This window comes from Zootermopsis nevadensis, unplaced genomic scaffold (genome assembly GCF_977971745.1).
Source record: "Zootermopsis nevadensis isolate Lab colony 2312 unplaced genomic scaffold, Znev_1.0 Znev_ptg000037l, whole genome shotgun sequence".
Lineage (NCBI taxonomy): Eukaryota > Metazoa > Arthropoda > Insecta > Blattodea > Termopsidae > Zootermopsis > Zootermopsis nevadensis.
Window position 1 is genome coordinate 1970276 of NW_028259169.1, and position 144179 is coordinate 2114454.

Sequence of the window (144179 nt, forward strand, 5' to 3'; positions counted from 1 at the left end):
TTATCTATCCGACCAGGTTAAATCTGTATTCATTATGATAAGGTCAAATCCAGGAGTCAATTATAATCAATATTACAATTTTCATCGATTTGTGCTTACATTACACGTACAGTGAATGGCAAAAAGGTGGAAATCAACACAATAAGAATTTATTATTATTATTTTCGCTTCAGATTCCAGGATTACATTTTCAATGGTGCAAGGGTTAATAAAATCTAACTCAAAGACGTTTGTAATTTCTAGAGAAAATCGGTTAGTATTTTCACTATCACGAAATCGCCTGCATTCTTTAGAGCTTCGTACTACCACTACGAAACCTTCAACAACTCTTTGGCTGTCGAATAAATCGAGAATTAAACCAAACACAAGCTGAGACGTAATATCAAAATGGCCGACTGAAGCCCCAACTTACCTAAAGACTGCGTACATACGCGCTGTACCGAAGCAGGAGACAGACAAACGGAAAGAACTCAACTTGTTCGAGGAAACAAGTTTCGCGGAGCATGCTGGGAAAGGCAAAGATGAAAAACTCATCCAACGCGTGTCGGCAGAGATGACTAAGGGGCAGATAAAATTATACGTCCAGTAATAAAACACTAAAAGCGAAAATACTACGAGCAGCGAAAACTCAATGATTTAATCGAATGAAACCAAATCGCGGGACCGAGGATCCTGTAAATGGTCGTACAGAATAAAACAAGGCTCAAAAACATAAAATAAATGGCAGCGTCCTCTGTGCGGGAACATCGGGACCCACCACAAGCGCCGTCCCGCACAGAGGGCGCAAGAGGTTATTTTGCTTTAAGAGGTTTGTTTTAAGTTCCTATGACCACTTAGCGGCTGGGGTTGAGCCACCCTGTCGGTATTATTCCATATCAATTACCGCGCTTTCGTTGCTGGTACTATTTTCGAATTTTGAGTGGTCCTCTCATTATACCTAATCTTACTATGTTCCTGCTATATCCCCTAGACAAGATCTGTTGCCAGGTCGGTTAGTCGAAAGAGTTGAACGACTCGCCTCGCCCACGAGGTCCTGTTTTGCGTAGCGTGCGAGCGCAAAGCCAACGAGTTGGACTCGTCCGACTCGGGTGGTTCGTTGGAACCCGGCGCCCGGGCCATTGTCCGGAGCCGGGTCCGCGCCTCTGCTCGCTCAAGAAACGGCCTGGGCCTCCACCTTCCTTCGTGGGGGGCGGGGGGGTTAGGGCGCGGGGGGTTAGGGCGCGGGGGGTTAGGGCGCGGGGGGTTAGGGCGCGGGGGGTTAGGGCGCGGGGGGTTAGGGCGCGGGGGGTTAGGGCGCGGGGGGTTAGGGCGCGGGGGGTTAGGGCGCGGGGGGTTAGGGCGCGGGGGGTTAGGGCGCGGGGGGTTAGGGCGCGGGGGTTAGGGCGCGGGGGTTAGGGCGCGGGGGTTAGGGCGCGAGGGTTAGGGCGCGGGGGTTAGGGCGCGGGGGTTAGGGCGCGGGGGTTAGGGCGCCCGTTTTGAATTCTGGTTGTGGATCCTATGTGGGATAATATGGGGATTTTTGGTGGGGAATCCTGCAGGATCGTGGGTAATATTATGTGGTGAATCCAGGGGAATATCCTGGGAATCATGGGTTGCGATCGTGGGAAATTCTGTTGGAAATGTTTGGTGGCAGATTCTGCTAGATCTGGGTAGGGAATCCTTGGTGGGGATCCTAGGAAATCTGTGGGGAATACTAGGATGGTCATGGGGAGTCCTGGTAAATCCGAGGAATCCTGGAGGGGGTTATAGGGGATCCTAGAGGTGATTGTCTTCGGGGATCCTGCCGTGATCCTAGAGGGCAGTGTCCAGGGAATCCTGGGGTCCTAGGGGATCCTGTGGTTCCTGGGATATGGTGATGCTGCAGGGATCCTGAGGGGATGGTCCCGGGGGGGCGATCTTGTGTAGGGGTGACCATGAGGGTTGGCCCAAAGAAGGGGATAGCCCTGGGAAGGGGTGCGACTGGGGTAGTGGCCCTGGGGTAAAGGGTGTGGCCCTAGGGTGGCTGGCTAGCAGAAATATTGGTGAGAAGATATAACCTTGAGATTTTTTAAGACCAGTATCTACGAAACTATTGGGCCGAATTTGTCGTGGCTTCCTTGACCTATACGTGACCTCATTTTGACATGAGTATGGTCAATCAGGTATTTGCCGTTTGGCATAAATACGTATGACCTTGAGAATTTTAAAGACCTCTATCTGGCAAACTATTGGGGCGATCTTGTCTTGACTTTGTCATGACCTTGACCTAACAGTGACATCAATGTTACAAGAGAATAATCACTCTGATAACTGACGAAGATGTGAGGGCGAAATAATGTACAACAGTGGTCCCCAACGCGGTGCCCGCGTTGATACGGAAAGAGGTTATACTAAATAATAAAGGCCGTTCAACCATGAACATTATAAAATCAAAGCACAGTTCTCTACGTACTAATGCCCATCTTGACGATTGCGAGCAGCAACATCATCCTACTCTCCCAAATTTGAAAAACTGGCTGATAAAATGCAGCGCCAAACATCACACTAACTTCCCACTTGAGTAATAATAATTGTACTTATAAAATTACGTATTTTTGATAGCGTGGTTTCTTGTATCTTGTTTCTTGTCGTGTTGTTTTGTGTATTATTTGGTGTCCGTATCTTATTTGTCCAGAGAAAGGAAAATTTGGCTTTGTTAATTGGTTGGTGCCCGCCACGATCTCATAAACTCTCAAATGTGCCCTTGGGCAAAAAAAAGGTTGGGGACCACTGACGTAAGGCAATACTTGCCAAACATTATCATCAGTGCGTTTGGTGTAATCACGCACGTCTGCTGATATCGAAGTTTCAAGGTTCCTACGTGCGGATATCCGTATATCCCATGTATACATAAGATCGAGATTAGATACATTTCTTTTGTACATTCATGTATGTCTGATGGTACTCATGTTGATATGGGTTGCCATTATCCACACATTGAAGGCAGATTCATATTTATTTATGACGGACTTTGCCACAGTACGTATGTGTTTGCCGTGTGGTATTCTACGTCCATACAGCATCCAGTTGATGTGATGTGTCCAGATGGGGGGGAGGGAGGAGGTCATAAATGCAGAGGGAGTTAAAGAGAGAAAAGTAATGCCGCACCAGCTTGGACCAAAAGTTATATTCTGAGCAAAAAAATTCGAAAAGGAATTCCCACAGTGGCAAAGCGTGACTTTTTCAAAAGTGTTGGCCAAATCCCACTCCGGGATGGGGGTCAGGGGAGTTTAAACTTTGGCAGTTGAGTTTTTGGATCGTAATTTATCTTCCATGATGAACAATTAAGTGTTAGCAGTCGAGGTTTGGCTAACATCTTAGCTTGGTAGGTCATGTAATCCTGTACTTACCCCCTCAAACCAGAACTATATTGTAAGATTTGAGGTTTCCACAGCAGATATTGTTTCTGTCATAATTGCGTTTGCGCAAATAGACTGGGAGCTTACGCCTGAATGAGGTACCCATCAACGCTTGTAGGGGAAGGTATTCCCATATGTCATTTCAGATAAATCCATTCAAACAGCACATCCAAGTTACTGCTATTCTTATGGGCACACACTCCAGAAGCATCTATACGTTAATGTGATTAAGTCAAGGTTGTGTACAATGTCTTCCGTGGTTTAATGCGTCACTGGGACATACGATTGTGTGGGTCGTATTAACCCGGTCAGTATCGCACTCCATTGCAGCAAGCTGCCACTACAAACAGTCCTACATATCGGGTGGCCATTATGTCCCATTCCACTTGCATGAATAAACGGAAAATCAGTTAACACTGACACGATATCTAGTTGCTACAGGTTGCAGCGTGAACTTGTAACTTAATCAGTACACGAACTGTAAAGAAGTTCTTGACATAATCTCGCACAGTGCTAGGACAATGGATGTAAAATAAAATGTCGTACCTTTAGTTGCAACGAAGGTAACTGTTGCGAGCAGCGCCAACTGGGACAATCATAATTAATAAGAAAGCTGGTCATGTCGTTGACCGATTAACTAACTAGATGGCTTACCGAACCAGAAGGTTCATCACCGAACTAACCAAAGCCCTCCACCGGACCCTGTCCTGGGCCAACAAAATCCAGTCTCCTTCAACTCCTATCTCCCATAGATCCCGCCTGAGATTATCCTCCCATCTACGTCTAGGTCTCCCCAGAGGTCTCTCCCCCTCAGGCTTCCCGGTGCAAACCTCTTGTCCCATCCATGCACGCTACATGCCCAGACCATCTCATTCTTCTCGACTTAATCACCCTGACAATATTGGGGGAGGAGTACATATTTTTAAGCTCGTCATTGTGCAGTTTTCTCCATGCCCCATCATCTTCTCTCCTAGGCCCAAATATCCTCCTAAACACCCGATTCTCAAACACCTGCAATCTGTGTTTCTCCCTCTGAGTGAGAGACCATGTTTCGCACCCATACCACACAACAGGAAAGATTATTGTTTTGTATATTTTAATCTTCAGGTTCTTAGAAATCAGACGGGAAGACAAAATATTTTGAACTGAGATGTAGCGAGCATTTCCGGAATTTAGTCTCCTCCTAACTTCGTCGTGAGCATCATTTTGAATCGTTTTTGTTGTTCCCAAGTATTTGAACTTTGTCACACTTTCAAAGGATTTATGAGCCACCTTAATGTCTGTCGGGTACATCATCGTGTTCACAAAAGCCCGCCACCGGGGTCTATCCTGAGTCAGTTGCATTCAGTTCACTCCATTGAGACCCATCTTCGTAAGATTCGTCTTAATGTTATCTTCCCACCTACGCCGAGGTGTTCCCTTCAGGCCTTGTAAACTTTCAACTCGCCCTCACAACATCGGGTGAGGAGTTCGTCAAGCATTTTTCTCTCTTATCTGTCCCACTCCCGTTTTGGGTCCAGACATCTTCCTCGACACTCTGTTCTCAGAGGCCCTCAGTCTATGTTCCTCCCTCAAAGAGAGAGACCACGTTTTGCACCCATAAATACTTTGCACTCAATAATAGCAAGCATTCCCCAGATTTAATCTGCTGATGTAGGGAGATTCTTCAATATTTATTCTTCTAAATCCGGAATACAATTTCTTTCAGTTCCCTAAAACGCTTTAATAATGTCGATGTATCAAGAGATGAAAAGCGTTAGAATTATTGTTCAGAATACAAACCCCACTTCTTAGCATCCACGTATTTTTATTAAGATTCTGGGCCACGAAACACGTTTAATTCATTTAAAATTGTAAAAAGTTAATTGCCTACTGGAATATTCTTTTATTATAAATGTTGCCGTTAACAAACAGAAGTCAATCTAATGTTACTTGAAATTGTGTTAAAAAAGTTTAATTCTCTTACACGAGTTCACAAATGCAGACGAAAACATTAAATGTGATGAACAACAATATTTATAATTAGGAATCCCTTACCTCAAACTTTGTTCAATTGTAGGAGAACACGACGTCCACGGGCAAAGATCAGTTTAATCAAAATTAAAATGGAGAGAGTGGAGGGCGGTTTCACAGATTTCTTAATAATTCTTATATAAGATAAGAACTTGTGATATTCTATATTAGTAAGAATTACCACAAACAACATATACCCTCCACCTAACATTTACCTGGGCAATACTCATTACAGCTGAATCTAAACGGTGACAAGCCGCTGCATCCAGTCTGTACAAAAAGTCATTATTTCACGGTCACCAACTCTGAAATGACAAATGTTCGTGTAAAAGACAGATCAATGAAAATGTCACCTTATATTTTAAACTGCGACAGTAGCTCAGTCTCTTGTGTGGAAGGAAACGATCTTGGATGAAGATAAGTGCAAAATTCCTCTGACAGCATAGCCGAGTTTCCAGGAAATTCCAAAGTGCAATGGCCGTGACATTCCACATGAAACCAGATTCATTCAGAATGGAGTTGCCTCTTTCCACATCCTACCTCATTAGGAACCCTGCATATTCCAAACTGCATTACAACACTGATATTTAAACACCGCAACCTATCTGCTGTCACACCACAGCGACCAGAATGGCATATCCAGATCACATCAGGTGTTCCGAGTAAAGGTGACGATTCTGAAAAAAAAAGTAAGACAAGTTTACTGCAATTACTGTCATCATCATTATTGCCATCTTCTTCTTCCAAACATCTAATCTGCCATATGCAACTTCCGTGCTCATTCTTTTCCTTTCTGACTGCCTCACTAGAATCCTAACAAACTGGTAATATTACCAACTACAAAACATCAGTGCCTTCCTGGACAAACACGTAGAAGCTAGTTTTAACACTTTTCTTAGTATTCAAATTGAGCCGAGTTGTTTTGTAACGATTACGAGGAAGAACAAGACCTCAAAACAATGTAGAAATACACGAATTCTGTCGGACAATGTACAAACGTTCTAGGAGCAAGTTGTCAAATGTCACTTTCATAAATTACAAAGGGACCCTTTTCCCCCGCCCAGTAATGTATCCAACGCAACGAATTATGGTCGTATCACGTAGGAAGATGGTGGGGACAAACGAAGTCAAATCAGACGACAAAACGATGAAGTAAAGCAAACGCGAAAAGCCGTTCAATATGACCTTCGTGACTGTGTGTTCGTAAATAATTTGTTTCGGCTACGGTAAACAAATGATCATTTCCTTGTTAACCAAAGCAACGCGCCATTCATTACGCTAAACTACGTTCAATTTTTCTGCTACCCTTTTTAAAACAATCCGCAAACCTACGCCCACATCTTGGTTCAGATTTTTATTCAAAGTCTTGGTTACTCGTATGGTCACATTTCCAGCAATTACAGAAGCAGCAGTTTGCCAGAAGACAACTGCCTGCCTTCTCTCCCTCGCTCCACACCCAATTCACATAACATGATGGAAGGATGACTGTAAGTGCCAAAGAAACTGGCAGGGTGCTGGGGCCACCAACCCGGTCGCAAATACTTAGACATTCTGTACTGTGGACGTGGGGATTCCCCACTAAGTAAAGGAGAGCCACCAAAAATTTCTTACTTTGAGGAAACATCTCTCCATGACACCAGCAGCAGCACTCTCAATGTAACAACTTTAACAAGTAGAAACACAACAAAATAAAGAAAGCAATTCTACAAAACAATATTTTGTATCTGACATTACGTCAATAAACAGTTTTACGAGATGAGTTTTAGTGCACGCTGATTACTGAATTGACAGCATGTCTACACGAGAATTTCTGATTGTGGTCACAATGTTTATTAATATCTCGGGACCCCTTCAACATCGTGATCGTATGTTGATTGACTACCCAATAACAAGATCAATAAAACGTGCAACAAACAAAGCTACGTTCTACCTCCAAGAATCATACGCAAAGGAATCTTCACTCACAGACAGCTCAAACACTCTAATATTTTAACAAAAATCCTGCAAAAGAGCTGTACCACTTAAAGTCCTCTCCCTTCCATTTCAGCGCGGATTCTTACAGTAGTAGTTCTAGAAATGAAAGGAGGGGAGACACGGGTTTCGTATTGTATGCATTTCCTTCCTGATTTCTGCCCTCTAAAAAAAATAACTGAGGGTTTTAGTGGGTGCGATATGGGAGCCCAAGATGAGAGGAAGGAGGGGTTATGTAAAAATATATTTATGAGGGAGCAGCCAAAGTGGTCAACGAACACCAAACAGACATCATATATCATTTCATTTCCAGGTCAACAATCTTTAACCAAACTAAATGGTCAATAACTTCGGCCTGTCTCTCTCTCACACACACAAAAACACAATCTCTACATTCTTCCTATAAACAATCTGACTGACAACACTAACAAATTAGTCTTTCGTAAGCCAAGAACTCTTCACAACCATTTTACAGACATAAAATAACAATCCTGACAACACCAGCACTGGTACATTGTGACCCACATAAGTGGCACTGCCTTTCTATACTTGGTTCCAACCAACCAAACCACTCCTCAATCCTAATGCAAATCCCCTTACCCCACCCGCAACCACGGAATATACCAGAAGTAATACTGAGCCTCATCACATGTCCATGAGACTGACACCTGACAACTCTCAACTTATGGTTAAGTCTCAAATAAATGGAACCTCTGACAGTCATCTCCATTTTTGCAAGCAAATCCAAATTCATAACGAACACCACACCACAAACTTACGAGTTTTGTAACCGATCCCCTTGCTCAACACAGCAAACTCTCAAAATTAACCAAAAGCACAGAAAATATCCCGGCAGCTCCGCTCACTGTGCACAAAACTAAATTACTTACACTGGCAAATGCTCACTTATTAATTAGTAAACAGACCACATTAAAGGCTCCTCAGCACTGCACACATCTCACGTGTAACAAAACCTTATCACAAATAGTCACCACCCTCGTCTAAAAAGGATAAATAAACCTCACATTCTGATATCCTATGAACAATATCATGAATGCCTCTAGCGTACCACAGATACTGCAATAATGCCAATCCCTCACCACATTTACGTCTTTCAACATATCAACTCTCACACTTACAGTCACAACATCTAAAGTACCTAATAAAATTGGACAGACTCATCTCTCTCACACAACAACCACATCAAATACATTCTAATGCTCATGTACTCACACAACGAATGCCTGGTTCAGACCGATATCAGTCTCTTGCGGATTCGAGGTTCCTTCTTTGTCCCAGCAGGTTTAATCTTCTGACATCAAGTCGGTCTGCCAACTGTTGCCGCACGTACTTCAACGCTTCTCTGGCTGGCAGTACGCGGGTCACGTGGTGCTCAGTAGAATCTGAAGGATCATTCTGTTTCTCGTAATCTGCTACTCCTAGAAAGAGAAAATACATTCACATTCAAGAAATCAAGGCATCACACTCTTCTAAGAACACACAGTTTAACTTCACCAAGCAGTTAACACTCCCACCTTAGCCAATGAACAAGCACCTTCCATTTTCAGAAGACAAATTCTGTCAAGTTCATTACAAACCCATTCACAAGTTAACTTTAAATACGGGTCACGACCAGCGACCTGACAAATTCTGAACTCCCTCGCTCACAGATTCATACTGGAGCCTTTCTTTCCTCCCCCCCAACAAATTTAAAACATTCGCCAAGTGGGCCATTATTCCACACGTCATAATACTGCAACTACAAACTCTACAACTCACACACGTCACGTCAGACCCACGCAACTTCCGTTGCCACTGATTCAGTGGATATTTAACAAACAGTTCGCTTGCCGTCGGTTTGGAGCCGAGGATGTTGATCGCTGTCTCCAAGAAAAGAACAAGTGCCAGGTGTCCCGGCTTACAGGGCTCCCTCTCCTCGTGCCCCATTATGACAGCGAGGGAGTCTGTAAACACCAGTCGGTCCATGCCCTTCAGGTTCGCCTGTTTTGATGTCATGGAGAAAGGACGTAAATGAAAGATTAAGAAATGGCAAGCCACTACAACACAGCCAACATCTGTAGCACTTCTACTACTAAGGTGAATTCAACCGACAAGGGGCAAGAGGTAGCCGTATCAATTAGATTTATTTTCCATATCACCATCAGTAATGCCACTTTATAATGCCTTCTGGAAGCAAAGGTGGAAACTTCACCATCAGTAATATAAATTGTTTCAATGTTGAACAATCTAAATTTATAAAACTGAACTCACCAGCTTCCTGTGATATCGCCACCATTGTGCAGTGACACACAAGGAACACCGTCGTAACTCTTTCATGGCTGCAGCAACAAACACTCCTACCAACTTACACAACAGGCCTTACTGGCTGTTCCAGATATGAAGCAGACGCTTTCAACAAGTTCACGTACTAAATGTGGTTTTAAGAGAGATTTCAGGTTCTCACAGTGGTCTTTGGGTTCTAACACCACTTGGACTTACAGAAAATCAACACCGATTATGGTTTTCAAACATTTAATGGTTCGCTATATCAGCTGAAGTTATCCTTGTGACTAAGCGCAATGCCATGAGGCAGTGGGAGCATGGAGGTAAACTCCATGCATTCTCAATTATAGAACTATGTGGAGGTCAGCCTCAAAATGTGGTTCCTTAAACTGCAAAGAAAAATCACGTTCTTCATTGTTTCTTTGTAGTCTCAATAGAAGAAATAGACAAGTTCTTCATTTCATTAAAACCATTTGCTACTTTTCAGGACAAAAGGTCTTCTCATTTCAATAATGGCATTATAATTCAGAGAAGAAGTTTATTAAACAATTTACTCAAATGGATGAACTTACCTGTGACTGCCATCTGGTAAGTGGCTCTGGCTTGCTTGTCCTGCAATCTGTACGGAATCCCATGGACTGCGGAGATCTCCACATGTAGATCATCAATCACAATGAGTACAGATAATTACACTCACATCCTAATGTTCAATGGTCACAGCAGTGGCCAATGCAGTAGCTGCTTCCTAAATCAGCAACTGATGTATGAGGGACAGAGTAAATGGGAAATCTGGGTTTATGATATGACAAAGAAATACATTACTTGTAGAAGCCTCCTGGTACTGGCAGGATACTAAACCCAAACTAATTGTGATACAGCCTCTAACAGGCTCACTGTACCAGTAAATAATGAGCTACTGAATTTCCACATGCAAGTCACAAAAACTGAGGCTGCCACTACGTGTCTGTGGGTCATCCCAACCGCATCGCCTGATGAATTGTGTCCATCATGCACAATGGTCATGTCAGCTACCGGAGCAAAGTCTTGCTACCTCCGTAGTAATGATGGACTCGAAACTGCATAACGGCTGAAGTATCCCATATGCTTGCATTCACGCCTACCTGAAACAAAACCATGTACAGAAATAAACATCCGCATTGAGAGACCAGTATTAATTCTTACTACAAAGGCACTCTACACCACATTAATAACCTACTGGCAACTAATCCGGCCTTTCGTGCAACCAAAATATTTCCCACTTTACGTACTTCACACAGGAGAAAGATGACAAACATCAGTTCAAATAAACTTGCAAGCATTGGAAATATAAGAGAGTAAAGCTGCACTCGACTGGGCATGCATCCTACCATCACGCCGTCCGAAGTAAACAATAACAGCAGAGGAGCAGCGCCATTTTCTCGCACGCAGGGACGGCAACGTCTGAAAAACAGCGAACACATCCCGCCACCGGCGGAGCATGAGAGATATTCAATGATCAATATATGCGCACCCTGACGAACTGTCCTGTCATCTACCGACAATACACCTGAGGTACATGCCCCTCCGCGAACACTACACGGCACTGCCGAACCAAATGCTGCCTGAAATACCACTCCACAGTTTGTAAACTTATAAGCACCTGAAACGTAATTAAAGCCCTTCTGCCTTCTTGTCCACATGAAGTATTGTGGTTGTTATCAGGAATACAAAATATATTTGTGATTACATAAACTTTACATCAGGTACCCATCATATATGAGTTTGTTGTAAATGTAAACTGTGCTGTAGTTCACTGAAACATAATATAAAATATTCTCTTTAGCACCACTTTAAAGAAACAATATTATGCCTCCTTTTTTTGGGAACCAGGAATCTGACCATCTCCTCACTGCGGTAAATTTTGCCTGACTGTTCCTCCCTCCAAGCAGCTGAGTAACCACGATCCTAACTTTGCGGTCTTATCGCGTTCCCTCAGTACTAATCTACACTTACCCACATGCTCCTGCCATCCTAAAGTGAACTGCGTTAATTTGTATTTTGGCTGCAATGTACCAGAGTAATAAGCATTTGTATAATCCATTTTCATCAAAATATTCTTTGCATTACGGCAAACCTGACACTATTTTAAATGAAGTTATTATAGAATCCCTTGACATTTTAGATTTCTTTACAGACAGTTACAGTGGTTATATGTGATTCCTCACGTAGCAAACGGAAAACGATTCACCACTGGGGGAGCCATCACACTTCTTACTAATGTACTGGTGAAATTGTTAAATGCAACTAAGAATATAAGGACATAATGCAGAGAGCTTATAACATTTCAATCTCTATCCATCTCCTACCCTTATTCAAAAGACTGAAACCTCTATCATTTCACACACACGAAAGTTTAACGTTACGTTAGAACAGTCCGGGAACTGAAACCAATAAGTGAAGAGAACGCTGTGGCAACGCAAAGACAGTCACCATTTCAACATATTTCACTAGGAGACAGGAACAAAATTCGAATGTCTAAGATACCAAAGACCACGAACAAAAGTGCTTTCAAGTATTTAGGCTGGAAGAGGGTTAAGAATTTTGATTAAACTTTATTTATTAATTTGTGGTTTATATAAAGTCAGTGTCAGAAGCTCATACAATGTAGCATAGATGACAATATTTGCTTTTAGGTTCATGAACATGCTCTTTCTTGCATGGAAATTTTAGAATGCCGTCTTCTGACAAATTATCAACAAACTGTGAAAGTGTGGAAGAATGGAGTCATGTTTTCATATTTGTTATCTTTAATTTCTAATACATTAATCTGTTACCAGAATAATGGTTAATTGCAAATGTTGGTAAACAAACTGCTAAGGAAAATATTGTTGAATGAAAATTTCAGTCTACAATTATTACACGTATAGCACAAAATTTCTCAGGTTATGTGCATCTCATGTTACTTGTAGGATAATAAAAGGAAGGAAGGTGGCATTTCAATAATATTGATGCACAAGGCATGCACGTACTGTGTTTGAAAGAATATTTATTGTAACTGGCCACTTCATTGACGTGGGGGGGGGGGGTGTGGCATGGAAACATTACGATGGATTTTAGGGAAATATGTTTTGAACCTCTGAGATGATTGGAAATGGCTGACCACGGATTCCCATGTGCAGGTGTTGTTATTACTCTTGATTAATCTCCCAACTGTAGGCTGCTACTTATAGTGGCAACGATATCAAATATTTTCCAAGTGGGCACAATGTATATTTTGTACTCCTTGGCCTTTGATTTAAGAATGATCACAATTTCCTGCATTGGAGAACATGACCACATTATGCTACTGAAAATTTTATCAATGGATAGTACCACACCAATGACCATGAAGTTGTAAACCCAACATCCCCGAATTAGAAAATGAAGAAACACAGTAAATATTATTGAAGAGGCAGCACTACATACATAGGAAGATAATATTAAAATCGTCTTCTAACTAGTTCGAACTCAGCAAGTACATGAATTATTGCTCCTGTCAGTATGACATCTGAGTTCTGAAAAATTACCTCACAATTACACTTCACATTCTGACAGAAGACTCTACACAAAGAGGCGAAATAACACGTGACGTTTACAGAAATTTGTTAAAAAGAGTTACAAAAGACAGGATACTACTCTACCTGTACAAAGGAAAGCACATCACAGAAAGGCGTGGGATACGAACCCACGGTCCCTGCGACCAAGAGGCTACAAGGACCGCGCGGCCACTTTGACGCAATGTACGATGTGACATTTCAGGTACTAAGGTTTTTTTCGTAATTTTGGTGGCATTTTTCCTCTGGACACGGCGATATTTTGCGAATGATTTATGTACTTTTCACAAAATACACACCGCAATGTAGAACTTACGTTGCCACTTATCAACTTCTCGTTACCTTGAACTTGAGGTCGCCGACAGGACGTTTGGCGTACGGAATTCCAAAGAAACGCCACTTAATATTTCTTGTTTCGGATAGATGCTAAAACATTTGCCTTCAGCAAACCTTGTTGCACTCTGACCATTTGTTTACTTGAGGTCTGCCATCTTCAGAGGCGAGGCTGCCAACGCGCAGATCCGACGGCCCACCATGTCTCCACGTCTGTGCGCTGGACTCCAGAGATCCAGATCCATTTTAAGTTACTGCATTATTTATTAGTAGCATAAATGGAAAGAAATCAATACTTTCGAATGGCATCGAGGACTAATCCAAAGTCAGCCAGTACTGATTCTGTCTTGAACAGTCGGCTGGTCCCATTTGAATAGTCGCCATTAAACTACGGTTGGAACTATTTGATTTCAGTCGGTAGGTATCAACGTAACTTATGTGTTCTAGAAATAGAGTTCTATGGGACCATCAACAAGATTAATTACCACCGTTCAATCACGTATTAACGCGTGCTACCTATAATGAATCTCAATGTAAGGAAGTCTTCTCGGTGACGTGAGAGAATAGAAACAAGTGAAACAACAATCCAACATAACACGCAAGAATATGTGCGGTTCGCCACATTGAGACATACGACTTCAGTGAGAAGATATTTCCATGCCATGTGTGCTCAGTAAAGACGTTTGTACGAGTTAGTAACACGTAAATCATATACAGACATCGCGTATCTGCAGAAGCTGGACCTATGTAATTTGAGAAAATTTATTCTATATAAAGATGACTGAGGTCACTGTAGTAATTACATGTAGTGTAATATAAAATTAAATAAATATTTTAATAAATTATTCTTCTTGTGACAACATATATACTTCCACAATGAAATATTCAATAACATCATATTTAAGTGATAAGTGATTGGTGTACATGCAATTACTGAAAGTATGTGTCCAATAAAATATCTTTGAAAAAAAATTAAATCAGGTATGAAAGTGAAGCCCAGAATATAATATACTTTTTAAAGTGACGGAATCGAATTTTTAAGTGTTTAATAATATACAATTAACCATAACGAGCTCAAGGTGCCCTCACATGCGCAAGTCATACGACTGCACTGCGCAACAACGTCTGCGCAGGTGCCCCACTAACCTAATCTAACCTAACCTAACCTAACCCAAGCCAACCAAAACGGGGTAATCTGCATCAGTGTAAAATGGTTTCCTGCGCACGAATTTTGGAAAAAGCGAATGGATGCTCAGAAATTATTGACATTTTGTATGGACGTCATGCCACAGGTAAGTTAATGATATTCATACTCTATTATGTCTTAATCGCTTTTTAGAAATTCGTACGAAGGCATCAAAGTCGTGAGGTGGAGGATGCGCAAAGTCGGCCACGACCACTTATCAATAACGATATTAAGCGCTCACACAATCCCCATATAACACAATTAGTGCTTATATGCGTGTAATATGTCATAACACGTCTAAAATTACATAATGTTTCTACAAGAAATATTTCTTCCAAAATTGATGCAGTGTAGATGTTGACGCAAATACATAGCAGATTCATGCGTAACGATGACCCAATCTAACTCACTATAAATAAGTATCATGTAACTAAAGAATCAAAATAAACATACGTGAATGATATTACGTCATTTATTAATATAAATCGCCTCACAAAAAAACTGAATATAAATTTCTGGTACATCAATTGCAATGTTTGGTGGGCGCGGAATTCGTGGCGCACGTCAAACTTGTGGTAACATATTAGTTTCCTATGTCAAACTTCTACAAAATATATCGAAAATATTGCCTCACATATACTCGAGGACACGACGTTCAAACACAAGGACGCAGTCTATCGGAAAAATACGGAACCAAAGATAAGACGATCTGTGACGAACTCAATGGAAAGAAATCAATACTTTCGAATTGCATCGACGACCAATCAGAAGCCAGTCAGTACTGATTCTGTCTTGGAACAGTCGGCTGGTCCCATTGGAATAGTCGCCATTAAACTACGGTTGGAACTATTTGATACCGGTCGGTCAGTATCAACGTAACTTTGTGTTCTAGGAATAGAGTTCTTCGGGACTATTAACAAGATTAATTACCACCGTTCAATCAAGTATTAACGGGTGCTACCTGCACTGAATCTCAGTGTAAGGATGTCTTCTCGGTGACGTGTGAGAATAGAAACAATTGAAACAACAATCCAACATAACACGCAAGAATATGTGCGGTTCGCCACATTGAGACATACGACTTCAGTGAATGGACATTTCCATGCCATGTGTGCTCAGTAAAGACGTTTGTAAGAGTTAGTAACACGGAAATCATATACAGACATCGCGTATCTGCAGAAGCTTGACCTATGTAATTTGAGAACATTTATTCTTTATAACGATGACTGGGGTCACTGTAGTAATTACATGTAGTGTAATATAAAATTAAAAAATATTTTAATAAATTATTCTTCGTGTGACAACATGTATACTTCCACAATGAAATATTCAATAACATCATATTTAAGTGATAAGTGATTGGTGTACTTGTAATTACTGAAAGTATGTGTCCAATAAAATATCTTTGTAAAAAAATTAAATCAGGTATGAAAGTGAAGCCCAGAATATAATATACTTTTTAAAGTGACCGAATCGAATTTTTGAGTGTTTAATAATATACAATAAACCATAACGAGCTCAAGGTGCCCTCACCTGCGCAAGTCATACGACTGCACTGCGCAACAACGTCTGCGCAGGTGCCCCACTAACCTAACCTAACCTAACCTAACCTAACCTAACCCAAACCAACCAAAACGGAGTAATCTGCATCAGTGCAAAATGGTTTCCTGCGCACGAATTTTGGAAAAATCGAATGGATGCTCAGAAATTATTGACATTTTGTATGGACGTCATGCCACAGGTAAGTTAATGATATTCATACTCTATTATGTCTTATAGCTTTTTAGAAATTCGCACGAAGGCATCAAAGTCGTGAGGTGGAGGATGAGCAAAGTCGGCCACGACCACTTATCAATAACGATATTATGCGCTCACACAATCCCCATATAACACAATTAGTGCTTATATGCGTGTAATACATCTTAACACGTCTAAAATTACATAATGTTTCCACAAGAAATATTTCTTCCAAAATTGATGCAGTGTAGATGTTGACGCAAATACGTAGCAGATTCATGCTTAACGATGACCCAATCTAACTCACTATAAATAAGTATCATGTAACGAAAGAATCGGAATAAACATTCGTGAATGATAGTACGTAATTTATTAATATAAATCGCTCACAAAGAAACTGAATATAAATTTCTGGTACATCAATTGCAATGTTTGGTTTGCGCGGAATTCGTGGCGCACGTCAAACTTGTGGTAACATATTGGTTTCCTATGTCAAACTTCTACAAAATATATCGAAAATATTGCCTCACATATACTCGATTACACGACGTTCAAACACAAGGACGCAGTCTATCGGAAAAATACGGAACCAAAGATAAGACGTGCCATCTGTGACGAACTCAATGGAAAGAAATCAATACTTTCGAATTGCATCGACGACCAATCAGAAGCCAGTCAGTACTGATTCTGTCTTGGAAGAGTCGGCTGGTCCCATTGGAATAATCGCCATTAAACTACGGTTGGGATTATTTGATACCGGTCGGTCAGTATCAACGTAACTTTGTGTTCTAGGAATAGAGTTCTTCGGGACCATTAACAAGATTAATTACCACCGTTCAATCAAGTATTAACGGGTGCTACCTACACTGAATCTCAGTGTAAGGATGTCTTCTCGGTGACGTGTGAGAATAGAAACAATTGAAACAACAATCCAACATAACACGCAAGAATATGTGCGGTTCGCCACATTGAGACATACGACTTCAGTGAATGGACATTTCCATGCCATGTGTGCTCAGTAAAGACGTTTGTACGAGTTAGTAACACGGAAATCATATACAGACATCGCGTATCTGCAGAAGCTGGACCTATGTATTTTGAGAACATTTATTCTTTATAACGATGACTGGGGTCACTGTAGTAATTACATGTAGTGTAATATAAAATTAAAAAAATATTTTAATAAAATATTCTTCGTGTGACAACATGTATACTTCCACAATGAAATATTAAATAACATCATATTTAAGTGATAAGTGATTGGTGTACTTGTAATTACTGAAAGTATGTGTCCAATAAAATATCTCTATAAAAAAATTAAATCAGGTATGAAAGTGAAGCCCAGAATATAATATACTTTTTAAAGTGACCGAATCGAATTTTTGAGTGTTTAATAATATACAATAAACCATAACGAACTCAAGGTGCCCTCACCTGCGCAAGTCATACGACTGCACTGCGCAACAACGTCTGCGCAGGTGCCCCACTAACCTAACCTAACCTAACCTAACCCAAACCAACCAAAACGGTGTAATCTGCATCAGTGCAAAATGGTTTCCTGCGCACGAATTTTGGAAAAATCGAATGGATGCTCAGAAATTATTGACATTTTGTATGGACGTCATGCCACAGGTAAGTTAATGATATTCATACTCTATTATGTCTTATAGCTTTTTAGAAATTCGCACGAAGGCATCAAAGTCGTGAGGTGGAGGATGAGCAAAGTCGGCCACGACCACTTATCAATAACGATATTATGCGCTCACACAATCCCCATATAACATAATTAGTGCTTATATGCGTGTAATACATCTTAACACGTCTAAAATTACATAATGTTTCCACAAGAAATATTTCTTCCAAAATTGATGCAGTGTAGATGTTGACGCAAATACGTAGCAGATTCATGCTTAACGATGACCCAATCTAACTCACTATAAATAAGTATCATGTAACGAAAGAATCGGAATAAACATTCGTGAATGATAGTACGTCATTTATTAATATAAATCGCCTCACAAAGAAACTGAATATAAATTTCTGGTACATCAATTGCAATGTTTGGTGGGCGCGGAATTCGTGGCGCACGTCAAACTTGTGGTAACATATTGGTTTCCTATGTCAAACTTCTACAAAACATATCGAAAATATTGCCTCACATATACTCGAGGACACAACGTTCAAACACAAGGACGCAGTCTATCGGAAAAATACGGAACCAAAGATAAGACGTGCCATCTGTGACGAACTCAATGTAAAGAAATCAATACTTTCGAATGGCATCGAGGACCAATCAGAAGACAGTCAGTACTGATTCTGTCTTGGAACAGTCGGCTGGTCCCATTGAAATAGTCGCCATTAAACTACGGTTCGGATTATTTGATACCGGTCGGTCAGTATCAACGTAAATTTGTGTTTTAGGAATTGAGTTCTTCGGGACCATTAACAAGATTAATTACCACCGTTCAATCAAGTATTAACGGGTGCTACCTACACTGTATCTCAGTGTAAGGATGTCTTCTCGGTGACGTGTGAGAATAGAAACAATTGAAACAACAATCCAACATAACACGCAAGAATATGTGCGGTTCGCCACATTGAGACATACGACTTCAGTGAATGGACATTTCCATGCCATGTGTGCTCAGTAAAGACGTTTGTACGAGTTAGTAACACGGAAATCATATACAGACATCGCGTATCTGCAGAAGCTGGACCTATGTATTTTGAGAACATTTATTCTTTATAACGATGACTGGGGTCACTGTAGTAATTACATGTAGTGTAATATAAAATTAAAAAAATATTTTAATAAAATATTCTTCGTGTGACAACATGTATACTTCCACAATGAAATATTAAATAACATCATATTTAAGTGATAAGTGATTGGTGTACTTGTAATTACTGAAAGTATGTGTCCAATAAAATATCTCTATAAAAAAATTAAATCAGGTATGAAAGTGAAGCCCAGAATATAATATACTTTTTAAAGTGACCGAATCGAATTTTTGAGTGTTTAATAATATACAATAAACCATAACGAGCTCAAGGTGCCCTCACCTGCGCAAGTCATACGACTGCACTGCGCAACAACGTCTGCGCAGGTGCCCCACTAACCTAACCTAACCTAACCTAACCCAACCCAAACCAACCAAAACGGTGTAATCTGCATCACTGCAAAATGGTTTCCTGCGCACGAATTTTGGGAAAAGCGAATGGATGCTCAGAAATTATTGACATTTTGTATGGACGTCATGCCACAGGTAAGTTAATGATATTCATACTCTATTATGTCTTATAGCTTTTTAGAAATTCGCACGAAGGCATCAAAGTCGTGAGGTGGAGGATGAGCAAAGTCGGCCACGACCACTTATCAATAACGATATTATGCGCTCACACAATCCCCATATAACACAATTAGTGCTTATATGCGTGTAATACATCTTAACACGTCTAAAATTACATAATGTTTCCACAAGAAATATTTCTTCCAAAATTGATGCAGTGTAGATGTTGACACAAATACGTAGCAGATTCATGCTTAAAGATGACCCAATCTAACTCACTATAAATAAGTATCATGTAACGAAAGAATCGGAATAAACATTCGTGAATGATAGTACTTAATTTATTAATATAAATCGCTCACAAAGAAACTGAATATAAATTTCTGGTACATCAATTGCAATGTTTGGTGGGCGCGGAATTCGTGGCGCACGTCAAACTTGTGGTAACATATTGGTTTCCTATGTCAAACTTCTACAAAATATATCGAAAATATTGCCTCACATATACTCGAGGACACGACATTCAAACACAAGGACGCAGTCTATCGGAAAAATACGGAACCAAAGATAAGACGTGCCATTTGTGACGAACTCAATGGAAAAAAATCAATACTTTCGAATGGCATCGAGGACCAATCAGAAGCCAGTCAGTACTGATTCAATCTTGGAACAGTCGGCTGGTCCCATTGCAATAGTCGCCATTAAACTACGGTTGGGATTATTTGATACCGGTCGGTCAGTATCAACGTAACTTTGTGTTCTAGGAATAGAGTTCTTCAGGACCATTAACGATATTAATTACCACCGTTCAATCAAGTATTAACGGGTGCTACCTACACTGAATCTCAGTGTAAGGATGTCTTCTCGGTGACGTGTGAGAATAGAAACAATTGAAACAACAATCCAACATAACACGCAAGAATATGTGCGGTTCGCCACATTGAGACATACGACTTCAGTGAATGGACATTTCCATGCCATGTGTGCTCAGTAAAGACGTTTGTACGAGTTAGTAACACGGAAATCATATACAGACATCGCGTATCTGCAGAAGCTTGACTTATGTAGCTTATATCTTAATTGCATCATGCTTGTGTTTCAATACAATATTTTTTTTTTATTTTCCGTCGTTTACACAAGCTTATTGTTAAAATCATATAAAATTTCACATAAAATTGTTACATTTTAAAATTGACGACATGTTTCGATATACAATCTGACCTGACGATGATAAGATTGTATATCGAAACGTGTCGTCAATTTTAAAATTTAACAATTTTATGTGAAATTTTATATGATTTTAACAATAAGCTTGTGTAAACGACGGAAAATTAAAAAAAAAAAAATATTGACCTATGTAATTTGAGAACATTTATTCTTTATAACGATGACTGGGGTCACTGTAGTAATTACATGTAGTGTAATATAAAATTAAAAAAATATTTTAATAAATTATTCTTCGTGTGACAACATGTATACTTCCACAATGAAATATTCAATAACATCATATTTAAGTGATAAGTGATTGGTGTACTTGCAAATACTGAAAGTATGTGTCCAATAAAATATCCTTTTAAAAAAATTAAATCAGCTATGAAAGTGAAGCCCAGAATATAATATACTTTTTAAAGTGACGGAATCGAATTTTTGAGTGTTTAATCATATACAATTAACCATAACGAGCTCAAGGTGCCCTCACAAGCGCAAGTCATATGACTGTACTGCGCAGGTGCCCCACTAACCTAACCTAACCTAACCTAACCCAACCCAAACCAACCAAAACGGTGTAATCTGCATCAGTGCAAAATGGTTTCCTGTGCACGAATTTTGGAAAAATCGAATGGATGCTCAGAAATTATTGACATTTTGTATGGACGTCATGCCACAGGTAAGTTAATGATATTCATACTCTATTATGTCTTATAGCTTTTTAGAAATTCGCACGAAGGCATCAAAGTCGTGAGGTGGAGGATGAGCAAAGTCGGCCACGACCACTTATCAATAACGATATTATGCGCTCACACAATCCCCATATAACACAATTAGTGCTTATATGCGTGTAATACATCTTAACACGTCTAAAATTACATAATGTTTCCACAAGAAATATTTCTTCCAAAATTGATGCAGTGTAGATGTTGACGCAAATACGTAGCAGATTCATGCTTAACGATGACCCAATCTAACTCACTATAAATAAGTATCATGTAACGAAAGAATCGGAATAAACATAGTGAATGATAGTACGTCATTTATTAATATAAATCGCCTCAAAAAGAAACAGAATATAAATTTCTGGTACATCAATTGCAATGTTTGGTGGGCGCGGAATTCGTGGCGCACGTCAAACTTGTGGTAACATATTGGTTTCCTATGTCAAACTTCTACAAAATATATCGAAAATATTGCCTCACATATACTCGAGGACACGACGTTCAAACAAAAGGACGCATTCTATCGGAAAAATACGGAACCAAAGATAAGACGTGAAATCTGTGACGAACTCAATGGAAAGAAATCAATACTTTCGAATTGCATCGAGGACCAATCAGAAGACAGTCAGTACTGATTCTGTCTTGGAACAGTCGGCTGGTCCCATTGAAATAGTCGCCATTAAACTACGGTTCGGATTATTTGATACCGGTCGGTCAGTATCAACGTAAATTTGTGTTTTAGGAATAGAGTTCTTCGGGACCATTAACAAGATTAATTACCACCGTTCAATCAAGTATTAACGGGTGCTGCCTACACTGAATCTCTGTGTAAGAATGTCTTCTCGGTGACGTGTGAGAACAGAAACAATTGAAACAACAATCCAACATAACACGCAAGAATATGTGCGGTTCGCCACATTGAGACTTACGACTTCAGTGAATGGACATTTCCATGCCATGTGTGCTCAGTAAAGACGTTTGTACGAGTTAGTAACACGTAAACCATATACAGATAACGCGTATCTTCTGAAGCTGGACCTATGTATTTTGAGAACATTTATTCTTTATATCGATGACTGGGGTCACTGTAGTAATTACATGTAGTGTAATATAAAATTAAAAAAATATTTTAATAAATTATTCTTCGTGTGACAACATGTATACTTCCACAATGAAATATTCAATAACATCATATTTAAGTGATAAGTGATTGGTGTGCTTGTAATTACTGAAAGTATGTGTCCAATGAAGTATCTTTGTAAAAAAATTAAATCAGGTATGAAAGTGAACCCAGAATATAATATACTTTTTAAAGTGACGGAATCGAATTTTTGAGTGTTTAATAATATACAATAAACCATAACGAGCTCAAGGTGCCCTCACCAGAGCAATTCATACCACTGCACTGCGCAACAACGTCTGCGCAGGTGCCCCACTAACCTAAACTAACCTAACCAAACCTAACCTAACCTAACCCAAACCAACCAAAACGGGGTAATCTGCATCAGTGCAAAATGGTTTCCTACGCACGAATTTTGGAGAAACCGAATGGATGCTCAGAAATTATTGAAATTTTGTATGGACGTCATGCCACAGGTAAGTTAATGATATCCATACTCTCTTATGTCTTATCGCCTTTTAGAAATTCGCACCAAGGCATCAAAGTCGTGAGGTGGAGGATGCGCAAAGTCGGCCACGACCACTTATCAATAAAGATAATAAGCGCTCACACAATCCCCATATAACACAATTAGTGCTTATATGCGTGTAATACATCATAACACGTCTAAAATTACATAATGTTTCCACAAGAAATATTTCTTCCAAAATTGATGCAGTGTAGATGTTGACGCAAATACGTAGCAGATTCATGCGTAACGATGACCCAATCTAACTCACTATAAAAAAGTATCATGTAACGAAAGAATCGGAATAAACATACGTGAATGATAGTACGTAATTTATTAATATAAATCGCTCACAAAGAAACTGAATATAAATTTCTGGTACATCAATTGCAATGTTTGGTGGGCGCGGAATTCGTGGCGCACGTCAAACTTGTGGTAACATATTGGTTTCCTATGTCAAACTTCTACAAAATATATCGAAAATATTGCCTCACATATACTCGAGGACACAGACATTCAAACACAAGGACGCAGTCTATCGGAAAAATACGGAACCAAAGATAAGACGTGCCATCTGTGACGAACTCAATGGAAAAAAACCAATACTTTCGAATTGCATCGAGGACCAATCAGAAGCCAGTCAGTACTGATTCTGTCTTGGAACAGTCGGCTGGTCCCATTGGAATAGTCGCCATTAAACTACGGTTGGGATTATTTGATACCGGTCGGTCAGTATCAACGTAACTTTGTGTTCTAGGAATAGAGTTCTTCGGGACCATTAACAAGATTAATTACCACCGTTCAATCAAGTATTAGCGGGTGCTACCTACACTGAATCACAGTGTAAGGATGTCTTCTCGGTGACGTGTGAGAATAGAAAAAATTGAAACAACAATCCAACATAACACGCAAGAATATGTGCGGTTCGCCACATTGAGACATACGACTTCAGTGAATGGACATTTCCATGCCATGTGTGCTCAGTAAAGACGTTTGTACGAGTTAGTAACACGTAAATCATATACAGACATCGTGTATCTTCTGAAGCTGGACCTATGTATTTTTAGAACATTTATTCTTTATAACGATGACTGGGGTCACTGTAGTAATTACATGTAGTGTAATATAAAATTAAATAAATATTTTAATAAATTATTCTTCGTGTAACAACATATACACTTCCACAATGAAATATTCAATAACATCATATTTAAGTGATAAGTGATTGGTGTACTTGCAAATACTGAAAGTATGTGTCCAATAAAATATCCTTGTAAAAAAATTAAATCAGCTATGAAAGTGAAGCCCAGAATATAATATACTATTTTAAGTGACGGAATCGAATTTTTGAGTGTTTAATCATATACAATTAACCATAACGAGCTCAAGGTGCCCTCACATGCGCAAGTCATATGACTGCACTGCGCAACAACGTCTGCGCAGGTGCCCCACTAACCTAACCTAACCTAACCTAACCTACCCCAACCCAAACCAACCAAAACGGAGTAATCTGCATCAGAGCAAAATGGTTTCCTGCGCACGAATTTTGGGAAAAGCGAATGGATGCTCAGAAATTATTGAAATTTTGTATGGACGTCATGCCACAGGTAAGTTAGTGATATTCATACTCTATTATGTCTTATCGATTTTTAGAAATTCGCACGAAGGCATCAAATTCGTGAGGTGGAGGATGCGCAAAGTCGGCCACGACCACTTATCAATAACGAAATTAAGCGCTCACACAATCCCCATATAACACAATTAGTGCTTATATTCGTGTAATACATCATAGCACGTCTAAAATTACATAATGTTTCCACAAGAAATATTTCTTCCAAAATTGATGCAGTGTAGATGTTGACGCAAATACGTAGCAGATTCATGCGTAACGATGACCCAATCTAACTCACTATAAATAAGTATCATGTAACGAAAGAATCGGAATAAACATACGTGAATGATATTACGTCATTTATTAATATAAATCGCCTCAAAAAGAAACTGAATATACATTTCTGGTACATCAATTGCAATGTTTGGTGGGCGCGGAATTCGTGGCGCACGTCAAACTTGTGGTAACATATTGGTGTCCTAAGTCAAACTTCTACAAAATATATCGAAAATATTGCCTCACATTTACTCGAGGACACGACGTACAAACACAATGACGCAGTCTATCGGAAAAATACGGAACCAAAGATAAGACGTGCCATCTGTGACGACCTAAATGGAAAGAAATCAATACTTTCGAATTGCATCGAGGAACAATCAGAAGACAGTCAGTTATAATTCTGTCTTGGAATAGTCGGCTGGTCCCATTGGAATAGTCGCCACTAAATTACGGTTCGGATTATTTGATACCGGTCGGTCAGTATCAACGTAAATTTGTGTTCTACGAATAGAGTTCTTCGGGACCATTAACAAGATTAATCACCACCGTTCAATCACGTATTAACGGGTGCTACCTATAATGAATCTCAATGTAAGGATGTCTTATCGGTGACTTGTTAGAATAGAAACAAGTGAAACATCAATCCAACATAACATGCAAGAAAACGTGCGTTTCGCCACATTGAGACATACGACTTCAGTGAAAAGACATTTCCATGCCATGTGTGCTCAGTAAAGACGTTTGTAGGAGTTAGTAACACGTAAATCATATACAGACATCGCGTATCTGCAGAAGTTGGACCTATGTAATTTGAGACAATTTATTCTTTAAAACGATGACTGGGGTCACTGTAGTAATTACATGTAGTGTAATATAAAATTAAAAAATATTTTAATAAATTATTCTTCGTGTGACAACATGTATACTTCCACAATGAAATATTCAATAACATCATATTTAAGTGATAAGTGATTGGTGTACTTGTAATTACTGAAAGTATGTGTCCAATGAAATATCTTTGTAAAAAAATTAAATCAGGTATGAAAGTGAACCCAGAATATAATATACTTCTTAAAGTGACGGAATCGAATTTTTGAGTGTTTAATAATATACAATAAACCATAACGAGCTCAAGGTGCCCTCACCAGCGCAATTCGTACGACTGCACTGCGCAACAACGTCTGCGCAGGTGCCCCACTAACCTAACCTAACCTAACCTAACCTAACCTAACCCAAACCAACCAAAACGGTGTAATCTGCATCAGTGCAAAATGGTTTCCTGCGCACGAATTTTGGAAAAAGCGAATGGAAGCTCAGAACTAATTCAAGTTTTGTATGTACGTCATGCCACAGGTAAGTTAATTATATTCATACTCTATTATGTCTTATCGCTTTTTAGAAATTCGCACGAAGGCATCAAAGTCGTGAGGTGGAGGATGCGCAAAGTCGGCCACGACCACTTATCAATAACGATATTAAGCGATCACACAATCCCCATATAACACAATTAGTGCTTATATGCGTGTAATACGTCATAACAAGTCTAAAATTACATAATGTTTCCACAAGAAATATTTCTTCCAAAATTGATGAAGTGTAGATGTTGACGCAAATACGTAGCAGATTCATGCGTAACGATGACACAATTTAACTCACTATAAATAAGTATCATGTAACGAAAGAAATGGAATAAACATACGTGAATGATAGTACGTCATTTATTAATATATATCGCCTCACAAAGAAACTGAATTTAAATCTCTGGTACATCAATTGCAATGTTTGGTGGGCGCGGAATTCGTGGCGCACGTCAAACTTGTGGTAACATATTGGTGTCCTATGTCAAACTTCTACAAAATATATCGAAAATATTGCCTCACATTTACTCGAGGACACGACGTACAAACACAAAGACGCAGTCTATCGGAAAAATACGGAACCAAAGATAAGACGTGCCAACTGTGACGACCTAAATGGAAAGAAATCAATACTTACGAATTTCATCGAGGACCAATCAGAAGACAGTCAGTACTGAATCTGTCTTCGAACAGTCAGCTGGTCCCATTGGAATAGTCGCCATTAAACTACGGTTCGGATTATTTGATACCGGTCGGTCAGTATCAACGTAAATTTGTGTTCTACGAATAGAGTTCTTCGGGACCATTAACAAGATTAATTACCATCGTACAATCAAGTATTAACGAGTGCTACCTACACTGAATCTCAGTGTAAGGATGTCTTCTCGGTGACGTGTGAGATTAGAAACAATTGAAACAACAATCCAACATAACACGCAATAATATGTGCGGTTCGCCACATTGAGACATACGACTTCAGTGAATGGACATTTCCATGCCATGTGTGCTCAGTAAAGACGTTTGAACGAGTTAGTAACACGTAAATCATATACAGACATCGCGTATATTCTGAAGCTGGACCTATGTATTTCGAGAACATATATTCTTTTTAACGATGACTGGGGTCACTGTAGTAATTACATGTAGTGTAATATAAAATTAAAAAATATTTTAATAAATCATTCGTCGTGTGACAACATATATACTTCCACAATGAAAATTTCAATAACATCATATTTAAGTGATAAGTGATTGGTGTACTTGCAATTACTGAAAGTATGTGTCTAATAAAATATCTTTGTAAAAAAATTAAATCAGGTATGAAAATGAAGCCCAGAATATATTATAATTTTTAAAGTGACGGAATCGAATTTTTGAATGTGTTTAATAATATACAATAAACCATAACGAGCTCAAGGTGCCCTCACATGCGCAAGTCATAAGACTGCACTGCGCAACAACGTCTGCGCAGGTGCCCCACTAACCTAACCTAACCTAAACCAACCAAAACTGGGTAATCTACATCAGTGCCAAATGGTTTCCTGCGCACGAATTTTAGAAAAAGCGAATGGATGCTCAAAAATTATTGAAATTTTGTATGGACGTCATGCCACAGGTAAGTTAATGATATTCATACTCTATTATGTCTTATCGCTTTTTAGAAATTCGCACGAAGGCATCAAAGTCGTGAGGTGGAGGATGCGCAATGTCGGCCACGACCACTTATCAATAACGATATTAAGCGCTCACAAAGTACCTATATAACACAATTAGTGCTTATATGCGTTTAATACATCATAAATCGTCTAAAAATACATTGTTTCCACAAGAAATATTTCTTCCAAATTTGAAGCAGTGTAGATGTTGACGCAAATACGTAGCAGATTCATGCGTAACGATGGCCCAAGCTAACTCACTATAAATAAGTATCATGTAACGAAAGAATCGGAATAAACATAGTGAATGATAGTACGTCATTTATTAATATAAATTGCCTCACAAAGAAACTGAATATAAATCTCTGGTACATCAATTGCAATGTTTGGTGGGCGCGGAATTCGTGGCGCACGTCAAACTTGTGGTAAAATATTGGTGTCCTATGTCAAACTTCTACAAAATATATCGAAAATATTGCCTCACATTTACTCGAGAACACGACGTACAAACACAAAGACGCAGTCTATCGGAAAAATACGGAACCAAAGATTAGACGTGCCAACTGTGACGACCTAAATGAAAAGAAATCAATAATTTCGAATTGCATCGAGGACCAATCAAAAGACAGTCAGTACTGATTCTGTCTTGGAACAGTCGGCTGGTCCATTGGAATAGTCGCCATTAAACTACGGTTGGGATTATTTGATACCGGTCGGTCAGTATCAACGTAACTTTGTGTTCTAGGAATAGAGTTCTTCGGGACCATTAACAAGATTAATTTCCATCGTTCAATCAAGTATTAACGGGTGCTACCTACACTGAATCTCAGTGTAAGGATGTCTTCTCGGTGACGTGTGAGATTAGAAACAATTTAAACAACAATCCAACATAACACGCAAGAATATGTGCGGTTCGCCACATTGAGACATACGACTTCAGAGAATGGACATTTTCATGCCATGTGTGCTCAGTAAAGACGTTTGTACGAGTTAGTAACACGGAAATCATATACAGACATCGCGTATCTGCAGAAGCTGCACCTATGTAATTTGAGAACATTTATTCTTTATAACGATGGCTGGGGTCACTGTAGTAATTACATGTAGTGTAATATAAAATTAAAAAAATATTTTAATAAATTATTCTTCGTGTGACAACATATATACTTCCACAATGAAATATTCAATAACATCATATTTAAGTGATAAGTGATTGGTGTACTTGCAATTACTGAAAGTATGTGTCCAATAAAATATCATTGTAAAAAAATTAAATCAGGTATGAAAGTGAAGCCCAGAATATAATATACTTTTTAAAGTAACGGAATCGAATTTTTGAGTGTTTAATAATATACAATAAACCATAACGAGCTCAAGGTGCCCTCACATGCGCAAGTCATACGACTGCACTGCGCAACAACGTCTGCGCAGGTGCCCCACTAACCTAATCTAACCTAACCTAACCTAACCCAAACCAACCAAAACGGAGTAATCTGCATCAGTGCAAAATGGTTTCCTGCGCACGAATTTTGGAAAAAGCGAATGGATGCTCAGAAATTATTGAAATTTTGTATGGACGTCATGCCACAGGTAAGTTAATGATATTCATACTCTATTATGTCTTATCGCTTTTTAGAAATTCGCACGAAGGCATCAAAGTCGTGAGGTAGAGGATGCGCAATGTCGGCCACGACCACTTATCAATAACGATATTAAGCGCTCACAAAGTACCTATATAACACAATTAGTGCTTATATGCGTGTAATTCATCATAAATCGTCTAAAATTACATTGTTTCCACAAGAAATATTTCTTCCAAAATTGATGCAGTGTAGATGTTGACGCAAATACGTAGCAGATTCATGCGTAACGATGACCCAAGCTAACTCACTATAGATAAGTATCATGTAACGAAAGAATCGGAATAAACATAGTGAATGATAGTACGTCATTTATTAATATAAATTGCCTCACAAAGAAACTGAATATAAATCTCTGGTACATCAATTGCAATGTTTGGTGGGCGCGGAATTCGTGGCGCACGTCAAACTTGTGGTAAAATATTGGTGTCCTATGTCAAGCTTCTACAAAATATATCGAAAATATTGCCTCTCATTTACTCGAAAACACGACGTGCAAACACAAATACGCAGTCTATCGGAAAAATACGGAACCAAAGATTAGACGTGCCAACTGTGACGACCTAAATGGAAAGAAATCAATACTTTCGAATTGCATCGAGGACCAATCAAAAGACAGTCAGTACTGATTCTGTCTTGGAACAGTCGGCTGGTCCATTGGAATAGTCGCCATTAAACTACGGTTGGGATTATTTGATACCGGTCGGTCAGTATCAACGTAAATTTGTGTTCTAGGAATAGAGTTCTTCGGGACCATTAACAAGATTAATTACCATCGTTCAATCAAGTATTAACGGGTGCTACTTGCACTGAATATCACTGTAAGGATGTCTTCTCGGTGACGTGTGAGATTAGAAACAATTGAAACAACAATCCAACATAACACGCAAGAATATGAGCGGTTCGCCACATTGAGATATACGACTTCAGTGAAAAGACATTTCCATGCCATGTGTGCTCAGTAAAGTCGTTTGTAGGAGTTAGTAACACGTAAATCATATACAGACATCGCGTAACTGCAGAAGCTTGACCTATGTAATTTGAAAATATTTATTCTTTATAACGATGACTGGGGTCACTGTAGTAATTACATGTAGTGTAATATAAAATTAAATAAATAATTTAATAAATAAACACGTCTAAAATTACATAATATTTCCACAAGAAATATTTCTTCCAAAATTGATGCTGTGTAGATGTTGACGCAAATACGAAGCAGATTCATGCGTAACGATGACCCAATCTAACTCACTATAAATAAGTATCAGGTAACGAAAAAATCGGAATAAACATACGTGAATGATAGTACGTCATTTATTAATATAAATTGCCTCACAAAGAAACTGAATATAAATCTCTGGTACATCAATTGCAATATTTGGTGGGCGCGGAATTCTTGGCGCACGTCAAACTTGTGGTAACATATTGGTGTCCTATGTCAAATGTCTACAAAATATATCGAAAATATTGCCTCACATTTACTCGAGGACTCGACGTACAAACAAAAAGACGCAGTCTATCGGAAAAATACGGAACCAAAGCTAAGACGTTCCACCTGTGACGACCTAAATGGAAAGAAATCAATACTTTCGAATGGCATCGAGGACCAATCAGAAGGCAGACAGTACTGATTCTGTCTTGGAACAGTCGGCTGGTTCCATTTGACTAGTCGCCGTTAAACTGCGGTTGGAATTATTTGATACCGGTCGGTCAGTATCAACGTAAATTTGTGTTCTAGGAATAGAGTTCTTCGGGACCAATAACAAGATTAATTACCACCGTTCATTCAAGTATTAACGGTTGCTACCTACACTGAATCTCAGTGTAAGGATGTCTTCTCGGTGACGTGTGAGAATAGAAACAATTGAAACAACAATCCAACATAAAGTGCAAGAATATGTGCGGTTCGCCACATTGAGACATACGACTTCGGTGAATGGACATTTTCATGCCATGTGTGCTCAGTAAAGACGTTTGTACGAGTTAGTAACACGTAAATCATATACAGACATCGCGTATCTGCAGAAGCTGGACCTATGTAATTTGAGAACATTTATTCTTTATAACGATGACTGGGGTCACTGTAGTAATTACATGTAGTGTAATATAAAATTAAAAACATATTTTAATAAATTATTCTTCGTGTGACAACATATATACTTCCACAATGAAATTTTCAATTACATCATATTTAAGTGATAAGTGATTGGTGTACTTGCAAATACTGAAAGTATGTGTCCAATAAAATATCTTTGTAAAACAATTAAATCAGGTATCAAAGAGAAGCCCAGAATATAATACAGTTTTTAAAGTGACGAAATCGAATTTTTGGGTGTTTAATAATATACAATAAACCATAACGATCTTAAGGTGCCCTCACATGCGCAAGTCATACGACTGCACTGCGCAACAACGTCTGCGCAGGTGCCCCACTAACCTAACCTAACCTAACCTAACCCAAACCAACCAAAACGGGGTAATACGCATCAGTGCAAAATGGTTTCCTGCGCACGAATTTTGAAAAAGCGAATGGTTGCTCAGAAATTATTGAAATTTTGTATGGACGTCATGCCACAGGTAAGTTAATGATATTCATACTCTCTTATGTCTTATCGCCTTTTAGAAATTCGCACGAAGGCATCAAAGTCGTGAGGTGGAAGATGCGCAAAGTCGGCCACGACCACTAATCAATAAAGATAATAAGCGCTCACACAATCCCCATATAACACAATTAGTGCTTATATGCGTGTAATACATCATAACACGTCTAAAATTACATAATATTTCCAAAAGAAATATTTCTTCCAAAATTGATGCAGTGTAGATTTTGACGCAAATACGTAGCAGATTCATGCGTAACGATGACCCAATCTAACTCACTATAAGTAGTATCATGTAACGAAAGAATCGGAATAAACATACGTGAATGATATTACGTCATTTATTAGTATAAGTCGCCTCACAAAGAAACAGAATATAAATTTATGGTACATCAATTGCAATGTTTGGTGGGCGCGGAAATCGTGGCGCAAGTCAAACTTGTGGTAACATATTGGTGTCCTATGTCAAACTTCTACAAAATATATCGAATATATTGCATCACATTTACTCGAGGACACGACGTACAAACACAAGGACGCAGTCTATCGGAAAAATACAGAACCAAAGATTAGACGTGCCATCTGTGACGACCTAAATGGAAAGAAATCAATACTTTCGAATTGCATCGAGGACCAATCAGAAGACAGTCAGTACTGATTCTGTCTTGGAACAGTCGGCTGGTCCATTTTAATTGTTGCCATTAAACTACGGTTCAGATTATTTGATACCGGTCGGTCAGTATCAACGTAACTTTGTGTTCTAGGAATAGAGTTCTTCGGGACCATTAACAAGATTAATTACCATCGTTCAATCAAGTATTAACGGGTGCTACTTGCACTGAATATCACTGTAAGGATGTCTTCTCGGTGACGTGTGAGATTAGAAACAATTGAAACAACAATCCAACATAACACGCAAGAATATGAGCGGTTCGCCACATTGAGATATACGACTTCAGTGAAAAGACATTTCCATGCCATGTGTGCTCAGTAAAGTCGTTTGTAGGAGTTAGTAACACGTAAATCATATACAGACATCATGTATCTTCTGAAGCTGGACCTATGTATTTTGAGAACATTTATTCTTTATAACGATGACTAGGGTCACTGTAGTAATTACATGTAGTGTAATATAAAATTAAATAAATAATTTAATAAATTATTCTTCGTGTAACACCATATATACTTCCACAATGAAATATTCAATAGCATCATATTTAAGTGATAAGTGATTGGTGTATTTGCAAATACTGAAAGTATGTGTCCAATAAAATATCCTTGTAAAAAAATTAAATCAGGTATGAAAGTAAAGCCCAGAATATAATATACTTCTTAAAGTGACGGAATCGAATTTTTGAGTGTTTAATAATATACAATTAACCATAACGAGCTCAAGGTGCCCTCACATGCGCAAGTCATACGACTGCACTGCGCAACAACGTCTGCGCAGGTGCCCCACTAACCTAACCTAACCTAACCCAACCCAAACCAACCAAAACGGGGTAATCTGCATCAGTGCAAAATGGTTTCCTGCGCACGAATTTTGGAAAAACTGAATGGATGCTCAGAAATTATTGACATTTTGTATGGACGTCATGCCACAGGTAAGTTAATGATATTCATACTCTGTTATGTCTTATCGTTTTTAGAAATTCGCACGAAGGCATCAAATTCGTGAGGTGGAGGATGAGCAAGGTCGGCCACGACCTCTTATCAATAAGGATATTAAGCGCTCACACAATCCCCATATAACACAATTAGTGCTTATATGCGTGTAAGACGTCATAACACGACTAAAATTACATAATGTTTCCACAAGAAATATTTCTTCCAAAATTGATGCAGTGTAGATGTTGACGCAGATACGTAGCAAATTCATGCTTAACGATGACCCAATCTAACACACTATAACTAAGTATCATGTAACGAAAGAATCGGAAAAAACATACGTGAAAGATAGTACGTCATTTATTAATATAAATAGCCTCACAAAGAAACTGAATATAAATCTCTGGTACATCAATTGCAATGTTTGGTGGGCGCGGAACTCGTGGCGCACGTCAAACTTGTGGTAACATATTGGTGTCCTATGTCAAATTTCTACAAAATATATCGAAAATATTGCCTCACATTAACTCGAGGACACGACGTACAAACACAATGACGAAGTCTATCGGAAAAATACGGAACCAAAAATAAGACGAGACATCTGTGATGACCTCAATGGAAAGAAATCAATACTTTCGAATGGCATCGAGGACCAATCAGAAGACAGTCAGTACTGATTCTGTCTTGGAACAGTCGGCTGGTCCCATTGGAATAGTCGCCATTAAACTACGGTTCGGATTATTTGATACCGGTCGGTCAGTATCAACGTAAATTTGTGTTTTAGGAATAGAGTTCTTCGGGACCATTAACAAGATTAATTACCACCGTTCAATCACGTATTAACGGGTGCCACCTACACTGAATCTGTGTAAGGATGTCTTCTCGGTAACGTGTTAGAATAGAAACAATTGAAACAACAATCCAACATAACATGCAAGAATATGTGCGGTTCGCCACATTGAGACATGCGACTTCAGTGAATGGACATTTTCATGCCATGTGTGCTCAGTAAAGACTGTTGTACGAGTTAGTAACACGTAAATTATATACAGACATCGCGTATCTGCAGAAGCTGGACCTATGTAATTTGAGAACATTTATTCTTTATAACGATGACTGGGGTCACTGTAGTAATTACATGTAGTGTAATATAAAATTAAATAAATATTTTAATAAATTATTCTTCGTGTGACAACATATATACTTCCACAATGAAATATTCAATAACATCATATTTAAGTGATAAGTAATTGGTGTACATGGAATTACTGAAAGTATGTGTCCAATAAAATATCCTTTTAAAAAAATTAAATCAGGTATGAAAGTCAAGCCCAGAATATAATATACTTTTTAAAGTGACGGAATCGAATTTTTGAGTGTTTAATAATATACAATTAACCAAAACGAGCTCAAGGTGCCCTCACATGCGCAAGTCATATGACTGCACTGCGCAACAACGTCTGCGCAGGTGCCCCACTAACCTAACCTAACCTAACCCAACCCAAACCAACCAAAACGGGGTAATCTGCATCAGTGCAAAATGGTTTCCTGCGCACGAATTTTGGAAAAAGCGAATGGATGCTCAGAAATTATTGAAATTTTGTATGGACGTCATGCCACAGGTAAGTTATTGATATTCATACTCTATTATGTCTTATCGATTTTTAGAAATTCGCACGAAGGCATCAAAGTCGTGAGGTGGAGGATGCGCAAAGTCGGCCACGACCACTTATCAATAACGATATTAAGCGTTCACACAATCCCCATATAACACAATTAGTGCTTATATTCGTGTAATACATCATAACACGTCTAAAATTACATAATGTTTCCACAAGAAATATTTCTTCCAAAATTGATGCAGGGTAGATGTTGACGCAAATACGTAGCAGATTCATGCTTAACGATGACCCAATCTAACTCACTATAAATAAGTATCATGTAACGAAAGAATCGGAATAAACATACGTGAATGATAGTACGTCATTTATTAATATAAATCGCCTCACAAAGAAACTGAATATAAATCTCTGGTACATCAATTGCAATGTTTGGTGGGCGCGTAATTCGTGGCGCACGTCAAACTTGTGGTAACATATTGGTGTCCTATGTCAAACTTCTACAAAATATATCGAAAATATTGCCTCACATTTACTCGAGGACACGACGTTCAAACACAATGACGCAGTCTATCGGAAAAATACGGAACCAAAGATAAGACGAGCCCTCTGTGACGAACTCAATGGAAAGAAATCAATACTTTCGAATTGCATCGAGGACCAATCAGAAGACAGTCAGTACTGATTCTGTCTTGGAAAAATCGGCTGGTCCCATTGGAATAGTCGCCATTAAACTACGGTTGGGATTATTCGATTTCTGTCGGTCAGTATCAACCTAACTTTGTGTTCTAGGAATAGAGTTCTTCGGGACCATTAACAAGATTAATTACCACCGTTAAATCAAGTATTAACGGGTGCTACCTACACTGAATCTCAATGTAAGGATGTGCTGCAAACAGACCTTCTTCAAGTTTTGCTATTATTCTCGAGACATTGTTCAATGGCGCAACAAATATTTGAGCTGAGGAACGACTGGATTTTAGAGCAACACACACCTGAACGCGGTCCTAAATTCGTCAGAATCTGTCGAGAATCGATGAACCAATTTACTGTAACCTGAGTGTCAACCTATCCTAATCTTCGGAACTTATTAAAAACACAGACAGACAGAGAGACAGAGAGAGAGATGCTTCAACTGAGTGAACAGTTCTATAATATTTCTTGATGATTTAGACAGGCGTAATACTTCGTTTCTCACTCTGTAAGACAATCCGAACTTGAAAACACTTAGGGAAAGAGATTCAAGAAGATTATTTACAAGCGAGTGGGGGGAAGTAATACTGATAAAGAAAAAGTTATGTAACCGGTACATTAAGCCTTCAACAGAAAATGCTAAATACCAATTAGTTCAATTCTGAAAGTTTACTTCAACGTACGTACCAAGTGCTTTAATTATGATGCCTTTTATATTTATGGATTTTCTATGATTCTCACTATAAACAGCGATCATTTCCTTAAACAGCGTTAACCAGTTGATCTTCGTAATGCTGAAGAGTTGTGTTTTCTTCGCGGTACGGACTGAATTCTTAAATATTATTCAGACGAACTACGATTCTCGGAATAAACAGCGATCATTTCCTTAAACAGCGTTAACCAGTTGATCTTCGTAATGCTGAAGAGTTGTGTTTTCTTCGCGGTACGGACTGGATTCTTAAATGCTATTTAGACGAACTATGATTCTCGGAATAAACAGCGATCATTTCCTTAAACAGCGTTAATCAGTTGATCTTCGTAATGGTGAAGAGTTGTGTTTTCTTCGCGGTACGGACTGAATTCTTAAATATAATTCAGACGAACTATGATTCTCGGAATAAACAGCGATCATTTCCTTAAACAGCGTTAATCAGTTGATCTTCGTAATGGTGAAGAGTTGTGTTTTCTTCGCGGTACGGACTGAATTCTTAAATATAATTCAGACGAACTATGATTCTCGGAATAAACAGCGATCATTTCCTTAAACAGCGTTAATCAGTTGATCTTCGTAATGGTGAAGAGTTGTGTTTTCTTCGCGGTACGGACTGAATTCTTAAATATAATTCAGACGAACTATGATTCTCGGAATAAACAGCGATCATTTCCTTAAACAGCGTTAACCAGTTGATCTTCGTAATGGTGAAGAGTTGTGTTTTCTTCGCGGTACGGACTGAATTCTTAAATATAATTCAGACGAACTATGATTCTCGGAATAAACAGCGATCATTTCCTTAAACAGCGTTAATCAGTTGATCTTCGTAATGGTGAAGAGTTGTGTTTTCTTCGCGGTACGGACTGAATTCTTAAATATAATTCAGACGAACTATGATTCTCGGAATAAACAGCGATCATTTCCTTAAACAGCGTTAACCAGTTGATCTTCGTAATGGTGAAGAGTTGTGTTTTCTTCGCGGTACGGACTGAATTCTTAAATATAATTCAGACGAACTATGATTCTCGGAATAAACAGCGATAATTTCCTTAAACAGCGTTAATCAGTTGATCTTCGTAATGGTGAAGAGTTGTGTTTTCTTCGCGGTACGGACTGAATTCTTAAATATAATTCAGACGAACTATGATTCTCCCAGTCGTGCGGCGGTCTTCAGGTAGTGAGGACTGTAAAGCCCGGCCAGGCACTCTGACTTGGTCCTTCGAGGGAACATCGAGCAGCGGAGAAGAATAGGACGCCAGCTTACGCCGTGCCCACCCGCGATTACCGAAACCTAACGGTGACAGCATAAGCAAAGGGACAACGCAGAAGCAAGGTCTGGCGGGCTGGTGCCCTCCAAACCGGCATACCAAAGCTAAGTGCAGAGGAAAGCGTTAGGGGCTTCCACCTCCTGGCAGGCGTGGGTGTTGGTGAGTACACCGCGTGAGTCAGGATGGTGAAACCCAAGGTGGTGAGACTTAACCCGCAGGGAGTAAAGAGAATGCTAGACGTCTCCGGCCCCTCAGGCCGACGAACCAAAACAAAACTGACTACTAAAACGGATAAAGACAAAGACATGAAACTGAAAAAACAGGCAAAACGCACACCTCGGTCGCCGTCAACTACTGACTTCGAAAATTCGTCGTCAGACCTTTCGGACACCGAAATGACGTCAATTTGGCCACAGGGTCAAGAAGGAGCTAGGGCAACGGCAACCTCGCCAGTAGCAGGCCCTTCTGGCACTAAAACTTTAATCGTAGAGGCGGAGGTCCACTGTTCCCAAGGCGGGACTAAAATTGATAAGGTCAGTGCGCAGAAAGCAACAGACTCTGCTACAGCGTCCTCTGAACGGTTGAATCCGGAGGAAATTGTGGAGGGAGATGACTTCACTGTCATTACCTCCAAAAAGAAATTGAAAAGAGCACCTCCAAAACCCGCAATAACTGACGAAGCAATTAACGCTGAGTTACCTTCCTCTCCCACCCCTGAGACCCGTGATTCTGGGAAGACAGGACCCGCCAATAACCACTACTTAAACGCCCCGAGAGCAAAAATCCCACCGGTAATCATTCACCACCACTATGAAGGTGACATGACCCGACTCAACAAGGACTTCCATACAAAATTCCAGCCGCTGGGCTTCACTTCTCACAGAATAAAGTCCGGAATCGCTTGTCAAACGTCCACATACAAGGACTATCTGAACCTTCAAACCTTCTTGAAAGACAACAAGGTGCCGTTCAATTTACTCAGATCGAACGACTCCAAGCCCTTCAAAGTGGTCATAAAAGGCATTCCGCCAACCACCCCCCCAAAAACCATCCAAAACGAACTGATCGCACTGGGACTGGCAGTTCAAACCGTTATCCCAATGACCGCTTGGAGAGATAAAACCCCTCTGCCAATGCATATAGTCGAACTGGACAACGTTCCCCAGAGTCAAAAGATCTCTCAGCTGTCCCATCTCTGTTTTATAAAAATTTCTGTCGAACCTTATAAGGGGCGAACCGTGCCGCCTCAGTGCGCACGGTGCCAACAGTTTTACCACGTGGCGGCAAACTGTCAGGCCCCTCCGGCCTGTGCCCACTGCGCGGAGGAACATTGCTCGTGGCAATGTGAAAATAGATTCCTCCCAAACTTCGTGCCGACCTGCGCCCTGTGCAAGATCGGGGAGCACGGCTCCAAGTACAGAGGGTGTCCCTTCTTCCGTGACCTCATGGAGAGGGAGACGAAGAGCAGACCTCCGCAGGAAAATTCAAAAAGAATTGCTGGAGCGCGGGTCTCAGCTCAACCCCAGCGACCGCCCCCCAAAACGTTCCGTGACTTCCCCCCTATGGGTGCTGCAAATGCCTGGAGCAGGCCACTGAACTTCGTCAGCTCACAACTAACACAGCCTCCACCACATCCCTACAACTACAACTTCCATCAACCACGGGACCTTTATTCTTCCTATCATTTTCCACAGCCGCACATCATACAACAACACGCCCGGCTTGCCCACAGTGCTAACTGTCCCTGCTGCGTCCGGTCCAACACATCAACACAGGCTGCAGCGAGCAAGCCTCCGAATTCTGTAACAGGCAGATCTTCGCCGGTTCCGGACAGACCAGTCTCTCCCGCTCTCTCTGTAGTAGCGCAGGACGTCACACCTGCCGAATCATCTCTCGGCCCAAAATCTAGGCCCTCAGGCCCCAAGACCAAAGTAACTAAGGGGAACAACACAGAACCACTCAGGCAGGGAAAAGAAGAACACACGAGCCAGAGAGAGACACACACATCTCATGAACGCACCCAACAATACCCACACCCTCCCGCGGGTCTGAGACTCGGAAATCCTCACACCCAGCAGCAGACAAGAGAATTTGTCGAAATTGTTCGGACTTTCAATCCGAACTTCTCTTTCCATTACCTTCTATCTTCCATCTCAGGAATGCTTTTACAATTCATGCAGCACCCTTATGAGAGCGCCCTCCCAATAATCTTTAATAACTTCCTAGCCACCCTCCTCGGTCTTCCTAATCATGGGTAGGTCCCTCAGCCACACTGACATCCTGTTCTGGAACGCCAGAGGCGTCAAGATTAAAAAATCAGAACTATTAGATTATTTGGAAACCAATAACATCCCCATAGCTCTAATTAATGAAACTCATTTACAATCTGCAACAAAATTTAAGTGCCCAAACTACACGACATTCCGGTCTGACAGGCTAAATCAGAGGGGTGGCGGAACGGCCATTCTAATTCGCCAGGGCTTCAAGCATTCGGAAATTCCCCTTCCCCCCCTCCAACACATGGAAGCGACAGCTATCCAAGTTAACATCAATAGGGAAACAATAGTACTAATCTCTATTTACAACCCCCCGGGCAGAATTATAGAGAGTGACCTGGACCATCTTTTGGAAACCGGAAACAAAGTAATTCTAGCAGGCGATTTCAACGCCAAGCATTTAACCTGGAACGCTCGGCAGAACAATGCAGCGGGACAGACACTTCTCACACATTACTATAAAAGTAATTACGTAATCTCGGCTCCATCCCACCCCACACACTTTCCAGATTGTAATCCTGGTGAAGCCGATATACTTGATTTTGCCATAATCAGTAACGTGCTTTCCAGCCACTCAATACGCACACAAGGCAGTCTTTCGACATCCGACCACAACCCAGTTCTTCTTAGAATACGTGGTCCACTAGAACCAGATGAATTAAAACATACATTCGTCTACAGCGAAGCCAATTGGAATCTTTTTCAAAATTACATTTCTGAAAACCTAAACACACAGTGCGTAGACGGGAACTGCTGTAACAGTGAGATTGATACAGCTGTTGACCACCTTACAGACGTTCTGAATAAGGCCACGCACCACTCTATTCCGCTCAGACGGAGAACTTTCAGGTCAATGCAAATTGCAGCAGCCACTCGACTTCTCATCCAAGAAAGAAACAAACTGAGAAATCAGTGGCAAAGAACCCACGACATAAGGCTTCGTCCCCTCATCAACGCCTTGAAACACAAAATTGACTCGGCCATTAAAGATCAAATTTCGAACACCTGGCAGCAAACACTCCAAGGCCTCGACACTACCAACACTAAAGACACGTGGAGGATAACAAAAAGCCTCACAAACACGGACACAAAAATCCCACCCCTGAAACACAATGGCAACGTTGCAATTACCAACCAAGACAAAGTGAATATTTTTGCTGATACTTTAGAAGAAATATTCCAAACGAACCCAAACGTAGACACCAACTTCACCGTTAGCACAGAGCAGGTAGTTACCGACTTCCTGATGCAACCTCCGCAGGCCTCCGTAAGGCTTACAAACCATTGCGAGGTCGAATGGATTATCCGCCACCTTAAACCCCGCAAGGCTCCTGGCCCTGATGGGATTCAGAACATAGTACTAAAACACCTGCCACGGCCTGTTTTCAGATTTATTGCAAAAATATTTAACAAGTCATTAGCTTCAAATTATTTTCCTACCCAGTGGAAAAACGCTAAAGTTATCATGCTCCCAAAACCAAAAAAGGACCATTCCTCCCCGTTAAATTATAGGCCAATAAGTTTATTAAATTCCCTAGGCAAAGTTTTTGAGAAAATCATCTTAAAAAGACTTAATTTTCAACTTAAGGAGCTCCACATTATCAGAAATGACCAGTATGGTTTTAAACGTGGACATTCCACAACGCACACACTATTAAGAAATATAGAGAGAATCACTCACGGATTTAACAATAAGAAAGCCACAGTGGCATTGTTCCTGGACATAGAACGAGCATTTGATAAAGTTTGGATCACGGGGCTAATAGCAAAACTCATTAAAGTCAAAATTCCGCCTCACCTAATCCACGTAATTCACAGTTACCTCCAGAACCGTTCATTTTCTGTTTCACATGGGAGCTCTCACTCAAGCTGCCGCCCCATCAGGGCCGGCGTTCCCCAGGGTAGCCTACTCGGGCCAACACTTTTTAACATCTACATAAATGACATCCCATCCATTGAGAATGACTCCAACGTGTCCATCTCAATCTATGCAGATGACACAAATATCAGTGCTCGCTCAGGAAAATTAGACATAGCGATAACGAAATTAAACAGAGCAATAGGCCTTCTGGAACCCTGGTTTCGGAGATGGAGAATTCAGATCAACATTGACAAGTGCACCACAACCGTGTTTTCAAAACGTTTACGCGACTATCGCTGCAATGTTCCCACCGTAAAATTTTTTAATAAAACCATAGCTTTTACCTCCGAAACCAAATATCTGGGTGTCACTCTAGATTCCAAATTGACGTACAAGGCCCACATATCATCCATTCTCCGTACAGCTAACTTCAGACTGAGGCAACTATTTCCTTTACTCAATAAATCCTCCAGAATGGATGTTAATTTATCGTTAATGATCTATAAATCACTCCTCCGGTCCATACTGACATATGCCTCCCCCGCCTGGGGCTACGCTGCTAACACTCATTTACAAAAACTTCAGACATTTCAGAACAAAGTCCTCAGAATAATAACCAAATTGCCAAGGGTTACTCCAATCAGTACCCTACACGAACAGACCGGAATGCCGTTGATCAAGAATTACATTAAAGGATTAGCGAATAGGCTATACTTGAAATCGGCCATCAGCTACAACAGTCAAATTCAAGAGCTAGGACAGTACGATCCCAGCATTGACAAATACCTCCGCCCCCGAGCCCTTCTTGCGAGGTGACCCAACCCGCGAAATCCTCCAATCCTTTTGCTCAATAAACGGTCAGAGGATTGCCTCTGTAGTACATTGTTCTGTAACATTAGCCCAACAGCACACCTTAAAATTCCTTCACCTCCTGCATAAACGCAGCTAAACCTCGGCTTTTCTTTTGTAGCCCCCACTACAGTGCACCACCAGCCCGTTATAGGTACCCCGGAGAGTCCAGTCCATAGGCGGTCACATCGACCACTCCCCTACGCTGGACCGACCGCGAACCAACAAACACAAGACGACCACGGCAAGAAAATGGAAAAATGATTTATGGAATATGGATTGAAACTTTTGTAATTGGATAAGCAACGAGCCAAGTTGGTCGTTTCTTATCCAAAACATATCTTTGTAAAAATGAAAAGAAAAAAAAAATGTATCAGTTTTTAATAAAGGAAGCGCACGGACAGAGGCTACCGTTAGGGCTCGCGATTTTAAATGCCGGACTGCTGGCTAGAAGTCAGCAGCACGCATCCGGAAGGTCCTGCGACCGGCCAACTCGACCAAGGTTTTCCGTGGTTTTCCTCGGTACTAGAGCAAATGCTGAGTTGGTACCCAAACTCCACGTTGCTCTGCATGCCTCCCATGCAGCCCTCTCAGAGTAATATCAAAATTCCGCTCTATAGTAGCCCCCCCCCCAAAAATTAACGTAAATTATTCCTAACGCCACCCCCAAGGCCAATATCAAAATTCAAAATTAACGCAAAGACCCGAATCAACTCCCCCCTACCCTATTTCTTACCCCATCCTGTCTCCTAAATCCCTTGTCCACACTAAACTTATTCATACCAGAAGGACGAGCGGGCACTGCCTGGGAACCTTCGTAGCCCACAACCAACATTATACCCCTCCCCCATTTATTGCAGTAGTGCCTATCGCTACTCCCCCCACTTTCTCTCTTCTCTCTCTCTCTTTTTTTTTTATGATTCTCGGAATAAACAGCGATCATTTCCTTAAACAGCGTTAACCAGTTGATCTTCGTAATGTTGAAGAGTGTTTTCTCTTCGCGGTACGGACTGAATTCTTAAATATAATTCAGACGACCTACGGCTTCATGGGGTTAATGATGCTTATTTTTTCATTTCAAAGAGCACACAAAAAGTTAATTTATGAATCCTCTTAGGAAGGGAATGAATTATTTCGGAAGATTTAGTAGCGGTGAGACTTAATATTAAACTGTGTTTTTGTATAAAGAGTATCTAGAGATGTGAATCAGACTGCAGTGACTCACGATAGACTCAAATTTCGGTTTCCTTTTAGTTGTAACACTTCAGTTTCCATAACAGAGGAATTTCATTGATTAGGAAAATACATCAGGTACTCAATTTGACGATATTTTATATTACTTTACACAGAATAAACTGAAAGTCCACAAAACTGCAATTTTTATTAGCGAAGAGTAATTATAACTGTTATAAATTACGCCTTCATAGCTTTCTGACTCGAGATACTGTAAACTGGTGCAGCTTTAATTCAATATATATCTCTACTGTGTTGCTACAAGTGGACTTGAATATCAACGCACTTCCTCTTGGTCTACGCTCCTGTATCCCATCACCATCCTTCGGGATACAACGCAGAACGATACTTCGTTCTGATGACTGCCTCAATCAAGCAAAGGATGTTGAAAATGTTTCTCCATATTTTGGGAACCTCTGCTCTATACAGCACTACATTCTAGCATCTCTGTCTAATTCCATCACCGCGTAAAGAACGCCTACTCAGTCGCGTCCATGGCAGACGGCTAATCCAAATCAATACAGACTCCGTACGCAATACTCGGTCCACCTAACACCAACAGCATTTCCTTACGAAATTTATCCAACAGAAATGAAGTAAGGACGACCAGTCAGTTTTTAAAATTTCTGTGTCTGTACACGAAGAGAAAGGCTTTGACCAGTTAAACGACTGTCAGCTACACGATGACTGCCGTAAATGTTTACAACAAGACAGACGCAAGAAACTGGTCTCATACCGCAAGTGTGCGTGTCCATTTGTCTGCATTTTCTCCTTTTCCAATCTTTCCCATCAACAATTCTCAAATGATCTGTAACTTTTCCTTTCTGTTTCAAACTCATAAAAGAACTCGATTCCTTACCGTACGTAGGGGGTTTCAAACATTCTTTGATTTTGGCGATATCGGTACCTTCGCGAAACCCCATCCACGTAGACCAGGCTTTACTCAGACACTACATTACCGTCGAGACATACTAATTTTTAATTTCCCACAGAACACTATCTACGAAAGTCATTATAATTTTTAATCAACCTCGAAATAATACATCACCGTACTCACCCGAGTCCATCGCTCACTGGTGCCTCATCGTTTCAGACGTCTCGAGCCAGACGACGTCACAGAGCAGCGTCCAGGAGCGAGACGTGGAAAAATCTTCAGAGGGTTCACGACGGCGATGAAGAATGATGATATCATAATCACCGTGAATGTGAAGAGGGCTCCGCCAATCACCTCAAAGCAGACATAATGACAAGAATTTATAATTACGTCGCTTCTGTACGTACGCTCTGAAACTCGATCAGTGGGCATTATCTGACAATTTCTCATTGTACTCAGCGGAGTCCTTAGTTCGCTGCTGCTGTAATATAATTTTCGGGTTGTCGTGTTAGCGACCTCACGATGTAAGCGGCCGTCATCCTCACCGCTCCGTGAACCTCAAGTCTTGAACGAGTGTCACGTGGTTGTTACCACTGACCTAGAAGGAGACGGAATGCGTGGGCAGAATCACAGAACAATCAAAACGTAAAATAAAATAATATCTCAGAATACTTAGTTCAGTGTTGCAAAGTCATTTCAGCCATCTTGTCTTGTGCGACCTAGGCCAAGTCACGTTTTATCCTCAACGTACTTTAAGAACTCTCTACTTCAGAGGACGGAATATTTCATGCAACTCACCTTGAATGACTTAAGTAGGCTCTCGTTGTACAGGACGTAGCACCCGAGGACACACAACAGGACACATGTACTCTCGCATGTGCGTTGTCACAGTCCTAGAGAAAAATATATAGACGATCTTATATCACGCCAGACACAAATGCATATAAGTCAGGGTCGTTATCTAGAGCCTCGTACTACCACCACGAAAGCTTCAACAACTCTTTGGCTGTCGAATAAATCGAGAATTAAACCAAACACAAGCTGAGACGTAATATCAAAATGGCCGACTGAAGCCCCAACTTACGTAAAGACTGCGTACATCCGCGCTGTACCGAAGCAGGAGACAGACAACCGGGAAAAACTCAACTTGTTCGGAGAAAACAAGTTTCGCGGAGCATGCTGGGAAAGGCAAAGATGAAAAACTCATCCACCGCGTGTCGGCAGAGATGAATAAGGGGCAGATAAAATTATACGTCCAGTAATAAAACACTCGAAGCGCAAATACTACGAGCAGCGAAAACTCAATGATTTAATCGAATGAAACCAAATCGCGGGACGGAGGGTGAGCCTCAGCCCCTAGACAAGATCTGTTGCCAGGTCGGTTAGTCGAAAGAGTTGGACGACTTGCCTCGCCCACGAGGTCCTGTTTCCTGTAGCGTGCGAGCGCAAAGCCAACGAGTTGGACTCGTCCGACTCGGGCGGTTCGTTGGAACCCGGCGCCCGGGCCATTGTCCGGAGCCAGGTCCGCGCCTCTGCTCGCTCAAGAAACGGCCTGGGCCTCCACCTCCCTTCGTGGGGCGCGGGGTGGTTAGGGCGCGGGGTGGTTAGGGCGCGGGGGTTAGGGCGCGGGGGTTAGAGCGCGGGGGTTAGGGCGCGTTTTGAATTCTGGTTGTGGATCCTATGTGGGATAATATGGGGATTTTTGGTGGGGAATCCTGCAGGATCGTGGGTAATATTATGTGGTGAATCCAGGGGAATATCCTGGGAATCATGGGTTGCGATCGTGGGAAATTCTGTTGGAAATGTTTGGTGGCAGATTTTGCTAGATCTGGGTAGGGAATTCTTGGTGGGGATCCTAGGAAATCTGTGGGGAATACTAGGATGGTCATGGGGAGTCCTGGTAAATCCGAGGAATCCTGGAGGGGGTTATAGGGGATCCTAGAGGTGATTGTCTTCGGGGATCCTGCCGTGATCCTAGAGGGCAGTGTCCAGGGAATCCTGGGGTCCTAGGGGATCCTGTGGTTCCTGGGATATGGTGATGCTGCAGGGATCCTGAGGGGATGGTCCCGGGGGGGCGATCTTGGGTAGGGGTGATCATGAGGGTTGGCCCAAAGAAGGGGATAGCCCTGGGAAGGGGTGCGACTGGGGTAGTGGCCCTGGGGTAAAGGGTGTGGCCCTAGGGTGGCTGGCTAGCAGAAATATTGGTGAGAAGATATAACCTTGAGATTTTTTAAGACCAGTATCTACGAAACTATTGGGCCGAATTTGTCGTGGCTTCCTTGACCTATACGTGACCTCATTTTGACATGAGTATGGTCAATCAGGTATTTGCCGTTTGGCATAAATACGTATGACCTTGAGAATTTTAAAGACCTCTATCTGGCAAACTATTGGGGCGAACTTGTCTTGACTTTGTCATGACCTTGACGTAACAGTGACATCAATGTTACAAGAGAATAATCACTCTGATAACTGATGAAGATGTGAGGGCGAAATAATGTACAACAGTGGTCCCCAACGCGGTGCCCGCGTTGATAAGGAAAGAGGTTATACTGAATAATAAATGCCGTTCAACCATGAACATTATAAAATCAAAGCACAGTTCTCTACGTACTAATGCCCATCTTGACGATTGCGAGCAGCAACATCATCCTACTCTCCCAAATTTGTAAAACTGGCCGCTGAAATGCAGTGCCAAACATCACACTAACTTCCCACTTGAGTAATAATAATTGTACTTATAAAATTACGTATTTTTGATTGCGTGGTTTCTTGTATCAATAAACGTCGTGTTGTTTTGTGTATTATTTGGTGTCCGTATCTTATTTGTCCAGAGAAAGGAAAAAAAGGTTGGGGACCACTGACGTAAGGCAATACATGCCAAACATTATCATCAGTGCGTTTGGTGTAATCACGCACGTCTGCTGATATCGAAGTTTCAACGTTCCTACGTGCGGATATCCGTATATCCCATGTATACATAAGATCGAGATTAAATACATTTCTTTTGTACATTCATGTATGTCTGATGGTACTCATGTTGATATGGGTTGCCATTATCCACACATTGAAGGCAGATTCATATTTATTTATGACGGACTTTGCCACAGTACGTATGTGTTTGCCGCGTGGTATTCTACGTCCATACAGCATCCAGTTGATGTGATGTGTCCAGATGGGGGGGGAGGAGGTCATAAATGCAGAGGGAGTTAAAGAGAGAAAAGTAATGCCGCACCAGCTTGGCCCAAAATTTATATTCTGAGCAAAAAATTTCGAAAAGGAATTCCCACATCTAGCATCTTAGCTTGGTAGGTCATGTAATCCTCTACTTACCCCCTCAAACCAGAACTATATTGTAAGATTTGAGGTTTCCACAGCAGATATTGTTTCTGTCATAATTGCGTTTGCGCAAATAGACTGGGAGCTTACGCCTGAATGAGGTACCCATCAACGCTTGTAGGGGGAGGTATTCCCATATGTCATTTCAGATAAATCCATTCAAACAGCACACCCAAGTTACTGCTATTCTTATGGGCACACACTCCAGAAGCATCTATACGTTAATGTGATTAAGTCAAGGTTGTGTACAATGTCTTCCGTGGTTTAATGCGTCACTGGGACATACGATTGTGTGGTTCGTATTAACCCGGTCAGTATCGCACTCCATTGCAGCAAGCTGCCACTACAAACAGTCCTACATATCGGGTGGCCATTATGTCCCATTCCACTTGCATGAATAAACGGAAAATCAGTTAACACTGACACGATATCTAGTTGCTACAGGTTGCAGCGTGAACTTGTAACTTAATCAGTACACGAACTGTAAAGAAGTTCTTGACATAATCTCGCACAGTGCTAGGACAATGGATGTAAAATAAAATGTCGTACCTTTAGTTGCAACGAAGGTAACTGTTGCGAGCAGCGCCAACTGGGACAATCATAATTAATAAGAAAGCTGGTCATGTCGTTGACCGATTAACTAACTAGATGGCTTACCGAACCAGAAGGTTCATCACCGAACTAACCAAAGCCCTCCACCGGACCCTGTCCTGGGCCAACAAAATCCAGTCTCCTTCAACTCCTATCTCCCATAGATCCCGCCTGAGATTATCCTCCCATCTACGTCTAGGTCTCCCCAGAGGTCTCTCCCCCTCAGGCTTCCCGGTGCAAACCTCTTGTCCCATCCATGCACGCTACATGCCCAGACCATCTCATTCTTCTCGACTTAATCACCCTGACAATATTGGGGGAGGAGTACAGATTTTTAAGCTCGTCATTGTGCAGTTTTCTCCATGCCCCATCATCTTCTCTCCTAGGCCCAAATATCCTCCTAAACACCCGATTCTCAAACACCTGCAATCTGTGTTCCTCCCTCTGAGTGAGAGACCATGTTTCGCACCCATACCACACAACAGGCAAGATTATTGTTTTGTATATTTTAATCTTCAGGTTCTTAGAAATCAGACGGGAAGACAAAATATTTTGAACTGAGATGTAGCGAGCATTTCCGGAATTTAGTCTCCTCCTAACTTCGTCGTGAGCATCATTTTGAATCGTTTTTGTTGTTCCCAAGTATTTGAACTTTGTCACACTTTCAAAGGATTTATGAGCCACCTTAATGTCTGTCGGGTACATCATCGTGTTCACAAAAGCCCACCACCGGGGTCTATCCTGAGTCAGTTGCATCCAGTTCACTCCATTGAGACCCATCTTCGTAAGATTCGTCTTAATGTTATCTTCCCACCTACGCCGAGGTGTTCCCTTCAGGCCTTGTAAACTTTCAACTCGCCCTAAAAACATCGGCTGAGGAGCTCGTCATGCATTTTTCTCTGTTATCCGTCCCACTCCCGTTTTGGGTCCAGACATCTTCCTCGACACTCTGTTCTCAGAGCCCCTCACTCTATGTTCCTCCCTGAAAGAGAGAGACCACGTTTTGCACCCATAAATTCTTTGCACTCAATAATAGCAAACATTCCCCGGATTTAATCTGCTGATGTAGGGAGATAATGAGAGGGAGATTTGTCGATAATTAAGGCTTGTGAAACCGGAATAAAATTTCTTCTCAGTTCCCTAAAACGCTTTAATAATGTCGATGTATCAAGAGATGAAAAGCGTTAGAATTATTGTTGAGAATATAAACCCCACTTCTTAGCATCGACATATTTTTATTTAGATTCTGGGATACGAAACACGTTTAATTCCTTTAAAATTGTAAAAAGTTAATTGCCTACTGGAATATTCTTTTATTATCAATGTTGCCGTGAACACACACAAGTCAATCTAATGTTAATTGAAATTGTTTTAAAAAGAAGACAAGTCTAATTCTCGTACACGAGTTCAAAAATGCAGATGAAAACAATAAATGTGATGAACAATAATAATAAATAGGAATCCCTTACCTCAAACTTTGTTCAATTGTATGAGACCACGACGTCCACCAGCAATGATCGATCTAATCAAAACTAAAATGGAAAGAGTGGAGGGCAGTTTGACAGATTTCTTAATAATTCTTATATAAGATAAGAAATTGTGATATTCTATATTAGTAAGAAATGCCACAAACAACATATTCCTTCCACCTAACATTTACCTTGTTACAGCTGAACCTAAACGATAACAAGCCGCTGCATCCAGTCTGTACAGAAAGTCATTATTTCACGGTCACCAACTCTGAAATGACAAATGTTCGTGTAAAAGACAGATCAATGGAAATGTCACCTTATATTTTAAACTGCGGCGTAGCTCAGACTTTTGTGTGGAAGGAAACAATCTTGGATGAAGATAAGTGCAAAATTCCTCTGACAGCATAGCCGAGTTTCCAGGAAATTCCAAAGTGCAATGGCCGTGACATTCCACATGAAACCAGATTCATTCAGAATGGAGTTGCCTCTTTCCACATCCTACCTCATTAGGAACCCTGCATATTCCAAACTGCATTACAACACTGATATTTAAACACCGCAACCTATCTGCTGTCACACCACAGCGACCAGAATGGCATATCCAGATCACATCAGGTGTTCCGAGTAAAGGTGACGATTCTGAAAAAAAAAGTAAGACAAGTTTACTGCAATTACTGTCATCATCATTATTGCCATCTTCTTCTTCCAAACATCTGATCTGCCATATGCAACTTCCGTGCTCATTCTTTTCCTTTCTGACTGCCTCACTAGAATCCTAACAAACTGGTAATATTACCAACTACAAAACATCAGTGCCTTCCTGGACAAACACGTAGTAGCTAGTTTTAACACTTTTCTTAGTATTCAAATTGAGCCGAGTTGTTTTCTAACGATTACGAGGACGAACAAGACCTCAAAACAATGTAGAAATACACGAATTCTGTCGGCCAATGTACAAACGTTCTAGGCTACGCTTCAGGAAGTTGTCAAATGTCACTTTCATAAATTACAAAGGGACCCTTTTCCCCCGCCCAGTAATGTATCCAACGCAACGAATTATGGTCGTATCACGTAGGAAGATGGTGGGGACAAACGAAGTCAAATCAGACGACAAAACGATGAAGTAAAGCAAACGCGAAAAGCCGTTCAATATGACCTTCGTGACTGTATGTTCGTAAATAATTTGTTTCGGCTACGGTAAAAAAATGATCATTTCCTTGTTAACCAAAGCAACGCGCCATTCATTACGCTAAACTACGTTCAATTTTTCTGCTACCCTTTTTAAAACAATCCGCAAACCTACGCCCACATCTTGGTTCAGATTTTTATTCAAAGTCTTGGTTACTCGTATGGTCACATTTCCAGCAATTACAGAAGCAGCAGTTTGCCAGAAGACAACTGCCTGCCTTCTCTCCCTCGCTCCACACCCAATTCACATAACATGATGGAAGGATGACTGTAAGTGCCAAAGAAACTGGCAGGGTGCTGGGGCCACCAACCCGGTCGCAAATACTTAGACATTCTGTACTGTGGACGTGGGGATTCCCCACTAAGTAAAGGAGAGCCACCAAAAATTTCTTACTTTGAGGAAACATCTCTCCATGACACCAGCAGCAGCACTCTCAATGTAACAACTTTAACAAGTAGAAACACAACAAAATAAAGAAAGCAATTCTACAAAACAATATTTTGTATCTGACATTACGTCAATAAACAGTTTTACGAGATGAGTTTTAGTGCACGCTGATTACTGAATTGACAGCATGTCTACACGAGAATTTCTGATTGTGGTCACAATGTTTATTAATATCCCGGGACCCCTTCAACATCGTGATCGTATGTTGATTGACTACCCAATAACAAGATCAATAAAACGTGCAACAAACAAAGCTACGTTCTACCTCCAAGAATCATACGCAAAGGAATCTTCACTCACAGACAGCTCAAACACTCTAATATTTTAACAAAAATCCTGCAAAAGAGCTGTACCACTTAAAGTCCTCTCCCTTCCATTTCAGCGCGGATTCTTACAGTAGTAGTTCTAGAAATGAAAGGAGGGGAGACACGGGTTTCGTATTGTATGCATTTCCTTCCTGATTTCTGCCCTCTAAAAAAATAACTGAGGGTTTTAGTGGGTGCGATATGGGAGCCCAAGATGAGAGGAAGGAGGGGTTATGTAAAAATATATTTATGAGGGAGCAGCTAAGGTGGTCAACGAACACCAAACAGACATCATATATCATTTCATTTCCAGGTCAACAATCTTTAACCAAGCTAAATGGTCAATAACTTCGGCCTGTCTCTCTCTCACACACACAAAAACACAATCTCTACATTCTTCCTATAAACAATCTGACTGACAACACTAACAAATTAGTCTTTCGTAAGCCAAGAACTCTTCACAACCATTTTACAGACATAAAATAACAATCCTGACAACACCAGCACTGGTACATTGTGACCCACATAAGTGGCACTGCCTTTCTATACTTGGTTCCAACCAACCAAACCACTCCTCAATCCTAATGCAAATCCCCTTACCCCACCCGCAACCACGGAATATACCAGAAGTAATACTGAGCCTCATCACATGTCCATGAGACTGACACCTGACAACTCTCAACTTATGGTTAAGTCTTAAATAAATGGAACCTCTGACAGTCATCTCCATTTTTGCAAGCAAATCCAAATTCATAACGAACACCACACCACAAACTTACAAGTTTTGTAACCGATCCCCTTGCTCAACACAGCAAACTCTCAAAATTAACCAAAAGCACAGAAAATATCCCGGCAGCTCCGCTCACTGTGCACAAAACTAAATTACTTACACTGGCAAATGCTCACTTATTAATTAGTAAACAGACCACATTAAAGGCTCCTCAGCACTGCACACATCTCACATGTAACAAAACCTTATCACAAATAGTCACCACCCTCGTCTAAAAAGGATAAATAAACCTCACATTCTGATATCCTATGAACAATATCATGAATGCCTCCAGCGTACCACAGATACTGCAATAATGCCAATCCCTCACCACATTTACGTCTTTCAACATATCAAATCTCACATTTAAGTTCACAACATCTAAAGTACCTAATAAAATTGGACAGACTCATCTCTCTCACACGACAACCACATCAAATACATTCTAATGCTCATGTACTCACACAACGAATGCCTGGTTCAGACCGATATCAGTCTCTTGCGGATACGAGGTTCCTTCTTTGTCCCAGCAGGTTTAATCTTCTGACATCAAGTCGGTCTGCCAACTGTTGCCGCACGTACTTCAACGCTTCTCTGGCTGGCAGTACGCGGGTCACGTGGTGCTCAGTAGAATCTGAAGGATCATTCTGTTTCTCGTAATCTGCTACTCCTAGAAAGAGAAAATACATTCACATTCAAGAAATCAAGGCATCACACTCTTCTAAGAACACACAGTTTAACTTCACCAAGCAGTTAACACTCCCACCTTAGCCAATGAACAAGGACCTTCCATTTTCAGAAGACAAATTCTGTCAAGTTCATTACAAACCCATTCACAAGTTAACTTTAAATACGGGTCACAACCAGCGACCTGACAAATTCTTAACTCCCTCGCTCACAGATTCATACTGGAGCCTTTCTTTCCTCCTCCCCAGCAAATTTAAAACATTCGCCAAGTGGGCCATTATTCCACACGTCATAATACTGCAACTACAAACTCTACAACTCACACACGTCACGTCAGACCCACGCAACTTCCCTTGCCACTGATTCAGTGGATATTTAACGAACAGTTCGCTTGCCGTCTGTTTGGAGCCGAGGTGTCCCGGCTTACACGGCTCCCTCTCCTCGTGCCCCATTATGACAGCAAGGGAGTCTATAAACACCAGTCGGTCCATGCCCTTCAGGTTCGCCTGTTTTGATGTCATAAAGAAAGGACGTAAATGAAAGATTAAGAAATGGCAAGCCACTACAATACAGCCAACATCTGTAGCACTTCTACTACTAAGGTGAATTCAACCGACAAGGGGCAAGAGGTAGCCGTATCAATTAGATTTATTTTCCATATCACCATCAGTAATGCCACTTTATAATGCCTTCTGGAAGCAAAGGTGGAAACTTCACCAACAGTAATATAAATTGTTTCAATGTTGAACAATCTAAATTTATAAAACTGAACTCACCAGCTGCCTGTGATATCGCCACCATTGTGCAGTGACACACAAGGAACACCGTCGTAACTCTTTCATGGCTGCAGCAACAAACACTCCTACCAACTTACACAACAGGCCTTACTGGCTGTTCCAGATATGAAGCAGACGCTTTCAACAAGTTCACGTACTAAATGTGGTTTTAAGAGAGATTTCAGGTTCTCACAGTGGTCTTTGGGTTCTAACACCACTTGGACTTACAGAAAACCAACACCGATTATGGTTTTTAAACATTTAATGGTTCGCTATATCAGCTGAAGTTATCCTTGTGACTAAGCGCAATGCCATGAGGCAGTGGGAGCATGGAGGTAAACTCCATGCATTCTCAATTATAGAACTATGTGGAGGTCAGCCTCAAAATGTGGTTCCTTAAACTGGCAAAGAAAAATCACGTTCTTCATTGTTTCTTTGTAGTCTCAATAGAAGAAATAGACAAGTTCTTTATTTCATTAAAACCATTTACTACTTTTCAGGACAAAAGGTCTTCTTCCTTCAATAATGGCATTGTAATTCAGAAAAGAAGTTTATTAAACAATTTACTCAAATGGATGAACTTACCTGTGACTGCCATCTGGTGAGTGGCTCTGTCTTGCTTGTCCTGCAATCTGAACGGAATCCCATGGACTGCGGAGATCTCCACATGTGGATCATCAAAACTGCAACAGCGAATCACAATGAGTACAGATAATTACACTCACATCCTAATGTTCAATGGTCACAGCAGTGGCCAATGCAGTAGCTGCTTCCTAAATCAGCAACTGATGTAAGAGGCACAGAGCAAATGGGAAAACTGGGTTTATGATATGACAAAGAAATACATTACTTGTAGAAGCCTCCTGGTACTGGCAGGATACTAAACACAAACTAATTGTGATACAGCCTCTAACGGGCTCACTGTACCAGTAAATAATGAGTTCTGGGTGCTCAGAGAAAAATCTATATCAGTGCCTCATAGACTGCCTTGGGACTCGCTTACAATTCTGCGAAGAAAAGCCAGTGATTAACAATCTGTTATGTCATGTTAGTACCATCAGGCTGGAAAAACATCTTTTATTTTGTACACTATTTTAATATCAAGAATGAGGTTAGTTTGACAATATTCTTCTGCCTCCAACTGCTCTTATATACCTTGGACAGGAGAAAAGCTGCTGCACTCTATTCTCATCATCATTAAAATTCAGGGATGCCACCAAGAAACAGCAAATTATTTCCCAGCACTGACGACGGTAGAACGGATCCGTCGTGCTTGACTTCTGAGCACTAGATGCTGTCTCCACGACCTGGAAAACACAAGCGACAGTTTCAAGTTATAACGACTAAGGAAAGTGAAATGTTTTAGTTACAGTAACTTCCATGCGGCATTGTTATAATACTTTCACGTACTGCACTTACTGTAATACTCTAAACACCTTTTCTCCACATCAGGGCGCATGTCATATTTATTTCCAGAAACTTTGGGTTTCATGGACACCTAGACTTTTATTTTGCAAGTGGAAACAAGTTTGACAAATCTCAACAACACTGAAATAAAAATTAAGTACAAGCATATAATTTTTGTATAGTCTATGCTAACCCTAATAAACGTCAAAAAGGAACGTACTATACGCGTACCAAGTTATTTAATAATCTTCCACCAACAATTTAAACTCTAAATGATTTAAAGGTGTTCAAGCGTGCATTGAGAGGTCACCTCATCACTCACACTTTCCATTCTGCAGTTTATTTCACCTCTGCTGAAATTTCCTCAGTTTTATGTATATCTATAATCTATATTTAAAGTGGTTTTGCATTTCTATTTAAAATTCTGAGGTTTATGTATATTAATTTGTAATTTTTTTTAATACCTGTATTGCAGAATCTGAAGGTTATGTACATTCACATATGAAACACGTCCTTGCATTGTGTCAAAAGTACTGAGGTTTACATATATTGAATGAAGTCCTGAAGTTTATGTTTATTGTATGAAATGACTTGTACTGCATCCTTTGGATTACTCCTAAGAAGGATCTATGGAATGCAAAGAAACTCTACTCTCTAACATACCTGAATAATGCAATTCCTTATCACACACACTAATAAGGCTTTTTACATGCAAAAGAAAATAATCACAACAATGGCAGGTGTCAAAAGCTGCTTACCTTATAGAGAATAATTTCGTAAATTTAATATACTTCCACTTGCAAGTGAATTTATATTCTGCTTGCTATCATTTGTGGTGGAAAAGTTGGATAATTTTAAAAGAAATACAGATGTACATAATTTAATTACAAGATGTAAACCCTGCTAAATGTCAAAGAGGAGTGTACTTTACACGTGTCAAGTTATTTAATAATCACCAACCAACAATTAAAACTCTAAATTGTGATATAAATGTATTCAAGCCTGCACTGAAATTAGCTTTCATACTTGAATTGCAAAATCTGAAGGTTATGTACATTCATATGTGAAACACGTTCTTGTAATTGTGTCAAAAGTATATTGAATGAAGTCCTGAAGTTTATGTTTACTGTATGAAATGACTTGCTCTGCATCCCATGGTTTAGTCCTAAGAAAGATCTATGGAATGCAAAGAAACTCTACTCTCTAACATACCTGAATAATGCAATTCCTTATCCAAGTCACAAACACTCCAGGTGCTTCGTTCTGTCTGGTTCTTCACAACTCCAACTCCAAATAAGCTGCTTCCCCATCACGCACACAACTGATCTTCTGAAACACTGATATTCAGACAAATTGGTCCTCCATGTCTTCGTTGATGCCAGTAAACACACACTACAGCTACAGTTCACATGAAAGTTGCTACTCAGCACATCCCCTGATCTCAAACTCCTCTTTGAGACAGACTAGGCACTCCCACTAAATCTATAACAGTACACCTCCTCGGAAAGCAAGGTATATAATCGCACGAGGGCCTGAGGTCTTCCTTGTGGCATTGTGAGGCATGCTACGAACACCCCATACTTGGTCACTAGGAATCAAAAGTGGGCAACTGTGGTGTGGTGTGGTGTGGTGGCCACATAACCAACATTACAACCTGTAACCCTAGCTGCTTACTTCTACCTTCTTCACTGCGATAAGCTCTTGCACAAAGTTAAATCAACAGCTACTGAATTTCCACATGCAAGTCACAAAAACAGAGGCTGCCACCACGAGTCTGTGGGTCATCCCAACCGCATCGACTGATGAATTGTGTCCATCATGCACAGTGGTCATGTCAGCTACCGGAGCAAAGTCTTGCTACCTCCGTAGTAATGATGGACTCGAAACTGCATAACGGCTGAAGTATCCCATATGCTTGCATTCACGCCTACCTGAAACAAAACCATGTACAGAAATAAACATCCGCATTGAGAGACCAGTATTAATTCTTACTACGAAGGCACTCTACACCACATTAATAACCTACTGGCAACTAATCCGGCCTTTCGTGCAACCAAAATATTTCCCACTTTACGTACTTCACACAGGAGAAAGATGACAAACATCAGTTCAAATAAACTTGCAAGCATTGGAAATATAAGAGAGTAAAGCTGCACTCGACTGGCCATGCATCCTACCATCACGCCGTCCGAAGTAAACAATAACAGCAGAGGAGCTGCGCCATTTTCTCGCACGCAGGGACGGCAACGTCTGAAAAACAGCGAACACATCCCGCCACCGGCGGAGCATGAGGGATATTCAATGATCAATATGTGCGCACCCTGACGAACTGTCCTGTCATCTACCGACAATACACCTGAGGTACATGCCCGTCCGCGAACACTACACGGCACTGACGAACCAAATGCTGACTGAAATACCACTCCAAAGACTGTAAAATTATGAAGACCTCAAACTTTATTCCGTGAATACCATTAGTGACACATCTTCTCCTTTAAAAACGACAGGAAGTAAAGAAAAAAATTAAGGCGAAACGAGCTACCAACTTCGCCTATAAGAAACCAACTACCAATCACTTCCATCACCTCAAAAATCATAAAATAATTTATGGATCCAACCACACCCAATAAACTACAGCTCAATCAACTTAGCACGAAGCACTATGAAACAAGTAGCCCACAATTTGCATCTACATCGCCTACATCCTAGGGCACATTTGTCACATAACCTGTCGGTCGCCGTTATGTTACTGCTCAGATTGATACCAGACACAACTCTTGAATACCTGCACGTCTACCTATAAATCACCCAGTGAAATCGTCCACGTCCTTTCCAACACGAACTTATCCTCGTCACATTTCATGTTGGCACTCAAGACATCACGCAAATTCAGCACAGACATTCTCCCTGCGCGATAATTTCTCACAAGTAATTTTGCAGAAGGGCGAAAATGTCTCGCGAGCTGAGTCATTTGAAAAATACGACCAACATCACCTATAAGACACCAACTAATAAACATTTCCATAACCTAAATATCTTCCATCATTTATGAAAACAGGTGGGATTTCGTAAACTACAGCTCAATGAACGAAGCACTATTAACGATTATTGCATATGTCGCCACTACACAGCCCCTCTGCCACCAGGCTGTACTTCACGAGCATCTATAACACACCCAACGACCCAGCCCACTGGTGACCGTACTTCAACAACACCAACTTCACTTCGTCAGACTTCATTTTGGCACATGCAGCAATCAACACTTAATACACTACCAACAAAATTAATGCCGGCAATATTCGCTGAAAACCACTTGCAGAAAAACACACACAATCCATAAAACTCATTGCACTTACCTGACTTACAAAAAGCAATCTCATCACTGGCAAGTCAAACTTTTCGATCATAGGACAACTGCTATTGCGCATCTCCCGTTAAAGACTGTTTGGAAACTCCCTCTCGGTGATGATCACCAAGTATTCCCGTTACCTCCCGCTTTGACATCACTTTACAGATTTACATGAAGAAAATACAAACTAAGTAATGCGTGGTCAGCACACTTTTAAAGCCCTCCTGGGTCAGAGAACGGACACCCACTATTATCAAGACTGTCCGGTATAGCTATGCCAGAGATCTTCATCACCGCACTTCCTAAACGAGTGAAACTGCAGAGCCCCCCCCCCCCATCTGCTTCCGAACATATTCACAATGACTGACGTTTTGAAGATCTTTCTGTGGTATTAGCTTGAACTGAGAATGTGAAATGGGATGAAGCAGATAAAAGGAAATAACATATTCTTTCCAGGAAGCAGACTCTTATCAACGCAATGTGATTGCGGCCGACATTTCTACTATTTTACTACACTCCGTAGAACACCCCACACACATAACTAGACATCCACACCTTACACGTTCACATAATTCATATCTAAGTTGCTATCACACTTGCAACACAATTACCACAACAGAGCAAGCCCCTGTCAATGGGTTAAATCTTTAGAAATTATTCGAAAGTCAATTTTCAAAAGGCAAATATCTCCCGATCTGTAGGAATCTGAGAGACAAACCTTATGTCACTTTGAGGGAAACTATATGTCAACTTCCTGTCAGAGTCACGTCAATGTATGTTCAAGGGTTTGGAGGATAGAGACATTTTAATTTTTCGAGATAATTCGAAAGTCAATTTGTGAAAGTCAAATATCTCCCGATCTGTAGGAATCTGAGAGACAAACCTTATGTCACTTTGAGGAAACGCATATGTCAACTACATGTCAGAGTCACGATAATGTATGTCCAAGGGTTTGGAGGATAGAGACATTTAAATTTTTCGAGATTATTCGAAAGTCAAATTTTAAAAGGCAAATATCTCCCGATCTGTAGGAATCTGATACACAAAACTTATGTCACTTTGAGGGAACGTATATGTCAACTTCATGTCATAGTCACGTCAATGTATGTCCAAGGGTTTGGAGGATAGAGACATTTAAATTTTTAGAGATTATTCGAAAGTCAATTTTTAAAAGGCAAATATCTCCCGATCTGTAGGAATCTGAGAGACAAAACTTATGCCACTTTGAGGGAACGTATATGTCAACTTCATGTCATAGACACGTCAATGTATATCCCAAGGGTTTGGAGGATAGAGACATTTAAATTTTTCGAGATTATTCGAAAGTCAATTTTTAAAAAACAAATATCTAACGATCTGTAATCATCTGAGAGACAAACCTTATGTCACTTTGAGGGAACGCATATGTCAACTTTTTGTCAAAGTCACGTAAAAGTATGTCCAAGGGTTTGGAGGATAGAGACATTTTAATTTTTCGAGATTATTCGAAAGTCAATTTTTAAAAGGCAAATATCTCCCGATCTGTAGGAATCTGAGAGACAAAACTTATGTTTTTTGAGGAAACGTATATGTCAACTTCCTGTCATAGTCACGTCAGTGTATGTCCAAGGGTTTGGAGGATAGAGACATTTAAATTTTTAGAGATTATTCGAAAGTCAATATTTAAAAGGCAAATATCTCCCGATCTGTAGGCATCTGAGAGACAAACCTGATATCACTTTGAGGGAACGCAAATGTCAACTTCATGTCAGAGTCTCGTCAATGTATGTCCAAGGTTTTGGACGATAGAGACATTTAAATTTTTCGAGATTATTCGAAAGTCAATTTTTAAAAGGCAAATATCTCCCGATCTGTAGGCATCTGAGAGACAAAAATTATGTCACTTTGAGGGAACGCATATGTCAACTTCATGTCAGAGTCTCGTCAATGTATGTCCAAGCGTTTGCAGGATAGAGACATTTAAATTTCTCGAGATTATTCGAAAGTCAATTATTGAATAGGCAAATATATCCCGATCTGTATTAATCTGAGAGACAAAACTTATGTCACTTTGAGGGAACGTATATGTGAACTTCATGTCATAGTCACGTCAATGTATGTCGAAGGGTTTGGAGGATGGAGACATTTAAATTTTTAGAGATTATTCGAAAGTCAATTATTAAAAGGCAAATATCTCCCGATCTGTAGGCATCTGAGAGACAAAACTTATGTCACTTTGAGGGAACGGATTTGTCAACTTCATGACAGAGTCTCGTCAATGTATGTCCAAGGGTTTGGAGGATAGAGACATTTTAATTTTACGAGATTATTCGAAAGTAAATTTTTAAAAGGCAAATATCTCCCGATCTGTAGGAATCTGAGAGACAAAACTTATTTTACTTTGAGGGAACGTATATGTAAATGTCCTGTCAGAGTCACGTCAATGTATGTCCAAGGGTTTGGAGGATAGAGACATTTTAATTTTACAAGATTATTCGAAATTCAATTTTTAAAAGGCAAATATCTCCCGATCTGTATTAATCTGAGAGACAAAACTTATGTCACTTTGAGGGAACGTATATGTCAACTTCATGTCAGATTCTCGTCAATGTATGTCCAAGGGTTTGGACGATAGACACATTTAAATTCTTCGAGATTATTTGAAAGTCAATATGTAAAAGGCAAATATCTTCCGATCTGCAGGCATCTGAGAGACAAACCTTATGTCATTTTGAGGGAACGCATATGCCAACTTCATGTCAGAGTCTCGTCAATGTATGTCCAACGGTTTGGACGATAGAGACATTTTAATTTCTCGAGATTATTCGAAAGTCAATTTTTTAAAGGCAAATATCTCCCGATCTGTAGGAATCTGAGAGACAAACCTAATGTCACTTTGAGGGAACATATATGTCAACTTCCTGTCAGAGTCACGTCAATGTATGTCCAAGGGTTTGGAGGATAGAGACATTTAAATTTTTAGAGATTATTCGAAAGTCAATTTTTAAAAGGCAAATATCTCCCGATCTGTAGGAATCTGAGAGACAGAACTTATGTCACTTTGAGGGAACGTATATGTAAACGTCCTGTGAGAGTCACGTCAATGTATGTCCAAGGGTTTGGAGGATAGAGATATTTTAATTTTACGAGATTATTCGAAAGTCAATTTTTAAAAGGCAAATATCTCCCGAACTGTAGGAATCTGAGAGACAAAACTTATATCAATTTGAGGGAACGTATATGCCAACTACATGTCAGAATCTCGTCAATGTATGTTGAAGGGTTTGGACGATAGAGAAATTTTAATTTTTCGAGATTATTCGAAAGTCAATTTTTAAAAGGCCAATATCTCCCGATCTGTTTGCATCTGAGAGACAAACCTTTTGTCACTTTGAGGGAAAGCATATGTCAACTTCATGTCAGAGTCTCGTCAATGTATGTTCAAGGGTTTGGAGGATAGAGACATTTTAATTTTTCGAGATTATTCGAAAGTCAATTTTTAAAAGGCAAATATCTCCCGATCTTTAGGCATCTGAGAGACAAACCTTTTGTCACTTTGAGGGAATTTATATGTCAACTTGCTGTCAGAGTCACGTCAATGTATGTCTAAGGGTTTGGAGGATAGAGACATTTAAATTTTTAGAGATTATTCGAAAGTCAATTTTTGAAAAGGCAAATATCTCCCGATCAATAGGAATCTAAGAGACAAACCTTATGTCACTTTGAGGGAACGCGTATGTCAACTTCATGTCAGAGTCTCGTCAATGTATGTCCAAGGGTTTGGAGGATAGAGACATTTTAATTTTTCGAGATTATTCGAAAGTCAATTTTTGAAAAGGCAAATATCTCCCGATCTGTATTAATCTGAGAGACAAAACTTATGTCACTTTGAGGGAACGTATATGTCAACTTCATGTCATAGTCACGTCAAGGTATGTCCAAGGGTTTGGAGGATAGAGACATTTAAATGTTTAGAGATTAATCGAAAGTAAATTTTTAAAAGGCAAATATCTCCCGATCTGTAGGAATCTGAGAGACAAAACTTATGTCACCTTGAGGGAACGTATATGTCAACTTCCTGTCAGAGTCACGTCAATGTATGTAGAAGGGTTTGGAGGATAGAGACATTTAAATTTTTAGAGATTATTCGAAAGTCAATTTTTGAAAAGGCAAATATCTCCCGATCTGTAGGCATCTGAGAGACAAACCTTATGTCACTTTGAGGGAACGCATATGTCAACTTCATGTCAGAGTCTCGTCAATGTATGTAAAAGCGTTTGCAGGATAGAGACATTTAAATTTTTCGAGATTATTCGAAAGTCAATTATTAAATAGGCAAATATATCCCGATCTGTATTAATCTGAGAGACAAAACTTATGTCACTTTGAGGGAACGTATATGTGAACTTCATGTCATAGTCACGTCAATGTATGTCGAAGGGTTTGGAGGATGGAGACATTTAAATTTTTAGAGATTATTCGAAAGTCAATTATTAAAAGGCAAATATCTCCCGATCTGTAGGTATCTGAGAGACAAAACTTATGTCACTTTGAGGGAACATATATGTCAACTTCATGTCAGAATCTCGTCAATGTATGTCCAAGGGGTTGGACGATAGAGACATTTTAATTTTTCGAGATTATTTGAAAGTCAATTTTTAAAAGGCAAATATCTCCCGATCTGTAGGCATCTGAGAGACAAACCTTATGCCACTTTGTGGGAACGCATATGTCAACTTCATGTCAGAGTCTCGTCAATGTATGTCCAAGGGTTTGGAGGATAGAGTCATTTTAATATGTCGAGATTATTCGAAAGTGAATTATTAAAAGGCAAATATCTCCCGATCTGTAGGAATCTGAAAGACAAACCTTATGTCACTTTGAGGGAATTTATATGTCAACTTGCTGTCAGAGTCACGTCAATGTATGTCTAAGGGTTTGGAGGATAGAGACATTTAAATTTTTAGAGATTATTCGAAAGTCAATTTTTGAAAAGGCAAATATCTCCCGATCAATAGGAATCTAAGAGACAAACCTTATGTCACTTTGAGGGAACGCGTATGTCAACTTCATGTCAGAGTCTCGTCAATGTATGTCCAAGGGTTTGGAGGATAGAGACATTTTAATTTTTCGAGATTATTTGAAAGTCTATTCTTTAAAGGCAAATATCTCCCGATCTGTATTAATCTGAGAGACAAAACTTATGTCACTTTGAGGGAACGTATATGTCAACTTCATGTCATAGTCACGTCAAGGTATGTCCAAGGGTATGGAGGATAGAGACATTTAAATGTTTAGAGATTAATCGAAAGTAAATTTTTAAAAGGCAAATATCTCCCGATCTGTAGGAATCTGAGAGACAAAACTTATGTCACCTTGAGGGAACGTATATGTCAACTTCCTGTCAGAGTCACGTCAATGTATGTCCAAGGGTTTGGAGGATAGAGACATTTAAATTTTTAGAGATTATTCGAAAGTCAATTTTTAAAAGGCAAATATCTCCCGATCTGTAGGAACCTGAGAGACGAAACGTATGTTACTTAGAGGGAACGTATATGTCAACTTCATGTCAGAATCTCGTCAATGTATGTCCAAGGGTTTGGACGATAGAGACATTTTAATTTTTAGAGATTATTCGAAAGTCAATTTTTAAAAGGCAAATATCTCCCGATCTGTAGGCATCTGAGAGACAAACATTATGTCACTTTGAGGGAACGCAAATGTCAACTTCATGTCAGAGTCTCGCCAATGTATGTCCAAGGGTTTGGAGGATAGAGTCATTTTAATTTTTCGAGATTATTCGAAAGTGAATTATTAAAAGGCAAATATCTCCCGATCTGTAGGAATCTGAGAGACAAAACTAATGTCACTTTGAGGGAACATATATGTCAACTTCCTGTCAGAGTCACGTCAATGTATGTCCAAGGGTTTGGAGGATAGAGACATTTAAATTTTTAGAGATTATTCGAAAGTCAATATTTAAAAGGCAAATATCTCCCGATCTGTAGGCATCTGAGAGACAAACCTAATATCGCTTTGAGGGAACGCAAATGTCAACTTCATGTCAGAGTCTCGTCAATGTATGTCCAAGGTTTTGGACGATAGAGACATTTAAATTTCTCGAGATTATTCGAAAGTCAATTTTTAAAAGGCAAATATCTCCCGATCTGTAGGCATCTGAGAGACAAACCTTATGTCACTTTGAGGGAACGCATATGTCAACTTCATGTCAGAGTCTCGTCAATGTATGTCCAAGCGTTTGCAGGATAGAGACATTTAAATTTCTCGAGATTATTCGAAAGTCAATTATTGAATAGGCAAATATATCCCGATCTGTATTAATCTGAGAGACAAAACTTATGTCACTTTGAGGGAACGTATATGTGAACTTCATGTCATAGTCACGTCAATGTATGTCGAAGGGTTTGGAGGATGGAGACATTTAAATTTTTAGAGATTATTCGAAAGTCAATTATTAAAAGGCAAATATCTCCCGATCTGTAGGCATCTGAGAGACAAAACTTATGTCACTTTGAGGGAACATATATGTCAACTTCATGTCAGAATCTCGTCAATATATGTCCAAGGGGTTGGACGATAGAGACATTTAAATTTTTAGAGATTATTCGAAAGTCAATATTTAAAAGGCAATATCTCCCGATCTGTAGTCATCTGAGAGACAAAACTTATGTCACTTTGAGGGAACGCATATGTCAACTTCATGACAGAGTCTCGTCAATGTATGTCCAAGGGTTTGGAGGATAGAGACATTTTAATTTTACGAGATTATTCGAAAGTAAATTTTTAAAAGGCAAATATCTCCCGATCTGTAGGAATCTGAGAGACAAACCTTATGTCACTTTGAGGGAACGTATATGTAAATGTCCTGTCAGAGTCACGTCAATGTATGTCCAAGGGTTTGGAGGATAGAGACATTTTAATTTTACAAGATTATTCGAAATTCAATTTTTAAAAGGCAAATATCTCCCGATCTGTATAAATCTGAGAGACAAAACTTATGTCACTTTGAGGGAACGTATATGTCAACTTCATGTCAGATTCTCGTCAATGTATGTCCAACGGTTTGGACGATAGACACATTTAAATTCTTCGAGATTATTTGAAAGTCAATATGTAAAAGGCAAATATCTCCCGATCTGCAGGCATCTGAGAGACAAACCTTATGTCATTTTGAGGGAACGCATATGTCAACTTCATGTCAGAGTCTCGTCAATGTATGTCCAACGGTTTGGACGATAGAGACATTTAAATTTATCGAGATTATTCGAAAGTCAATTTTTTAAAGGCAAATATCTCCCGATCTGTAGGAATCTGAGAGACAAACCTAATGTCACTTTGATGGAACATATATGTCAACTTCCTGTCAGAGTCACGTCAATGTATGTCCAAGGGTTTGGAGGATAGAGACATTTAAATTTTTAGAGATTATTCGAAAGTCAATTTTTAAAATGCAAATATCTCCCGATCTGTAGGAATCTGAGAGACAGAACTTATGTCACTTTGAGGGAACGTATATGTAAACGTCCTGTCTGAGTCACGTCAATGTATGTCCAAGGGTTTGGAGGATAGAGATATTTTAATTTTACGAGATTATTCGAAAGTCAATTTTTAAAAGGCAAATATCTCCCGAACTGTAGGAATCTGAGAGACAAAACTTATATCAATTTGAGGGAACGTATATGCCAACTACATGTCAGAATCTCGTCAATGTATGTCCAAGGGTTTGGACGATAGAGAAATTTTAATTTTTCGAGATTATTCGAAAGTCAATTTTTAAAAGGCCAATATCTCCCGATCTGTTTGCATCTGAGAGACAAACCTTTTGTCACTTTGAGGGAAAGCATATGTCAACTTCATGTCAGAGTCTCGTCAATGTATGTTCAAGGGTTTGGAGGATAGAGACATTTTAATTTTTCGAGATTATTCGAAAGTCAATTTTTAAAAGGCAAATATCTCCCGATCTTTAGGCATCTGAGAGACAAACCTTATGTCACTTTGAGGGAATTTATATGTCAACTTGCTGTCAGAGTCACGTCAATGTATGTCTAAGGGTTTGGAGGATAGAGAAATTTAAATTTTTAGAGATTATTCGAAAGTCAATTTTTGAAAAGGCAAATATCTCCCGATCAATAGGAATCTAAGAGACAAACCTTATGTCACTTTGAGGGAACGCGTATGTCAACTTCATGTCACAGTCTCGTCAATGTATGTCCAAGGGTTTGGAGGATAGAGACATTTTAATTTTTCGAGATTATTCGAAAGTCAATTTTTGAAAAGGCAAATATCTCCCGATCTGTATTAATCTGAGAGACAAAACTTATGTCACTTTGAGGGAACGTATATGTCAACTTCATGTCATAGTCACGTCAAGGTATGTCCAAGGGTTTGGAGGATAGAGACATTTAAATGTTTAGAGATTAATCGAAAGTAAATTTTTAAAAGGCAAATATCTCCCGATCTGTAGGAATCTGAGAGACAAAACTTATGTCACCTTGAGGGAACGTATATGTCAACTTCCTGTCAGAGTCACGTCAATGTATGTCCAAGGGTTTGGAGGATAGAGACATTTAAATTTTTAGAGATTATTCGAAAGTCAATTTTTCAAAGGCAAATATCTCCCGATCTGTAGGAATCTGAGAGACGAAACATATGTTACTTAGAGGGAACGTATATGTCAACTTCATGTCAGAATCTCGTCAATGTATGTCCAAGGGTTTGGACGATAGAGACATTTTAATTTTTAGAGATTATTCGAAAGTCAATTTTTAAAAGGCAAATATCTCCCGATCTGTAGGCATCTGAGAGACAAACATTATGTCACTTTGAGGGAACGCATATGTCAACATCATGTCAGAGTCTCGTCAATGTATGTCCAAGGGTTTGGACGATAGAGACATTTTAATTTCCCGAGATTATTTGAAAGTCAATTTTTAAAAGGCAAATATCTCCCGATCTGTAGGCATCTGAGAGACAAACCTTATGCCACTTTGTGGGAACGCATATGTCAACTTCATGTCAGAGTCTCGTCAATGTATGTCCAAGGGTTTGGAGGATAGAGACATTTTAATTTTTCCAGATTATTCGAAAGTGAATTATTAAAAGGCAAATATCTCCCGATCTGTAGGAATCTGAGAGACAAAACTAATGTCACATTGAGGGAACATATATGTCAACTTCCTGTCAGAGTCAAGTCAATGAATGTCCAAGGGTTTGGAGGATAGAGACATTTAAATTTTTAGAGATTATTCGAAAGTCAATTTTTAAAAGGCAAATATCTCCCGATCTGTAGGAATCTGAGAGACGAAACTTATGTCATTTAGAGGGAACGTATATGTCAACTTCATGTCAGAATCTCGTCAATGTATATCCAAGGGTTTGGAGAATAGATACATTTAAATTTTTAGAGATTATTTGAAAGTCAATTTTTAAAAGGCTAATATCTCCCGAACAGTAGGCATCTGAGAGACAAAACCTTATGTCACTTTGAGGGAACGCATCTGTCAACTTCATGTCACAGTCTCGTCAATGTATGTCCAAGGTTTTGGACGATAGAGACATTTTAATTTTTCGAGATTATTCGAAAGTCAATTTTTAAAAGGCAAATATCTCCCGATCTATAGGCATCTGAGAGACAAACCTTATGTCACTTTGAGGGAACGCGTATGTCAACTTCATTTCACAGTCTCGTCAATGTATGTCCAAGGGTTTGGAGGATAGAGACATTTTAATTTTTCGAGATTATTCGAAAGTCAATTTTTAAAAGGCAAATATCTCCCGATCAATAGGAATCTAAGAGACAAACCTTATGTCACTTTGAGGGAACGCGTATGTCAACTTCATGTCACAGTCTCGTCAATGTATGTCCAAGGGTTTGGAGGATAGAGACATTTTAATTTTTCGAGATTATTCGAAAGTCAATTTTTGAAAAGGCAAATATCTCCCGATCTGTATTAATCTGAGAGACAAAACTTATGTCACTTTGAGGGAACGTATATGTCAACTTCATGTCATAGTCACGTCAAGGTATGTCCAAGGGTTTGGAGGATAGAGACATTTAAATGTTTAGAGATTAATCGAAAGAAAATTTTTAAAAGGCAAATATCTCCCGATCTGTAGGAATCTGAGAGACAAAACTTATGTCACCTTGAGGGAACGTATATGTCAACTTCCTGTCAGAGTCACGTCAATGTATGTCCAAGGGTTTGGAGGATAGAGACATTTAAATTTTTAGAGATTATTCGAAAGTCAATTTTTCAAAGGCAAATATCTCCCGATCTGTAGGAATCTGAGAGACGAAACATATGTTACTTAGAGGGAACGTATATGTCAACTTCATGTCAGAATCTCGTCAATGTATGTCCAAGGGTTTGGACGATAGAGACATTTTAATTTTTCGAGATTATTTGAAAGTCAATTTTTAAAAGGCAAATATCTCCCGATCTGTAGGCATCTGAGAGACAAACCTTATGCCACTTTGTGGGAACGCATATGTCAACTTCATGTCAGAGTCTCGTCAATGTATGTCCAAGGGTTTGGAGGATAGAGTCATTTTAATTTTTCGAGATTATTCGAAAGTGAATTATTAAAAGGCAAATATCTCCCGATCTGTAGGAATCTGAGAGACAAAACTAATGTCACTTTGAGGGAACATATATGTCAACTTCCTGTCAGAGTCACGTCAATGTATGTCCAAGGGTTTGGAGGATAGAGACATTTAAATTTTTAGAGATTATTCGAAAGTCAATATTTAAAAGGCAAATATCTCCCGATCTGTAGGCATCTGAGAGACAAACCTAATATCGCTTTGAGGGAACGCAAATGTCAACTTCATGTCAGAGTCTCGTCAATGTATGTCCAAGGTTTTGGACGATAGAGACATTTAAATTTCTCGAGATTATTCGAAAGTCAATTTTTAAAAGGCAAATATCTCCCGATCTGTAGGCATCTGAGAGACAAACCTTATGTCACTTTGAGGGAACGCATATGTCAACTTCATGTCAGAGTCTCGTCAATGTATGTCCAAGCGTTTGCAGGATAGAGACATTTAAATTTCTCGAGATTATTCGAAAGTCAATTATTGAATAGGCAAATATATCCCGATCTGTATTAATCTGAGAGACAAAACTTATGTCACTTTGAGGGAACGTATATGTGAACTTCATGTCATAGTCACGTCAATGTATGTCGAAGGGTTTGGAGGATGGAGACATTTAAATTTTTAGAGATTATTCGAAAGTCAATTATTAAAAGGCAAATATCTCCCGATCTGTAGGCATCTGAGAGACAAAACTTATGTCACTTTGAGGGAACATATATGTCAACTTCATGTCAGAATCTCGTCAATATATGTCCAAGGGGTTGGACGATAGAGACATTTAAATTTTTAGAGATTATTCGAAAGTCAATATTTAAAAGGCAATATCTCCCGATCTGTAGTCATCTGAGAGACAAAACTTATGTCACTTTGAGGGAACGCATTTGTCAACTTCATGACAGAGTCTCGTCAATGTATGTCCAAGGGTTTGGAGGATAGAGACATTTTAATTTTACGAGATTATTCGAAAGTAAATTTTTAAAAGGCAAATATCTCCCGATCTGTAGGAATCTGAGAGACAAACCTTATGTCACTTTGAGGGAACGTATATGTAAATGTCCTGTCAGAGTCACGTCAATGTATGTCCAAGGGTTTGGAGGATAGAGACATTTTAATTTTACAAGATTATTCGAAATTCAATTTTTAAAAGGCAAATATCTCCCGATCTGTATAAATCTGAGAGACAAAACTTATGTCACTTTGAGGGAACGTATATGTCAACTTCATGTCAGATTCTCGTCAATGTATGTCCAACGGTTTGGACGATAGACACATTTAAATTCTTCGAGATTATTTGAAAGTCAATATGTAAAAGGCAAATATCTCCCGATCTGCAGGCATCTGAGAGACAAACCTTATGTCATTTTGAGGGAACGCATATGTCAACTTCATGTCAGAGTCTCGTCAATGTATGTCCAACGGTTTGGACGATAGAGACATTTTAATTTATCGAGATTATTCGAAAGTCAATTTTTTAAAGGCAAATATCTCCCGATCTGTAGGAATCTGAGAGACAAACCTAATGTCACTTTGATGGAACATATATGTCAACTTCCTGTCAGAGTCACGTCAATGTATGTCCAAGGGTTTGGAGGATAGAGACATTTAAATTTTTAGAGATTATTCGAAAGTCAATTTTTAAAATGCAAATATCTCCCGATCTGTAGGAATCTGAGAGACAGAACTTATGTCACTTTGAGGGAACGTATATGTAAACGTCCTGTCTGAGTCACGTCAATGTATGTCCAAGGGTTTGGAGGATAGAGATATTTTAATTTTACGAGATTATTCGAAAGTCAATTTTTAAAAGGCAAATATCTCCCGAACTGTAGGAATCTGAGAGACAAAACTTATATCAATTTGAGGGAACGTATATGCCAACTACATGTCAGAATCTCGTCAATGTATGTCCAAGGGTTTGGACGATAGAGAAATTTTAATTTTTCGAGATTATTCGAAAGTCAATTTTTAAAAGGCCAATATCTCCCGATCTGTTTGCATCTGAGAGACAAACCTTTTGTCACTTTGAGGGAAAGCATATGTCAACTTCATGTCAGAGTCTCGTCAATGTATGTTCAAGGGTTTGGAGGATAGAGACATTTTAATTTTTCGAGATTATTCGAAAGTCAATTTTTAAAAGGCAAATATCTCCCGATCTTTAGGCATCTGAGAGACAAACCTTATGTCACTTTGAGGGAATTTATATGTCAACTTGCTGTCAGAGTCACGTCAATGTATGTCTAAGGGTTTGGAGGATAGAGAAATTTAAATTTTTAGAGATTATTCGAAAGTCAATTTTTGAAAAGGCAAATATCTCCCGATCAATAGGAATCTAAAAGACAAACCTTATGTCACTTTGAGGGAACGCGTATGTCAACTTCATGTCACAGTCTCGTCAATGTATGTCCAAGGGTTTGGAGGATAGAGACATTTTAATTTTTCGAGATTATTCGAAAGTCAATTTTTGAAAAGGCAAATATCTCCCGATCTGTATTAATCTGAGAGACAAAACTTATGTCACTTTGAGGGAACGTATATGTCAACTTCATGTCATAGTCACGTCAAGGTATGTCCAAGGGTTTGGAGGATAGAGACATTTAAATGTTTAGAGATTAATCGAAAGTAAATTTTTAAAAGGCAAATATCTCCCGATCTGTAGGAATCTGAGAGACAAAACTTATGTCACCTTGAGGGAACGTATATGTCAACTTCCTGTCAGAGTCACGTCAATGTATGTCCAAGGGTTTGGAGGATAGAGACATTTAAATTTTTAGAGATTATTCGAAAGTCAATTTTTCAAAGGCAAATATCTCCCGATCTGTAGGAATCTGAGAGACGAAACATATGTTACTTAGAGGGAACGTATATGTCAACTTCATGTCAGAATCTCGTCAATGTATGTCCAAGGGTTTGGACGATAGAGACATTTTAATTTTTAGAGATTATTCGAAAGTCAATTTTTAAAAGGCAAATATCTCCCGATCTGTAGGCATCTGAGAGACAAACATTATGTCACTTTGAGGGAACGCATATGTCAACATCATGTCAGAGTCTCGTCAATGTATGTCCAAGGGTTTGGACGATAGAGACATTTTAATTTTTCGAGATTATTTGAAAGTCAATTTTTAAAAGGCAAATATCTCCCGATCTGTAGGCATCTGAGAGACAAACCTTATGCCACTTTGTGGGAACGCATATGTCAACTTCATGTCAGAGTCTCGTCAATGTATGTCCAAGGGTTTGGAGGATAGAGACATTTTAATTTTTCCAGATTATTCGAAAGTGAATTATTAAAAGGCAAATATCTCCCGATCTGTAGGAATCTGAGAGACAAAACTAATGTCACATTGAGGGAACATATATGTCAACTTCCTGTCAGAGTCACGTCAATGAATGTCCAAGGGTTTGGAGGATAGAGACATTTAAATTTTTAGAGATTATTCGAAAGTCAATTTTTAAAAGGCAAATATCTCCCGATCTGTAGGAATCTGAGAGACGAAACTTATGTCATTTAGAGGGAACGTATATGTCAACTTCATGTCAGAATCTCGTCAATGTATATCCAAGGGTTTGGAGAATAGATACATTTAAATTTTTAGAGATTATTTGAAAGTCAATTTTTAAAAGGCTAATATCTCCCGAACAGTAGGCATCTGAGAGACAAAACCTTATGTCACTTTGAGGGAACGCATCTGTCAACTTCATGTCACAGTCTCGTCAATGTATGTCCAAGGTTTTGGACGATAGAGACATTTTAATTTTTCGAGATTATTCGAAAGTCAATTTTTAAAAGGCAAATATCTCCCGATCTATAGGCATCTGAGAGACAAACCTTATGTCACTTTGAGGGAACGCGTATGTCAACTTCATTTCACAGTCTCGTCAATGTATGTCCAAGGGTTTGGAGGATAGAGACATTTTAATTTTTCGAGATTATTCGAAAGTCAATTTTTAAAAGGCAAATATCTCCCGATCAATAGGAATCTAAGAGACAAACCTTATGTCACTTTGAGGGAACGCGTATGTCAACTTCATGTCACAGTCTCGTCAATGTATGTCCAAGGGTTTGGAGGATAGAGACATTTTAATTTTTCGAGATTATTCGAAAGTCAATTTTTGAAAAGGCAAATATCTCCCGATCTGTATTAATCTGAGAGACAAAACTTATGTCACTTTGAGGGAACGTATATGTCAACTTCATGTCATAGTCACGTCAAGGTATGTCCAAGGGTTTGGAGGATAGAGACATTTAAATGTTTAGAGATTAATCGAAAGAAAATTTTTAAAAGGCAAATATCTCCCGATCTGTAGGAATCTGAGAGACAAAACTTATGTCACCTTGAGGGAACGTATATGTCAACTTCCTGTCAGAGTCACGTCAATGTATGTCCAAGGGTTTGGAGGATAGAGACATTTAAATTTTTAGAGATTATTCGAAAGTCAATTTTTCAAAGGCAAATATCTCCCGATCTGTAGGAATCTGAGAGACGAAACATATGTTACTTAGAGGGAACGTATATGTCAACTTCATGTCAGAATCTCGTCAATGTATGTCCAAGGGTTTGGACGATAGAGACATTTTAATTTTTAGAGATTATTCGAAAGTCAATATTTAAAAGGCAAATATCTCCCGATCTGTAGGCATCTGAGAGACAAACATTATGTCACTTTGAGGGAACGCATATGTCAACATCATGTCAGAGTCTCGTCAATGTATGTCCAAGGGTTTGGACGATAGAGACAATTTAATTTTTCGAGATTATTTGAAAGTCAATTTTTAAAAGGCAAATATCTCCCGATCTGTAGGCATCTGAGAGACAAACCTTATGCCACTTTGTGGGAACGCATATGTCAACTTCATGTCAGAGTCTCGTCAATGTATGTCCAAGGGTTTGGAGGATAGAGACATTTTAATTTTTCCAGATTATTCGAAAGTGAATTATTAAAAGGCAAATATCTCCCGATCTGTAGGAATCTGAGAGACAAAACTAATGTCACATTGAGGGAACATATATGTCAACTTCCTGTCAGAGTCACGTCAATGAATGTCCAAGGGTTTGGAGGATAGAGACATTTAAATTTTTAGAGATTATTCGAAAGTCAATTATTAAAAGGCAAATATCTCCCGATCTGTAGGAATCTGAGAGACGAAACTTATGTCACTTAGAGGGAACGTATATGTCAACTTCATGTCAGAATCTCGTCAATGTATATCCAAGGGTTTGGAGAATAGATACATTTAAATTTTTAGAGATTATTTGAAAGTCAATTTTTAAAAGGCAAATATCTCCCGAACAGTAGGCATCTGAGAGACAAAACCTTATGTCACTTTGAGGGAACGCATCTGTCAACTTCATGTCACAGTCTCGTCAATGTATGTCCAAGGTTTTGGACGATAGAGACATTTTAATTTTTCGAGATTATTCGAAAGTCAATTTTTAAAAGGCAAATATCTCCCGATCTATAGGCATCTGAGAGACAAACCTTATGTCACCTTGAGGGAACGCATATGTCAACATCATGTCAGAGTCTCGTCAATGCATGTCCAAGAGTTTCGACGATAGAGATATTTTAATTTTTCGAGATTATTCGAAAGTCAATTTTTAAAAGGAAAATATCTCCCGATCTGTAGGCATCTGAGAGACAAACCTTATGCCACTTTGTGGGAACGCATATGTCAACTTCATGTCAGAGTCTCGTCAATGTATGTCCAAGGGTTTGGAGGATAGAGACATTTTAATTTTTCGAGATTATTCGAAGTGAATTATTAAAAGGCAAATATCTCCCGATCTGTAGGAATCTGAGAGACAAAACTAATGTCACTTTGAGGGAACATGTATGTCAACTTCCAGTCAGAGTCACGTCAATGTATGTCCAAGGGTTTGGAGGATAGAGACATTTAAATTTTTAGAGATTATTCGAAAGTCAATTTTTAATAGGCAAATATCTCCCGATCTGTAGGAATCTGAGAGACAAAACTCATGTCACTTAGAGGGAACGCATATGTCAACTTCATGTCAGAGTCTCGTCAATGTATGTCCAAGGTTTTGGACGATAGAGACATTTTAATTTTTCGAGATTATTCGAAAGTCAATTTGTGAAAAGGCAAATATCTCCCGATCTGTAGGAATATCAGAGACAAACCTTATGTCAAATTGAGGGCACGCATATGTCAACTTCATGTCAGAGTCTCGTCAATGCATGTCCAAGGGTTTGGAGGATAGAGACATTTTAATTTTTCGAGATTATTCGAAAGTCAATTTTTGAAAAGGCAAATATCTCCCGATCTGTATTAATCTGAGAGACAAAACTTATGTCACTTTGAGGGAACGTATATGTCAACTTTTTGTCATAGTCACGTCAATGTATGTCGAAGTGTTTGGAGGAAAGAGACATTTTAATTTTTCGAGATTATTCGAAAGTCAATTTTTAAAAGGCAAATATCTCCCGATCTGTAGGAATCTGAGAGACAAAACTTATGTCACATTGAGGGAACGTATATGTCAACTTCCTGTCAGAGTCACGTCAGTGTATGTCCAAGGGTTTGGAGGATAGAGACATTTAAATTATTAGAGATTATTCGAAAGTCAATTTTTAGAAGGCAAATATCTCCCGATCTGTAGGAATCTGAGAGACAAACCTTATGTCACTTTGAGGGAACGCATATGTCAACTTCATGTCAGAGTCTCGTCAATGCATGTCCAAGGGTTTGGAGGATAGAGAAAATTTAAATTTTTCGAGATTATTCGAAAGTCAATTTTTGAAAAGGCAAATATCTCCCGATCTGTATTAATCTGAGAGACAAAACTTATGTCACTTTGAGGGAACGTATACGTCAACATCATGTCATAGTCACGTCAATGTATGTCGAAGAATTTGGAGGAAAGAGACATTTAAATTTTTAGAGATTATTCTAAAGTCAATTTTTAAAAGGCAAATATCTCCCGATCTGCAATAATCTGAGAGACAAAACTTATGTCACTTTGAGGGAACGTAAATGTCAACTTCATGTCAGAATCTCGTCAATGTATGTCCAAGGGTTTGGACGATAGAGACATTTTAATTTTTAGAGATTATTCGAAAGTCAATTTTTAAAAGGCAAATATCTCCCGATCTGTAGGCATCTGAGAGAAACCTTATGTCACTTTGAGGGAACGCATATGTCAACTTCATGTCAGAATCTCGTCAATGTATGTCCAACGGTTTGGACGATAGAGACATTTTAATTTCTCGAGATTATTCGAAAGTCAATTCTTTAAAGGCAAATATCTGCCGATCTGTAGGAATCTGAGAGACAAACCTAATGTCACTTTGAGGGAACATATATGTCAACTTCCTGTCAGAGTCACGTCAATGTATGTCCAAGGGTTTGGAGGATAGAGACATTTAAATTTTTAGAGATTATTCGAAAGTCAATTTTTCAAAGGCAAATATCTCCCGATCTGTAGGAATCTGAGAGACGAAACATATGTTACTTAGAGGGAACGTATATGTCAACTTCATGTCAGAATCTCGTCAATGTATGTCCAAGGGTTTGGACGATAGAGACATTTTAATTTTTAGAGATTATTCGAAAGTCAATTTTTAAAAGGCAAATATCTCCCGATCTGTAGGCATCTGAGAGACAAACATTATGTCACTTTGAGGGATCGCATATGTCAACATCATGTCAGAGTCTCGTCAATGTATGTCCAAGGGTTTGGACGATAGAGACATTTTAATTTTTCGAGATTATTTGAAAGTCAATTTTTAAAAGGCAAATATCTCCCGATCTGTAGGCATCTGAGAGACAAACCTTATGCCACTTTGTGGGAACGCATATGTCAACTTCATGTCAGAGTCTCGTCAATGTATGTCCAAGGGTTTGGAGGATAGAGACATTTCAATTTTTCCAGATTATTCGAAAGTGAATTATTAAAAGGCAAATATCTCCCGATCTGTAGGAATCTGAGAGACAAAACTAATGTCACATTGAGGGAACATATATGTCAACTTCCTGTCAGAGTCACGTCAATGAATGTCCAAGGGTTTGGAGGATAGAGACATTTAAATTTTTAGAGATTATTCGAAAGTCAATTTTTAAAAGGCAACTATCTCCCGATCTGTAGGAATCTGAGAGACGAAACTTATGTCACTTAGAGGGAACGTATGTGTCAACTTCATGTCAGAATCTCGTCAATGTATATCCAAGGGTTTGGAGAATAGATACATTTAAATTTTTAGAGATTATTTGAAAGTCAATTTTTAAAAGGCAAATATCTCCCGAACAGTAGGCATCTGAGAGACAAAACCTGATGTCACTTTGAGGGAACGCATCTGTCAACTTCATGTCACAGTCTCGTCAATGTATGTCCAAGGTTTTGGACGATAGAGACATTTTAATTTTTCGAGATTATTCGAAAGTCAATTATTAAAAGGCAAATATCTCCCGATCTATAGGCATCTGAGAGACAAACCTTATGTCACCTTGAGGGAACGCATATGTCAACATCATGTCAGAGTCTCGTCAATGCATGTCCAAGAGTTTCGACGATAGAGATATTTTAATTTTTCGAGATTATTCGAAAGTCAATTTTTAAAAGGAAAATATCTCCCGATCTGTAGGCATCTGAGAGACAAACCTTATGTCACATTGAGGGAACGCATATGTCAACTTCATGTCAGAGTCTCGTCAATGTATGTCCAAGGGTTTGGAGGATAGAGACATTTTAATTTTTCGAGATTATTCGAAGTGAATTATTAAAAGGCAAATATCTCCCGATCTGTAGGAATCTGAGAGACAAAACTAATGTCACTTTGAGGGAACATGTATGTCAACTTCCAGTCAGAGTCACGTCAATGTATGTCCAAGGGTTTGGAGCATAGAGACATTTAAATTTTTAGAGATTATTCGAAAGTCAATTTTTAATAGGCAAATATCTCCCGATCTGTAGGAATCTGAGAGACAAAACTCATGTCACTTAGAGGGAACGCATATGTCAACTTCATTTCAGAGTCTCGTCAATGTATGTCCAACGTTTTGGACGATAGAGACATTTTAATTTTTCGAGATTATTCGAAAGTCAATTTTTAAAAGGCAAATATCTCCCGATCTATAGGCATCTGAGAGACAAACCTTATGTCAAATTGAGGGCACGCATATGTCAACTTCATGTCAGAGTCTCGTCAATGCATGTCCAAGGGTTTGGAGGATAGAGACATTTTAATTTTTCGAGATTATTCGAAAGTCAATTTTTGAAAAGGCAAATATCTCCCGATCTGTATTAATCTGAGAGACAAAACTTATGTCACTTTGAGGGAACGTATATGTCAACTTTTTGTCATAGTCACGTCAATGTATGTCGAAGTGTTTGGAGGAAAGAGACATTTTAATTTTTCGAGATTATTCGAAAGTCAATTTTTAAAAGGCAAATATCTCCCGATCTGTAGGAATCTGAGAGACAAAACTTATGTCACATTGAGGGAACGTATATGTCAACTTCCTGTCAGAGTCACGTCAGTGTATGTCCAAGGGTTTGGAGGATAGAGACATTTAAATTATTAGAGATTATTCGAAAGTCAATTTTTAGAAGGCAAATATCTCCCGATCTGTAGGAATCTGAGAGACAAACCTTATGTCACTTTGAGGGAACGCATATGTCAACTTCATGTCAGAGTCTCGTCAATGCATGTCCAAGGGTTTGGAGGATAGAGAAAATTTAAATTTTTCGAGATTATTCGAAAGTCAATTTTTGAAAAGGCAAATATCTCCCGATCTGTATTAATCTGAGAGACAAAACTTATGTCACTTTGAGGGAACGTATACGTCAACATCATGTCATAGTCACGTCAATGTATGTCGAAGAATTTGGAGGAAAGAGACATTTAAATTTTTAGAGATTATTCTAAAGTCAATTTTTAAAAGGCAAATATCTCCCGATCTGCAATAATCTGAGAGACAAAACTTATGTCACTTTGAGGGAACGTATATGTCAACTTCATGTCAGAATCTCGTCAATGTATGTCCAAGGGTTTGGACGATAGAGACATTTTAATTTTTAGAGATTATTCGAAAGTCAATTTTTAAAAGGCAAATATCTCCCGATCTGTAGGCATCTGAGAGAAACCTTATGTCACTTTGAGGGAACGCATATGTCAACTTCATGTCAGAATCTCGTCAATGTATGTCCAACGGTTTGGACGATAGAGACATTTTAATTTCTCGAGATTATTCGAAAGTCAATTTTTTAAAGGCAAATATCTCCCGATCTGTAGGAATCTGAGAGACAAACCTAATGTCACTTTGAGGGAACATATATGTCAACTTCCTGTCAGAGTCACGTCAATGTATGTCCAAGGGTTTGGAGGATAGAGACATTTAAATTTTTAGAGATTATTCGAAAGTCAATTTTTAAAAGGCAAATATCTCCCGATCTGTAGGAATCTGAGAGACAGAACTTATGTCACTTTGAGGGAACGTATATGTAAACGTCCTGTCAGAGTCACGTCAATGTATGTCCAAGGGTTTGGAGGATAGAGATATTTTAATTTTACGAGATTATTCGAAAGTCAATTTTTAAAAGGCAAATATCTCCCGATCTGTAGGAATCTGTGAGACAAAACTTATATCACTTTGAGGGAACGTATATGCCAACTACATGTCAGAATCTCGTTAATGTATGTCCAAGGGTTTGGACGATAGAGACATTTTAATTTTTAGAGATTATTCGAAAGTCAATTTTTAAAAGGCAAATATCTCCCGATCTGTAGGCATCTGAGAGACAAACATTATGTCACTTTGAGGGAACGCATATGTCAACTTCATGTCAGAGTCTCGTGAATGCATGTCCAAGGGTTTGGACGATAGAGACATTTTAATTTTTCGAGATTATTTGAAAGTCAATTTTTAAAAGGTAAATATCTCCCGATCTGTAGGCATCTGAGAGACAAACCTTATGCCACTTTGTGGGAACGCATATGTCAACTTCATGTCAGAGTCTTGTCAATGTATGTCCAAGGGTTTGGAGGATAGAGACATTTTATTTTTTCGAGATTATTCGAAAGTGAATTATTAAAAGGCAAATATCTCCCGATCTGTAGGAATCTGAGAGACAAAACTAATGTCACTTTGAGGGAACATGTATGTCAACTTCCAGTCAGAGTCACGTCAATGTATGTCCAAGGGTTTGGAGGATAGAGACATTTAAATTTTTAGAGATTATTCGAAAGTCAATTTTTAATAGGCAAATATCTCCCGATCTGTAGGAATCTGAGAGACAAAACTTATGTCACTTTGAGGGAACGTATATGTAAATGTCCTGTCAGAGTCACGTCAATGTATGTCCAAGGTTTTGGAGGATAGGGACATTTAAATTTTTACAGATTATTCGAATGTCAATTTTTAAAGGCAAATGTCTCCCGATCTGTAGGAATCTGAGAGACGAAACTTATGTCACTTAGAGGGAACGCATATGTCAACTTCATGTCAGAGTCTCGTCAATGTATCTCCAAGGTTTTGGACGATAGAGACATTTTAATTTTTCGAGATTATTCGAAAGTCAATTATTAAAAGGCAAATATCTTCCGATCTATAGGCATCTGAGAGACAAACCTTATGTCACCTTTAGGGCACGCATATGTCAACTTCATGTCAGAGTCTCGTCAATGCATGTCCAAGGGTTTGGAGGATAGAGACATTTTAATTTTTCGAGATTATTCGAAAGTCAATTTTTTAAAAGGCAAATATCTCCCGATCTGTATTAATCTGAGAGACAAAACTTATGTCACTTTGAGGGAACGTATATGTCAACTTCTTGTCATAGTCACGTCAATGTATGTCGAAGTGTTTGGAGGAAAGAGACATTTTAATTTTTCGAGATTATTCGAAAGTCAATTTTTAAAAGGAAAATATCTCAAGATCTGTAGGAATCTGAGAGACAAAACTTATGTCACATTGAGGGAACGTATATGTCAACTTCCTGTCAGAGTCACGTCAGTGTATGTCCAAGGGTTTGGAGGATAGAGACATTTAAATTATTAGAGATTATTCGAAAGTCAATTTTTAAAAGGCAAATATCTCCCGATCTGTAGGAATCTGAGAGACAAAACTTATGTCACTTTGAGGGAACGTATATGTCAACTACATGTCAGAATCTCGTCAATGTATGTCCAAGGGTTTGGACGATAGAGATATTTTAATTTTTCGAGATTATTCGAAAGTCAATTTTTAAAAGGCAAATATCTCCCGATCTGTAGGCATCTGAGAGACAAACCTTATGTCACTTTGAGGGAACCCATATGTCAACTACATGTCAGAGTCTCGTCAATGTATGTTCAAGGGTTTGGAGGATAGAGACATTTTAATTTTTCGAGATTATTCGATAGTCAATTTTTAAAAGGCAAATATCTCCCGATCTGTAGGAATCTGAGAGACAAAACTTATGTCACTTTGAGGGAACGTATATGTCAACGTGCTGTCAGAGGCACGTCAATGTATGTCCAAGGGTTTGGACGATAGAGATATTTAAATTTTTCGAGATTTTTCGAAAGTCATTTTTTAAAAGGAAAATATCTCCCGATCTGTAGGCATCTGAGAGACAAGCCTTATGTCACTTTGAGAGAACGCATATGTCAACTTCATGTCAGAGTCTCGTCAATGTATGTTCAAGGGTTTGGAGGATAGAGACATTTAAATTTTTAGAGATTATTTGAAAGTCAATTTTTAAAAGGCAAATATCTCCCGATCTGTAGGCATCTGAGAGACAAACCTTATGTCACTTTGAGGGAACATATATGTCAACTTCATGTCAGAATCTCGTCAATGAATGTCCTAGGGTTTGGACGATAGACACATTTAAATTTTTCGAGATTATTTGAAAGTCAATTTTTAAAATGCAAGTATCTCCCGATCTGTAGGCATCTGAGAGACAAACCTTATTTCACTTTAGGGAACGGATATGTCAACTTCGTGTCAGAGTCTCGTCAGTGTATGTATAAGGGTTTGGACGATAGAGACATTTTAATTTTTCGAGATTATTTGAAAGTCAATTTTTAAAATGCAAATATCTCCCGATCTGTAGGCATCTGAGAGACAAACCTTATGCCACTTTGTGGGAACGCATATGTCAACTTCATGTCAGAGTCTCGTCAATGTATGTCAAAGGGTTTGGAGAATAGAGACTTTTAAATTTTTCGAGATTATTCGAAAGTGAATTATTTAAAGGCAAATATCTCCTGATCTGTAGGAATCTGAGAGACAAAACTAATGTCACTTGGAGGGAACATATATGTCAACTTCCTGTCAGAGTCACGTCAATGTATGTCCAAGGGTTTGGAGGATAGAGACATTTATATTTTTAGGGATTATTTGAAAGTCAATTTTTAAAAGGCAAATATCTCCCGATCTGTTGGCATCTGAGAGACAAACCTTATGTCACTTTGAGGGAACGCATATGTCAACTTCATGTCAGAGTCTCGTCAATGTATGTCCAAGGTTTTGGACGATAGAGACATTTTAATTTTTCGAGATTATTCGAAAGTCAATATTTAAATGGCAAATATCTCCCGATCTATAGGCATCTGAAAGACAAACCTTATGTCACATTGAGGGAACGTATATGTCAACTTCCTGTCAGAGTCACGTCAATGTATGTCCAAGGGTTTGGAGGATAGAGACATTTAAATTTTTAGAGATTATTCGAAAGTCAATTTTTAAAAGGCAAATATCTCCCGATCTGTAGGAATCTGAGAGAAAACACTTATGTCACTTTGAGGGAACGTATATGTCAACTACATGTCAGAATCTCGTCAATGTATGTCGAAGGGTTTGGACGATAGAGATATTTTAATTTTTCGAGATTATTCGAAAGTCAATTTTTAAAAGGCAAAGATCTCCCGATCTGTAGGCATCTGAGAGACAAACCTTATGTCACTTTGAGGGAACGCATATGTCAATTTCATGTCAGAGTCACGTCAAAGTATGTCCAAGGGTTTGGAGGATAGAGACATTTAAATTTTTTGAGATTATTCGAAAGTCAATTTTTAAAAGGCAAATATCTCCCGATCTGTAGGAATCTGAGAGATGAAACTTATGTCACTTTGAGGGAACGTATATGTAAATGTCTTGTCAGAGTCACGTCAATGTATGTCCAAGGGTTTGGAGGATAGAGACATTTTCATTTTTCGAGATTTATCGAAAGTCAATTTTTAAAAGACAAATATCTCCCGATCTGTATTAATCTGAGAGACAAAACTTATGTCACTTTGAGGGAACGTATATGTCAACTTCATGTCATAGTCACGTCAATGTATGTAGAAGGGTTTGGAGGATAGAGACATTTAAATTTTTAGAGGTTATTTGAAAGTCAATTTTTAAAAGGCAAATATCTCCCAATCTGTAGGCATCTGAGAGACAAACCTTATGTCACTTTGAGGGAACGCGTATGTCAACTTCATGTCAGAGTCTCGTCAAAGTATGTCCAAGGTTTTGGACGATAGAGACATTTTAATTTTTCGAGATTATTCAAAAGTCAATTTTTAAAAGGCAAATATCTCCCGATCTATAGGCATCTGAGAGACAAACCTTATGTCACCTTGAGGGAACGCATATGTCAACTTCATGTCAGAGTCTCGTCAATGCATGTCCAAGGGTTTGGAGGATAGAGACATTTTAATTTTTCGAGATTATTTGAAAGTCAATTTTTGAAAAGGCAAATATCTCCCGATCTGTATTAATCTGAGAGACAAAACTAATGTCACTTTGAGGGAACGTATATGTCAACTTCTTGTCATAGTCACTTCAATGTATGTCGAAGGGTTTGGAGGAAAGAGACATTTCAATTTTTCGAGATTATTCGAAAGTCAATTTTTAAAAGGCAAATATCTCCCGATCTGTTGGAATCTGAGAGACAAAACATATGTCACTTTGAGGGAACGCATATGTCAACTTCCTGTCAGAGTCACGTCAATGTATGTCCAAGGGTTTGGAGGATACAGACATTTAAATTTTTAGAGATTATTCTAAAGTCAATTTTTGAAAAGGCAAATATCTCCCGATCTGCAATAATCTGAGAGACAAAACTTATGTCACTTTGAGGGAACGTAAATGTCAACTTCATATCAGAATCTCGTCAATGTATGTCCAAGGGTTTGGACGATAGAGACATTTTAATTTTTAGAGATTATTCGAAAGTCAATTTTTTAAAGGCAAATATCTCCCGATCTGTAGGCATCTGAGAGAAACCTTATGTCACTTTGAGGGAACGCATATGTCAACTTCATGTCAGAGTCTCGTCAATGTATGTCCAAGGGTTTGGTCGATAGAGACATTTTAATTTTTCGAGATTATTTGAAAGTCAATTATTAAAAGGCAAATATCTCCCGATCTGTAGGCATCTGAGAGAAAAACCTTATGCCACTTTGTGGGAACGCATATGTCAACTTCATGTCGGAGTCTCGTCAATGTATGTCCAAGGGTTTGGAGGATAGAGACATTTAAATTTTTAGAGATTATTTGAAAGTCATTTTTTAAAAGGCAAATATCTCCCGATCTGTAGGCATCTGAGAGACAAACCTTATGTCACTTTGAGGGAACGTATATGTCAACTACATGTCAGAATCTCGTCAATGTATGTAAAAGGGTTTGGACGATAGAGATATTTTAATTTTTCGAGATTATTCGAAAGTCAATTTTTAAAAGGAAAATATCTCCCGATCTGTAGGCATCTGAGAGACAAACCTTATGTCACTTTGAGGGAACGCATATGTCAACTTAATGTCAGAGTCTCGTCAATGTATGTTCAAGGGTTTGGAGGATAGAGACATTTTAATTTTTCGAGATTATTCGAAAGTCAATTTTTAAAAAGCAAATATCTCCCGATCTGTAGGACTCTGAGAGACAAAACTTATGTCACTTTGAGGGAACGTATATGTCAACTTGCTGTCAGAGGCACACCAATGAATGTACAAGGTTTTTGACGATAGAGACTTTTTAATTTTTCGAGATTATTCGAAAGTCAATTTTTAAAAGGCAAATATCTCCCGATCTATTGGCATCTGAGAGACAAACCTTATGTCACTTTGAGGGAACGCATATGTCAACTTCATGTCAGAGTCCTGTCAATGGATGTCCAAGGGTTTGGAGGATAAAAACATTTTAATTTTTCGAGATTATTCGAAAGTCAATTTTTGAAAAGGCAAATATCTCCCGATCTGTATTAATCTGAGAGAAAACTAATGTCACTTTGAAGGAACGTATATGTCAACTTCTTGTCATAGTCACGTCAATGTATGTCGAAGGGTTTGGAGGAAAGAGACATTTTAATTTTTCGAGATTATTCGAAAGTCAATTTTTAAAAGGCAAATATCTCCCGATCTGTATTAATCTGAGAGACAAAACTTATGTCACTTTGAGGGAACGCATATGTCAACTTCATGTCACAGTCTCGTCAATGTATGTCCAAGGTTTTGGACGATAGAGACATTTAAATTTTTCGAGATTATTCGAAAGTCAATTTTTAAGAGGCAAATATCTCCCGATCTGTAGGAATCTGAGAGACAAAACTTATGTCACTTTGAGGGAACATATATGTAAATGTCCTGTCAGAGTCACGTCAAAGTATGTCCAAAGGTTTGGAGGATAGAGACATTTAAATTTTTAGAGATTATTCGAAAGTCAATTTTTAAAAGGCAAATATCACCCGATCTGTAGGAATCTGAGAGACGAAATTTATGTCACTTTGAGGGAACGTATATGTAAATGTCCTGTCAGAGTCACGTCAATGTATGTCCAAGGGTTTGGAGGATAGAGACATTTTCATTTTTCGAGATTTTTCGAAAGTCAATTTTTAAAAGACAAATATCTCCCGATCTGTATTAATATGAGAGACAAAACTTATGTCACGTTGAGGGAACGTATATGTCAACTTCATGTCATAGTCACGTCAATATATGTCCAAGGGTTTGGAGGATAGAGACATTTAAATTTTTAGAGATTATTTGAAAGTCAATTATTAAAAGGCAATTATCTCCCGATCTGTAGGCATCTGAGAGACAAACCTTATGTCACTTTGAGGGAACGCGTATGTCAACTTCCTGTCAGAGTTACGTCAATGTATGTCCAAGGGTTTGGAGAATAGAGACATTTTAATTTTTCGAGATTATTCGAAAGTCAATTTTTAAAAGGCAAATATCTCCCGATCTGTAGGAATCTGAGAGACAAGCCTTATGCCACCTTGAGAGAACTTATATGTCAACTTCATGTCAGAGTCTCGTCACTGTATGTCCAAGGGTTTGGAGGATAGAAATATTTGAATTTTTCGAGATTATTCGAAAGTCAATTTCTAAAAGGCAAATATCTCCCGATCTGTAGGCATCTGAGAGACAAACCTTATGTCACTTTGAGGGAACGCAAATGTCAACTTCATGTCATAGTCACGTCAATGTATGTCCAAGGGTTTGGAGGATAGAGACATTTAAATTTTTAGAGATTATTCGAAAGTCAATTATTAATAGGCAAATATCTCCCGATCTGTAGGAATCTGAGAGACAAAACTTATGTCACTTTGAGGGAACGTATATGTCAACGTCCTGTCAGAGTCACGTCAATGTATGTCCAAGGGTTTGGAGGATAGGGAGATTTGAATTTTTCGAGATTATTCGAAAGTCAATTTTTGAAAAGGCAAATATCTCCCGATCTGTAGGAATCTGAGAGACAAAACTTATGTCACTTTGAGGGAACGTATATGTCAACTTCATGCCAGATTTAAGTCATTGTATGTCCAAGGGTTTGGAGGATAGAGACATTTGAATTTTTAGAGATTATTCGAAAGTCAATTTTTGAAAAGGCAAATATCTCCCGATCTGTAGGAATCTTAGAGACAAAACTTATGTCACTTTGAGGGAACGTATATGTCAACTTCATGTCAGAGTCACGTCAATGTATGTCCAAGGGTTTGAAGGATAGAGACATTTTAATTTTTCACAGTTATTCGAAAGTCAATTTTTCAAAGGCATATATCTCGCGATGTGTAGGAATCTGTGAGACAAACCTCATATCAGTATGAGGACACTTATATGTCAACTTCATGTCAGAGTCACGTCAATGTATGTCCAAGGGTTTGAAGGATAGAGACATTTTAATTTTTCACGGTTATTCGAAAGTCAATTTTTCAAAGGCATTTATCTCGCGATGTGTAGGAATCTGAGAGAAAGAACTCATGTCACTGTGGGGTCACGTAAATGTCAACTTCATGTCAGAGTCACGACAATGTACGTCCAAGGGTTTGCAGGATAGAGAACTTTTACTTTTTCGCGGGTATTCGAAAGTCAATTTTTCAAATTCATATATCTTCCGATCTGTAGGAAACTGAGAGACAAAACTCCTGCCGTGTCTTCAAACTGTTGGTAACGTATCTGAAACACGCGTGTCATTGCTAAATGTACCTCTGCCTTGTCTTCACGGTGGTACTGTCTTTTCTCAATCTCGTACGTCATAGGTAAATGTACTCTTGTCGTGTCTTATGGAATTCATCGGAATAAAGTATAAATATCACAAAACAACGCACTTGCATACAGCACACCAGCTCAAGGAACACAATACATCATCATACAGTAGCGTATGACACAATAAATTGCCATTTGAAATATTATAAATTCTGTGTGATGTGTGACTAATTTTTGTCTTAACAAACAAAATACGAGCTACAAAACATGCATGATGTGGGTGGGTGCGTGTTTGGGTTAATCTTCGTATGTATACATAGATTGGTAAATACATGAACGGATGGATAGATATGTAGATGGGTAAATAGATAAATAGGCAGACACATAGACAGGAGACAGAGAAACAGATACACAGAGAGAGAGAGATAGAGATATTCAGATAGATAGAATAGATAGATTATATAGGTAGAGAAACCGAGATATCTAAAGCCGGCCTGATAATCTTTTATACTCCTACTATTCTGTGGCCTGAGTGAACAACCGTCTGTCATCAAATGTTATATGAGTAAGGATCGCTTTTCACTACATCCTCGAAGCTAATTCTGAAAATACCTAAACCCCATCTCTAATGAGTATTTGTATTCATAACATATTAATAATATAATTGGCTTCTTTCTCTAAATAACTAAACTAAAATATTTAATCCAAGAATGTATTCCACACATACTCAAGTGTATCCACTCATGTAGCCAAAAATCTATTATGTCATATGAAAAAAGTAACGCAGTCCTCATACACGCCATGTGGGACGCTTGGCTGGAGAGGCAGTACAGTGTATACACAAAAGAATGGTGCGGTTTCAAACGTTAATAAAAAAATTATTTACCAACTTACATGTGCACAACATACACCGTCAGCGGCGGCAACTCTCAAAGTTTCTCATGCGTTCATTACAATCCTTCAATGTGTGCATCCTGGATCACACGACACACATCCACATGGTAATCAAACTCATCCCACACCAGCGCTGTGGAAAGACATGGTTGAGAAGCACTCGTACATTCCTATGAAAATGTCCAGTTGTAGAATGTAATCGTCATAATTGGTATTCAGTTGGGGTAACAACCAGCTTTCCAACATGTCCAGAAATGAGTCGCTGTCTAAGTTGCTTCAGCGAAGAAAGATGAGCCGTGCACTTTTTTGCTGGCCACCGCACAGAAAACGTTGACTTTTGGAGAGTCACGCTGGTGCTCGGTTCCCCAGATACGGACATCGTGTATGTTCACCTTGCCACTGATGTGGAATGTGGCTTCATCGGAGAAGATCAGTCTTTCGACGAACCCATCTTCCTCCATTTTAAACCGCATCTCCTCGCAAAAGCCTCGCCTTTTCACTTTGTCTGATGGTTTAAGGGCCTGCACCAATCGCAATCTTGTACGGTTTGGCATGTCCAATTCCATGCTTCCTCTAGCCACTGACTTGCGGGGACTTCGCTGAAACGCCTCACGAACTCTTTCAATGTTGTCATCAGTCATACGAGGTCGACCAGGACTCTTGCCTTTACACAAGCATCCAGTTTCTACAAACTGTCGGTACCACCTGCTTATGTTATTCTTGTGTGGTGCGTCTTTTTGAAACCGTGCACGAAACTCACGCTCTGGACACCTCAAAACGGAGCACACAGAAAGCCTTCTCCTGCTGCAACGCCATCTTTGAAACTGGCCACGCAGTAAGCATGAGAAACTTGGACAGTTGCCATGTTCACAGCACCTGTTACTACTAGACACTATATTATCTTCACATCAAATTTTATGTCTTCCCTTCGGGGTTTTTTTCATACCCAAAATCCGTATTCACTTGTAATTTCTAAGTCATCCCCGATTTTTACCACGATTAATACTTTATTTCTGGATCCTCTGCAAGTCCGCGGTTCAACTACCGACAGCGACACAATCAAGTTCGGTCCAATTCAATAATATACACAGAAGATACCGTGAATTTTTCCTTCGGGTAAAACCGGCTGGAACGTGATGCTGTCCACGTATCTCTATCTAGCTAGCTGTTAAAGATGCACGTACCTAAACCTTCAATAACCCATACGCCTTCATGCCGTAGTGCGTAATTAAACACGGACGCAACTTATATTTAAAAAGAAATTAGTCTATCCCGTGTAAGTAATAAGATGATGAGAAAGAGCGAGAAGATGAAGATTTGCAATTCGTTTTCCTTCAAGGATGGAAACAAGGACTTCATTAGATAAAACCTCTCAACTACGGGATACTGGCAAAAACTAAGCTACAAACTACTTCTACTGCAACATTGAAGAGATAAATTTCACCCACCAGCGATGAACTGGAGGTTTCTTAGATGACGTCGTCGCTGGACATGGCAATCGTCCGTTGTTTCTCGTGTCGTCTGCTACAAGTTCACTCACGTTTCAGAGCTACGCGCTGCCTCCATTCACAAAGCAATGAGCAATTTTAGTTGACTTCTTTTTTTTGGGGGGGGAGGCTCTCTATGATTTCTGTATTATTTGATTTATATATAATATGAGCGACGTTCTTTGCAAATGACTTGACAATGCAAGCTTTCATAACTCTGAAAGAACAAGGGAATTAATAGAAAGTGTCGGATGCAAAGTTGAATTTTTGCCACCAAACTCGCTAGATTTAAATCCAATTGAGAACTTTTGGTTTGCCATCAATGCACACTTTAATTTGCTAGTACGCTACTATATAATTAATAATTATAATGTAACAAGTCATGGAAATTTTAGCTGCTGTTAAAATCTGATCTCATTGAAAGTCAACTCATATGCGAAAATTTAAAGACGAAATAGTGACATGTCGTTCTTCTACCTGTTATAAAGGGAGATGAAAACAGAGGTATACAAGCAAGTGTTACAGTTTTCGATGTTTCTACAATCGGAAAAAATAAAAGTACAAGTTATTTATTTATTTATTTATTAAATAACATCTTGAACATATAACAATCTGAAAACTTCATTTAAAATCTCAGTGGCGGCGTTTCAATTATTTCGGCTTCAAAAAGCCTGTATTATTTTATTCACATGTTATTTGTATGTGATTTCGTTGTCCACTACGTCTCGTCCCTAATTTCAGTGTGGATCTCCCATCAATCCACACTTTAATGTCCTAGTACCGATGCCTACGATACCATAAATCTCAATCACTTTCACTGAATGAACTTTGTCTGCGTCAGAGGTGGTTAAATTTGAACTGTACGTCTGTCCTGCAATATGATTGTAATCTAAGGGCAAAGCTATGTAAATAAAGAACGATAATGTAGTTTTCAGCCCCATGAAATTTTCCAAATTTAAAATCTTCCCCGCTTTATAGTTTGTGTTAGCAGACGCTTAAGTCACCTCAAAATTACTTAACTTGAAAAGCTAGCCGTTACTCAGATCATCAAAACAGAAAATCCCCACTTTTTAAAATCCTCAATATCTTCTATATATGCTTTAGCAAATCCCACCACTGCAACTTAACGCATGGTCTGTGACCTCACACCCTCAACATTTCTAATATTGTGGGCAAACTAACTGCGTCTTTGCTGGATTCCGCTGATATTCCGTTGCAGCGCAGCGGCTGGACTGCAGGGTCGATGATGTTGTTAGTGGTTAAGAATGCATGCAGCTACAACTCTACTCTAACCCGTCTATCCTCTGAGGGTAGGAAGAAGGCGAAAAAGAAGAAAAGAAAGAAGAAGACGAGTAAATAGAAAGAATCTGAATTCATTTTGCTCAAGGGATGGAACAAGCAAAACATTAATTGGAGACTCAAAATTAAGGAACATTGGAAGGAGTTTAACCCCTGCACCCCAGGCGTTAGTCGTGTGTTAATTTAAAATTAAAGTAATTCGTTTCACTCGCCAGCAAAGATGGTAGAAACGAAATATGCCGGAGAGATGACCGCCGACACTGGAAACACGACAAGAGTGCAGCGTCCGGGTTCCCCGGAGCGTGTAGACGCAACCGCACGGGTGAAAATGCCATGAAGATCCTCCTCTGAGTTTCGGAACCACGAAGATTCACTTGCCGTTCCCCTGAAACCAGACAGAATGTCCCATATAATGACAAGAATTTATATGTAGGGTCTGAAGCTCCATATTATTCATATTAACATTAATTACGATGATAGCAAACCAAATTTAAACATAACCGTGTGTTGTTCATTAATATTTACAACTTTTATTTATCAGACTAGAAGACAAAAGATTCTAAATTCATGGTCAACGTTATTTTGATTAGAACATACAAACAGCTTGGTTGAAAGTTATCTCCTAAACACAACACACTCTTTTCTGAAATGCTAGACTAATTATAGAAAAAGCACTCATTAAAAGCAGCTTCGGGGGGGGGGGATGCGGGTATTATCTGTCCCGACACTACGCCTCGGCCTCGCAAGATAGAAATTTGTGCCTTACATCTTCAATCTGCGCGTAAATTGTTATCTCCTGTTCTCACTGTGGTGATTGTGATGATTAATTTTACCGACGTTTAGGAAATGATATTGCTACCTCCATCATAACAGCGATGATGGTGGGCCCTTATGATGACGCAACATCACAAAAGACATTCATAAAACATTTTTCGGTTATGATTATTTGCTCCCAAGCGATTTTGGACCTTACGGGATAACATTTATAAATAACCGTTGCCATGGTAACGCTGCTAAGAGATGTTGGGTCTAATCGGATAATTCTTATGATTATTATTGTTTACTACTTACATTTTTGCCGTCATTCTTAGCGGGCAATTTATTAGTCTTAAAATTTTGTCCGTTATACCCCATAAAATGGCATGATTCTTCTAAAATATGAACTTGAAATTACATTGAATAAAGCGATAGCTGTCTACATTTAATGTGTCTTAAAATATGCTTCAGAATACTAAAAAGGACGAGAAAGATCTCTAACGATTGTCTGTCGACGGGGAGAGATTCGAACCCGAAACCTATCGAGTAGGACAACTCAATATTTATTTCTTGTATGTTTACTTACCCACCTCTCCTGATCTGTGGAACTAACCCTGACCGATCATTAAACTGACTACGTGCATGATGAGGGACCATACATCAAAGGAAGACAGTGATTTCTATCTACACCAAGACATTCCAACAGCACCAGGTTCTAGCCAGTGTGCTCAACGGTTAAACGGGTACGGGGTTACTGCGACCTGCTGTAAACATCTGACCAGTTAACGACGTATTACGGAACAGAGAATGACGTCCACATGTTCATAATCCCATGCTCTGGCAAAACAGATACGGGTGTAATTTGTCAATATTCGATTTAAAAGAAATTGGATAATAATCATTTTATGCGGAAAAGTTTACAAAGATATGAGAGACTCAAACAAGGAACAGAAATGTGATTAGTCCGTGAAACATTAAACAAGAATAATCTCTTTTAAAATTGACATATTGCAGAGGATATAGAGTCTGGATGTAATGACTCATACGACCCGGATTTAAAGAAATCAGATATTATTCGTTCAAGTATCATGTGGAGTAACAAATATTTCCGAGGAATATATTTCTTCCATCCTCAGGGCTAAAGATTGGTGAGCATTAATGTTACATTCTATAACATTAGGTGTAACTGGGAGGATAATATTAAAATTGTTCTTACGGAAGTACTTTTCAAGGTTGCGAAATGGATTAATATAGCTCAGGAAAGACACCAGTGACGGGATTTTGTGAACACTAAGCTGAACTTTCCATTCAAGGCGGATAATTTTACTGGCTGAGCCTATTGTTAGCTTCTAACTCCCACCTCAGAAATTCGCAAGACTACCTTTGATGGTCATATCGATGGCAAAGCATGTAAAATTTAAAAAAGAAAGTTGTATGGCATCTGGTGTCATTTCAATAAAATAAATTCTTTCTAAAATAATTAATAATGCCATACACGCATACGATAAAAATAGAAATTAAAGTCTCACTGATTATTACAGAAATTTGGACATATAATAATAATAATAATATTTGCATTAAAGGGTTATTTTGATCTGGGACCATGCACAGCTACTGTATAACTCACAGTCGAACGCACGTATATGTACGATGGTGTCCGACGCTACCAGAAGCTTGCTGGAATATCGGCTGGATACCGGCCCTGCGATACGACCTTAAGGTCAAAACGTGCCCCCCATTTCCAAACAACCATTCGCAGTCAATACTCTTCGTTTCTAACACGTACTACTAACATTACACAGGCCGATTTTCGTCAAATTCGATATTAACTGTATGTCACTATCTGTTACCTTCCATTGGTACTATCAGCCATGACCCTCGTTATTAATTTATGTATTAAAAGTACAAATCCACGATTAAGAATATCCATAAATTTAAACTTGCATGCATCTAGGACAAAAAATTCTGAATGGATTAGGCATTGGACAAGGCAGGTAGCTCCAAAATTGACTTTCGATATTACGCCCGTGCGCACAGACATGTTTAATTTGTTACCATGCACTTGGGCAAACATTACACGGATCCCTAGGGTCAAATCAACAGGTCACGCCGCCATTGTGCCAATTCTTTCAAGTACTGCATAATTTTTTGAAAGCGTCTCCACGAACAGCGGAGAATTTTATGGAAGTGCATTAAGACGCACTCTTTCAACCAAGGTCATCAGTTCATGACACGAAATAACAGAAAAAGATAATTATTTGTCTGAATTCGATTCCACAAGGAATTTAATCCATGGTTACACGTGATATGAGCAATGCGACAAAGTTGGAGAATGTGTAATATTCCTAAGAATTCCATTCACGCGGTGCATTTATTGAGACTATCTGCTGGTTTCTTCCAGCTTAAAACATGTTTTCAAACACGGCAGCAATTTCTTTCTCGTACTGAACACGTACACGTGTTCAACTTATTAAATGGGACACGAAGTGCTGGAAACAGCGACTTTTTCAAGTTTTGCTATTATTCTCGAGACAATGTTCAATGGCGCAACAAATATTCGAGCTGAGGAACGACTGGATTTTAGAGCAACACACACCTGAACGCGGTCCTAAATTCGTCAGAATCTGTCGAGAATCGATGAACCAATTTACTGTAACCTGAGTGTCAACCCATCCTAATCTTCGGAACTTATTAAAAACACAGACAGACAGACAGAGAGAGAGAGAGATGCTTCAACTAAGTTAACAGTCCTATAATATTTCTTGATGATTTAGACAGGCGTAATACTTCGTTTCTCACTCTGTAAGACAATCCGAACTTGAAAACACTTAGGGAAAGAGATTCAAGAAGATTATTTACAAGCGAGTGGGGCGAAGTAATACTGATAAAGAAAAAGGTATGTAAACGGTACATTAAGCCTTCAACAGAGAATGCTAAATACCAATTAGTTCAATTCTGAAAGTTTACTTCAACGTATGTACCAAGTGTTTTAATTATGATGCCTTTTATATTTATGGATTTTCTATGATTCTCACTATAAACAACGATCATTTCCTTAAACAGCGTTAACCAGTTGATCTTCGTAATGGTGAAGTGTTGTGTTTTCTTCGCGGTACGGACTGAATTCTTTAATATTAATCAGACGAACTATGATTCGCGGAATAAACAGCGATCATTTCCTTAAACAGCGTTAACCAGTTGATCTTCGTAATGCTGAAGAGTTGTGTTTTCTTCGCGGTACGAACTGGATTCTTAAATATTATTCAGACGAACTATGATTCTCGGAATAAACAGCTATCATTTCCTTAAACAGCGTTAACCAGTTGATCTTCGTAATGGTGAAGTGTTGTGTTTTCTTCGCGGTACGGACTGAATTCTTTAATATTAATCAGACGAACTATGATTCTCGGAATAAACAGCTCACAAAACTAGTCGCGTCCCTGGCAGACGGCTAATCCAAGCAATACAGACTCCGTACGCAATACTCGGTCCACCTAACACCAACAGCATTTCCTTACGAAATTTATCCAACAGAAATGAAGTAAGGACGACCAGTCAGTTTTTAAAATTTCTGTGTTTATACACGAAGAGAACGGCCTTGACCAGTTAAACGACTGTCAGCTACACGATGACTGCCGTACATGTTTACAAGACAGACGCAAGAAACTGGTCTCATACCGCAAGTGTGCGTGTCCATCACCGGACACGCAACGTCTCTGCGATTGTCTGCATTTTCTCCTTTTCCAATCTTTCCCATCAACAATTCTCAAATGATCTGTAACTTTTCCTTTCTGTTTCCAACTCATAAAAGAACTCGATTCCTTACCGTACGTAGGGGGTTTCAAACATTCTTTAATTTTTGACGATATCGGTACCTTCGCGAAATCCCATCCACGTAGACCAGGTTTTACTCAGACACTACATTACCGTCGAGACATACTAATTTCTAATTTCCCACAGAACACTATCTACGAAAGTCATTATAATTTTGAATCAACCTCGAAATAATACATCACCGTACTCACCCGAGTCCATCGCTCACAGGTGCCTCATCGTTTCAGACGTCTCGAGCCAGACGACGTCACAGAGCAGCGTCCAGGAGCGAGACGTGGAAAAATCTTCTGGTTCAGAGGTTCACGACGGCGATGAAGAATGATGATATCATAATCACCGTGAATGTGAAGAGGGCTCCGCCAATCACCTCAAAGCAGACATAATGACAAGAATTTATAATTACGTCGCTTCTGTACGTACGCTCTGAAACTCGATCAGTGGGCATTATCTGACAATTTCTCATTGTACTCACGGGAGTCCTTAGTTCGCTGCTGCTGTAATATAATTTTCGGGTTGTCGTGTTAGCGACCTCACGATGTAAACGGCCGTCATCCTCACCGCTCCGTAAACCTCAAGTCTTGAACGAGTGTCACGTGGTTGTTACCACTGACCTAGAAGGAGACGGAATGCGTGGGCAGAATCACAGAACAATCAAAACGTAAAATAAAATAATATCTCAGAATACTTAGTTCAGTATTGCAACGTCATTTCAGCCATCTTGTCTTGTGTGACGTAGGCCAAGTCACGTTGTATCGGTAACAGCACGCAATATAAGTTTTTCTCTCAACGTACTTTCAGAACTCTCTACTTCAGAGGACGGAATATTTCATGCAACTCACCTTGAATGACTTAAGTAGGCTCGCGTTGTACAGGACGTAGCACCCGAGGACCCACAACAGGACACATGTACTCTCGCATGTGCGTTGTCACAGTCCTAGAGAAAAATATATAGACGATCTTATATCACTCCACTTTCTCCATGGAAAAGCGACGTAATTCACCTGTAAAGCCGCCAGACAGAAATGCCGATAAGTCAGGGTCGTTATCTATCCGACCAGGTTAAATCTGTATTCATTATGATAAGGTCAAATCCAGGAGTCAATTATAATCAATATTACAATTTTCATCGATTTGTGCTTACATTACACGTACAGTGAATGGCAAAAGAGGTGGAAATCCACACAATAAGAATTTATTATTATTATTTTCGCTTCAGATTTCAGGATTACATTTTCAATGGTGCAAGGGTTAATAAAATCTAACTCAAAGACGTTTGTAATTTCTAGAGAAAATCGGTTAGTATTTTCAATATCACGAAATCGCCTGCATTCTTTAGAGCCTCGTACTACCACCACGAAACCTTCAACAACTCTTTGGCTGTCGAATAAATCGAGAATTAAACCAAATACAAGCTGAGACGTAATATCAAAATGGCCGACTGAAGCCCCAACTTACGTAAAGACTGCGTACATACGCGCTGTACCGAAGCAGGAGACAGACAACCGGAAAAAACTCAACTTGTCCGTAGGAAACAAGTTTCGCGGAGCATGCTGGGAAAGGCAAAGATGAAAAACTCATCCAACGCGCGTCGGCAGAGATGACTAAGGGGCAGATAAAATTATACGTCCAGTAATAAAACACTAGAAGCGAAAATACTACGAGCAGCGAAAACTCAATGATTTAATCGAATGAAACTAAATCGCGGGACGGAGGGTCAGCCTCAGACTGTAAATGGTCGTAGAGAATAAAACAAAGCTTAAAAACATAAAATAAACGGCAGCGTCCTCTGTGCGGGAACATCGGGACCCACCACAAGCGCCGTCCCGCACAGAGGGCGCAAGTTATTATTTTGCTTTAAGAGGTTTGTTTTAAGTTCCTATGACCACTTAGCGGCTGCGGTTGAGCCCCCCTGTCGGTATTATTCCATATCAATTACTGCGCTTTCGCTGATGGTACAATTTTCGAATTTTGAGTGGTCCTTTCATTATACCTAATCTTACTATGCTCTTGCTATATCCCCTAGACAAGATCTGTTGCCAGGTCGGTTAGTCGAAAGACTTGGACGACTCGCCTCGCCCACAAGGTTCTGTTTTCCGTAGCGTGCGAGCGCAAAGCCAACGAGTTGGACTCGTCCGACTCGGGCGGTTCGTTGGAACCCGCCACCAGGCGCCCGGCGCCCAGGCCATTGTCCGGATCCGGGTCCGCGCCTCTGCTCGCTCAAGAAACAGCCTGGGCCTCCACCTCCCTTCGTGGGTCGCGGGGGTTAGGGCGCGGGGGTTAGGGCGCGGGGGTTAGGGCGCGGGGGTTAGGGCGCGGGGGTTAGGGCGCGGGGGTTAGGGCGCGGGGGTTATGGCGCGGGGGTTATGGCGCGGGGGTTATGGCGCGGGGGTTAGGGCGCGGGGGTTAGGGCGCGGGGGTTAGGGCGCGGGGGTTAGGGCGCGGGGGTTAGGGCGCGGGGGTTAGGGCGCGGGGGTTAGGGCGCGGGGGTTAGGGCGCGGGGGTTAGGGCGCGGGGGTTAGGGCGCGGGGGTTAGGGCGCGGGGGTTAGGGCGCGGGGGTTAGGGCGCGGGGATTAGGGCGCGGGGATTAGGGCGCGGGGGTTAGGGCGCGGGGGTTAGGGCGCGGGGGTGAAATTTTTTTGGGGTGGCGGCCCCTCGTTTTGAATTCTGGTTGGGGATCCTATGTGGGATAATATGGGAATTTTTGGTGGGGAATCCTGCGGGATCGTGGGTTGCGACCGTGGGAAATTCTGTTGGAAATGTTTGGTGGCAGATTCTGCTAGATCTGGGTAGGGAATCCTTGGTGGGGATCCTAGGAAATCTGTGGGGAATACTAGGATGGTCATGGGGAGTCCTGGTAAATCCGAGGAATCCTGGAGGGGGTTATAGGGGATTCTAGAGGTGATTGTCTTCGGGGATCCTGCCGTGGTCCTAGAGGGCAGTGTCCCTGGAGTTCATCAGGGAATCCTTGGGTCCTAGGGGATGCTGTGGTTCCTGGGATATGGTGATGCTGAAAGGATCCTAAGGGGATGGTCCCGGGGGGGGGCGATCTTGGGTAGGGGTGATCATGAGGGTTGGCCCAAAGAAGGGGATAGCCCTGGGAAGGGGTGCGACTGGGGTAGTGGCCCTGGGGTAAAGGGTGTGGCCCTAGGGTGGCTGGCTAGCAGAAATATTGGTGAGAAGATATAACCTTGAGATTTTTTAAGACCAGTATCTACGAAACTATTGGGCCGAATTTGTCGTGGCTTCCTTGACCTATACGTGACCTCATTTTGACATGAGTATGGTCAATCAGGTATTCACCGTTTGGCATAAATACGTATGACCTTGAGAATTTTAAAGACCTCTATCTGGCAAACTATTGGGGCGATCTTGTCTTGACTTTGTCATGACCTTGACCTAACAGTGACATCAATGTTACAAGAGAATAATCACTCTGATAACTGATGAAGATGTGAGGGCGAAATAATGTACAACAGTGGTCCCCAACGCGGTGCCCGCGTTGATACGGAAAGAGGTTATACTGAATAATAAAGGCCGTTCAACCATGAACATTATAAAATCAAAGCACAGTTCTCCACGTACTAATGCCCATCTTGACGATTGCGAGCAGCAACATCATCCTACTCTCCCAAATTTGTAAAACTGGCCGCTGAAATGCAGTGCCAAACATCACACTGACTTCCCACTTGGGTAATAATAATTGTACTTATAAAAGTACGTATTTTTGATTGCGTGGTTTCTTGTATCAATAAACGTCGTGTTCTTTTGTGTATTATTTGGTGTCCGTATCTTATTTGTCCAGAGAAAACAAAATTTGGCTTTGTTAATTGGTTGGTGCCCGCCACAATCTCATAAACTCTCAAATGTGCCCTTGGGCAAAAAAAAGGTTGGGGACCACTGACATGCCAAACATTATCATCAGTGCGTTTGGTGTAATCACGCACGTCTGCTGATATCGAAGTTTCAACGTTCCTACGTGCGGATATCCGTATATCCCATGTACACATAAGATCGAGATTAGATACATTTCTTTTGTACATTCATATTTATTTATGACGGACTTTGCTCGACTGTCTTAACTACCACGCACCGTGGGACATAGCCGCAGAGCTCGACCGTCCATGTACGACGCAGTGCGAAGAATGAAACAATAAGAGAAGGGGGGAACTCCAAATTAAAATATAAATAAACATCACGTACAAGCAGCTTACCGTGTCTCGTTTGTGTGCGGTAGTTGGCTGCCTGAGTCAAAGTCACACGGTGCGTAATATCTGACTGGCTAACTTCTTCGGTGCGTGCTACTTTCCGCGTTGCCTGACAGCACAAGTCCCTCGGCGATACCGACTACATAAGAATAAAATTAAGAATATATAAATACGCATGTGTATATAAATATGCATATATATTTTTGAGAGAATAAGAAATTTTGGTAGAATCAAAAAAGAGTAAAAACATAATATAATAAGAAATCACATAAAGTACGTTGCCGTGGCTTCTGTGTGCGCGCGCGAGTGCGGTGCATGCTACTTGGTCGGTCGAGTTCCGAGTCAATGTCCGGCGGTGCGTCGTAGTTTTCTGTAATGCTTGGCACCACAAACCCCTCGGCGATACCGACTTGATAAGAATAAAAAATAATATATATATGCATACATACGTTTTTATGTACGTATTTATATATATTTTTGCAAATAAGTGTTAGTGAGCTGTCAAGGGGAGGCTGCCCGTGCCTCTGGCGGCAGCCGAGGAGCCGACTGCCGGCCTGCGGACCCCGACGACCGGCGATTGCTGATTTACGGGTGGCTCAGAACGCAGTGCCGCGAGCGAGGCAGGCCTCGAAGAGGGGACAGATACAATGGTCGGCCGGTCGCCGGGAACTCTTTCGCGGGAAAGGCCCCATGGCCAGCCGGGCCGAGACCGTGAGAAGCAGAGATTGGGTGCTGCACAGACGGAGTCTCGCATGGACTGGGTGTCATTCAACGTTTCTGGTAGGTATAGAATGGGAAAAATTTCGACATTTTCATAATTTTTTTAATTTTTTTGAAAAAACTAAAATTGCTGGAAATTGTCAAAAAAAACAACACAAAACCCAAAAATTTTGAAATTTTTCAAAATTTTTTGAAGTTTACATTTTTCAAATTCTTTAAGCTTTCTGCGTCCTTTCGAAGTAAAGAACTATATTGAGGAGACTTTATGGCCTTACAATTTAATGACATTGCACATTAAACAACAAAGGTCCTAATACAGATCCTTGAAAGTTACCAGACAATAAATCAAAAGGAAATGACAAAACTTCAGAATAACGTACTTGCGAATGTCTGCTGGTTAGGTAACTAAGAAATCAATCATATATCCAGCAGACAGTTCATAGTCACCAAGTTTGTGCAAACGTAAGACATGCAAAACAACACTGATAAATGTTTTAATATTTGCCGTCAAATCACAATTTTTAATAAGATGATAAAATATAAAATATTTAAAATATCATTTCACGTTCCGCATCGAATGATCGATTTACAAATTGGAACGTCTCTTACGACATGTTTCGGTTATATTTAACCGTCTTCAGGTATAAATTAGATTGGTAAATTTAAAACTCGAATTACAATCCTTTACAATGTTATGCAGTTTATGAAAGATGTTCTTATCAGATTACTCTTATATATTAGAACGAAGGTATTGTTTTTTTATATGGCGTGGTTCATCTGATGTTCAATATTAGTCTGTAAAGCAATGATTTAAAGAAAACATTAATAAATATGGAGTAATATAGAAAACAAAATGATAAAATCAACATAAAAGGCATCATGTACACATAAGATCGAGATTAGATACATTTCTTTTGTACATTCATGTATGTCTGAAGGTTGATATGGGTTGCCATTATCCACACATTGAAGGCAGATTCATATTTATTTATGACGGACTTTGCCACAGTACGTACGTGTTTGCCGTGTGGTATTCTACGTCCATACAGCATCCAGTTGATGTGATGTGTCCAGATGGGGGGGGGGAGGGAGGAGATCATAAATGCAGAGGGAGTTAAAGAGAGAAAAGTAATGCCGCACCAGCTTGGCCCAAAAGTTATATTCTGAGCAAAAAATTTCGAAAAGGAATTCCCACAGTGGCAAAGCGTGACTTTTTCAAAAGTGTTGGCCAAATCCCACTCCGGGATGGGGGTCAGGGGAGTTAAAACTTTGGTAGTTGAGTTTTTGGATCGTAATTTATCTTCCATGATGAACAATTAAGTGTTAGCAGTCGAGGTTTGGCTAGCATCTTAGCTTCGTAGGTCATGTAATCCTCTACTTACCCCCTCAAACCAGAACTATATTGTAAGATTTGAGGTTTCCACAGCAGATATTGTTTCTGTCATAATTGCGTTTGCGCAAATAGACTGGGAGCTTACGCCTGAATGAGGTACCCATCAACGCTTGTAGGGGAAGGTATTCCCATATGTCATTTCAGATAAATCCATTAAAACAGAACACCCAAGTTACTGCTATTCTTATGGGCACACACTCCAGAAGCATCTATACGTTAATGTGATTAAGTCAAGGTTCTTTACAATGTCTTCCGTGGTTTAATGCGTCACTGGGACATACGATTGTGTGGGTCGTATTAACCCGGCCAGTATCGCACTCCATTGCAGCACGCTGCCACTACAAACAGTCCTACATATCGGGTGGGATATCTAGTTGCTACAGGTTGCAGCGTGAACTTGTAACTTAATCAGTACACGAACTGTAAAGAAGTTCTTGACATAATCTCGCACAGTGCTAGGACAATGGATGTAAAATAAAATGTCGTACCTTTAGTTGTAACGAAGGTAACTGTTGCGAGCAGCGACAACTGGGACAATCATAATTAATAAGGAAGCTGGCCATGTCGTTGACCGATTGACTAACTAACTAGATGGCTTACCGAACCCGAAGGTTCATCACCGAACTAACCAAAGCTCTGTCCTGGGCCAACAAAATCCAGTCTCCTTCAAATCCTATCTCCCATAGATCCCGCCTGACATTATCCTCCCATCTACGTCTAGGTCTCCCCAGCGGTCTCTTCCCTTTAGGCTTCCAAACCAGTACCCGGTGCACACCTCTTGTCCCATCCATGCGCGCTACATGCCCAGCCCATCTCATTCTTCTCGACTTAATCAGCCTGACAATATTGGGGGAGGAGTACAGATTTTTAAGCTCGTCATTGTGCAGTTTTCTCCACGCCCCATCGTCTTCCCTCCTAGGCCCAAATATCCTCCTCAACACCCGATTCTCAAACACCTGCAATCTGTGTTCCTCCCTCTTTGTGAGAGACCATGTTTCGCAACCATACAAAACAACAGGCAGGATTATTGTTTTGTATACTTTAATTTTCAGGTTCTTAGAAATCAGACGGGAAGACAAAATATTTTGGACTGAGAAGTTGCAAGCATTTCCGGAATTTAGTCTCCTCCTAACTTCGTCGTGAGCATCATTTTGAATCGTTTTTGTTGTTCCCAGATATTTGAACTTTGTAACCCTTTCAAAGGATTTATGAGCCACCTTAATGTCTGTCGGGTACATCATCGTGTTCACAAAAGTCCGCCACCGGGGTCTATCCTGAGTCAGTTGCATCCAGTTCACTCCATTGAGACCCCATCTCCGTAAGATTCGTGTTAATGTTATCTTCCCACCTACGCCGAGGTGTTCCCTTCAGGCCTTGTAAACTTTCAACTCGCCCTAAAAACATCGGCTGAGGAGCTCGTCATGCATTTTTCTCTATTATCCGTCCCACCTTCATTTTGGGTCCAGACATCTTCCTCGACACTCTGTTCTCAGAGCTCCTCAGTCTATGTTCCTCCCTCAATGTGAAAGACCACGTTTTGCACCCATAAATACTTTGCACTCAATAATAGCAAGCATTCCCCGGATTTAATCTGCTGATGTAGGAGATAATGAGAGGGAGATTCTTCGATATTTATTCCTCTAAATCCGGAATAAAAATTTCTTTCAGCTCCCTAAAACGCTTTAATAATGTCCATGTATCAAGAGATGTAAAGTGTTAGAATTATTGTTCAGAATATAAACCCCACTTCTTAAGATCCATTAATTTTTATTAAGATTCTGGGATACGAAACACCTTTCATTCCTTTAAAATATTAATTGCCTACTGGAATATTCTTTTATTATCAATGTTGCCGTGAACAAACAGAAGTCAATCTAATGTTACTTGAAATTGTGTTAAAAAAGTTTAATTCTCTTACAAGAGTTCACAAATTCAGACGAAAACATTAAATGTGATGAACATTAATAATAAATAGGAATCCCTTATCTCAAACTTTGTTCAATTGTAAGAGACCATGACGTCCACCGTCAATGATCGATCTAATCAAAACTAAAACGGAGAGAGTGGAGGGCAGGAGCACAGATTTCTTAATAATTCTTTTATTAGATAAGAACTTGTGATATTCTATATTAGTAAGAATTGCCACAAACAACATATTCCCTCCACCTAACATTTACCTGGGCAATACTCGTTACAGCTGAATCTAAACGGTGACAAGCCGCTGCATCCAGTCTGTACAAAAAGTCATTATTTCAAGGTCACCAACTCTGAAATGACAAATGTTCGTGTAAAAGACAGATCAATGAAAATGTCACCTTATATTTTAAACTGCGACAGTAGCTCAGTCTCTTGTGTGGAAGGAAACAATCTTGGATGAAGATAAGTGCAAAATTCCTCTGACAGCATAGCCGAGTTTCCAGGAAATTCCAAAGTGCAATGTCCGTGACATTCCGCATGAAACCAGGTTCATTCAGAATGGAGTTGCCTCTTTCCACATCCTACGTCATTAGGAACCCTGCATATTCCAAACTGCATTACAACACTGATATTTAAACACCGCAACCTATCTGCTGTCACACCACAGCGACCAGAATGGCATATCCAGATCACATCAGGTGTTCCGAGTAAAGGTGACGATTCTGAAAAAAAAAGTAAGACAAGTTTACTGCAATTACTGTCATCATCATTATTGCCATCTTCTTCTTCCAAACATCTAATCTGCCATATGCAACTTCCGTGCTCATTCTTTCCCTTTCTGACTGCCTCACTAGAATCGTAACAAACTGGTAATATTACCAACTACAAAACATCAGTGCCTTCCTGGACAAACACGTAGTAACTAGTTTTAACACTTTTCTTAGTATTCAAATTGAGCTGAGTTGTTTTTTAAAGATTACGAGGACGAACAAGACCTCAAATCAATGTAGAAATACACGAATTCTGTCGGCCAATGTACAAACGTTCTAGGCTACGCTTCAGGAAGTTGTCAAATGTCACTTTCATAAATTACAAAGGGACCCTTTCCCCCCCCCCCAGTAACGTATCCAACGCAACGAATTATGGTCGTATTACGTAGGAAAATGGTGGGGACAAACGAAGTCAAATCAGACTACAAAACGATGAAGTAAAGCAAACGCGAAAAGCCGTTCAATATGACCTTCGTGACTGTGTGTTCGTAAATAATTTGTTTCGGCTACGGTAAAAAAAATGATCATTTCCTTGTTAACCAAAGCAACGCGCCATTCATTATGCTAAACTACGTTCAATTTTTCTGCTACCCTTTTTAAAACAATCCGCACACCTACGCCCACATCTTGGGGAAGATTTTTATTCGAAGTCTTGGTTACTCGTATGGTCACATTTCCAGCAATTACAGAACCAGCAGACAACTGCCTGCCTTCTCTCTGTCGCTCCACACCCAATTCACATAACATGATGGAAGGATGACTGTAAGTGCTAAAGAAACTGGCAGGGTGCTGGGGCCACCAACCCGGTCGCAAATACTTAGACACTCTGTACTGTGGACATGGGGATTCCCCACTAAGTAAAGGAGAGCCACCAAAAATTTCTTACTTTGAGGAAACATCTCTCCATGACACCAGCAGCAGCACTCTCAATGTAACAACTTTAACAAGTAGAAACACAACAAAATAAAGAAAGCAATTCTACAAAACAATATTTTGCATCTGACATTACGTCAATAAACAGTTTTACGAGATGAGTTTTAGTGCACGCTGATTACTGAATTGCCAGCATGTCTGCATGAGAATTTCTGATTGTGGTCACAATGTTTATTAAGATCCCGGGACCCCTTCAACATCGTCATCGTATGTTGACTGACTACCCAATAACAAGATCAATAAAACGTGCAACAAACAAAGCTACGTTCTGCCTCCAAGAATCATACGCAAAGGAATCTTCACTCACAGACGGCTCGAACATCTAATATTTTAACAAACATCCTGCAAAAGAGCTGTACCACTTAAAGTCCTCTCCCTTCCATTTCAGCACAGATTCTTACAGTAGTAATACGTTTTAGAAATGAAAGGAGGGGAGACACGGGTTTCGTATTGTATGCATTTCCTTCCTGATTTCTGCCCTCTAAAAAAAATAACTGAGGGTTTCGTGGGTGCGATATGGGAGCCCAAGATGAGAGGAAGGAGGGGTTATGTAAAAATATATTTATGAGGGAGCAGCCAAGGTGGTCAACGAACACCAAACAGACATCATATATCATTTCATTTCCAGGTCAACAATCTTTAACCAAACTAAATGGTCAATAACTCTACATTCTTCCTATAAACAATCTGACTGACAAGACTAACAAATTAGTCTTTCCTAAGCCAAGAACTCTTCACAACCATTTTACACACATAATATAACAATCCTGACAACACCAGCACTGGTACATTGTGACCCACATAAGTGGCACTGCCTTTCTATACTTGGTTCCAACCAACCACACCACTCCTCGATCCTAATGCAAATCCCATCCCCACCCCCAACCATGAAATATACCAGAAGTAATACTGAGCCTCATCACATGTCCATGAGACTGACACCTGACAACTCTCAACTTATGGTTAAGTCTCAAATAAATGGAACCTCTGACAGTCATCTCCATTTTTGCAAGCAAATCCAAATTCATAACGAATACCACACCACAAACTTACAAGTTTTGTAACCGATCCCCTTGCTCAACACAGCAAACTCTCAAAATTAACCAAAAGCACAGAAAATATCCCGGCAGCTCCGCTCACTGTGCACAAAACTAAATTACTTACACTGGCAAATGCTCACTTATTAATTAGTAAACAGACCACATTAAAGGCTCCTCAGCACTGCACACATCTCACATGTAACAAAACCTTATCACAAATAGTCACCACCCTCGTCTAAAAAGGATAAATAAACCTCACATTCTGATATCCTATGAACAATATCATGAATGCCTCTAGCGTACCACAGATACTGCAATAATGCCAATCCCTCACCACATTTACGTCTTTCAACATATCAACTCTCACACTTACAGTCACAACATCTAAAGTACCTAATAAAATTGGACAGACTCATCTCTCTCACACAACAACCACATCAAATACATTCTAATGCTCATGTACTCACACAACGAATGCCTGGTTCAGACCGATATCAGTCTCTTGCGGATACGAGGTTCCTTCTTTGTCCCAGCAGGTTTAATCTTCTGACATCAAGTCGGTCTGCCAACTGTTGCCGCACGTACTTCAACGCTTCTCTGGCTGGCAGTACGCGGATCACGTGGTGCTCAGTAGAATCTGAAGGATCATTCTGTTTCTCGTAATCTGCTACTCCCAGAAAGAGAAAATACATTCACATTCAAGAAATCAAGACATCACACTCTTCTAAGAACACACAGTTTTACTTCACCAAGCAGTTAACACTCCCACCTTAGCCAATGAACAAGGACCTTCCATTTTCAGAAGACAAATTCTGTCAAGTTCATTACAAACCCATTCACAAGTTAACTTTAAATACGGGTCACAACCAGCGACCTGACAAATTCTTAACTCCCTCGCTCACAGATTCATACTGGAGCCTTTCTTTCCTCCTCCCCAGCAAATTTAAAACATTCGCCAAGTGGGCCATTATTCCACACGTCATAATACTGCAACTACAAACTCCACAACTCACACACGTCACGTCAGTCCCACGCAACTTCCCTTGCCACTGATTCAGTGGATATTTAACGAACAGTTCGCTTGCCGTCTGTCTGGAGCCGAGGATGTTGATCGCTGTCTCCAAGATAGGAACAAGTGCCAGGTGTCCCGGCTTACACGGCTCCCTCTCCTCGTGCCCCATTATGACAGCAAGGGAGTCTATAAACACCAGTCGGTCCATGCCCTTCAGGTTCGCCTGTTTTGATGTCATAAAGAAAGGACGTAAATGAAAGATTAAGAAATGGCAAGCCACTACAATACAGCCAACATCTGTAGCACTTCTACTACTAAGGTGAATTCAACCGACAAGGGGCAAGAGGTAGCCGTATCAATTAGATTTATTTTCCATATCACCATCAGTAATGCCACTTTATAATGCCTTCTGGAAGCAAAGGTGGAAACTTCACCAACAGTAATATAAATTGTTTCAATGTTGAACAATCTAAATTTATAAAACTGAACTCACCAGCTGCCTGTGATATCGCCACCATTGTGCAGTGACACACAAGGAACACCGTCGTAACTCTTTCATGGCTGCAGCAACAAACACTCCTACCAACTTACACAACAGGCCTTACTGGCTGTTCCAGATATGAAGCAGACGCTTTCAACAAGTTCACGTACTAAATGTGGTTTTAAGAGAGATTTCAGGTTCTCACAGTGGTCTTTGGGTTCTAACACCACTTGGACTTACAGAAAACCAACACCGATTATGGTTTTTAAACATTTAATGGTTCGCTATATCAGCTGAAGTTATCCTTGTGACTAAGCGCAATGCCATGAGGCAGTGGGAGCATGGAGGTAAACTCCATGCATTCTCAATTATAGAACTATGTGGAGGTCAGCCTCAAAATGTGGTTCCTTAAACTGGCAAAGAAAAATCACGTTCTTCATTGTTTCTTTGTAGTCTCAATAGAAGAAATAGACAAGTTCTTTATTTCATTAAAACCATTTACTACTTTTCAGGACAAAAGGTCTTCTTCCTTCAATAATGGCATTGTAATTCAGAAAAGAAGTTTATTAAACAATTTACTCAAATGGATGAACTTACCTGTGACTGCCATCTGGTGAGTGGCTCTGTCTTGCTTGTCCTGCAATCTGAACGGAATCCCATGGACTGCGGAGATCTCCACATGTGGATCATCAAAACTGCAACAGCGAATCACAATGAGTACAGATAATTACACTCACATCCTAATGTTCAATGGTCACAGCAGTGGCCAATGCAGTAGCTGCTTCCTAAATCAGCAACTGATGTAAGAGGCACAGAGCAAATGGGAAAACTGGGTTTATGATATGACAAAGAAATACATTACTTGTAGAAGCCTCCTGGTACTGGCAGGATACTAAACACAAACTAATTGTGATACAGCCTCTAACGGGCTCACTGTACCAGTAAATAATGAGTTCTGGGTGCTCAGAGAAAAATCTATATCAGTGCCTCATAGACTGCCTTGGGACTCGCTTACAATTCTGCGAAGAAAAGCCAGTGATTAACAATCTGTTATGTCATGTTAGTACCATCAGGCTGGAAAAACATCTTTTATTTTGTACACTATTTTAATATCAAGAATGAGGTTAGTTTGACAATATTCTTCTGCCTCCAACTGCTCTTATATACCTTGGACAGGAGAAAAGCTGCTGCACTCTATTCTCATCATCATTAAAATTCAGGGATGCCACCAAGAAACAGCAAATTATTTCCCAGCACTGACGACGGTAGAACGGATCCGTCGTGCTTGACTTCTGAGCACTAGATGCTGTCTCCACGACCTGGAAAACACAAGCGACAGTTTCAAGTTATAACGACTAAGGAAAGTGAAATGTTTTAGTTACAGTAACTTCCATGCGGCATTGTTATAATACTTTCACGTACTGCACTTACTGTAATACTCTAAACACCTTTTCTCCACATCAGGGCGCATGTCATATTTATTTCCAGAAACTTTGGGTTTCATGGACACCTAGACTTTTATTTTGCAAGTGGAAACAAGTTTGACAAATCTCAACAACACTGAAATAAAAATTAAGTACAAGCATATAATTTTTGTATAGTCTATGCTAACCCTAATAAACGTCAAAAAGGAACGTACTATACGCGTACCAAGTTATTTAATAATCTTCCACCAACAATTTAAACTCTAAATGATTTAAAGGTGTTCAAGCGTGCATTGAGAGGTCACCTCATCACTCACACTTTCCATTCTGCAGTTTATTTCACCTCTGCTGAAATTTCCTCAGTTTTATGTATATCTATAATCTATATTTAAAGTGGTTTTGCATTTCTATTTAAAATTCTGAGGTTTATGTATATTAATTTGTAATTTTTTTTAATACCTGTATTGCAGAATCTGAAGGTTATGTACATTCACATATGAAACACGTCCTTGCATTGTGTCAAAAGTACTGAGGTTTACATATATTGAATGAAGTCCTGAAGTTTATGTTTATTGTATGAAATGACTTGTACTGCATCCTTTGGATTACTCCTAAGAAGGATCTATGGAATGCAAAGAAACTCTACTCTCTAACATACCTGAATAATGCAATTCCTTATCACACACACTAATAAGGCTTTTTACATGCAAAAGAAAATAATCACAACAATGGCAGGTGTCAAAAGCTGCTTACCTTATAGAGAATAATTTCGTAAATTTAATATACTTCCACTTGCAAGTGAATTTATATTCTGCTTGCTATCATTTGTGGTGGAAAAGTTGGATAATTTTAAAAGAAATACAGATGTACATAATTGAATTACAAGATGTAAACCTTGCTAAATGTCAAAGAGGAGTGTACTTTACACGTGTCAAGTTATTTAATAATCACCAACCAACAATTAAAACTCTAAATTGTGATATAAATGTATTCAAGCCTGCACTGAAATTAGCTTTCATACTTGAATTGCAAAATCTGAAGGTTATGTACATTCATATGTGAAACACGTTCTTGTAATTGTGTCAAAAGTATATTGAATGAAGTCCTGAAGTTTATGTTTACTGTATGAAATGACTTGCTCTGCATCCCATGGTTTAGTCCTAAGAAAGATCTATGGAATGCAAAGAAACTCTACTCTCTAACATACCTGAATAATGCAATTCCTTATCCAAGTCACAAACACTCCAGGTGCTTCGTTCTGTCTGGTTCTTCACAACTCCAACTCCAAATAAGCTGCTTCCCCATCACGCACACAACTGATCTTCTGAAACACTGATATTCAGACAAATTGGTCCTCCATGTCTTCGTTGATGCCAGTAAACACACACTACAGCTACAGTTCACATGAAAGTTGCTACTCAGCACATCCCCTGATCTCAAACTCCTCTTTGAGACAGACTAGGCACTCCCACTAAATCTATAACAGTACACCTCCTCGGAAAGCAAGGTATATAATCGCACGAGGGCCTGAGGTCTTCCTTGTGGCATTGTGAGGCATGCTACGAACACCCCATACTTGGTCACTAGGAATCAAAAGTGGGCAACTGTGGTGTGGTGTGGTGTGGTGGCCACATAACCAACATTACAACCTGTAACCCTAGCTGCTTACTTCTACCTTCTTCACTGCGATAAGCTCTTGCACAAAGTTAAATCAACAGCTACTGAATTTCCACATGCAAGTCACAAAAACAGAGGCTGCCACCACGAGTCTGTGGGTCATCCCAACCGCATCGACTGATGAATTGTGTCCATCATGCACAGTGGTCATGTCAGCTACCGGAGCAAAGTCTTGCTACCTCCGTAGTAATGATGGACTCGAAACTGCATAACGGCTGAAGTATCCCATATGCTTGCATTCACGCCTACCTGAAACAAAACCATGTACAGAAATAAACATCCGCATTGAGAGACCAGTATTAATTCTTACTACGAAGGCACTCTACACCACATTAATAACCTACTGGCAACTAATCCGGCCTTTCGTGCAACCAAAATATTTCCCACTTTACGTACTTCACACAGGAGAAAGATGACAAACATCAGTTCAAATAAACTTGCAAGCATTGGAAATATAAGAGAGTAAAGCTGCACTCGACTGGCCATGCATCCTACCATCACGCCGTCCGAAGTAAACAATAACAGCAGAGGAGCTGCGCCATTTTCTCGCACGCAGGGACGGCAACGTCTGAAAAACAGCGAACACATCCCGCCACCGGCGGAGCATGAGGGATATTCAATGATCAATATGTGCGCACCCTGACGAACTGTCCTGTCATCTACCGACAATACACCTGAGGTACATGCCCGTCCGCGAACACTACACGGCACTGACGAACCAAATGCTGACTGAAATACCACTCCAAAGACTGTAAAATTATGAAGACCTCAAACTTTATTCCGTGAATACCATTAGTGACACATCTTCTCCTTTAAAAACGACAGGAAGTAAAGAAAAAAATTAAGGCGAAACGAGCTACCAACTTCGCCTATAAGAAACCAACTACCAATCACTTCCATCACCTCAAAAATCATAAAATAATTTATGGATCCAACCACACCCAATAAACTACAGCTCAATCAACTTAGCACGAAGCACTATGAAACAAGTAGCCCACAATTTGCATCTACATCGCCTACATCCTAGGGCACATTTGTCACATAACCTGTCGGTCGCCGTTATGTTACTGCTCAGATTGATACCAGACACAACTCTTGAATACCTGCACGTCTACCTATAAATCACCCAGTGAAATCGTCCACGTCCTTTCCAACACGAACTTATCCTCGTCACATTTCATGTTGGCACTCAAGACATCACGCAAATTCAGCACAGACATTCTCCCTGCGCGATAATTTCTCACAAGTAATTTTGCAGAAGGGCGAAAATGTCTCGCGAGCTGAGTCATTTGAAAAATACGACCAACATCACCTATAAGACACCAACTAATAAACATTTCCATAACCTAAATATCTTCAATCATTTATGAAAACAGGTGGGATTTCGTAAACTACAGCTCAATGAACGAAGCACTATTAACGATTATTGCATATGTCGCCACTACACAGCCCCTCTGCCACCAGGTTGTACTTCACGAGCATCTATAACACACCCAACGACCCAGCCCACTGGTGACCGTACTTCAACAACACCAACTTCACTTCGTCAGACTTCATTTTGACACATGCAGCAATCAACACTTAATACACTACCAACAAAATTAATGCCGGCAATATTCGCTGAAAACCACTTGCAGAAAAACACACACAATCCATAAAACTCATTGCACTTACCTGACTTACAAAAAGCAATCTCATCACTGGCAAGTCAAACTTTTCGATCATAGGACAACTGCTATTGCGCATCTCCCGTTAAAGACTGTTTGGAAACTCCCTCTCGGTGATGATCACCAAGTATTCCCGTTACCTCCCGCTTTGACATCACTTTACAGATTTACATGAAGAAAATACAAACTAAGTAATGCGTGGTCAGCACACTTTTAAAGCCCTCCTGGGTCAGAGAACGGACACCCACTATTATCAAGACTGTCCGGTATAGCTATGCCAGAGATCTTCATCACCGCACTTCCTAAACGAGTGAAACTGCAGAGCCCCCCCCCCCCCATCTGCTTCCGAACATATTCACAATGACTGACGTTTTGAAGATCTTTCTGTGGTATTAGCTTGAACTGAGAATGTGAAATGGGATGAAGCAGATAAAAGGAAATAACATATTCTTTCCAGGAAGCAGACTCTTATCAACGCAATGTGATTGCGGCCGACATTTCTACTATTTTACTACACTCCGTAGAACACCCCACACACATAACTAGACATCCACACCTTACACGTTCACATAATTCATATCTAAGTTGCTATCACACTTGCAACACAATTACCACAACAGAGCAAGCCCCTGTCAATGGGTTAAATTTTTAGAAATTATTCGAAAGTCAATTTTCAAAAGGCAAATATCTCCCGATCTGTAGGAATCTGAGAGACAAACCTTATGTCACTTTGAGGGAAACTATATGTCAACTTCCTGTCAGAGTCACGTCAATGTATGTTCAAGGGTTTGGAGGATAGAGACATTTTAATTTTTCGAGATAATTCGAAAGTCAATTTGTGAAAGTCAAATATCTCCCGATCTGTAGGAATCTGAGAGACAAACCTTATGTCACTTTGAGGAAACGCATATGTCAACTACATGTCAGAGTCACGATAATGTATGTCCAAGGGTTTGGAGGATAGAGACATTTAAATTTTTCGAGATTATTCGAAAGTCAAATTTTAAAAGGCAAATATCTCCCGATCTGTAGGAATCTGATACACAAAACTTATGTCACTTTGAGGGAACGTATATGTCAACTTCATGTCATAGTCACGTCAATGTATGTCCAAGGGTTTGGAGGATAGAGACATTTAAATTTTTAGAGATTATTCGAAAGTCAATTTTTAAAAGGCAAATATCTCCCGATCTGTAGGAATCTGAGAGACAAAACTTATGCCACTTTGAGGGAACGTATATGTCAACTTCATGTCATAGACACGTCAATGTATATCCCAAGGGTTTGGAGGATAGAGACATTTAAATTTTTCGAGATTATTCGAAAGTCAATTTTTAAAAAACAAATATCTAACGATCTGTAATCATCTGAGAGACAAACCTTATGTCACTTTGAGGGAACGCATATGTCAACTTTTTGTCAAAGTCACGTAAAAGTATGTCCAAGGGTTTGGAGGATAGAGACATTTTAATTTTTCGAGATTATTCGAAAGTCAATTTTTAAAAGGCAAATATCTCCCGATCTGTAGGAATCTGAGAGACAAAACTTATGTTTTTTGAGGAAACGTATATGTCAACTTCCTGTCATAGTCACGTCAATGTATGTCCAAGGGTTTGGAGGATAGAGACATTTAAATTTTTAGAGATTATTCGAAAGTCAATATTTAAAAGGCAAATATCTCCCGATCTGTAGGCATCTGAGAGACAAACCTGATATCACTTTGAGGGAACGCAAATGTCAACTTCATGTCAGAGTCTCGTCAATGTATGTCCAAGGTTTTGGACGATAGAGACATTTAAATTTTTCGAGATTATTCGAAAGTCAATTTTTAAAAGGCAAATATCTCCCGATCTGTAGGCATCTGAGAGACAAAAATTATGTCACTTTGAGGGAACGCATATGTCAACTTCATGTCAGAGTCTCGTCAATGTATGTCCAAGCGTTTGCAGGATAGAGACATTTAAATTTCTCGAGATTATTCGAAAGTCAATTATTGAATAGGCAAATATATCCCGATCTGTATTAATCTGAGAGACAAAACTTATGTCACTTTGAGGGAACGTATATGTGAACTTCATGTCATAGTCACGTCAATGTATGTCGAAGGGTTTGGAGGATGGAGACATTTAAATTTTTAGAGATTATTCGAAAGTCAATTATTAAAAGGCAAATATCTCCCGATCTGTAGGCATCTGAGAGACAAAACTTATGTCACTTTGAGGGAACGGATTTGTCAACTTCATGACAGAGTCTCGTCAATGTATGTCCAAGGGTTTGGAGGATAGAGACATTTTAATTTTACGAGATTATTCGAAAGTAAATTTTTAAAAGGCAAATATCTCCCGATCTGTAGGAATCTGAGAGACGAAACTTATGTCACTTAGAGGGAACGTATATGTCAACTTCATGTCAGAATCTCGTCAATGTATATCCAAGGGTTTGGAGAATAGATACATTTAAATTTTTAGAGATTATTTGAAAGTCAATTTTTAAAAGGCAAATATCTCCCGAACAGTAGGCATCTGAGAGACAAAACCTTATGTCACTTTGAGGGAACGCATCTGTCAACTTCATGTCACAGTCTCGTCAATGTATGTCCAAGGTTTTGGACGATAGAGATATTTTAATTTTTCGAGATTATTCGAAAGTCAATTTTTAAAAGGCAAATATCTCCCGATCTATAGGCATCTGAGAGACAAACCTTATGTCACTTTGAGGGAACGCGTATGTCAACTTCATTTCACAGTCTCGTCAATGTATGTCCAAGGGTTTGGAGGATAGAGACATTTTAATTATTCGAGATTATTCGAAAGTCAATTTTTAAAAGGCAAATATCTCCCGATCAATAGGAATCTAAGAGACAAACCTTATGTCACTTTGAGGGAACGTGTATGTCAACTTCATGTCACAGTCTCGTCAATGTATGTCCAAGGGTTTGGAGGATAGAGACATTTTAATTTTTCGAGATTATTCGAAAGTCAATTTTTGAAAAGGCAAATATCTCCCGATCTGTATTAATCTGAGAGACAAAACTTATGTCACTTTGAGGGAACGTATATGTCAACTTCATGTCATAGTCACGTCAAGGTATGTCCAAGGGTTTGGAGGATAGAGACATTTAAATGTTTAGAGATTAATCGAAAGTAAATTTTTAAAAGGCAAATATCTCCCGATCTGTAGGAATCTGAGAGACAAAACGTATGTCACCTTGAGGGAACGTATACGTCAACTTCCTGTCAGAGTCACGTCAATGTATGTCCAAGGGTTTGGAGGATAGAGACATTTAAATTTTTAGAGATTATTCGAAAGTCAATTTTTCAAAGGCAAATATCTCCCGATCTGTAGGAATCTGAGAGACGAAACATATGTTACTTAGAGGGAACGTATATGTCAACTTCATGTCAGAATCTCGTCAATGTATGTCCAAGGGTTTGGACGATAGAGACATTTTAATTTTTAGAGATTATTTGAAAGTCAATTTTTAAAAGGCAAATATCTCCCGATCTGTAGGCATCTGAGAGACAAACCTTATGCCACTTTGTGGGAACGCATATGTCAACTTCATGTCAGAGTCTCGTCAATGTATGTCCAAGGGTTTGGAGGATAGAGACATTTTAATTTTTCCAGATTATTCGAAAGTGAATTATTAAAAGGCAAATATCTCCCGATCTGTAGGAATCTGAGAGACAAAACTAATGTCACATTGAGGGAACATATATGTCAACTTCCTGTCAGAGTCACGTCAATGAATGTCCAAGGGTTTGGAGGATAGAGACATTTAAATTGTTAGAGATTATTCGAAAGTCAATTTTTTAAAGGCAAATATCTCCCGATCTGTAGGAATCTGAGAGACGAAACTTATGTCACTTAGAGGGAACGTATATGTCAACTTCATGTCAGAATCTCGTCAATGTATATCCAAGGGTTTGGAGAATAGATACATTTAAATTTTTAGAGATTATTTGAAAGTCAATTATTAAAAGGCAAATATCTCCCGAACAGTAGGCATCTGAGAGACAAAACCTTATGTCACTTTGAGGGAACGCATCTGTCAACTTCATGTCACAGTCTCGTCAATGTATGTCCAAGGTTTTGGACGATAGAGACATTTTAATTTTTCGAGATTATTCGAAAGTCAATTTTTAAAAGGCAAATATCTCCCGATCTATAGGCATCTGAGAGACAAACCTTATGTCACCTTGAGGGAACGCATATGTCAACATCATGTCAGAGTCTCGTCAATGCATGTCCAAGAGTTTCGACGATAGAGATATTTTAATTTTTCGAGATTATTCGAAAGTCAATTTTTAAAAGGAAAATATCTCCCGATCTGTAGGCATCTGAGAGACAAACCTTATGCCACTTTGTGGGAACGCATATGTCAACTTCATGTCAGAGTCTCGTCAATGTATGTCCAAGGGTTTGGAGGATAGAGACATTTTAATTTTTCGAGATTATTCGAAGTGAATTATTAAAAGGCAAATATCTCCCGATCTGTAGGAATCTGAGAGACAAAACTAATGTCACTTTGAGGGAACATGTATGTCAACTTCCAGTCAGAGTCACGTCAATGTATGTCCAAGGGTTTGGAGGATAGAGACATTTAAATTTTTAGAGATTATTCGAAAGTCAATTTTTAATAGGCAAATATCTCCCGATCTGTAGGAATCTGAGAGACAAAACTCATGTCACTTAGAGGGAACGCATATGTCAACTTCTTGTCAGAGTCTCGTCAATGTATGTCCAAGGTTTTGGACGATAGAGACATTTTAATTTTTCGAGATTATTCGAAAGTCAATTTTTAAAAGGCAAATATCTCCCGATCTATAGGCATCTGAGAGACAAACTTTATGTCAAATTGAGGGCACGCATATGTCAACTTTATGTCAGAGTCTCGTCAATGCATGTCCAAGGGTTTGGAGGATAGAGACATTTTAATTTTTCGAGATTATTCGAAAGTCAATTTTTGAAAAGGCAAATATCTCCCGATCTGTATTAATCTGAGAGACAAAACTTATGTCACTTTGAGGGAACGTATATGTCAACTTTTTGTCATAGTCACGTCAATGTATGTCGAAGTGTTTGGAGGAAAGAGACATTTTAATTTTTCGAGATTATTCGAAAGTCAATTTTTAAAAGGCAAATATCTCCCGATCTGTAGGAATCTGAGAGACAAAACTTATGTCACATTGAGGGAACGTATATGTCAACTTCCTGTCAGAGTCACGTCAGTGTATGTCCAAGGGTTTGGAGGATAGAGACATTTAAATTATTAGAGATTATTCGAAAGTCAATTTTTAGAAGGCAAATATCTCCCGATCTGTAGGAATCTGAGAGACAAACCTTATGTCACTTTGAGGGAACGCATATGTCAACTTCATGTCAGAGTCTCGTCAATGCATGTCCAAGGGTTTGGAGGATAGAGAAAATTTAAATTTTTCGAGATTATTCGAAAGTCAATTTTTGAAAAGGCAAATATCTCCCGATCTGTATTAATCTGAGAGACAAAACTTATGTCACTTTGAGGGAACGTATACGTCAACATCATGTCATAGTCACGTCAATGTATGTCGAAGAATTTGGAGGAAAGAGACATTTAAATTTTTAGAGATTATTCTAAAGTCAATTTTTAAAAGGCAAATATCTCCCGATCTGCAATAATCTGAGAGACAAAACTTATGTCACTTTGAGGGAACGTAAATGTCAACTTCATGTCAGAATCTCGTCAATGTATGTCCAAGGGTTTGGACGATAGAGACATTTTAATTTTTAGAGATTATTCGAAAGTCAATTTTTAAAAGGCAAATATCTCCCGATCTGTAGGCATCTGAGAGAAACCTTATGTCACTTTGAGGGAACGCATATGTCAACTTCATGTCAGAATCTCGTCAATGTATGTCCAACGGTTTGGACGATAGAGACATTTTAATTTCTCGAGATTATTCGAAAGTCAATTTTTTAAAGGCAAATATCTCCCGATCTGTAGGAATCTGAGAGACAAACCTAATGTCACTTTGAGGGAACATATATGTCAACTTCCTGTCAGAGTCACGTCAATGTATGTCCAAGGGTTTGGAGGATAGAGACATTTAAATTTTTAGAGATTATTCGAAAGTCAATTTTTCAAAGGCAAATATCTCCCGATCTGTAGGAATCTGAGAGACGAAACATATGTTACTTAGAGGGAACGTATATGTCAACTTCATGTCAGAATCTCGTCAATGTATGTCCAAGGGTTTGGACGATAGAGACATTTTAATTTTTAGAGATTATTCGAAAGTCAATTTTTAAAAGGCAAATATCTCCCGATCTGTAGGCATCTGAGAGACAAACATTATGTCACTTTGAGGGATCGCATATGTCAACATCATGTCAGAGTCTCGTCAAAGTATGTCCAAGGGTTTGGACGATAGAGACATTTTAATTTTTCGAGATTATTTGAAAGTCAATTTTTAAAAGGTAAATATCTCCCGATCTGTAGGCATCTGAGAGACAAACCTTATGCCACTTTGTGGGAACGCATATGTCAACTTCATGTCAGAGTCTCGTCAATGTATGTCCAAGGGTTTGGAGGATAGAGACATTTTAATTTTTCCAGATTATTCGAAAGTGAATTATTAAAAGGCAAATATCTCCCGATCTGTATTAATCTGAGAGACAAAACTAATGTCACATTGAGGGAACCTATATGTCAACTTCCTGTCAGAGTCACGTCAATGAATGTCCAAGGGTTTGGAGGATAGAGACATTTAAATTTTTAGAGATTATTCGAAAGTCAATTTTTAAAAGGCAAATATCTCCCGATCTGCAGGCATCTGAGAGACAAACCTTATGTCTTTTTGAGGGAACGCATATGTCAACTTCATGTCAGAGTCTCGTCAATGTATGTCCAACGGTTTGGACGATAGAGACATTTTAATTTATCGAGATTATTCGAAAGTCAATTTTTTAAAGGCAAATATCTCCCGATCTGTAGGAATCTGAGAGACAAACCTAATGTCACTTTGATGGAACATATATGTCAACTTCCTGTCAGAGTCACGTCAATGTATGTCCAAGGGTTTGGAGGATAGAGACATTTAAATTTTTAGAGATTATTCGAAAGTCAATTTTTAAAATGCAAATATCTCCCGATCTGTAGGAATCTGAGAGACAGAACTTATGTCACTTTGAGGGAACGTATATGTAAACGTCCTGTCTGAGTCACGTCAATGTATGTCCAAGGGTTTGGAGGATAGAGATATTTTAATTTTACGAGATTATTCGAAAGTCAATTTTTAAAAGGCAAATATCTCCCGAACTGTAGGAATCTGAGAGACAAAACTTATATCAATTTGAGGGAACGTATATGCCAACTACATGTCAGAATCTCGTCAATGTATGTCCAAGGGTTTGGACGATAGAGAAATTTTAATTTTTCGAGATTATTCGAAAGTCAATTATTAAAAGGCCAATATCTCCCGATCTGTTTGCATCTGAGAGACAAACCTTTTGTCACTTTGAGGGAAAGCATATGTCAACTTCATGTCAGAGTCTCGTCAATGTATGTTCAAGGGTTTGGAGGATAGAGACATTTTAATTTTTCGAGATTATTCGAAAGTCAATTTTTAAAAGGCAAATATCTCCCGATCTTTAGGCATCTGAGAGACAAACCTTATGTCACTTTGAGGGAATTTATATGTCAACTTGCTGTCAGAGTCACGTCAATGTATGTCTAAGGGTTTGGAGGATAGAGAAATTTAAATTTTTAGAGATTATTCGAAAGTCAATTTTTGAAAAGGCAAATATCTCCCGATCAATAGGAATCTAAGAGACAAACCTTATGTCACTTTGAGGGAACGCGTATGTCAACTTCATGTCACAGTCTCGTCAATGTATGTCCAAGGGTTTGGAGGATAGAGACATTTTAATTTTTCGAGATTATTCGAAAGTCAATTTTTGAAAAGGCAAATATCTCCCGATCTGTATTAATCTGAGAGACAAAACTTATGTCACTTTGAGGGAACGTATATGTCAACTTCATGTCATAGTCACGTCAAGGTATGTCCAAGGGTTTGGAGGATAGAGACATTTAAATGTTTAGAGATTAATCGAAAGTAAATTTTTAAAAGGCAAATATCTCCCGATCTGTAGGAATCTGAGAGACAAAACTTATGTCAAATTGAGGGAACGTATATGTCAACTTCCTGTCAGAGTCACGTCAATGTATGTCCAAGGGTTTGGAGGATAGAAACATTTAAATTTTTAGAGATTATTCGAAAGTCAATTTTTCAAAGGCAAATATCTCCCGATCTGTAGGAATCTGAGAGACGAAACATATGTTACTTAGAGGGAACGTATATGTCAACTTCATGTCAGAATCTCGTCAATGTATGTCCAAGGGTTTGGACGATAGAGACATTTTAATTTTTAGAGATTATTCGAAAGTCAATTTTTAAAAGGCAAATATCTCCCGATCTGTAGGCATCTGAGTGACAAACATTATGTCACTTTGAGGGAACGCATATGTCAACATCATGTCAGAGTCTCGTCAATGTATGTCCAAGGGTTTGGACGATAGAGACATTTTAATTTTTCGAGATTATTTGAAAGTCAATTTTTAAAAGGCAAATATCTCCCGATCTGTAGGCATCTGAGAGAAACCTTATGTCACTTTGAGGGAACGCATATGTCAACTTCATGTCAGAATCTCGTCAATGTATGTCCAACGGTTTGGACGATAGAGACATTTTAATTTCTCGAGATTATTCGAAAGTCAATTTTTTAAAGGCAAATATCTCCCGATCTGTAGGAATCTGAGAGACAGAACTTATGTCACTTTGAGGGAACGTATATGTAAACGTCCTGTCAGAGTCACGTCAATGTATGTCCAAGGGTTTGGAGGATAGAGATATTTTAATTTTACGAGATTATTCGAAAGTCAATTTTTAAAAGGCAAATATCTCCCGATCTGTAGGAATCTGTGAGACAAAACTTATATCACTTTGAGGGAACGTATATGCCAACTACATGTCAGAATCTCGTTAATGTATGTCCAAGGGTTTGGACGATAGAGAAATTTTAATTTTTAGAGATTATTCGAAAGTCAATTATTAAAAGGCAAATATCTCCCGATCTGTGGGCATCTGAGAGACAAACCTTTTGTCACTTTGAGGGAAAGCATATGTCAACTTGCTGTCAGAGTCACGTCAATGTATGTCTAAGGGTTTGGAGGATAGAGATATTTAAATGTTTAGAGATTAATCGAAAGTAAATTTTTAAAAGGCAAATATCTCCCGATCTGTAGGAATCTGAGAGACAAAACTTATGTCACCTTGAGGGAACGTATATGTCAACTTCCTGTCAGAGTCACGTCAATGTATGTCCAAGGGTTTGGAGGATAGAGACATTTAAATTTTTAGAGATTATTCGAAAGTCAATTATTAAAAGGCAAATATCTCCCGATCTGTAGGAATCTGAGAGACGAACCATATGTTACTTAGAGGGAACGTATATGTCAACTTCATGTCAGAATCTCGTCAATGTATGTCCAAGGGTTTGGACGATAGAGACATTTTAATTTTTAGAGATTATTCGAAAGTCAATTTTTAAAAGGCAAATATCTCCCGATCTGTAGGCATCTGAGAGACAAACATTATGTCACTTTGAGGGAACGCATATGTCAACTTCATGTCAGAGTCTCGTGAATGCATGTCCAAGGGTTTGGAAGATAGAGACATTTTAATTTTTCGAGATTATTTGAAAGTCAATTTTTAAAAGGCAAATATCTCCCGATCTGTAGGCATCTGAGAGACAAACCTTATGCCACTTTGTGGGAACGCATATGTCAACTTCATGTCAGAGTCTTGTCAATGTATGTCCAAGGGTTTGGAGGATAGAGACATTTTATTTTTTCGAGATTATTCGAAAGTGAATTATTAAAAGGCAAATATCTCCCGATCTGTAGGAATCTGAGAGACAAAACTAATGTCACTTTGAGGGAACATGTATGTCAACTTCCAGTCAGAGTCACGTCAATGTATGTCCAAGGGTTTGGAGGATAGAGACATTTAAATTTTTAGAGATTATTCGAAAGTCAATTTTTAATAGGCAAATATCTCCCGATCTGTAGGAATCTGAGAGACAAAACTTATGTCACTTTGAGGGAACGTATATGTAAATGTCCTGTCAGAGTCACGTCAATGTATGTCCAAGGTTTTGGAGGATAGGGACATTTAAATTTTTAGAGATTATTCGAAGGTCAATTTTTAAAGGCAAATGTCTCCCGATCTGTAGGAATCTGAGAGACGAAACTTATGTCAATTAGAGGGAACGCATATGTCAACTTCATGTCAGAGTCTCGTCAATGTATCTCCAAGGTTTTGGACGATAGAGACATTTTAATTTTTCGAGATTATTCGAAAGTCAATTATTAAAAGGCAAATATCTTCCGATCTATAGGCATCTGAGAGACAAACCTTATGTCACCTTTAGGGCACGCATATGTCAACTTCATGTCAGAGTCTCGTCAATGCATGTCCAAGGGTTTGGAGGATAGAGACATTTTAATTTTTCGAGATTATTCGAAAGTCAATTTTTGAAAAGGCAAATATCTCCCGATCTGTATTAATCTGAGAGACAAAACTTATGTCACTTTGAGGGAACGTATATGTCAACTTCTTGTCTTAGTCACGTCAATGTATGTCGAAGTGTTTGGAGGAAAGAGACATTTTAATTTTTCGAGATTATTCGAAAGTCAATTTTTAAAAGGAAAATATCTCAAGATCTGTAGGAATCTGAGAGACAAAACTTATGTCACATTGAGGGAACGTATATGTCAACTTCCTGTCAGAGTCACGTCAGTGTATGTCCAAGGGTTTGGAGGATAGAGACATTTAAATTATTAGAGATTATTCGAAAGTCAATTTTTAAAAGGCAAATATCTCACGATCTGTAGGAATCTGAGAGACAAAACTTATGTCACTTTGAGGGAACGTATATGTCAACTACATGTCAGAATCTCGTCAATGTATGTCCAAGGGTTTGGACGATAGAGATATTTTAATTTTTCGAGATTATTCGAAAGTCAATTATTAAAAGGCAAATATCTCCCGATCTGTAGGCATCTGAGAGACAAACCTTATGTCACTTTGAGGGAACCCATATGTCAACTACATGTCAGAGTCTCGTCAATGTATGTTCAAGGGTTTGGAGGATAGAGACATTTTAATTTTTCGAGATTATTCGATAGTCAATTTTTAAAAGGCAAATATCTCCCGATCTGTAGGAATCTGAGAGACAAAACTTATGTCACTTTGAGGGAACGTATATGTCAACTACATGTCAGAATCTCGTCAATGTATGTCCAAGGGTTTGGACGATAGAGATATTTTAATTTTTCGAGATTATTCGAAAGTCAATTATTAAAAGGCAAATATCTCCCGATCTGTAGGCATCTGAGAGACAAACCTTATGTCACTTTGAGGGAACCCATATGTCAACTACATGTCAGAGTCTCGTCAATGTATGTTCAAGGGTTTGGAGGATAGAGACATTTTAATTTTTCGAGATTATTCGATAGTCAATTTTTAAAAGGCAAATATCTCCCGATCTGTAGGCATCTGAGAGACAAACCTTATGTCACTTTGAGGGAACGCGTATGTCAACTTCATGTCAGAGTCTCGTCAATGTATGTCCGAGGTTTTGGACGATAGAGACATTTTAATTTTTCGAGATTATTCGAAAGTCAATTTTTAAAAGTCAAATATCTCCCGATCTATAGTCATCTGAGAGACAAACCTTATGTCACCTTGAGGGAACGCATATGTCAACTTCATGTCAGAGTCTCGTCAATGCATGTCCAAGGGTTTGGAGGATAGAGACATTTTAATTTTTCGAGATTATTCGAAAGTCAATTATTGAAAAGGCAAATATCTCCCGATCTGTATTAATCTGAGAGACAAAACTAATGTCACTTTGAGGGAACGTAGATGTCAACTTCTTGTCATAGTCACGTCAATGTATGTCAAAGGGTTTGGAGGAAAGAGACATTTTAATTTTTCGAGATTATTCGAAAGTCAATTTTTAAAAGGCAAATATCTCCCGATCTGTAGGAATCTGAGAGTCAAAACTTATGTCACGTTGAGGGAACGCTTATATCAACTTCATGTCAGAGTCTCGTCAATGTATGTCCAGGGTTTTAGACGATAGAGACATTTAAATTTTTCGAGATTATTCGAAAGTCAATTTTTTAAAGGCAAATACCGCCCGATCTATAGGTATCTGAGAGACAAACCTTATGCACTTTGAGGGAACATATATGTCAACTTCCTGTCAGAGTCACGTCAATGTATGTCCAAGGGTTTGGAGGATAGAGACATTTAAATTTTTGAGATTATTCGAAAGTCAATTTTTAAAAGGCAAATATCTCCCGATCTGTAGGAATCTGAGAGAAAACACTTATGTCACTTTGAGGGAACGTATATGTCAACTACATGTCAGAATCTCGTCAATGTATGTCGAAGGGTTTGGACGATAGAGATATTTTAATTTTTCGAGATTATTCGAAAGTCAATTTTTAAAAGGCAAAGATCTCCCGATCTGTAGGCATCTGAGAGACAAACCTTATGTCACTTTGAGGGAACGCATATGTCAACTTCATGTCAGAGTCACGTCAAAGTATGTCCAAGGGTTTGGAGGATAGAGACATTTAAATTTTTAGAGATTATTGGAAAGTCAATTTTTAAATGGCAAATATCTCCCGATCTGTAGGAATCTGAGAGACGAAACTTATGTCACTTTGAGGGAACGTATATGTAAATGTCTTGTCAGAGTCACGTCAATGTATGTCCAAGGGTTTGGAGGATAGAGACATTTTCATTTTTCGAGATTTTTCGAAAGTCAATTTTTAAAAGACAAATATCTCCCGATCTGTATTAATCTGAGAGACAAAACTTATGTCACTTTGAGGGAACGTATATGTCAACTTCATGCCATAGTCACGTCAATGTATGTCCAAGGGTTTGGAGGATAGAGACATTTTAATTTTTCGAGATTATTCGATAGTCAATTTTTAAAAGGCAAATATCTCCCGATCTGTAGGCATCTGAGAGACAAACCTTATGTCACTTTGAGGGAACGCGTATGTCAACTTCATGTCAGAGTCTCGTCAATGTATGTCCGAGGTTTTGGACGATAGAGACATTTTAATTTTTCGAGATTATTCGAAAGTCAATTTTTAAAAGTCAAATATCTCCCGATCTATAGTCATCTGAGAGACAAACCTTATGTCACCTTGAGGGAACGCATATGTCAACTTCATGTCAGAGTCTCGTCAATTCATGTCCAAGGGTTTGGAGGATAGAGACATTTTAATTTTTCGAGATTATTCGAAAGTCAATTATTGAAAAGGCAAATATCTCCCGATCTGTATTAATCTGAGAGACAAAACTAATGTCACTTTGAGGGAACGTAGATGTCAACTTCTTGTCATAGTCACGTCAATGTATGTCAAAGGGTTTGGAGGAAAGAGACATTTTAATTTTTCGAGATTATTCGAAAGTCAATTTTTAAAAGGCAAATATCTCCCGATCTGTAGGAATCTGAGAGTCAAAACTTATGTCACGTTGAGGGAACGCTTATATCAACTTCATGTCAGAGTCTCGTCAATGTATGTCCAGGGTTTTAGACGATAGAGACATTTAAATTTTTCGAGATTATTCGAAAGTCAATTTTTTAAAGGCAAATACCGCCCGATCTATAGGTATCTGAGAGACAAACCTTATGTCACTTTGAGGGAACATATATGTCAACTTCCTGTCAGAGTCACGTCAATGTATGTCCAAGGGTTTGGAGGATAGAGACATTTAAATTTTTGAGATTATTCGAAAGTCAATTTTTAAAAGGCAAATATCTCCCGATCTGTAGGAATCTGAGAGAAAACACTTATGTCACTTTGAGGGAACGTATATGTCAACTACATGTCAGAATCTCGTCAATGTATGTCGAAGGGTTTGGACGATAGAGATATTTTAATTTTTCGAGATTATTCGAAAGTCAATTTTTAAAAGGCAAAGATCTCCCGATCTGTAGGCATCTGAGAGACAAACCTTATGTCACTTTGAGGGAACGCATATGTCAACTTCATGTCAGAGTCACGTCAAAGTATGTCCAAGGGTTTGGAGGATAGAGACATTTAAATTTTTAGAGATTATTGGAAAGTCAATTTTTAAAAGGCAAATATCTCCCGATCTGTAGGAATCTGAGAGACGAAACTTATGTCACTTTGAGGGAACGTATATGTAAATGTCTTGTCAGAGTCACGTCAATGTATGTCCAAGGGTTTGGAGGATAGAGACATTTTCATTTTTCGAGATTTTTCGAAAGTCAATTTTTAAAAGACAAATATCTCCCGATCTGTATTAATCTGAGAGACAAAACTTATGTCACTTTGAGGGAACGTATATGTCAACTTCATGCCATAGTCACGTCAATGTATGTCCAAGGGTTTGGAGGATAGAGACATTTAAATTTTTAGAGATTATTTGAAAGTCAATTTTTAAAAGGCAAATATCTCCCAATCTGTAGGCATCTGAGAGACAAACCTTATGTCACTTTGAGGGAACGCGTATGTCAACTTCATGTCAGAGTCTCGTCAAAGTATGTCCAAGGTTTTGGACGATAGAGACATTTTAATTTTTCGAGATTATTCAAAAGTCAATTTTTAAAAGGCAAATATCTCCCGATCTATAGGCATCTGAGAGACAAACCTTATGTCACCTTGAGGGAACGCATATGTCAACTTCATGTCAGAGTCTCGTCAATGCATGTCCAAGGGTTTGGAGGATAGAGACATTTGAATTTTTCGAGATTATTCGAAAGTCAATTTTTGAAAAGGCAAATATCTCCCGATCTGTATTAATCTGAGAGACAAAACTAATGTCACTTTGAGGGAACGTATATGTCAAATTCTTGTCATAGTCACGTCAATGTATGTCGAAGGGTTTGGAGGAAAGAGACATTTCAATTTTTCGAGATTATTCGAAAGTCAATTTTTAAAATTCAAATATCTCCCGATCTGTAGGAATCTGAGAGACAAAACATATGTCACTTTGAGGGAACGCATATGTCAACTTCATGTCAGAGTCTCGTCAATGTATGTCCAAGGTTTTGGACGATAGAGACATTTAAATTTTTCGAGATTATTCGAAAGTCAATTATTAAAAGGCAAATATCTCCCGATTTATAGGTATCTGAGAGACAAACCTTATGTCACTTTGAGGGAACGCATATGTCAACTTCATGTCAGAGTCTCGTCAATGCATGTCCAAAGGTTTGGAGGATAGAGACATTTTAATTTTTCGAGATTATTCGAAAGTCAATTTTTGAAAAGGCAAATATCTCCCGATCTGTATTAATCTGAGAGACAAAACTTATGTCACCTTGAGGGAACGTATATGTCAACATCATGTCATAGTCACGTCAATGTATGTCGAAGAATTTGGAGGAAAGAGACATTTTAATTTTTTGAGATTATTCGAAAGTCAATTTTTCAAAGGCAAATATCTCCCGATCTGTAGGAATCTGAGAGACAAACCTTATGTCACTTTGAGGGAACGTAAATGTCTACTTCCTGTCAGAGTCACGTCAATGTATGTCCAAGGGTTTGGAGGATACAGACATTTAAATTTTTAGAGATTATTCTAAAGTCAATTTTTAAAAGGCAAATATCTCCCGATCTGCAATAATCTGAGAGACAAAACTTATGTCACTTTGAGGGAACGTAAATGTCAACTTCATGTCAGAATCTCGTCAATGTATGTCCAAGGGTTTGGACGATAGAGACATTTTAATTTTTAGAGATTATTCGGAAGTCAATTTTTAAAAGGCAAATATCTCCCGATCTGTAGGCATCTGAGAGAAACCTTATGTCACTTTGAGGGAACGCATATGTCAACTTCATGTCAGAGTCTCGTCAATGTATGTCCAAGGGTTTGGACGATAGAGACATTTTAATTTTTCGAGATTATTTGAAAGTCAATTTTTAAAAGGCAAATATCTCCCGATCTGTAGGCATCTGAGAGAAAAACCTTATGCCACTTTGTGGGAATACATATGTCAACTTCATGTCAGAGTCTCGTCAATGTATGTCCAAGGGTTTGGAGGATAGAGACATTTAAATTTTTAGAGATTATTTGAAAGTCATTTTTTAAAAGGCAAATATCTCCCGATCTGTAGGCATCTGAGAGACAAACCTTATGTCACTTTGAGGGAACGTATATGTCAACTACATGTCAGAATCTCGTCAATGTATGTAAAAGGGTTTGGACGATAGAGATATTTTAATTTTTCGAGATTATTCGAAAGTCAATTTTTAAAAGGAAAATATCTCCCGATCTGTAGGCATCTGAGAGACAAACCTTATGTCACTTTGAGGGAACGCATATGTCAACTTAATGTCAGAGTCTCGTCAATGTATGTTCAAGGGTTTGGAGGATAGAGACATTTTAATTTTTCGAGATTATTCGAAAGTCAATTTTTAAAAAGCAAATATCTCCCGATCTGTAGGACTCTGAGAGACAAAACTTATGTAACTTTGAGGGAACGTATATGTCAACTTGCTGTCAGAGGCACACCAATGAATGTACAAGGTTTTTGACGATAGAGACTTTTTAATTTTTCGAGATTATTCGAAAGTCAATTTTTAAAGGCAAATATCTCCCGATCTATTGGCATCTGAGAGACAAACCTTATGTCACTTTGAGGGAACGCATATGTCAACTTCATGTCAGAGTCCTGTCAATGCATGTCCAAGGGTTTGGAGGATAGAGACATTTTAATTTTTCGAGATTATTCGAAAGTCAATTTTTGAAAAGGCAAATATCTCCCGATCTGTATTAATCTGAGAGAAAACTAATGTCACTTTGAAGGAACGTATATGTCAACTTCTTGTCATAGTCACGTCAATGTATGTCGAAGGGTTTGGAGGAAAGAGACATTTTAATTTTTCGAGATTATTCGAAAGTCAATTTTTAAAAGGCAAATATCTCCCGTTCTGTATTAATCTGAGAGACAAAACTTATGTCACTTTGAGGGAACGCATATGTCAACTTCATGTCACAGTCTCGTCAATGTATGTCCAAGGTTTTGGACGATAGAGACATTTAAATTTTTCGAGATTATTCGAAAGTCAATTTTTAAGAGGCAAATATCTCCCGATCTGTAGGAATCTGAGAGACAAAACTTATGTCACTTTGAGGGAACATATATGTAAATGTCCTGTCAGAGTCACGTCAAAGTATGTCCAAAGGTTTGGAGGATAGAGACATTTAAATTTTTAGAGATTATTCGAAAGTCAATTTTTAAAAGGCAAATATCACCCGATCTGTAGGAATCTGAGAGACGAAATTTATGTCACTTTGAGGGAACGTATATGTAAATGTCCTGTCAGAGTCACGTCAATGTATGTCCAAGGGTTTGGAGGATAGAGACATTTTCATTTTTCGAGATTTTTCGAAAGTCAATTTTTAAAAGACAAATATCTCCCGATCTGTATTAATCTGAGAGACAAAATTTATGTTATTTTGAGGGAACGTATATGTCAACTTCATGTCATAGTCACGTCAATATATGTCCAAGGGTTTGGAGGATAGAGACATTTAAATTTTTAGAGATTATTTGAAAGTCAATTTTTAAAAGGCAATTATCTCCTGATCTGTAGGCATCTGAGAGACAAACCTTATGTCACTTTGAGGGAACGCGTATGTCAACTTCATGTCAGAGTCTCGTCAATGTATGTCCGAGGTTTTGGACGATAGAGACATTTTAATTTTTCGAGATTATTCGAAAGTCAATTTTTAAAAGTCAAATATCTCCCGATCTATAGTCATCTGAGAGACAAACCTTATGTCACCTTGAGGGAACGCATATGTCAACTTCATGTCAGAGTCTCGTCAATGCATGTCCAAGGGTTTGGAGGATAGAGACATTTTAATTTTTCGAGATTATTCGAAAGTCAATTATTGAAAAGGCAAATATCTCCCGATCTGTATTAATCTGAGAGACAAAACTAATGTCGCTTTGAGGGAACGTAGATGTCAACTTCTTGTCATAGTCACGTCAATGTATGTCAAAGGGTTTGGAGGAAAGAGACATTTTAATTTTTCGAGATTATTCGAAAGTCAATTTTTAAAAGGCAAATATCTCCCGATCTGTAGGAATCTGAGAGTCAAAACTTATGTCACGTTGAGGGAACGCTTATGTCAACTTCATGTCAGAGTCTCGTCAATGTATGTCCAGGGTTTTGGACGATAGAGACATTTAAATTTTTCGAGATTATTCGAAAGTCAATTTTTTAAAGGCAAATACCTACCGATCTATAGGTATCTGAGAGAGAAACCTTATGTCACTTTGAGGGAACATATATGTCAACTTCCTGTCAGAGTCACGTCAATGTATGTCCAAGGGTTTGGAGGATAGAGACATTTAAATTTTTAGAGATTATTCGAAAGTCAATTTTTAAAAGGCAAATATCTCTCGATCTGTAGGAATCTGAGAGAAAACACTTATGTCACTTTGAGGGAACGTATATGTCAACTACATGTCAGAATCACGTCAATGTATGTCGAAGGGTTTGGACGATAGAGATATTTTAATTTTTCGAGATTATTCGAAAGTCAATTTTTAAAAGGCAAAGATCTCCCGATCTGTAGGCATCTGAGAGACAAACCTTATGTCACTTTGAGGGAACGCACATGTCAACTTCATGTCAGAGTTACGTCAAAGTATGTCCAAGGGTTTGGAGGATAGAGACATTTAAATTTTTAGAGATTATTCAAAAGTCAATTTTTAAAAGGCAAATATCTCCCGATCTGTAGGAATCTGAGAGACGAAACTTATGTCACTTTAAGGGAACGTATATGTAAATGTCTTGTCAGAGTCACGTCAATGTATGTCCAAGGGTTTGGAGGATAGAGACATTTTCATTTTTCGAGATTTTTCGAAAGTCAATTTTTAAAAGACAAATATCTCCCGATCTGTATTAATCTGAGAGACAAAACTTATGTCACTTTGAGGGAACGTATATGTCAACTTCATGTCATAGTCACGTCAATGTATGTCCAAGGGTTTGGAGGATAGAGACATTTTCATTTTTCGAGATTTTTCGAAAGTCAATTTTTAAAAGACAAATATCTCCCGATCTGTATTAATCTGAGAGACAAAACTTATGTCACTTTGAGGGAACGTATATGTCAACTACATGTCTGAATCTCGTCAATGTATGTCGAAGGGTTTGGACGATAGAGATATTTTAATTTTTCGAGATTATTCGAAAGTCAATTTTTAAAAGGCAAAGATCTCCCGATCTGTAGGCATCTGAGAGACAAACCTTATGTCACTTTGAGGGAACGCACATGTCAACTTCATGTCAGAGTTACGTCAAAGTATGTCCAAGGGTTTGGAGGATAGAGACATTTAAATTTTTAGAGATTATTCAAAAGTCAATTATTAAAAGGCAAATATCTCCCGATCTGTAGGAATCTGAGAGACGAAACTTATGTCACTTTAAGGGAACGTATATGTAAATGTCTTGTCAGAGTCACGTCAATGTATGTCCAAGGGTTTGGAGGATAGAGACATTTTCATTTTTCGAGATTTTTCGAAAGTCAATTTTTAAAAGACAAATATCTCCCGATCTGTATTAATCTGAGAGACAAAACTTATGTCACTTTGAGGGAACGTATATGTCAACTTCATGTCATAGTCACGTCAATGTATGTCCAAGGGTTTGGAGGATAGAGACATTTAAATTTTTAGAGATTATTTGAAAGTCAATTTTTAAAAGGCAAATATCTCCCAATCTGTAGGCATCTGAGATACAAACCTTATGTCACTTTGAGGGAACGCGTATGTCAACTTCATGTCAGAGTCTCGTCAAAGTATGTCCAAGGTTTTGGACGATAGAGACATTTTAATTTTTCGAGATTATTCAAAAGTCAATTTTTAAAAGGCAAATATCTCCCGATCTATAGGCATTTGAGAGACAAACCTTATGTCACCTTGAGGGAACGCATATGTCAACTTCATGTCAGAGTCTCGTCAATGCATGTCCAAGGGTTTGGAGGATAGAGACATTTTAATTTTTCGAGATTATTCGAAAGTCAATTTTTGAAAAGGCAAATATCTCCCGATCTGTATTAATCTGAGAGACAAAACTAATGTCACTTTGAGGGAACGTATATGTCAAATTCTTGTCATAGTCACGTCAATGTATGTCGAAGGGTTTGGAGGAAAGAGACATTTCAATTTTTCGAGATTATTCGAAAGTCAATTTTTAAAAGGCAAATATCTCCCGATCTGTAGGCATCTGAGAGAAACCTTATGTCTCTTTGAGGGAACGCATGTGTCAACTTCATGTCAGAGTCTCGTCAATGTATGTCCAAGGGTTTGGACGATAGAGACATTTTAATTTTTCGAGATTATTTGAAAGTCAATTTTTAAAAGGCAAATATCTCCCGATCTGTAGGCATCTGAGAGAAAAACCTTATGAAACTTTGTGGGAACGCATATGTCAACTTCATGTCAGAGTCTCGTCAATGTATGTCCAAGGGTTTGGAGGATAGAGACATTTAAATTTTTAGAGATTATTTGAAAGTCAATTTTTAAAAGGCAAATATCTCGCGATCTGTAGGCATCTGAGAGACAAACCTTATGTCACTTTGAGGGAACGTATATGTCAACTACATGTCAGAATCTCGTCAATGTATGTAAAAGGGTTTGGACGATAGAGATATTTTAATTTTTCGAGATTATTCGAAAGTCAATTTTTAAAAGGAAAATATCTCCCGATCTGTAGGCATCTGAGAGACAAACCTTATGTCACTTTGAGGGAACGCATATGTCAACTTAATGTCAGAGTCTCGTAAATGTATGTTCAAGGGTTTGGAGGATAGAGACATTTAAATTTTTCGAGATTATTCGAAAGTCAATTTTTAAAAAGCAAATATCTCCCGATCTGTAGGAATCTGAGAGACAAAACTTATGTCACTTTGAGGGAACGTATATGTCAACTTGCTGTCAGAGGCACACCAATGAATGTACAAGGTTTTTGACGATAGAGACTTTTTAATTTTTCGAGATTATTCGAAAGTCAATTTTTAAAAGGCAAATATCTCCCGATCTATTGGCATCTGAGAGACAAACCTTATGTCACTTTGAGCGAACGCATATGTCAACTTCATGTCAGAGTCCTGTCAATGCATGTCCAAGGGTTTGGAGGATAGAGACATTTTAATTTTTCGAGATTATTCGAAAGTCAATTTTTGAAAAGGCAAATATCTCCCGATCTGTATTAATCTGAGAGAAAACTAATGTCACTTTGAAGGAACGTATATGTCAACTTCTTGTCATAGTCACGTCAATGTATGTCGAAGGGTTTGGAGGAAAGAGACATTTTAATTTTTCGAGATTATTCGAAAGTCAATTTTTAAAAGGCAAATATCTCCCGATCTGTATTAATCTGAGAGACAAAACTTATGTCACTTTGAGGGAACGCATATGTCAACTTCATGTCACAGTCTCGTCAATGTATGTCCAAGGTTTTGGACGATAGAGACATTTAAATTTTTCGAGATTATTCGAAAGTCAATTTTTAAGAGGCAAATATCTCCCGATCTGTAGGAATCTGAGAGACAAAACTTATGTCACTTTGAGGGAACATATATGTAAATGTCCTGTCAGAGTCACGTCAAAGTATGTCCAAGGGTTTGGAGGATAGAGACATTTAAATTTTTAGAGATTATTCGAAAGTCAATTTTTAAAAGGCAAATATCACCCGATCTGTAGGAATCTGAGAGACGAAATTTATGTCACTTTGAGGGAACGTATATGTAAATGTCCTGTCAGAGTCACGTCATTGTATGTCCAAGGGTTTGGAGGATAGAGACATTTTCATTTTTCGAGATTTTTCGAAAGTCAATTTTTAAAAGACAAATATCTCCCGATCTGTATTAATCTGAGAGACAAAACTTATGTCACGTTGAGGGAACGTATATGTCAACTTCATGTCATAGTCACGTCAATATATGTCCAAGGGTTTGGAGGATAGAGACATTTAAATTTTTAGAGATTATTTGAAAGTCAATTTTTAAAAGGCAATTATCTCCCGATCTGTAGGCATCTGAGAGACAAACCTTATGTCACCTTGAGGGAACGCATATGTCAACTTCATGTCAGAGTCTCGTCAATGCATGTCCAAGGGTTTGGAGGATAGAGACACTTTAATTTTTCGAGATTATTCGAAAGTCAATTATTGAAAAGGCAAATATCTCCCGATCTGTATTAATCTGAGAGACAAAACTAATGTCACTTTGAGGGAACGTATATGTCAACTTCTTGTCATAGTCACGTCAATGTATGTCAAAGGGTTTGGAGGAAAGAGACATTTTAATTTTTCGAGATTATTCGAAAGTCAATTTTTAAAAGGCAAATATCTCCCGATCTGTAGGAATCTGAGAGTCAAAACTTATGTCACGTTGAGGGAACGCATATGTCAACTTCATGTCAGAGTCTCGTCAATGTATGTCCAGGGTTTTGGACGATAGAGACATTTAAATTTTTCGAGATTATTCGAAAGTCAATTTTTAAAAGGCAAATACCTCCCGATCTATAGGTATCTGAGAGACAAACCTTATGTCACTTTGAGGGAACATATATGTGAACTTCCTGTCAGAGTCACGTCAATGTATGTCCAAGGGTTTGGAGGATAGAGACATTTAAATTTCTAGAGATTATTCGAAAGTCAATTTTTAAAAGGCAAATATCTCCCGATCTGTAGGAATCTGAGAGACAAAACTTAAGTCACTTTGAGGGAACGTATATGTAAATGTCCTGTCAGAGTCACGTCAATGTATGTCCAAGGGTTTGGAGGAAAGAGACATTTTAATTTTTCGAGATTATTCGAAAGTCAATTTTTAAAAGGCAAATATCTCCCGATCTGTAGGAATCTGAGAGTCAAAACTTATGTCACGTTGAGGGAACGCATATGTCAACTTCATGTCAGAGTCTCGTCAATGTATGTCCAGGGTTTTGGACGATAGAGACATTTAAATTTTTCGAGATTATTCGAAAGTCAATTTTTAAAAGGCAAATACCTCCCGATCTATAGGTATCTGAGAGACAAACCTTATGTCACTTTGAGGGAACATATATGTCAACTTCCTGTCAGAGTCACGTCAATGTATGTCCAAGGGTTTGGAGGATAGAGACATTTACATTTCTAGAGATTATTCGAAAGTCAATTATTAAAAGGCAAATGTCTCCCGATCTGTAGGAATCTGAGAGACAAAACTTAAGTCACTTTGAGGGAACGTATATGTAAATATCCTGTCAGAGTCACGTCAATGTATGTCCAACGGTTTGGAGGATAGAGACATTTTCATTTTTCGAGATTTTTCGAAAGTCAATTTTTAAAAGACAAATATCTCCCGATCTGTATTAATCTGAGAAACAAAACTTATGTCACTTTGAGGGAACGTATATGTCAACTTCATGTCATAGTCACGTCAATGTATGTCCAAGGGTTTGGAGGATAGAGACATTTAAATTTTTAGAGATTATTTGAAAGTCAATTTTTAAAAGGCAAATATCTCCCGATCTGTAGGAATCTGAGAGACAAACCTTATGTCACTTTGAGGGAACGCATATGTCAACTTCATGTCAGAGTCTCGTCAATGCATGTCCAAGGTTTTGGACGATAGAGACATTTTAATTTTTCGAGATTATTCGAAAGTCAATTTTTAAAAGGCAAATATCTCCCGATCTATAGGCATCTGAGAGACAAACCTTATGTCACCTTGAGGGAACGCATATGTCAACTTCATGTCAGAGTCTCGTCAATGCATGTCAAAGGGTTTGGAGGATAGAGACATTTTAATTTTTCGAGATTATTCGAAAGTCAAATTTTGAAAAGGCAAATATCTCCCGATCTGTATTAATCTGAGAGACAAAACTTATGTCACATTGAGGGAACGTATATGTCAACTTCCTGTCAGAGTCACGTCAATGTATGTCCAAGGGTTTGGAGGATAGAGACATTTAAATTTTTTGAGATTATTCGAAAGTCAATTTTTAAAAGGCAAATATCTTCCGATCTGTAGGGATCTGAGAGACAAAACTTATGTCACTTTGAGGGAACGCATATGTCAACTTGCTGTCAGAGGCACGTCAATGTATGTCTAAGGAATTGGAGGATAGAGACATTTAAATTTTTAGAGATTATTCGAAAGTAAATTTTTGAGAAGGCAAATATCTCCCGATCTGTAGGAATCTAAGAGACAAAACTTATGTCACATTAAGGGAACGTATATGCCAACTTCATGTCAGAGTCACGTCAATGTATGTCCAAGGGTTTGGAGGATAGAGACATTTTAATTTTTCGAGATTTTTCGAAATTGAATTTCTGAAAAGGGAAATATCTCCCGATCTATTGGAATCTGAGAGACAAACCTTATGTCCCTTTGAGGGAACTTATATGTCAACTTGATGTCAGAGTCTCGTCAATGTATGTCTAAGGGTTTGGAGGATAGAGACATTTTAATTTTTCGAGATTATTCGAAAGTCAATTTCTGAAAAAGCAAATATCTCCCGATCCGTAGGAATCTGAGAGACAAAACTTATGTCACTTTGAGGGAACGTATATGTCAACTTCATGTCAGAGTCACGTCAAAGTATGTCCAAGGGTTTGAAGGATAGAGACATTTAAATTCTTCTAGATTATTCGACAGTAAATTTTTGAGAAGGCAAATATCTGCCGATCTGTAGGAATCTGAGAGACAAAACTTATGTCACTTTGAGGGAACGCATATGTCAACTTCATGTCAGAGTCACGTCAATGTATATCCAAGGGTTTGGAGGATAGAGGAATTTTAATTTTGCGATATAATTAAAAAAGTCAATTTTTGAAAAGGCAAATATCTCCCGATCTGTAGAAATCTGGGAGACAAAACTTATGTCACTTTGAGGGAACGTATATGTCAACTTAATGTCAGAGTCACGTCAATGTATGTCAAAGGGTTTGGAGGATAGAGACATTTAAATGTTTCGAGATTATTCGAAAGTCAATTTTTGTAATGGCAAATATCTCCCATACTGTAGGAATCTGAGAAACATAACTTATGTCATTTTGAGGAAACGTATATGTCAACTTCATGTCAGAGTCTCGTCAATGTATGTCCAAGGGTTTGGAGGATAGAGACATTTTAATTCTTCTAGATTATTCGAAAGTAAATTTTTGAAAAGGCAAATATCTCCCGATCGGTATGAATCAAAGAGACAAAACTTATGTCATTTTGAGGGAACGTATATGTCAACTTCATGTCAGAGTCACGTCAAGGTATGTCCAAGGGTTTGGAGGATAGAGGAATTTTAATTTTGCGAGATAATTCGAAAGTCAATTTTTGAAAAGGCAAATATCTCCCGATCTGTAGAAATCTGGGTGACAAAACTTTTGTCACTTTGAGGGAACGTATATGTCAACTTAATGTCAGAGTCACGTCAATGTATGTCCAAGGGTTTGGAGGATAGAAACATTTGAATTTTTCGAGATTATTCGAAAGTCAATTTCTGAAAAGGCAAATATCTCCCGATTTGTAGGAATGTGAGAGACAAAACTTATGTTACTTTGAGGGAACGTATATGTCAACTTCATGTCAGAGTCACGTCAATGTATGTCCAAGGGTTTGGAGGATAGAGACATTTAATTTCTTCTAGATTATTCGAAAGTAAATTTTTGAAAAGGCAAATAACTCCCGATCTGTAGGAATCTGAGAGACAAACCTTATGTCACTTTGAGGGAACGTATATGTCAACTTCATGTCAGAGTCTCGTCAATGTATGTCCAAGGGTTTGGAGGATAGAGACATTTAAATTTATTCAGATTATTCGAAAGACATTTACTGAAAAGGCAAATATCTCCCGATCCGTAGGAATCTGAGAAACAAAACTTATGTCACTTTAAGAGAACGTATATGTAAACTTCATGTCAGAGTCACGTCAATGTATGTCCAAGGGTTTGGAGGATAGAGACATTTTAATTCTTCTAGATTATTCGAAAGTAAATTTTTGAAAAGGCCAATATCTCCCGATCTGTAGAAATCTGAGAGACAAAACTTATGTCACTTTGAGGGAACGTATATCTCAACTTCATGTCAGAGTCTCGTCAATGTATGTCCAAGGGTTTGGAGGATAGAGGCATTTTAATTTTTCGAGATTATTCGAAAGTCAATTTCTGAAAAGGCAAATATCTCCCGAACTGTAGGAATCTGAGAAACATAACTTATGTCATTTTGAGGAAACGTATATGTCAACTTCATGTCAGAGTCTCGTCAATGTATGTCCAAGGGTTTGGAGGATAGAGACATTTTAATTTTTCGAGATTATTCGAAAGTCAATTTTTGAAAAGGCGAATATCACCCGATCTGTAGGAATCTGTGAGACAAAACTTATGTCACTTTGAGGGAACGTATATGTCAACTTCATGTCTGAGTCACGTCAATGTATGTCAAAGGGTTTGGAGGATAGAGACATTTTAATTTTTCGAGATTATTCGAAAGTCAATTTTTGAAAAGGCAAATATCTCCCGATCTGTAGGAATATGAGAAACATAACTTATGTCATTTTGAGGAAACGTATATGTCAACTTCTTGTCAGAGTCACGTCAATGTATGTCCAAGGGTTTGGAGGATAGAGACATTTGAATTCTTCTAGATTATTCGAAAGTAAATTTCTGAAAAGGCAAATATCTCCCGATCGGTATGAATCTGAGAGACAAAACTTATGTCATTTTGAGGGAACGTATATGTCAACTTCATGTCAGAGTCACGTCAAGGTATGTCCAAGGGTTTGGTGGATAGAAATATTTTAATTTTTCGAGATTATTCGAAAGTCAATTTTTCAAATGGCAAATATCTCCCGATTTATATTAATCTGAGAGACAACACTTATGTCACTTTGAGGGAACGTATATGTCAACTTCATGTCAGAGTCACGTCAACGTATGTCCAAGGGTTTGGAGGATTGCAACATTTTAATTATTCTTGATTATTCGAAAGTCAATTTTTAAAAGGCAAGTATCTCCCGATCTGTAGGAATCTGAGAGACAAAACTTATGTCACTTTGAGGGAACGTATATGTAACTTCATGTCAGAGTCACGTCAATGTATGTCCAAGGGTTTGGAGGATAGAGACATTTTAATTTTTCGAGATTATTCGAAAGTCAATTTTTGAAAAGGCGAATATCTCCCGATCTGTAGGAATCTGTGAGACAAAACTTATGTCACTTTGTGGGAACGTATATGTCAACTTCATGTCTGAGTCACGTCAATGTATGTCAAAGGGTTTGGAGGATAGAGACATTTTAATTTTTCGAGATTATTCGAAAGACAATTTTTGAAAATTCAAATATCTGCCGATCTGTAGGAATCTGAGAAACATAACTTATGTCATTTTGAGGAAACGTATATGTCAACTTCATGTCAGAGTCACATCAATGTATGTCCAAGGGTTCGGAGAATAGAGATATTTTAATTTTTCGAGATTATTCGAAACCCAATTTTTGAAAAGGCAAATATCTCCCGTTCCGTAGGAATCTGAGAGACAACACTTATGTCACTTTGAGGGAACGTATATGTCAACTTCATGTCAGAGTCACGTCAATGTATGTCCAAGGTTTTGGAGGATATAGGCATTTTAATTTTTCGAGATTATTCGAAAGTAATTTTTGAAAAGGCAAATATCTCCCGATCGGTATGAATCTGAGATACAAAACTTATGTCACTTTGAGGGAACGTATATGTCAACTTCATGTCAGAGTCACGTCAACGTATGTCCAAGGGTTTCGAGGATTGCAACATTTTAATTATTCTTGATTATTCGAAAGTCAATTTTTGAAAAGGCAAATATCTCCCGATCTATAGGAATCTGAGAGACAAAACTTATGTCACTTTGAGGGAACGTATATGTAACTTCACGTCAGAGTCACGTCAATGTATGTCCAAGGGTTTGGAGGATAGAAACATTTGTATTTCTCGAGATTATTCGAAAGTCAATTTTTGAAAAGGCAAATATCTCCCGATCTGTAGCAATCTGAGAGACAAAACTTATGTCACTTTGAGGGAACGTATATGTCAACTTCATGTCAGAGTCACGTCAACGTATGTCCAAGGGTTAGGAGAATAGAAACATTTTAATTATTCTTGATTATTTGAAAGTCAATATTTGAAAAGGCAAATATCTCAGGATCTGTAGGAATCTGAGAGACAAAACTTATGTCACTTTGAGGGAACGTATATGTAACTTCATGTCAGATTCACGTCAATGTATGTCCAAGGGTTTGGAGGAAAGAGGCATTTTAATTTTTCGAGATTATTCGAAAGCAATTTCTGAAAAGGCAAATATCTCCCGATCTGTAGGAATCTGAGAGACAAAACTTATGTCACTTTGAGGGAATGTATATGTCAACTTCATGTCAGAGTCACGTCAATGTATGTCCAAGGGTTTGGAGAATAGAGACATTTTAGTTTTTCGAGATTATTCGAAAGTCAATTTACGAAAAGGCAAATGCCTCCCGATCCGTAGGAATCTGAGAGACAACACTTATGTCACTTTGAGGGAACGTATATGTCAACATCACGACAGAGTCACGTCAATGTATGTAAAAGGGTTTGGAGGATAAAGACATTTTAATTTGTCGAGATTATGCGAAAGTCAATTTATGAAAAGGCAAATATCTCCCGATCTGTAGGATTCTGAGAGACAAAACTTATGTCACTTTGAGGGAACATATATGTCAACGTCATGTCGGAGTCACGTCAATGTATGTCCAAGGGTTTGGAGGATAGAGGCATTTTAATTTTTTGAAATTAATCGAAAGTCAATTTCTGAAAAGGCAAATATCTCCCGATCTGTAGGAATCTGAGAGACAAAACTTATGATACTTTGAGGGAACGTATATGTCAACTTCATGTCAGGGTCACGTCAATGTATGTCCAAGGGTTTGGAGGATAGATACATTTTAATTTTTCCAGATTATTCGAAAGCCAATTTTTGAAAAGGCAAATATCTCCCGATCTATAGGAATCTGAGAGACAAAACTTATGTCACTTTGAGGGAACGTATATGTCAACTTCATGTCAGAGTCACGTCAATGTATTTCCAAGGGTTTGGAGGATAGAGACATTTAAATGTTTCGAGATTACTCGAAAGTCAATTTCTTAAAAGGCAAATATCTCCCGATTTGTAGGAATGTGAGAGACAAAACTTATGTCACTTTGAGGGAACGTATGTGTCAACTTCATGACAGAGTCACGTCAATGTATGTCCAAGGGTTTGGAGGATAGAGGCATTTGAATTTTTCGAGATTACTCGAAAGTCAATTTCTTAAAAGGCAAATATCTCCCGATTTGTAGGAATGTGAGAGACAAAACTTATGTCACTTTGAGGGAACGTATATGTAACTTCATGTCAGAGTCACGTCAATGTATGTCCAAGGGTTTGGAGGATAGAAACATTTGTATTTTTCGAGATTATTCGAAAGTCAATTTTTGAAAAGGCATTTATCTCCCGATCTGTAGCAATCTGAGAGACAAAACTTATGTCACTTTGAGGGAACGTATATGTCAACTTCATGTCAGAGTCACGTCAACGTATGTCCAAGGGTTTGGAGAATAGAAACATTTTAATTATTCTTGATTATTTGAAAGTCAATTTTTGAAAAGGCAAATATCTCCCGATCTGTAGGAATCTGAGAGACAAAACTTATGTCACTTTGAGGGAATGTATCTGTCAACTTCATGTCAGAGTCACGTCAATGTATGTCCAAGGGTTTGGA

The 144179-nt window shown here is 39.0% G+C and overlaps 3 protein-coding genes and 1 long non-coding RNA gene across 13 annotated transcripts; 1 reads left to right on the forward strand and 3 right to left on the reverse strand.

Moving 5' to 3' along the window:
* Nucleotides 1-5242: 5242 nt before the first annotated feature.
* Nucleotides 5243-54068, reverse strand: LOC147871824 (transcription-associated protein 1-like). The gene is made up of 6 exons (XM_087360012.1): nt 51052-54068; nt 45645-46354; nt 10217-10765; nt 9633-9718; nt 9141-9362; nt 5243-8800 (listed from the first exon to the last, which is right to left on the reverse strand). The coding sequence occupies exons 3-6, from the start codon at nt 10227-10229 to the stop codon at nt 8795-8797; spliced, it is 327 nt and encodes a 108-aa protein (XP_087216138.1). The 5' UTR covers nt 10230-10765; nt 45645-46354; nt 51052-54068; the 3' UTR covers nt 5243-8794.
* LOC147871825 (uncharacterized) lies at nt 38212-44939 on the forward strand. Its single transcript, XM_087360023.1, has 2 exons — nt 38212-38901; nt 43476-44939. The coding sequence occupies exons 1-2, from the start codon at nt 38551-38553 to the stop codon at nt 43506-43508; spliced, it is 384 nt and encodes a 127-aa protein (XP_087216149.1). The 5' UTR covers nt 38212-38550; the 3' UTR covers nt 43509-44939.
* LOC147871826 (uncharacterized) lies at nt 49878-51057 on the reverse strand. Its single transcript, XR_015538260.1, has 2 exons — nt 50861-51057; nt 49878-50373 (listed from the first exon to the last, which is right to left on the reverse strand). It is a non-coding gene; the product is annotated as an uncharacterized LOC147871826 (long non-coding RNA).
* Nucleotides 54069-57987: 3919 nt separating the features above from the next.
* LOC147871827 (transcription-associated protein 1-like) lies at nt 57988-111099 on the reverse strand. 10 transcript variants are annotated; one of them, XM_087360022.1, is made up of 7 exons: nt 109141-109544; nt 105573-108722; nt 101289-101421; nt 97549-98077; nt 97268-97443; nt 92699-92871; nt 57988-58374 (listed from the first exon to the last, which is right to left on the reverse strand). In XM_087360022.1, exons 5-7 carry the CDS (start codon nt 97275-97277, stop codon nt 58282-58284), a joined length of 276 nt encoding a protein of 91 aa, XP_087216148.1. In that variant the 5' UTR covers nt 97278-97443; nt 97549-98077; nt 101289-101421; nt 105573-108722; nt 109141-109544; the 3' UTR covers nt 57988-58281. The 10 variants fall into 10 exon arrangements, 9 of the variants coding, with proteins under 9 accessions (XP_087216148.1, XP_087216146.1, XP_087216147.1 ...); XM_087360020.1 differs by lacking the exons at nt 57988-58374; nt 105573-108722; nt 109141-109544 and adding exons at nt 110146-110243; nt 110716-111099 and having other exon boundaries at nt 92470-92871; XM_087360021.1 differs by lacking the exons at nt 57988-58374; nt 105573-108722; nt 109141-109544 and adding exons at nt 110146-110243; nt 110716-111095 and having other exon boundaries at nt 92470-92871; nt 97549-98010.
* Nucleotides 111100-144179: the final 33080 nt, after the last annotated feature.

What these genes read in the sequence shown, in the direction of transcription:
- LOC147871825 (XM_087360023.1), top strand. Translation starts at nt 38,551, where the DNA reads ATGGTGAAACCCAAGGTGGTGAGACTTAACCCGCAGGGAGTAAAGAGA. An exon ending in GCGGGACTAAAATTGATAAG is followed by an intron (nt 38,902 to 43,475) that starts GTCAGTGCGCAG and finishes TTTCTTTTGTAG; the next exon opens with CCCCCACTACAGTGCACCAC.
- LOC147871824 (XM_087360012.1), bottom strand. An exon ending in GGCGATATCACAGGAAGCTG is followed by an intron (nt 9,363 to 9,632) that starts GTGAGTTCAGTT and finishes ACATCAAAACAG; the next exon opens with GCGAACCTGAAGGGCATGGA.
- LOC147871827 (XM_087360016.1), bottom strand. Translation starts at nt 110,758, where the DNA reads ATGATGATGAGAATAGAGTGCAGCAGCTTTTCTCCTGTCCAAG. An exon ending in TCACCAGATGGCAGTCACAG is followed by an intron (nt 109,291 to 110,145) that starts GTAAGTTCATCC and finishes ACATCAAAACAG; the next exon opens with GCGAACCTGAAGGGCATGGA. An exon ending in GTGGGACTGACGTGACGTGT is followed by an intron (nt 108,723 to 109,068) that starts GTGAGTTGTGGA and finishes TTCTGGGAGTAG; the next exon opens with CAGATTACGAGAAACAGAAT.